This window comes from Taurulus bubalis (genome assembly GCF_910589615.1).
Source record: "Taurulus bubalis genome assembly, chromosome: 7".
NCBI lineage: Eukaryota > Metazoa > Chordata > Actinopteri > Perciformes > Cottidae > Taurulus > Taurulus bubalis.
The window spans coordinates 25,688,451-25,832,629 of NC_136595.1; positions in this window are offsets into that span (position 1 = coordinate 25,688,451).

Here is a 144,179-nt window from a genome sequence, read left to right on the forward strand (position 1 = left end):
GGGCCGTTCTGCATTGCAGCCTAATGCAGAGACGTACTCATGTACTGTATCGGTCGTCCTCTCTGTGTGTGTGTGTGTGTGTGTGTGTGTGTGTGTGTGTGTGTGTGTGTGTGTGTGTGTGTGTGTGTGTGTTCATCTCAGATTCAGACAATGAGAGAAAGTCAGGGAGGCGTGACGAGAGCTCAAGTTGCAGGGGGAATATCTATGTGATTGTGTCTGTTCGTACATCTTGACACACGCACACACCCACACCCACACACACACACACACACACACACACACACACACAAGGTTGCACCAATTATACCAACCGCACGAACACATTCTTCTTTAGGTTAGAGGACAATTTGTTCAGCATCTGTGAAATTAGACATGGGTTTACAATGTAGCCTTTTCAATACTGATCACTGTCATACACGTGTGTGTGTGTGTGTGTGTGTGTGTGTGTGTGTGTGTGTGTGTGTGTGTGCATGTATTTGTGAGTAAAGTTCTTTTGTGAGCAGTCCTGGTTATACTTAAATCAGCGTTTGCACACGAGGAGACCATCTTCATGTTCTGTATATTTATGAACCCATAACATGGATTTGTTTTTCAGTTTTTTATTTTTTTTGCTTCATGCATTTTGCCAAAAAGCTTCTTGATGCAGGACGGCCTCAGGCGTACACGGGGCGGTTAGCCATGACCGAATTGCTTTCCAAAACTCTTTTTTCTGGTATTGAGCCCAACGATAAACCACATTTACTATTCCACTTCACCATAAAATGCATTTCAAAATACGGCCCGCATGGTGTAATATGTGCTGCTTTGTGTATTTAGGGGGGAAAAGCTATGCTTCACAGTTTTATCTGCAGATGCAAATTCACCATAAAACAGAGTGAATTAAATATACGACACTGTGTAGGAAATAAAAAGGAAAAAGGATGGTTAAAAACAGAGAGTTGAACAATTGAATTTAAAAGAAATTGGGAAAAATCGTTGAAGAAAAGTCTGTTTTGATTGAGCTCAATGCAGCAGCTTCATGTGCTGTGACGGAGTTTAGTTTTAGTCTGAGGGTTTATAAAGTTATTTTACTTTGAGTTGTATGAGGTAAGGTTTGTTTTCTCGTCTTAATTCATCCTCCAGCGGAGCAGAACGTATCGGAGGAGTCTGGTCTTTCTTTTTACTATTATTATGACACTTTATATATTTGGACTATATATACATACATATAGTCCAAAGATATAAAGTGTCAATCTTTTATAGTTTCCTAGTTAGTGTCTTTGTCCAGCAGTCAAATTTACGGTAAATTATGACAATATTCATGTAATTTCGAGCCAAACCAGAGTTTCTCGTACCTAAAGAAGCTCCTTCTCTCTTTTGCTCGTGGTTTAGCTACAAAAAGTAAATCACGGACCAGAAAAAACAACATCTTCTGCAAAGTGTTACCACACGCTGGTCCCCAAGAGCGAGTCACTGACAGACTGGGCTGGACTACTGGGATGCCAGATGGCCAGTACACCACTGGAAACCAGCAGCTTTCTCCGGCGCCTGCAGGAAATACAATGCAAGTGAACCCTGTGTCCGGTTATTACGTCTGTGGTACCGTCTCTGTAATGTACACTTTAATATTTAATATCACCAAATGATTCTGCTGGATCTCCGCTCACCTGGTTGTTATTTGTTATTTGTTTGCGTGTCTTCATTATTGTGTCGGCTGTGACTGAACTGCAAATTCCTAATTTATTTACACTCAAAACTAAAAATCAGAAGAAAAAGTCACTCGCCTCTTCTAAAAATCAGTCTTGATTATTTTCACACAACATTTTGATAACTAAGCCCATTATGTTGCTCTCCAATCAATGTCTGCTCTAAGGTCTCTCTCTCTCTCTCTCTTTCTCTGCAGAAAGTACAGTTGGGAATTTTTACTTTAATAATAACTTTTATATAGCGCCTTTTATAAACAACGAAAAACAACCAGAGTTTACAAAGTGCTTTGACAGCCGGAGCAAAAAGAAAGGCAATAAAACAGAAATATTGAGGCCCAACAAAAGTAAAAGTTTAAACCCCGATAAAACGGTGGAATTGATGAGACAACGAAACCAATCCAAGAGCAAACTAAGAAATATAACAAAGCAACATAATACAAATAAAATACAGCAGTATAACCGCTAACTTTACCAGACAGTTATTACATTGTAATTCATTAAAGTTGCCTTGCATGGTGCGTTCAAGCTCTACTCTGTAAAAACAAGTGTGGGGTGAAGGTACATTATAACTCCATCATGGGTTCAAATGTAATCCTTTAAAACATATTTTTGGGAGATAAACAGCTGTTTGATTTTACAGCAAATATTGAATAGACGTTAGAGAGGGAATTAGGACCTCTTCAACTTCCTAGGAGTTTTTATTTTTTATTATTAAACCAAGTAGTGAAATAAAAATCCAATCTTTCATTTCCTATTCATTTGAATTGTACGTATTCTGCAAATAGCCACTATAGAATAACAAAGTGACTTTGGGATGGTGGAAATTATGCAGTTAGTTGCCTTTCCAGTGCTGGACAAATACATATATATATATATATATATATATATATATATATATATATATATATATATATATATATATATATATATATAATATATATAGCAATTATATTGACATTTTAGTTACCGTCTGTGCACCAAAACTACACCCTGATATCTGGCTGTTTACTTCACTGGAGCTACAGAGGCTACTGCTGCAGGAAGTATGTGTGGCAGCATATCAGAGGACTGTAACACAGCCTTCTCATTTACGTGTGTGTGTGTGTGTGTGTGTGTGTGTGTGTGAGAGAGGGAGAGACTGGACTCCAGTTAAATCAAAGCTGCCTCTGTGCTTGCTCCCTGAATCCCCTGTTGGTGAAAACTCAGTTTGTCTGGGAGCTAAAAGAGACCGGTGAATTATTAAAGCTTGCTGAAGCTTCACTCACAGAGAACCAGCAGACCACTGAGACACACACACACACACACACACACACACACACACGCACACAGAAAGGCCGGTCCAGTGTGATACCCACAGGGTGCCAGACTCTCCATCGCTACACATGGAGCCTGTTGGCTGCTCATGCTGAGCAAAGCTTCTGGATTTCACTGCTTGCAGCTGCAGATATTTTTCTGTAGCCGTAACAAACCTGCAGCTATCGGCTATGCAGTTACCACAAATATCCCCCACCTATAGTTCAACGTTTGAACTCGGGATTCATGAAGATCCGCTGTCGCCCTTTCATGCTCTAACCTTGTTTTAAAGATTCATTCTGATGGCATTTGTGTTTCATAATTTAAAAAAACAGCGGCGTTGTTAATTTAAATGTGAAAGAAACGCAGTGCGTTGGGGATCATTGGAAGGTAACTCCTCGGAGATTTAACGCACATAAACTATGTGCACTTTTTCAATTACGCTGCAAAGCCAGAGGAAATGGAATCTCCGGCTTCCTGAAAGTGAAACCCGGCAGTTAAATCCTCTTCGTCCCGCTGATCTTTCAATCCTGGTCGGCTCGCTCGTCGTCGCTGTGTGGATTCTGTGATTGATGTCATCGTGGGGACCTCTGACTGCACGAGGTGTTTCTATTCATCTTTGAGACCAGGCTTTAGCTTCACGAGCTAGCATCAATGCTCTCTCTAACTAACAGAAGGTCAAAGTATGTTTTATGGGAACGCAACGGATCATAACACACGGTCCGGATCATGTCGAGGATTTGAGTCAATCAACCAGGAAAGAAAGAAGGGAGCAAACAGACCTTTTTTTCTGCCAATAGTTGGTGATCCACATTGGCAGATAGACGGGTGGTTTTTGTGGATTATTTTTAGCGGCTGGTCTACGAGGCTCCAGACTATTTTATTTCCCCACTGTCCCAAAAATCAGTGGAAAGCATCAAAAAGTGTAAATGTTATTCTTTTACTTTGTTATAGTCATCTATACAAACGATTCAAATTAGTAGGAAATAAAATATTGTATTTTTATTGATTATAAAAACTGTCATTATTAGTTTTATTAACGTATAATAAGCTACTTGGAGCTATTGGACGTTAAACAGCTCCTAATTCATACGACACACATTTCACCAGATCACATGCGAACACATCACCAATGCTCGTATTCACTGAACGGCGCCTGAAGGCATCATAATGTCGCTGAACTGAACCTCCACAAGTCAAGCTCAACCCTGATTGGTTGTTCACAATGTGACGTCATCAGGGATCGGCGAATGGAAAGCGAGAATGCCGAGAATTAATCCGCGGTTCATAAAGTTACCGTTACACCACGAATATTTCATGACATAATTTGGAGTTCAAGCAATAACACTGTTTTAGCACATTTTTCTAGTAAATGAGCGCAGAGAGAACACCGGCGGTTTGATCACGCTGCTTAAAAGGAGCCGGTCTCCAGCGCTGACATGAAGCCGTTTGTGCCGCCCAGATGAGCTGACGATCACGCGGTCCCTCTAAGTGCCGTCCGCACGCCATAAAACGGTGGGTTTGAACGCCCGGCTCCACTCGCCTGCTCTGAGCTCGTCGCGTCGGCCGCTGCTGCATTGCAGGTCGCCGGAGCCCAGCCTTCACCCGGCATTTATTTCATTTAAACTCCCCTCATTAATCCCGTAGACGTGTGAGACACCTGTATTTGACCCTTCCTTTGCTGTCATTTTATGGATTCAGTAGCGCTGAGCAACGGCCTGATGCCGAGACTCCATTTTCTTCTGCTCTGGCCTCGACACCAGAGTGGAAACCAATGAAGCGCAGCGTCAGTGACACCACAGATGGTATCGGTCTCAATGCGTTGTATTGGTGTAAACGATGAGCGGCGCGCTCCATAGTGGGATAAGTTGATCACTGAGATGTTTACCAAATTACCTCTAAAATAGCTTAAACCTCCAGGCACTCATTGTATTGACCCGCGTGACAAATGCGCCAATCTGCCACTCCGGGAAGAGGAAAACAAACGCGTTCAATTACCTGCTAATCCCATTTGATCAAGGTCTAGTGTGTAATAGTAGTCAAAGTCCTCCCAGCCGCCAGGTCCGCCACACTTTCTCTCTGCATTTCCTACTTGGTGTCATTTTCTAGTCTTGGGAGATTGCAGCTAATCTATTCTTGCAAGCCAGTGGCAAGTGATCTGCTCTGTGTGTGTGTGTGTGTGTGTGTGTGTGTGTGTGTGTGTGTGTGGCAGCCTGCATTGACTGCTGCTAGTCAAGCCGGCTTTCATTATCAAGCAGGTAATAACACAGAGCACTGGGTCTAACTCAACCGGCAGTGGACTCATTAATATAAACAGGACCCTAAACCCAAACTCAATTTACTTGAAAGCCTCTTTGGAGACGGGGGTTCAGTGAAGAGTCTTCGCCTGAGAGTGTGTGTGTGTGTGTGTGTGTGTGTGTGTGTGTGTGTGTCCAAGAAAGGTATTAATCATTGCTCTCCCACAGCCTCCCGCACCAATACACAAAGCCCTCTGAGTGAGCGTGCATGTGCATTACAAAGCTCCAATTAGATGGCTGATCAGTGGTGTATATTTAAGTATTCACTCATCTCTTCACACACACACACACACACACACACACCCCACACACACATATCTCTTCCATTAATGAGTCCAATTAGTACATGCAAATATTTACTTTTAACGAGCATTTGTGATTTATCACACTGTTCACTCTTTTAAAACAAACAGTCTGAGTCATTTTTGTGTATGTGCACGCGCACACACACACATACATACACACACACACACACACACACACACACTCCCCTCTTTATAAATGAAGGCCGTCAGCTCATTAAGCCCTCCTGTAGAGTAAGATCATCAGCAATGTGGGGAGAGGAATCAGAAGAGGAGAGGGCACATCCCAATATTCTTCACTGCTATATGCAGACAGACACACACACACACACACACACACACACACACACACACACACACACACACACACACACACACACACACACACACACACCCGTGTATCAGGCATTGATTTAGGGTGTGCGACTGTAATGGGTACCACTCCACCACCATCAGATTAATGACACCCAGACAAGGCAGAAGTCACTGGGAGGAGGTGGAGTGGGGGAGTGGGGGAGATTAAATAGAGGGAAACAGAGAGATGCTCTTTTAGGGCGTTATTGCTGAGAGGCACTTAAATGTGCTGCACATAGCAGTTTTAGAATATCAATACATCATTGGCAAACGTGTTATGATACCTTCGTACAATCGACGTGAATAAACGGCGGCTATTACAAACGCTTGTGTGTTTTTTCTTCTTCTTCAAAATAAGACTAAATGTTCCTCAGATCTTTGCTTCCTTCTGTGCCGACTCGTTTGTGCTGCACAGCTGTCCACGTCCTGCAAAATCTGACTCAATGCCATGTCATATAAAATGCAGCGTCGAGGCCATTAGAGGCTGCGGGTCGCCTTGGTGAAGCAAGTCTTTTTATTTATTTAATTTTATCACACACATTCTGTTTCAGGATTAATGCGCCGATGATTTATTCATCATAATATGCTGCACGTCGTTGACTTCAGTACAACGTGTACTATGTATGTACATAGTATACTACGTGTACCGTAAAAGTCGGGTTACAAGCCGCTCCTACCTCCGGTCAGTGTCCCGCTGTAGCAAGCTAGGATCAGCGCTAGCTAACGCTGATCCTAGTTGCTGCTAGCGCCCCGCTCCTGCTGCTAGCTCCCCGCTGCTGCTACTACCTCCCCGCTCCTGCTACTAGCTCCCCGCTCCTGCTACTAGCTCCCCGCTCCTGCTGCTAGCTCCCCGCTGCTGCTACTAGCTCCCCGCTCCTGCTACTAGCTCCCCGCTCCTGCTACTAGCTCCCCGCTGCTGCTACTAGCTCTCCGCTCCTGCTGCTAGCTCCCCGCTCCTGCTGCTAGCTCCCCGCTGCTGCTACTAGCTCTCCGCTCCTGCTGCTAGCTCCCCGCTCCTGCTGCTAGCTCCCCGCTGCTGCTACTAGCTCTCCGCTCCTGCTGCTACTGCCTGCGTCCCCTATGCCCAAGTCAGGTCTAGAGCCGGGGCTGGTCCCGCTACCTTCGGTGATTGTCGGGGAGCTAGCGGAAGTTAGCGGAGAGCTAGCGGAAGTTAGTGCGGAACTAGCATGAGCGCCAGCTGGCTACAGCGGGGAGCAAACGGGGACACTGACCGAAGGTAGTAGCGGCGTATAACCCGACTTTTACGGCATATATCGAAACTATAATGTGAATGTAAACCACGTGATATGCGTAGACAAGCGGCTACAATGTGAATGCCGTATTTGTTGTTGTTGTTGTTTGGCCGACCTAAAAATCACTCCCCGTTCTCTGATGTAAAATGACTGTTCTTGTCAAAGGAGTCAGGTGGCTTTGAAGAGAGGTTATGGACGACGGTTTCAGTTTGACTTCCTGTAGAAGGCTCGCTGCTCGAGTGAAGCTTCTGGTATCGGATTAAACCAGAAAAAAAAAAATCTGAAATCCTTGACCACCAACCACTTCGTTCTTGTCGGGACGGTTAATAACAATTTAGAAGTCGGGCCACATTGTAGCGATTCAAACTACGTGAATGAAAATTGGTTTAATGGATTGCCACGAGTCTCCCTTTTACAAAAATGCTCTCAAATCTGCCTTCTGGGGCCGTTAACTGTCTTGACTTTGCATGACTGGAAAGCTGAGACTCCTGGATCCAATAAGTCCGGTTGCACTCATGTGTGGTGATGTTTGTCCGCCATAGCAGCCTTTTCATCGTAGTGAGGCGGCTGTGGCTCAGTCGTCCTTCAATCAGAAGATTGGCGGTTCGAACTCCATGTCCATGAGTCCTTGTGCAAGACTCTTAACCCTAAATTGCTATAAATGGGTGTGAATGGTTGGTTAGAGTCCTGATGGGCAGGTGGCACCACCAATGGATGAATGGATGGATTAATGAATGAAACATGACGTCACTATAAAATGACGTCTTGTGACCTCCAGGAGAATCACAGCCTCGTGAAACTTAACAACCGCAGCCAGTAGACCGCGGCCATTCAGACGCTGTTGGGCTTTCCTGTGGACGCTGACAATAAGGGGGTTTCCGATTATGCTTCTCCAATTGGCGAAAGAGGCAAATCTTGCAGAAATCTACATACATTTTAGATACCAAGTCACCGAATGTGTTAGATTCCCTGTCCGCTCCCCTGTTTTTCCCCCTCCTGTCAGTTGTGTTGTTAAGGGCCATGTGCTGATGTTTTCTTTTTGTCAGTCTACAGTTTCCGTCCACTGCAAACACAAGGTCACGTCTTTCAAAATAAAAGCACAGGAGTTGTTGAGCGATGTCTGAGGAATACTGTTCTTTAAATACACACAAAAAAAATGAAGAAAGTGTAGAGCAGGGGTGTCAAACCCCGAGCCACATCATCATCATGGTCGCCGTAGTGTACATGTGTACATGCATTGTAGTGTACATGCATTGGGTGTGACAACCCAATCATGAAAGGCATAACATTAGTCAAGCTTATTAATCAAGAATAAAACATGTATAACTGTTGGAACAATGCTTTATAAATGATTAATTCAGTGTTTCCTAGTGCTAAATAGTGTGTAGTTATTATCAAGTGCTACCAGAACATGTGTGACAGATGTGGTCTAAACTTCCAACTTTTGTATCGGCTCCTAAACAACGTTTATTACATCTTTATGACTATAAACATTGAGCTGCATCTCTCCCCCCCCCTACTAAAAAGGACCACAATGGGCCTTGGGTGAAGAGGGGTGGAGCAGAGGAGGTTAAGGAGCTTACTGTGTTGTTAAAGGGAAGATAACGACAGAATAAGTGGCGGCTTTCAGTCATTGTTGCTTACCTTCACATCCTGATAAACCTCCACCTCCACCGCTTAAGGACTTACTCGCTGAAGCTCGCTGCATCGTTCATTTGTGAGGACACGTGCAGTTTAAATTGCACCCCCTATGGGGAGGAGCGCTCATTTATGAGGTCAATCCCAGACCTATTGTTTTATTATCTATATTTAACCAGCAAATCCTTGGCTTACAAGAGTATATATGTACATTTTTGTCCATGGTTTAAACATAATTCGGCCAAAAGTATGAACAAGTTCGAGAAGGACTACGAAAGAGCTCCCCACGTTATGGAAAATATTCATTTTTGTAGCGTTAGCTTGATGCTACACGCGATTAGCGCACCTTTCTATAAAGCTTACGACCTACAGAATCCGCCAAAACCACCAAATCGCCTGTCAAGCAAAGAAAACAACAAAACAATTTTTTCCCGCAAAAAAAAATGAAATATTACTTTGGGATTAAACGATATCCCACACATTTTGTTTGGTATCAAAATGAGCGCCTGATCCGCTTCCACCTGCTGACGTGTTTTGGGAGGCGTTCGAGGTTCAGCAAAAAAGTGCGGGCCTTTCTAGTCGCAGAGGATCTGATGCTACGGGTCAAACTGTGACTACGGGTCACTTTACTCATTTTGAGTGGCTAAAAGGGCCGCCAGGTTTGCATGATTAAAAGGAGGGTTTTAGACTGAAATCTGACTTTGTACGGGGAGATTTGATGCATTTTGTGTAAAGTTATGATCCACAGGGAAAGTTATGATCCATAAGGAACTATTGTATGTTCATTTGTACACATATACAAGTAATCTCACAAGGGTTTTTGTATGACATCACTTTGCATTATTAAAATAGCCCTTGTGGTTGAGGAGATAGCCCAGTTCTAGTATGGTAGGATGGGCAAAACATTGCTAGGTTTTAAAACGTCACGTTTTATCCGCGTCAAACCTTTTATTATCCGACTAATCGGAGCGGCGATGCAGTTTAATCACGGCGCAATCAAAGACAAATATTTTTTCGAAATTAGCTGTAAAAGATTGTGAATTAAAAAGAAGACACTATTCATATAGGATTTGCTTGAAGGGGTTTCGCCACAGGGAAATCATGTGGAAAAGTCTTGATTAACACACTGTGCCGTGTTTCCAGTGGGCCGGCCACCAGAGAGCCGCCGTGTGTGTGTGTGTGTGTGTGTGTGTGTGTGTGTGTGTGTGTGTGTGTGTGTGTGTGTGAGATTCAGCCCAAATCAAACACTAATATATTCAGCAGTGTGTACCAATTACTTTTTATGATTATCTCTGACCTGTAGGTGTGTGTGACAGACGGGGGTTGGGCTCTCATGTCTTGCCATAACCGTGATTGTACAGTATATGGTGTGTGTGTGTGTGTGTGTGTGTGTGTGTGTGTGTGTGTGTGTGTGTGTGTGTGTGTGTGTGTGTGTGTGTGTTCTAATCTGATTGCTGCAGCATGATCATCTGCTATGTTTTATTCATCTGGGAGTCACCTGCTAATGGAAAAAGGAGGTGCTTGAGTCCACATGCAGATATGTTGGCCTGTGTGTGTGTGTGTGTGTGTGTGTGTGTGTGTGTGTGTGTTCTAGTTCTCTGACCCTGTTGCTCTGATTAGCCGTGTAGACGGCTGCTCTGTACGTCAGTGAAGATCGGTAGGGGGAGGTAGAAGCTGAGCCGTCGTTTATTCTGTTGATTATTTCCTCGATCAATTTATTGGTTGTTTAATCTATATAATGTCAAAAAAAATTATATATATTTTTTCCTGCAGGCCAAGATGACGTCATTAATAATATCTGGTTTTGTCCGCAACTGAAAAAGAAGAAACCAGAAAATACTCACATTTAAAAAGCTGAATACATTTGGACTTTTTACTTCTTTTTTTTTTCGTAAATAATCAATTAAACCGATTCATCGACTATCAAAACAGGAGGCGTTGTGTTTTTCGGGTAGTCGGGTTCTCAAACATCCACTTGAAGGATAAACTGACTAGAATCTGGTGGTCAATGGTCACTGTGACCTCACGAAACAGGTTTCTGGCCATAACTCTAGAGTTCATATTATAATTATGACAATTTAACACACTTACGTTACACACATGTTCCGGCCTGCCTCGGGGTACACAGGCCTAACACACATGTAAAGGGAAAATAGCCTGGAACAAGGAAGGGAAACAACAAGGCGGGTGAGATTTGTAGGCGGCAATAAATGTAATTTATTGCCAGCTTCATCAGGTAACAAAAAGGTAAATCAACTAAAATGGAAGCAAAAGGTCTCAGGGTCTCAAAGACCAAAGTATTTATTGCCTGTTGTAGCAAAAAGGAAACAGGATGAAATGATAAAGTGACATTTAGGACGGACGTGGAAGTGAACTGTAACTTGACAGTTCTAGTTTATAAACTGTTTTGCAGAGAGGGAGCGAGGGGAAAGCTGCAGTCCTGTTTCAAACAGGTAAAAGTCTAATGAACTCCCCGGTCCTCTGGTATTGATGCTCCGTTTCATTCTGTGAGATTTACTCTTTCAAAAACAAAGTTGCATCAAAACATCACGATTCATGCGTGCAACTCCACTCAAATTACACTCATTCCAAGGCTCTCTCTCCCCCCACATGTGTGTCTCCCTCTGAATAATGCTTCACCAAACAGCTTCTTCAAATCTTTGAGTGAACGCTGCGTCAGCGGAGACGGGCGCCAACGTTTAGCCTTTGATCTCCGGAGCTCTGCTTGCCGAGTGCTTGCCTCCTCAAACAGCAACCAGAGGGAGATTTCTTCTTTTATGAATCATCTTTCAGCTTCAGCATTCCTTCCTCACCCATCAGTCCCTCCTCACCTCACCTCTCCCCCCCACCCCTCCTCCCTTTCCTCTGTCGCTCAGCAACCATCCGTAATTAATGAGCTTTTACAGTTCGATCTGATCTGCCGCAGGATTGGACACGTCTGATAAGCCGAATGGAATATACACACAAGCCGGCCCTCTCTGCTGCATGGAAATATAATTACTGGAGGCACACACACACACACACATGCACACACGCACACACACACACACACACACTCTCAGTAAGCCTAGGTTAATAGCAATCTTTTTCCTCTTTTCTGCACTAATTAGAAATGTACTGACGGGAGTCATTTGTTTGGAAGTTGAATGCACTTGTTGTCGTTTTTAGAGACTCAGAAAGTTTGATAATTAAATCTATTCAATGATACGCTTTAGCGAGCGTATGTGTGTGTGTGTGTGTTAATGACATGCTCTGATGCTCTTAATGAGCATGTGACTGCGGCGTTCCACGGCGTCATTACTTCCACGTAATCTTTCCTCCTCCTCTTCCTCCTCCTCTTCCTCCTCCATGACAGCGGCTCCCTTCATCAGTCGGCCCTCACGGCCACACACTCGACGTCTTCATCGCGTCCACGACGCACAACCCTGATGTGTGTAGATCTGTGGGACGCCACGCTACAGCTGGGAAGATTGATGCAGGTGTGTGTGTGTGTGTGTGTGTGTGTGTGTGTGTGTGGTATCCCCCCATAGGTTTGACACAGTGAGCATGTAAGGGCATAAGCACATCCCATGCAGACACACGTTCAGTGTGGAGTCAAGCAGCACCGTCAGGTTTATTGCTGTGGCCATAGCAACAGCCATGAGTGGAGATGGAGATGACTTTCCTTTTTTTTCTGGTGATGCACCGAATGTCCTTGTTCAGAGAGAGAGAGAGATGGAGAGAGAGAGAGAGAGAGGAGGGCGGGTGGAAGACATGTTCTAGACAGAGCGGAGGCTTTCTCTTCATCTCCTTTGAGCTGTTTGTTCTACGGACTCTTTATGAGTTTGTCACGTCCCTCCTCCCTCCCATGAACCGCAGCTTTATCCACCGCTGGTGAAGAACGCAACTACAGGGGAGGAGTCCTGATGTTTTTACTATTAAACAACAATCTCAGACTGTATGTTAAAATATCGGCTTTGCCAGAGTTTTACAGAGGCGGTACCTGATAATGATGTCATCAACATAATGTTTAGAATCTGCTCGCAGGTGTTTGTCTTTCATTTTTTAAGCTTTTTATTGGGGTTTTTGAATGAAGCTCTGAGATTTTATTTCAGAGAAAATATGATTTAGTGTTATTTGGGTCATATAAATGTCATTTACGCTGCTGTTAGATTGCTGCTAGACCGCCTCGTTTATTGTGATGTTAAAGAACATTGCCTAATGCTAGGAGACATCGCTATGCAATAGATCCACAAAAAATAGATATTAAAGATGAAATGTTCTCTAGAGAGAGAAAGACTTTCAAATATCTTAACTTTTGCTCCGTATACAATGTGGTAAGTATAGTTTAATAAATAAATCATGCTAATAGACCCCGTCATCAGTCTGAGCCGATATGCTTCCAGCGATCGGTACCAAAGGACCCTTCCTCATTTCCTTGGTTGCTCCACTTGACTTCCTCTCCCACTGTTTGTGTGTCTGTGTGCGTCGTCTCTGAGGCTAATCGTTGTGTTAGGGAGGGCTGAGCGAGCCCGCCTTTGTCAGAGCATTCGGTTTGGAGAGGATGAATACATTAAACCATAAATGGCGGCGTGTGGATTTGCACTCGTCTGAATGCCGACGCCCCTTTTTCCATTTCCGTGTCCCCTGCTGTCATACGTGTGCATGCGTGTGGTCCGTGGGCCACTTTGTGCTTTTAAAGGGTCAGTTCACCCAAATGGCTAAAGCGCTTGAAAGCATGTGTTGTGTTGAGGTATGTAGTCATGCACACAGCTTCCTGTTTGATGCCCTTTCCGGAGCATTCATCCTAAATAGTGGAGGCAGAGATGAATACCCAAAGACGTCCTGCAGGGCTCGACACCATGAGCACAGCGGGGCTCACACACACACACACACACACACACACACACACACACACACACACACACACACACACACACACACACACACACACACACACACACACACACACACTCATGAGCCATAGACACACAACTAGGACCGTCATCCATAGAAAGTACTCTGTCGACACTCGTAGGATTTTGTCAACTAATTGATTATTTGATTAGATTTTTTGGAACAGAAATAACACAAAAAATACCACCTTAAATCTCGTGTTTACCAGAGATGTGTTCATAAGTTCATTCAGCATGAAAAAGCGTAAAAAGAGGGGAAGAAAGTTAGTTTTAAATAGTAAGGTTATTTACTTTATATAAATAGTTTTAAATAGTAAAGTTATCTACTTTATATAAATAGTTTTAAATAGAAAAGTTATTTATTGATATAAATAGTTTTAAATATTAAAGTTTTATTTATATAAATAGTTTAAAATAGTACATTTATTGACTTTATATAAATAGTTTTAAATAGTAAAGTTATTTGCTTTATATAAATAGTTTTAAATAGTACATTTATTGACTTTATATAAATAGTTTTAAATAGTAAAGTTATTTATTTATATAAACAGTTATAAATAGTACATTTATTGACTTTATATAAATAGTTTTAAATAGTAAAGTTATTTATTTATATAAACAGTTATAAATAGTACATTTATTGACTTTATATAAATAGTTTTAAATAGTAAAGTTATTTATTTATATAAATAGTTTTAAATAGTACATTTATTGACTTTATATAAATAGTTTTAAATAGTAAAGTTATTTACTTTATATAAACAGTTTTAAATAGTAAAGTTATTTACTTTATATGAATAGTATTAAATAGTACATTTATTTACTTTATATAAATAGTTTAAATAGTATTAAAGAGTAAAGTTATTTACTTTATATGAATAGTTTTAAATAGTAAAGTTAAAAAAAAAAAACTTTAATTATTGTCACCTATAAGGGACGTTTGTCTTCCAGCCGAGTGAAACGTGGAAAACATACAGAATTGAACATCAGGCGGTCGGTTTGGTCATGTGTTGATATTTTGGAAGCAACTCTGTAAAACCTGATGAGTAAAGTCAACTCAAATAGTTTAAGGAAACCGATTGCCTTGAACCATTTAAGTTAAATAACTCAAATCCTTTTAGTGGAACAAAATGCTTAAATGGAGAACTCCTAACTCAAGTATCTATTGTTAGGTATACTTAAGTGAATACATGACTAGTACTAACTCCATTCTCCATTCAATCACCGAGCTGAAGAGATGTAGACTTTAGTTGAGGGATGGAGGAGGAGAGGATTGTGCTATTAGGTGGAATGTGGTAACTAAGAGAGGAGGGGAGGGGGGAGAGGCAGAGCGACGGCAGGAGAGAGGGGAGGGGAGGGGAGGGGAGGGGAGGTGAGGGGAGGCTGGGTTGCTGACTCGGAGCTTTGCCGCGGTGAGCTTTGAGCTAGCGACTCTCTGAGCTCTCCGAGTGTCTGCAGGCTGCTGGTGCAGACCGTAGCATCGCCACGCTAGCCTCCCTCCTCCACCTCCACGGGCTCAGTCAGCCGGCACCTCCGCTGTGCCTCAGCTGCTGCTAGGGCTGCACAGACCCCGAGCGTCTCCGGCTGTAGCTGAGGATTTCCTGCAGGGATTCTCTCTCTCTCTCTCTTTCTCGCATCCTCCTCCTGGCCAAAGCGGAGAGAGGAAAAAGAGGGACGAAGAGGAAGAGGAAGACGGCAAAGGGGACCAAGCGACAGCTGGGCCGGCGGTGACCTTCGTGGGGTTTTGGTGGCAAAGCGCAGGAGGAGCCGGCAAAACGGGGGACGGGATCCATCAGGTGTGTGTACCAGCATCTTCAGGGTACCAGCGAGGGAGTCGGTGTTCAAGATGCCGAGCACGGCTCAGCGGGGAGGGATGCGTTCAGGGAGACGTCGTCACACTTTAATGTCATCTCGGACGGCAAAGGCGGCGTTCAAGTTGAGAGAAGTAGTGCAGAGAGTTGCAGAGAGAAGAAGATCAGAGAGATGTTCTCTTCTTGACACGTTGTAGATGGATGCATCCTCACAGACGCCAGATGTAGAGATGCTGATATGAAGAGAGGGAGAGGGGATATAAACGGAGGATACCAGAGATGGATGGATGGAGCAGGAGAGAGAGAGGGAGGGAGAGATGGATGTTTTGCCAGCTCGAGCTCAGTGAGGATGACAGGCGTGTCTGTGTGTGTGTGTGTGCCTGTTTGTGTGTGTGTGTGTGTGTTTTCTTACCGGCTTGGACTTGGGCTGCGGAGGGAAAACGCCTGTATCGGAGTATCAATCACCGGGCGCTGCCTCGAGGCTGCAGCCTGGAGAAGTGTTCACTCCCAGCTATCTATGTGGAGCATCTGTGTCTTTTTTTAAATATGTAATCTCTCCTTCTTTGAAGATCTTATCATATTTTGTATTTTGTATTTGCACCCAAGTGACCAAAGACACCGTTTCCGAGGGAGCTGGCCCTCCAGGTTGCATGAGGTGTGACGTGCTGTACATCCACACCTGTGTGTGTTTCACAGCCTCCAACACCTGAAGCCCTGCTTGACTTGAAAAGACATTTTTTTTTTCTATTTTGTTGTCAATTTCCTCGGAGGTTGAATGAAATCAGCGGGTGGATGTCGGCGGTTTGGGTCACGGCCTCTCAGCCAGAAGGCCTTGGGTTCTGTCCCACATGACGGATGTCATTTGTCCCGCTGTGGCCTGGAGGTGGCGCCGCTCGGAGCTACACCTTCCTGCTTTCCCTTTTTTTTTACATCGTCTTTACACCAATAGAATAAACACTGTCCTGCAGATGCTGAGGGGAAATCTCATCTCAAGGCCATTTAGCGTTTTTGAGTCCTTTGAGTCCTTTTTCTATTTTCTATCACTGATTAGCCTGTTATGCTAAACGCTGGAACGTGGATGTAGCGTTGACAGCTATAGGTAGAGAGGACGGGGATGCGGGAGGATGATTGTACGAGGGGAACGGGAAAAGCAATTAAAATGTCTGCGACGTAAACCTGCAAGTCATTACGTCGGCTTCCAGCCAGCCGAGGGGTTGATGCACATTTATATGTACGGCAGAGCTGGAGAGAGAGAGAGAGAGAGTGTGTGTGTGTGTAATCAGGGTTTGATCTGCATGCTTTGAGGATTTTCTGTCTTCCTTTATCTCCCTGTCTGTCTTTTGTGGTCCCTCACCACCCCATGACATCACATCACGTCTTTTATGAGGTAACAACTAGACATTGACCCACTGAGAATTAAGCTTGACTCAGGCTAATCCAGTCTGGACCCTGGGTGACTCAGCAGCAGACACACACACACAGTCACACACACACACTTGCTGGCGATCGGTAGCGAGGTTGTTTAAATTCCGGTCTTGCCTCTGTATTGCCACAGCGCAGAACATTTGGCGCTGATATAGAGTGGATACGAGCGGTAATATTACTCTGCTTGAAAATAACTTAAAGCTCCTGCATCACGCTGGCAGCAGTAATATCGCACTGTGTTTGTGTGTGTCTGAGTGTGTATGAAGGTGCGACGCCGCGCTCATAACTTTCGGCCCCTCCAGAACATAATCTATTAAACCAAGAGGAGGAGAAGAAGAAGAAAAAACAATCCAATTACATTCCCCTTACACACTGTCTGGCCCGAAAATGAGACAGGCTTTTTATATCTTTTGATTTTTACAAATCTCTTTCAATCATCAAATGGGCCGAATGTACCTAAAACGGTGGGCCTCCATTGTATCCATTTGGCATGTGGCACGTTTGTGTGTTTGGGAAAATTATGCGTGCATAAATGTGTGTGTGTGTGTGTGTGTGTGTGTTATCCATGTGGAGGTTCAAGCTTGATGGATCCTGACAGAGAATTCCATTATAGGGTTTCTCTATATAGTCTCTGTGGATGGAGTTTGGTTTGAAGCACTGTATAGGTGTGTGAGAATGAGCAATATAAATGCACATATTTCTTTGACGTGTGTGTGTGTGTGTGTGTGTATAAGTGAAAGCTATATAAATGCACATATTTATTGTTCTTCCTCAGTGTATGGACCTTGTCCTTTTGTGTCCTTTATGCATTAAGAACCCTTGGACATGCTAAATGAGGGACGAAGGGAAGGAAAGGCGGAGCGTCTTTCTCTCTCTGCTGCTCTCGATGCCATCATGGCCGTAATGAAGGCTCATTTATCTCCATCTCGGCACGAGCTCATCCTTCACAACGGGACTGCGGTAGCTCGCGGGATGAGGAGGAGTTTGTGTGCATGGTTTCGGGGGACGCTCGTGCGCGAAAGAAGCGGACGTGCGTAAAAAAAAGTAAACGCCGGTTGCGGGAACGGACCTGTGGATGTTCACCTGTTGAGGAGGAGGAGGAGGAGTCAAAACGGGGCCGCGCCTTTTAATAATACAAAAAACGGGGGCCATGTTTTGGTCAGCATGGTGAGGCGGCAAAAAAATAAAACGCCGGGGCAACGGAATTGGATCAGTGAGCATGGATTACATCCAGAGGTCAGGTTAAGTGAGCATCCACTTGAGCTGAGAGGGAACGAGGGGAAGAGGAGGAGGAGGAAGAGGAGGAGGAGGAGGAGGAGGAGGGCCGGTCGGCAGACAGACGCACACAGAGAAACAGAGGAACGTGTGCGGAGAGATAAAGGCTGAGTAATGTCATCATAGCGTATCCCCCCCCCCCCCCATGTCCTCCAGGTCTGATTAAGAGCCTCTCTGAGCACTCCAGACGCCGCGCTGTGATAGGCCAAGGTCACGGCGAACCACGGCGCAGCGCCGCAGATTGATGCTTAACTCCGGCAGGAAACGCCGGCATCTAATTTGGCCAATGGGCTTCCTCTCCACTTCAGATGAAGAGGGCGATTCCCCTCGCCTCGGGGCCCTCTGAGGAAGTGTGCGTGTATATATGTGTGTGTGTGTGTGTGTGTGTGTGTGTAAATGTCTGCTGGCTTTACGCCTAGTGAGACCAGTGTGTGTGGATTCGTTCTGCATGTGTTCTCACCGCGTGTTCCTATCCCGTCTGTCCGTGTCTGCACGGCTCTCTCCCTCTCATATCCAGTTTGTCGGCTCGCGGTTAAGGAATGCGTCGTAAGTGATTGGCAGGCCGTGATATTAGTTTGGGAATAATAAGAGTGTAATAACTCGGTGGCGTTTGCTTCCAGAGTGACTCTCAGGTAATCGCATTTACTCAACACAATCACTGTCTCGCTGCCCGGGACGGGGGCCACGCTCTTTTTCATTTCCTCTTATGAATGTCACAAGCTCTTCTGTGTGTGTGTGTGTGTGTGTGTGTGTGTGTGTGTGTGAGATGCCGTCTCGTGGCTTGGTTATGAGTGGAACTGCTTGTGTTTGTATGTTGTGGTCTCTGTAGATGTCTGTGGGTAGCGGAGGGTTTGTAGATTGCCAGTGATGTGCTAGGAAGAGGCTGAAGATACTGTTCTTTACATTGTCAGCGTCCATATTTGGACTTAGTGCTGCTACTCGTACCCTAAATAGTCCAAATAAGCTTGTGCATTCCATCATGTATTGCATGTATTGTATTGAGTATGTGAATGTAAGTTTGAAAGCTTTGAACTTCAGACTTTAGTGCCAATATTCACTTTTACGAAATGACTGTGGAACTGTGAAAGCTGAAAAAACTTTTTTGTTGGTTAAAAAAAATCAAATGCTCCAAATCAAATGCTCTGACAAAACCAAAGAATAACATTGGGATCGTGATAAGCCTGTCCAGTCATTCTGCTCGGCCAAATGGAAATGAAGATATTTAAATGATTTATAGAACAAAGAAAAACATTTTAGAAGGTGGAAACCAGTCATTTCTTTGGCGGTTTTGACTAAATAAACAATCTCAACAAATAATGAAATAACCAATATTGCCACTTGCAAGCTTACTTCTCGGTGTGGGCGACGTTTAACCGTACGGCGGGTCGGTCCGGACGCAGGAGGATGAGGGATTAATGCAGCGAGCGAGAGGAGCTTCGAATGTGAAGCGTGTTCCATCAGGAGGTTTCGAATGGGCGAGTCTTCAGTGGTGCAGCGGTGGAGCGAGAGAGCAGAGAAGGGAGCGGGCGAGGGAGGAACGATGAGGCCGAGCTGGAGGATCGATAATATGCTCTCTGATCCATAACACATTAATAGGAGGGAATGCATTATTACTGTTAAGAGATGTCAGGTGGACAGGGCAGAGACGTGCACACACACCTCTGAGTGCTCTGGGAATTTTCAGCTGAGCGAAGGTGAGGGACACAACACTGCATCTGGGCACAGAGCCAAAGAATAGCCCTCAATCCTCATCCTCATCCTCAACCTTGGGACGCTCCGTATAGGCTCCATCCCCCCCAACACATGTACCCCCCCCGCCCCCTCCGTCCATTTCATTTCCTGTCTTTAATACCCTGATTGAAGTGGTCACCTTTCGCTGTCGTGGTTAATGAGCAGCAGGTGTCTGAGTGCGGCTCGCTCGGCCATGCCTGGGAACCGGGGACCAGCTCACGGTGGAGCAGCTTTCTTTTTTATCAGCCTGGTAAAGAGGAAGAGCCTGCGGCTCACCCAGCTAAAGCATTTTAATGGCTTTCATGAAGTGGAAATAAAAGTGAGAGGGGCGATTTTAGATGTTGCATTAGAAAAGTGTGACGCTGCGGTGGTCGCTGGCACAATGTCAGTGCATTGTCTTTGCTGTGTTTTCAGAGGCTGACCTCAGAAAGACCACAGAAGAAGAATCACATCACAAGAACATTACGGTATAAATTCTTGACAGTAGAGAAATGTACTGAATACAAAAAAGTGTACTCAAGAGTTTAGTTCTCCTCCAGGTGTGTCTGCAACGACTACTACTTGAAACAATACAAATAGACTGCAAGAGTATCAGACGCACTCATTGCATGTATCGTGCAATATACCGTAAAAGTCGGGTTACAAGCCGCTACTACCTTCGGTCAGTGTCCTCGTTAGCTTCCCGCTATAGCCAGCTAGCACTCCTGCTAGCGCTCTGCTAGCGCTCTGACAACCACCAAAGGTAGCGGGACCAGCCCCGGCTCGACACCCGACTCGTTCAGAGGGGACGCGGGCAGTAGCAGCAGCAGCGGGAAGCTAGCTTGCGCTGCTGCTAGCTTGCTACAGCGGGGACCACCGGAGGCGGCTTGTGACCCGACTTTTGCGCTATACGCTCTTGTTTTAATTAATGCAGCCGTCTCTGCAGCTGAACTGCAGTTGTCGGCTCTGTTAGCCCCGTTGGCTTCTAGAATCGTTTGCGAAATGCTAAATACTGTCCTCCGACTGCTAACGGCTGACTAGCGCTCCTCCTTCCAACATGATGTGTCGGTGCTCGGTTCAGTTGCATACAATTTTCTTCCCATAAAGCGCTGCACACACGCACACACACACACACACACACACACACACACACACACACACACACACACACACACACACACACACACACACACACACACACACACGTCCGAGCTAGTGAAAAAGAGTGAACTGAACGCACCTCGGGTTTTTTCCGGCGCTTGGTTCCCGGAGACAGTAAAAATGAGGGAAAGTATATATTTTAAGACAAGATGACAGTTGCATAAACTGCATTATGCGATATTAGTCACAGACAAAAAGACAGATGTGCACACTTTTACTCTCGCACACACAAAAATGCAGAGTTTCAGCAAGTTGAAATCCACACGATAAGAAGTCTGCACATCGACAGTGTATATGTGTTTGTACAGTCTTGACAGCACCCTCCCGGCTGTGTGAGTTGTCCATTGCAATGTAACACAGCCCAGCAGTTTATGTGCTTTGAATACACAACTGCACCCACCAGATATGAAGACAGGGGAGGGAAAGCAAAACTAGTATGTCGTGAACATAATGGTGTGTCTCCTTCACTCACACAGTCAGCCTCTCTGCTTTAAAGCTGAAACACTAGGGACATGTCAAACCATCGTTCTCTTATGCTATTGCTATCTAGCCCCGATTTGATGAGCATACATTTTAATATATAAACAAAATAATGTGACTGTTCACATTCTTCCCCCAGCAATGCAGCTTAAGAGTTTTGAATTAGCAGCACTCGACTCACTGCACACACACTCGCTAATCTGGGTGTTGTTGCGCCAATGATTCATATATTTGGTGTTTCCAAATACGTTGACACATAAACTGCATTGCCAGCATGATAAATGGAGCTCATAGTTTAATTGTCCTGATGCTACGCTCATAATCACAGTCATTGTTCTGACAATCACGTTATTCATCCTTTTGAACCGATCAACATGCGTGAACACACAGAAAATGTCTGGTCCAAAACAAATAGCTCCTCTCAAATATGTGTCGTCTTCTTAACCCTCACATGTTCCATACCCTTCATTGTCTTTTTCCCCTGAACTTCCGTAGCAGCAACTCGCTGCTCGTGTTTCTTTGCTGCTCATTGAGTCAAATTTAACAACATAAATGCTTCATCCACACCTGCTTCAGAACATCCCTATCGCCGAATAAGTGACAATTTTGTTGGGATCAATTTTCTGTAACCAGTGTTGCATGAAAGCATTGGCGGAGCCGGCATGCTAGCCACGTAGCATTTTGTCCGCTAGCTTGCCTGCTGATTACGAATTATGTTAATTCTACACTATTTATAAGTCCAACAGCTGGTCCGTCTCTTCACCTTTCTAATTGTGTCCGAAATGCTTCGCTGATATTGAAGAGATTCTGTCACCCAACAACACAGCAAGATTACCTTTTTGCCTCCATTATTTCCTTTGTTTTGCCCCCAGATAACACTCAGATGTCGCCACAGCAAAAGCTGCCAAGTTTATTTTCAAACCCTCTGCATCAAATTGTTTGGTTTCTCTCGCTAATAGATTTAGTTTCCATATCTGTACATTTCTGCACACCATTGATTTATTGATTTGGGTTTAGTTCTACTTCGTGGTGCCGTGAAACGAGGCACATTTTTAGAATGAGCTATTTTGTGTGAAGGGTAAAGACGCCGGCAAACTAATCATCGGTGGTTCTTCACCCTCAAAACCCAATGATGTACCCTTGAGAAAGTCATTGAACCTCCGCCACGGTCCAGTGAACAGCAGAGGACCGACTGTACATACAGAACATTAGACAGCTCTTACAGGACATAATGAAGCCGGACATTACGGAAAGGTAGGAAGGTATAGGTAGTGTAGGTCAGTAGGGGACGAATGGTGAAGGCAAAATAAAAGTCTCTGCCAGGATCTCACACCTCCGATTTGATTGGTTGGCTGGTGCAATGCTACTTCTGCTGTCGAGAGAAAACTGGGTAGGTGCTAATGGACGGTGGCCATTTCTGAGACGCAGAATAAAAGTAACACATACGGAGTGGGTCAGCGAAGCCTTCCAGCCTGCAATCTCAACGGTCCCGACGGAATTCAGGAGCCTGGACGCTTCCGTCTTTATGCTCGCAGCTAAAAATAGCCCCGGTTTATCACCATCACGCGGTCCCCCAGGTGTTTGTTTGTGGAAAGGGAGCACGGTTTTTTAGAGGAATTGTCCGGCTCCAACTTCAGGCGTCCGACTCTCTGAGCTTCAACTGGGACGAGGTCAAAATGAAGAGAAAGGTGGCCGGTCGGGCCGAGAGGTGAGGAGCATCGCTGGCAGGGGATGGAGGCCAAGAGCCCGGCTCAGGTGTGTGTGTGTGTGTGTGTGTGTGTGTGTGTGTGTGTGTGTGTGGAAAGCACTAATTCATCTACAGACATATTTTCACTGCTAATGTGAGAAATGCGGTTTTCCTCTTCTTTTTCTTTCTTTAGTCCCCCTCTCTCTCTCTCTCCCTCCACCTCCCCTCTCTCTCTCTCTCTGCGGTGCGAGTGTGAGGCGAGTCCAGACGAGTCGCTATGTCAGAGGGAATGCAGCAGTGAGGGAGGCGAAGCTTTATTTCTCAGTGAAAGGTGTATTTTTCTCTTGTCAACAGGCATGGCTGCACAGCCTCTCCCTCTCCCAATCTCCATCTTCTTCCATAGATTTCTGCTCTTTTCTCCCCCCCCCCCCCCCAGACCCTCTTTCCCTACTATCTGGAGCTGTGCAGAGGACAGATTGAGGGTATTACTTTTCTCTTCCACTGTGTTTTTTGGCCATGCGGTGATACTGAAGGTCCCATTCTGCTCCTGTGTCCAAGATAAATCAAAAACATTTTTCTTCAGCTGCAATCAATGCCCGAGCCCTTTTTCAACAGCTCTGCCTTTCTCCTCTCTCTTACTCATAGGCACACACACACACACACACACACACACACACACACACACACACACACACACACACACACACACACACACACACACACACACACACACACACACACACACACACACTTCTCTTTTTCCACCTGAAGCAATGGTTCTCTCTTGAACGCTGACATCAGATAGCCTCCCTCCAGCAGTCCACTCCTCTGGGAGGGATTTGCATCTCATTTGCATCTCATTACAGATTTAATAGCGCAAACTGTGCTCCATCCTGAGTGAAAATGACGAGGGGAGGGGGGGGAGGTGAAGAGTGAAGATAGCTGGAGAGTCGGTCTACCGGTGACTGTGTGTGTGCCTCCGAGCAGCTGCTACTCGATACCCCCCGGTCTGGCACACAGCGACGTCCCTCTGCAATTACACATATTCTTGAAAAACGATAATGACGGTAATGTTAACGTTGAATGCAAAACCGGAACAGGGCTCTGTTCCAGAAGCAGGAATCACATTGACATTTGTAAGACCTGCAACAGTGCCTCTAAAAAAAATACAAAAAAATACCAACCCAAAAAGGTAATGTCGTTATTTAAACCAAACTTTATCTGATTCCACAAGCCCAAGTTGGGTTACAACAGTGGTTCTCAAACTGTGGGGCGCGACGCTCTAGTGGGGCGTGGAGGTATTACAGGTGGGGCGCGGGGTGAGAAGCAGATTCTTAAAAAAAATATTTAAAAAAAATATTTTTTTATTTTATAATCCTTTATTAATCCCATAGTGTTGCAATTATTCTCTGCATTCTACCCATCCCTAGTAATTAGTAATTATTTTGCCAAATATTAGTTATTTTTTCTACAGATAGAACTTTATTTGCAACGTTATTAGTTTTTGTCTGATGGAGCAATCTGGTTTACTTGAACGGGATTTCAATTTTCTTTATTCTATTATTTGAAAAAGCATGGATGGATGAGTCTCAAAAAGTTGGACCATTTTGGTGCAATTCTTTTGGGGCGGTGGGGCGCGAACATTTTTCTTCCTCCAAAGTGGGGCGTGACAGAAAAAGTTTGAGAACCACTGGGTTACAAGCGGGTTTACGCTGGTTAGGACTGATCCCAGGACAGATCTGTGAACGACTGTGTGGTCTTGGTCATAATTTAATCACACACTCATATGGTAATGACACGGCAAAAAGAAAGTAACACCCACAAAGCATCGTTAACAAGACGGGGTCCTCGTTTCCAGACCGGTCGAGTTGCTCTCCTGGGACCTTTTTATGAAAGAAAGGAATAAAGGAATAAAGAGTCGAGTCTTCATGTTGAACAGCCGAATCCGATTGGAATCCCAAAAAATCAGACTTGGGTCGACTCCTAATGCTCGTGACAGTCTGTGAGAAGCCGGCTGGTGGGCGCCATGAAGGTAGAACATGCTACACTGCTGCACAGGAGAGACTTAACTGAGAGCTTATTCAAAATATATAAAGTTTTTGAGTTCATTCAAATTACAAAGGGTTTAAATTTCCAATACGAAGTGTTGTTTTGGTTCTCATTGATGTCAGAATCCCAGTGAAAGGAACCTTAAGGAGAGGTTCATGTTGAGTCTTTTGAGTTCTGCTTAGCTTTTTGTTTTATTCTTTCTTTTAGGGCTAACTAATTAATAGATTAGATGTTGGAAACGCACTTAATCGGCAACTTTTTAATATCGATTTAAGACATTTAGTAAGAAAAAAAGTCAAAAGTCTCAGATTTTTTTGGGCTTCTTTGCTCCTTATCTTTGAGGGGAAACACTGACATTATATTGACCAAGCAACTAATTGACTTCCTGAGACAATAATAGATTAGATTATAATAGAACCCATTAATTGATTAATCGTTGGTTGCAGCCATAATTCCTTTTAACCGTTCTACCGATCAGTCAAAATTCACTCGATTGGCGCTTAAACGGTTAATTATTTACATCCCCAAACAAAAGACAAATGCAAGATGAGGTCCATCGATCTCTGGAGAGAAATCCTTTGCGCTTTGCTCAAAGGCATCTCAGCTGTTTGCTGACGCAGCAAATCAGAAGACGTGTTTTTCACACTACTTGTTGTTTTTATTTTGTTTAAAGCAGTAGATGTTGTACATTTAGTTCCTCTCTCCTCATTTTTGCACGAGCACCTAAACGACTGCACTTTCATGCAGTTAATAGGGCAGAAAATATGATTTGTTTATGTAAATTCCTATCAGTCAGTGTGTGACAATGCTGAGATAAACTCAGCCCTTTTTTTAATTAAACCTTATTGTGCCGTCTCTCCTCAGCAGAAAACTCCTGGAAGGAAGAAGCGTTTTTCAATTAGGACTTCTACCCCAAACCCCCCATCCGAGCGCCACTCTCTGCCGCACGCTTTGTCATTGTGTGTGTGTGTGTGTGTGTGTGAGAGTGTGTGTGGGGGAATTATTTGGTAACCTTTCTAATTTCACACTTGTTAAGTTTCCGTGTAAAAGGCAGCATTTTAGAGAGAAGCCCTCAGGATGGGTGAATGTCATTAGTGTGTGTGTGTGTGTGTGTGTGTGTGTGTGTGTGTGTGTGTGTGTGTCAGGGGGTTGATAGTACACAGATTAGTAATGTGAAATCAGGGGCAGGTTGGAGTCTCTCAAGGGCCTTTTTCTCCACAAACCTGGACACACACACACACACACACACACACACACACATACACACACACACACACACACACACACACGTCACCGTTGCTTACAGACTGCGACCAAATGAGGTGATCAGCCATTTTGCTGCCGTTCCTGAGAACGCAGGCCTCCCCTGGTGGGTTCTGTGGTGACGGTTCTTTGTGTTTGTTTCTCTCTCTCTCTCTATCTCTCTCTCTCTCTCTCTCTCTCTCTTTCTCTCTCTCTTTCTCTCTCTCCGTCTCTAATTTATGTGTTGTTGGCGGAGCTGGTGCTGATGGGGCCCAGAGATGGCATTTAGCTAAAGAGCAGAGAGGCTGTTAGCTTCTCCGTTCATCTAATCAATCTCACTAATGAAACCAGTGTCCTCTCCACAGCCTCCTCTCTCCTCTCCTCCTCTCCTCCTCTCCTCCTCTCCTCCTGCCCTCTACCCTCTCATCATTTGCTCTCCTACTGTTCTCGTGGCACACTTTTACCTGTACTCCTCTCCTCTCTCCTCCTTCCTTCTCCCCTTCCATCCTCCCTTCCTCCGTGCCGCTGTCCTAGATTCGTTCCCAGTGAAGATGCTTTTTTCTGGTGTTTGCTTCCTCCATTTCAGCAAAAAGCTGTGTCTTCTCCCCTCCCCCAGTAGAATAGATGGTGGATTGACCCACTTAGGGTGAGAATGGGTATTGTACTGCGGGTGCAAATGTGCCAAGGTGTGTACATCTGTGTGTGTGTGTGTGTGTGTGTGTGTGTGTGCGCTACATATACATGCAATGTGAAGCTTTAGGTGTTGATTCTGGTGCTTTAAAAGACTAATCTGGTTTAATGGTTAATATGTATTTAATTGCACATGGAGGCAGTGTTGTAGACACAATGTCAATTTCAGACACATTAGTTTCCACTTTGTAAAGATGCGTGCAATTTAATAGAGACTGGGGGTTTGTTGTATTTGAATATAATGAGGTAAAAACACCCAGAGGTCATGTGGTTAAAGAGGGGTCACTGTACCTGTGCTGAAACAAATAGTGCAATCGTTGGTTAATCAACACACAATTAATGGCACTCATTTTGACAATGGATTAGATGTTCGAATCATTTTTTTAGGCCATATATTTGCTGGTATTTCCTGCTTTTCATGATGATATAAACCAAAATGCATCTGGCTATAGAATTTTGGCAAAAAAAAAGACATTTGGAAGATGTCGCCTGAGGCTCTTTTCATCATATGTGTATGTTGGGGAATGATTAATGTATTCATAGAAGGCAGATTACTTATTAATGAAATGCATTGTTGATGGCGGACCTCCAGTCGGCACATTATCTGACTCGGAGCTCTGACTCGGAGCTCTGACAGACGGGACTCTGAGACACAATCTGGAAATAATAGTTTCCACAAATACCGGGAGAGATTAAAAGAATAAAATGGACAAAAAAACCTGTTACAACGCTAATTGAAGTGACTTTTCCTTCTGCTCACCCATTGTTTTCTATATCAGGAGTGCATGTGACTTCCACCAAATCGCCTCGGTTAAAGATAAAAGAAGAGAAACCCGGTCGAACTCATCATCCATTTTTAAAAGTTCGTCCCATTTCAACTGGTATTGTGTCGCCATGCAGAAGTAGTGCTGCTCTTGTAGTATAATGTTGCCCAATGATTCAGCATCGGGGTTAAAGTGAAACTATGTTTGCGGTCGACCAGTAATGGCTGCTTTCCTTAGCCACGGAGTAATGGAGCAATAATACTCCTTGATGGTATCTGGTTACATCTTCTCCTGCTCGTTTCCCTTAATGGCCACTTTTATTAAATCTAAAAATTTATCCAAAACACGTCCAGGAGATGTGAAGTAAAATAGAGCTTTTAATAGTTTGTTTATTGGATTTTTTTTTTTAATGATTCCCTTTTGTCCTTTGCACCACCAGGACACGACTTCACCATAAACTCATGTTTACAATGTTTACTGAGGGAATAAATCCACGGAGAAGTAGAGTCATTTTTCTTATGTGCTTCTATACAACCGGAGGAGTCGCCCCCTGGTGGTCAGTAGAGAGAATTCAGCTTTAACACATGAAGCATTTACTTCTATACAACCAGAGGAGTCGCCCTCTGGTGGTCAGTAGAGAGAATGCAGCTTTAACACATGAAGCATATACTTCTATACAACCAGAGGAGTCACCCCTGGTGGTCAGGAGAGAGAATGCAGCTTTAACACATGAAGCATATACTTCTATACAACCAGAGGAGTCACCCCTGGTGGTCAGGAGAGGTTGCAGGTTTATGACGCTCAGCATTGGCTTCACTTTTCGGAACCGGAGGTTTGTTGCATGAAGATAATGTCAACACTGTAACTTCTTCACATTCTTTTAATAATTTGAGTTCATCTTTTGAACGATTTAAACAAAAACTCCGGCCAGATCTTACACATTTGATTTTTTTTGACCGTGACTCTTTCTTGACAGAGACCGAGAAAAAGAAAGGGAGAGAGAGAAAGAGAGAGAGAGATATTGCCCTCGGGGCCCCTCTATTTCTCTCTCTGCACCACTTCATTCTGAAATCTGTATTTGTGTGTGTGTGTGTGTGTGTGTGTGTGTATTTGTGTCTGTGTGTGTGTGTGTGTGTGTGTGTGTGTGTATATATTACCATGTGTAGCCTTGGGGTGTTGACGTGTGCAGGACAGAGACCCTACAGAGAATCTTTTGTGGAGAAGTCTCCCTGCAGCAAGGTCGCTCCTCTCCTCCCTCCATCGGTACATCTCTGTCCATATCTGTGTAACACAGTTCTCACGTCTCTCTCTCTCTCTCTCTCTCTCTCTCCCTCTCTCTCTCTCCCTCTCTCTCTCTCTCTCACAGACAAAAAGCACATACATGAATTATTATTTTTTTCGCCGGCAGGTCTCTGGTGAAGCCAATGGCTATAACTTCAGAATATAAAGTGGACTGTACATCTGCCATGGTGTATGTGTGTGTGTGTGTGTGTGTGTGTGTGTGTGTGTGTGTATGACTTTGAGTGTGTCTGCTGAGTGACAGAAGCTGATTATAATATAAAGATACGCTGACTTTTGTCAGAGGACAAAACTTGTCCCTTTTATTGTGCATCGCGTACACACACACACACACACACACACACACACACACACACACACACACACACACACACACACACACACACACACACACACACACACACACACACACACACACACAATTCCCCTCATTGTATACGTTGTCCCTGTGTCACACACTGTATAGAGGAGCACATGAGCACACAGAGCATCATTCATTTTCACTACCACATGCACTGAGGGACATTTTGTCCTTGTGATACTTTGATGTACACCCGAGCGCGGCACTTTTAGTTGTGTGTGTGTGTGTGTGTGTGTGTGTATATGTGTGTGTGTGTGTGTGTGTGAACTGCAGGACAGCGATATCGTAATTCCCCACTGCTCTCCCACTGTGAACAGAGGAGCCGCATTGCCACAATTTTACAATTTTTGAGTCTTTAATACACACACACACACACACACACACACGCACACACACACGCACACACACTCTCTCTCTCCTCAGTTGGATGCACATCAATCATCGCTCCAGCCTGACCTGTCATTGTCCTTTGTTGTCGCTGATACAAACATCCTTCTCCCCGGTCCACCAGGTAAGGACCCCAATCAGGATTTACATTCACCGCGCCGCTCGGCTCCCCCTGGGGGGAGGGGGAATAACACGACGGCACAGTTTCAGAAAAGAAGCGTAGAGGACACGAGACCTGCCCCCCCCCCCCCCCCCCCCCCCCCCCCCAAAAAATGGAGACATAGATATATGGGTTCTTTTGTGGAGGAGTTAAGTTGATTTGTGAATGTGATGCAAGATGAAAAGAATAGACGGTGAAGACGTAGACGGCATGAATGTGAAATTGGGACAATCAAGTCGGAAGTAGGGACAGGTTAGGTGTGTGTGTGTGTGTGTGTGTGTGTGTGTGTGTGTGTGTGTGTGATATGAGCCTGCATAAACATGCACAGTTCTGCATGCTGATCAGGGACAATAAAACCTCCATTAAAGATTTATTCTGGAGAGACAGGATAAGGGAGGGCCCGATTATAAAGAGAGGAAGACAGGAGGTGGAGGGAGGTAGAAAGGTAATGGGGGGGGAGGGGGGGAGAGAGAGAGAGCACTCAGGTTTGTGTCAGAGAGTGGATTAAAGCCAAAGACGCCTCTCTCCACCCATCGCTGAGACACACACACACACACACACACACACACACTCGCGCACTTGAGTGCTTCAGACTGTGCATTTTAATAGCGCTGTCACCTGCAGCTATAATGCCAGACAATGGCTCTTTGAGCAGACACTCGTCTTCAGAAGTGTCTCTCGTGCTTCCTGACAGGTGCGAGCGCGAGCTAACTGGCTAGCTCGCCACAATTATAGATCCCATCTGTGTAGTCAAAGAGCGACGGCGAGCCTTAGCACAACAAGCCTCCAGGCCTACTCTGTCAAAATGTCACCTGGACCCGGCTGTGCTCCGGACGAGACACCCATGGGGAAAATGTAATCTAATCCCCCCACGCACCCCTCCTCCAATGAAGTGTGCTGTCAGCTTTATCTCAGAGCTCTAACCTCCTCTTCCTCCTCCTCCTCCTCCTCCTCTACAAACCCTGCGTTTTCATCCTGTCTGAGATGATTGAGATTCCGAGTTGATGCTGATGACATTTGAGCAGGTACTTTACGGTTCTCCTCACTAGTGACTGGCTTACAGACGGGGTGAAATGTTAAATGTATAGAGAGAGAGAGAGAGAGAGAGAGAGAGAGGGGGAGTAGTTGATGAGAATAAGTTGGAGGCAGGAATTTAAAAATTGATAGAGAGGAGGGGGAAAAAGGAGACAAAGAAGAATGTTGGGGGAGGTTGGAGAGCTGGGGGGAAATTGCAATCAATGGAGGAGATATGGGAGGAAGGGGGAGTCAAGAATGGATAAAGATGGAAAGTGATGAGGGGACAAAAAGCATTAGAGACGGGGGGAGGAGGAGGAAATGGGAGATATGAGAAGGGGCAAAAACATGCTTCCCAAAGGGCAGCAGGGCCAGAAGAGGGCGAGGGTCTCAGGAGGCGGACATTTACTCTAAAAGCAACAGAATCAATAGAGAGATCCCCGTGTAGTCACCAGGATTATTGAGCCCCTATATGTGTGTGTGGGAATGTGATTATCTGTGTGTTTAAGAACGCTGTGACAAGGATAATTATGTTTGATTACTAAAGACCCCAGTGAGGGTTTTGCATTATCGCTCCTCTCGCTGCGTTTCCTAAATCCTCGTGTGTGTGTTTCCTTCTTCGTCTTATTCTGGTTCTATTAGGAGGGAAGTTCTGCAATCGTAAATAGAAAGTTAGAAGAGTGTGTGCCTGTGATTAACGGCAAAGCCTCCCCCACTCTGTAAGAGTGGAACCCCGTCAAGACTAGTTCAGTCAATAATTAATAATAATTAACTTAATTTACAGTGCTGCTTTTCTCCGTGTTTACAGATTGCTTTGTCAAATGCGGTGGAAGCAAACTACTCGGCTAATGTAGAGCTTTAAAACAGAAAACCGGCCAAATTAAATATATATATATATATACCGTAAAAGTCGGGTTACACGGCGCTACTACCTTCAGTCAGTGTCCCCTTTTGCTCCCCGCTGTAGCCAGCTGGAGCTCATGCTAGTTCCGCGCTAACTTCCACTAGCTCTCCGCTAACTTCCGCTAGCTCCCCGACAACCACCGAAGGTAGCGGGACCAGCCCCGGCTTGACACCCGACTGGCAGGGGTGGCAAGGGGACGCGGGCAGTAGCAGCAGGAGCGGGGAGCTAGCAGCAGCACTAGCTAGCAGCAGCGCTAGCTAGCAGCAGCACTAGCTAGCAGCAGCGCTAGCTAGCAGCAGCACTACAGCGGGACACTGACAGGAGGTAGGAGCGGCTTGTAACCCGACTTTTACAGTATATATGTATATATAGTATATCTTTATTTAAAAGGGACCATGTACAGTTAAAACATAAATGCACTGATGCACTGTACCAGATTTTAGCTCCAGCTACACACATTACAGGATAAAAGACACAACACAACATTATATGTGGGGAGAAGGGCACACAATACAAAGCTACAGTACAGCACATTAAAAATAAGTAATAAAAAACGTTAAAAGTAAATAATACAAACCATTAAAAATAAGTAATATAAACCATTAAAAGTAAGTTAAAAAAAACATTAAAAGTAAGTGATACAAACCATGAAATGAATGAATATAAATTAAACTAGCTAGCAATAAGATGAGCAATTAAAGGACAACAACGCATTACTGCTGGGTTTATGACTACAATGTTTGAGGTGATTTAGAAGACCGGTCGGGTTAACCGAGTTTCCAAATCCGCCGCTGACCTTTAAGGCAGAAGTTCTCCAACAATCGTAAAATCAAATCTGAATTTATCGTGGAGCAAGTGGAGGCGCTGAGGTGTGTGAGGAGGTGTGTGAGGAGGTGTGTGGTCCGAGGAGCAGCAGCTGCAGGCTGGACCCTTCAGAGGGGAGATGAGGCCTTTGCCAGTCAGGCAAATTATTTCTGCCGGCTGCAGATTTGGGGTTTTTAGTCCTGAGTTGTAGGAAACCACTTTTTCTTTTTTCAGTCGCATAAAACTAGCGAATTGATGTAAACAAGTATAATAAATAGTAGTACTTAGTTGTGTAAAGGGAATAATTACACTGTTTAACCATCAGTGTGAACTCTTTTAAGACTGGCCTAAAACTTTTTTTATTAGGGGTTGCTTTAACCATGTTTTAACTGTTTTTTATTTTGTTCTACTATGTATTGGCTCTGTGGCACTCTGAGTTTTTTCTGAAAGAAAAGTGCGTTTAAAAATGAAATTTATTATTATTATTAGTGTGAAATAAAGTTGTACTGACGATCGTTATCGGCCGATATTCAGTAAAAATAACTGAACTTGACAGGAAGAGAGCTAGCTAACGTTAGCAGCATCGCTAACGGCTAGCGCACGGGGGTTCCATTGAGTTGCATCATGATGCGTTCAGGCTCTGTTCAGTGAAAACTACTCAGTATTAATATCTGCCAACACGGATCATCAATGATAAACAATTGGCTTTGACAGCGGAAAAAAAACGTGATGGAGGTGATTCTTGATCTGCGACTCAAATCCGTCATACGATCCAAACCGTGAGTTTAATGAACCTTTTTAGTGTCGTGGTTCTGCTTCTATTGATTTACTTCCTGATCTCCCTCTTCCCGTCTTTGTTTGGGTTCCCCCATTTCTCCTTGAGCATTTGGGTCCTCGTTTGAAAGGAGGTTTTATCAACGGTTTGATCTCCCTCTACTGTGTGATTAAATCTAAAGTGGAGCCGAGGCCTGTAGTCCAGCTCTGTCAGCTAGTTGCTCACCTTTTTGCTCCTCCCTTTGCCGGCTGCTTCTGTCGTATCCACTTCCTGTGTCTTCCTTTCCCCTCGGCCCCCCGCCGTACCTCCACCTGTACCCTGCAGTTGAGCATTGTGTGCGTTTCTGGTCCTTTCCGTGTACTTGAGCACATGTTCCCATGAGCTTATATGACTCAATCGTACTTTTGGGTGAATGAGCACACAGCCCCCTGCAGTGTGATTCCTATTCTTTCATCTTTTTTTAAGCACGTTAGTTTCTTTACACACACCTGTTCCCCCAAAGCACCGTACTGTACACTCTTAACTGTTGTCCCGTGTCCGGTTGGATGAGTATTGCTCAACCAGCCACTAAGCATAAACTTTGGTGACTTTGGGGAGAGAGCTGCACGGAGCTGTCCGTGGTGCTGAACCTCACCGGCTGCTCCTACCGAGCACAGTGCAGGTTACACGGCTGGTGATGAATAAATATCCACAGATGTCCCGATGCAGCGTGCAGCCTGTTTTATGTGTCGTCACTTCTTTTTTTTTTTTACCCCCCTCTCACAGCTCTTCTGTTGCGCAACTTCGCAAAGTGACTTTGAACCGCCTCCCGCCGGCGGACCCCGGGTCACGCCTGCTGTTCGGTCCAGCATGGAGACGGCTTTAGCTTTTAACGCTCGACGTCATCGCTAAGCACACCTCGCAGTGTCCTTTTGCCTCACGCACTCTGAATAACCCGCCACCTCTTCTCCACCTCCTTGGGGGCCTTTTAACGTGTCAGTTAAAGCGATTGGCAATAATGAAATCTCTTGCTACAGAGGCCTAATGAAAAGATGAGGACACATACTGCCCCCTCTCTCCTCCCCGTCTGCGCGTTGATGAACACGATGCCCCGGCTGCAGCTGTCTGCTTATTGCATGCGTCTTATCTTAGTTATTAGTTTATCTGCATGACTATCTGGGTTTCATTGCCCTGCTGCCTCTGTCTCTCGATCACCCCTCCACATATTAATCTATCCGCTCCCTGTTCACCCGCTCTATCTGAATGAAGCTCCCGGATAGTCTAAAGGCCAGAGATAAGGCCCGACATGCTCTCGTCTCCCTTTGCACTAATTGAATTGACATAAATTATTCTGCATCAATATCAACCCCTTGTGACATTTGGTATACGATCCTTTTTCTGTGTTTTTTTTTAACCCCAATACCATGTAGCCGCAGGCTCTGTAGGCAAATACTACTGCTTAGTGCGCCATGATTGACAGTGAGAATAATTTGAGAGTGTGTGAGTGTGTGTGTGTGTGTGGAAGAGACACACACTGGGTGCTGTTATAGTGGCTCAGCCCTCCCGAGCAGTGAAATCGGCTTATTTCCAACAGCCTCTAAAAACACCTCAGAGGTGCGTTAGTGAAAGAGCAGAAAAGGGAGGATGAACACTCCTCTAATCCTAATTTGCGTCTGCCGCCGCCGTCTCTCTCTCTCTTCTGCATCTCACTTCCTCTCCCCGAGTTCGGTCAAATTCACACCAGCAAAACACATTCACACACACATTTTTAATTTTTCTTTCCATGCGAGCCGGGGTCCCCGGCGGTTTGGACATATTAATGGTTTATTCTTCACACATCTTTTCGTGTTAAATGAGTAATGTAAGCTGTGATTCCAGTATCAAACAAGCATTCGGTGACATTATAGACTCTGGCATTTCTGGACGGCCCGAGGGCACATTGGGATTGATTTCTGCCCAACGCCATGTTCTAAAAGCCGATACCATCTCTGCCCTCGTCCGCTGACCATACGCTAGCATTATTTTTACTCTTTTATAAATAAAAGCACAGAAAAAAAGGCATGTGCTGTCAATACGTTTGAATAAATAGTGAATCTGTGAGGCAGAGAGAGAGAGGAAGCATGAAGACAAAGATGTGGGGGTTGAGCCGTGTTGCTTCTTGAGCTTTGGGGCAGGCTTATGTTTAATGGCTGGACTGGGGCTAAACGAGCTGAATTAATGGGGTCTGCTCCGAACACTTACATGCCTGCTAAACATACATTTGGGTGGGCGTGTGCTCGCGCCTCGTTATTAATTGGGTCATCTTTCAACCGTTTCATGCCCTCTCAACCTAGACATGTGCGCGTGCCAGGCGATGCTTTTGAATGTCAATGACAATATTTTTGGAGGAATATGCCTTTTTTTTATAAATCACTCGGATGTGTATTGTTGGATGTGTGATTGTTTTCACAGCTTCAAAGGTCACCGTTTCATTTTTATTTGAGACGTTTAGTATTTTTTCCTCCCTCCCTCCCTCTCTCTCCCTCTCTGCAGTGTTTACTTATCAGAATTTCTGCAGACACATGCAGGATATCAGCCATGCCTCTCACACGCGTGTCCCTCGGTGATGCAGTGCGTGCACCAGGCTAAATGTTGGCTTAGAATTAAAGGGGTTTCTCCCCAGCGTGCTCGTGGAATCAGTCTGGTGCAGGATCACTACAAGGAGGATCGGGTCCACATCCCCCACATCTCCAGCCTTCCCTTCGCCTCCTTCCTCTGCTCCAGCTTATTAACCCTCGGTTTGTTTTTCCATCTGGCGAGTCTTCACTATGTATCTCTCATCTGTCATTAACGATTCCTCTTCCCTCCCCCTGCTCTGGCCTGGATTGGTTCAGTCCAAGTCGGGGGGAGGGGGGGGACTGACCCCCCACAAATAAGGCCAACCATTCTGACATGAAAGGGTACAGCCTCAGAAGTACACAGTGTGTGTGTGTGTGTGTGTGTGTGTGTGTGTGTGTGTGTGTGTGTGTGTGTGTGTGTGTGTGTGTGTGTGTGAATACAATATGTGCTTCTGCACATGTGTTATGTCTGCTTGCTCGCGTCTCGGCGGGCTTGTTTCAGAGGAAGGCGGGTGGCGTGTTAACGTGCAGACATTTGTGAGGACTTTCTGCAGTGAATGCTCATCTTCTGGAATGTTATGCGTGTGTGTGTGTGTGTGTGTGTGTGTGTGTGTGAGACCAGAGGTTGCGTTAACCGTTGACGGAATCTTTTCTTTAACAATCACCAAAAAACAATGTGAAGGCCGTCCGTCATTTTTGACAGACCGGAGACGTTGGAGAGCGTCTGTGCGTGCGGGTTACCGAGCGGCGCCAGAGCAGAAGGAGCCATGATGCATTCTGGGAGTCTGGAGAGTCCAGTCTCAAGGCTGGCAGCAGCGTTCAGGCAACATGGAAATGGCCGTGAGAGATCGTCTGTCCGATGTGTCTTTTCATACTTTCCCCTCAAATATAGTCTTCTTCAGTATATTAACACGTCCAAAGTGTATTGGATTCGAATCACAGACCTGCACCTTTTTAAATACGCCTTGAGCGTCTTATTATAACTAAACGGCGAGGTAATAATGCATCACGACCGCCTTTTTGCAGCACTGTCCGTCAACATGACGAGACGGGAAGATGGAACCGGGTATTGGCAGAGAAGGAGGATCAGAGCGAGTTAGACTCGCGTCAGGAACTCCGCCGCTTTTGTCTCCGTCTCCATCTGTCTCCCACCATTTGGGCCTCCGTCCATCTCCTCCTCCTCCTCCTCCTACTCGGAGACGACGTTACCTCGAAGGGGCCAGGATGTTTCCAGTCAGATTATCTCCACGTTGAGAGGACCGTGTTCAAACTAGAGGGTCATCCAGACCGACAGGCCAAAACCGTGACTCCCTTTGGTCTCTCGCCTCCGTCTTGCATCCGAATGCACAGGAAACTGCAAAAAAGACACCACTCAGGAGCTCATGGGAAGTTCATACACACACACACACACACACACACACACACACACACACACACACACACACACACACCACTTGTTGTGCAGGATATTGTACAAGTGTTTCCTCAGCAATATATTATCTGATTAGGCTGAATTAATGAGACCCGGTGGAATGGTGGTGCATCCTTCTCTCTAGTTATCTCAGCAGCCTCTTCTTCTCTTCACACTCCGGCTTCAACCGGCACAGCCGGGTTTTATTAGATTCCTAATGCGCTCCTCCCTCTCCTCACCAATCATTACCCCTCGTGCTCCCGTTTCTTTGAGCTCCTGTCGGCTAAAAAAAAAGGTTTTATTGTGGATATCTGGCATCTCCTCTCCTCTCACCTTCTTAATACTTTAACTAGACGAGTGTGCTTCACACAATCTGCAACAAAAGACGGCAAAATCAATGGCCACACACACAAATATGCATATAGACAACATATATATCGTACGCACAAACACACAACTCTACACACACGCCCTCCAGCGCTTCCCGCCTCACGGTTCACACAGAGCAGCATCTTTGATTTTGCCAGTAAATTGTGTTTTAATCTGTGCACACGCAGTGCAATGTGTGATTACATCCTGCCGTACGTGTGTGTGTGTGTGTGTGTGTGTGTGTGTGTGTGGAGACGCTGGTAGCTTCAACCAGCTGCCTGTCTGCATATGTGAGCGGCATGAGCGGAGGAGGCGGGAGATTCCCTCATCCCCCTGTCTGCCTTTTCTTATTAAACACACACGCTGCTCATAGGACTCTCCTGTGTGTGTGTGTGTGTGTGTGTGTGTGTGTGTGTGTGTGTGTGTGTGTGTGTGTGTGTGTGTAGACTTTGTAAATTCACAAGTCTCCTGTGATATAAGAGGTTGTTTATTTCCAAATATGCCAAATATACTTCATTATGAATGACACCATGAACATGAGGACAGAGAGAATTTGAATGTGCTGGTGAGTTTGAGAGAGTGTGTGTGTGTGTGTGTGTGTGTGTGTGTGTGTGTGTGTGTGTGTGTGTGTGTGTGTGTGTGTGTGTGTGTGTAGCCTTGAGGCTGCTTCTTGTGATGTTTAAGCAGAGTTTCATGTCTCTCCTCATTAAATCAAACGGAACAGATCTTTTTGAAGAATTGCTGGTGTGAGCATGTGCATATATATATATATATATATATATATATATATATATATATATATATATATATATATATATATATATTATATGTGTTCTCTCCCCTCCTGCTCGTGGAGGTGGAGGGCTGTCATTGGCTCACTTGTAACGATGCAATCTACACACATTACAGGGCAAAGCACTTTGTCGTGCTCACACAGTGACAATGAAGAGGAATGAGAGCAGTCTCACTCCTGTGGGACAGTCTGCCGGTCACTAGAGGGCCGGATGGAGTAAATTGTCCGGTATGGTGATCACATGGCTCTGCTCAGACCTCTTAAAAAACACATGTGCCAGTTTCTGAGAGGAGAAAGGTCCAAGGTCCAGAGCGGCAACGTGTGAACCTGTAGGATTCTCTGGAGCTGTGGAGTTTAACATGTGTGAGACAGCTGAATTTATGTGAAGGATTTTCAAACGCCAGCAACACAACTAATGTTGCTTCATCTGTCTGATCACATGTTTATATGCAAGTATGAGATTAGTCTGGATATGAGAAGTAGACGTAGTCACAGTGATGTCATCCATTGGTTTGGGGACTGACGTTTAGAAGTCGGTATATATATATATATATATATATATATATATATATATATATATATATATATATATATATGTATATATTTAAGCAGAAGTGACACGAGAGGGTGGAGCTAACTACAACCGACTACTGTATACTAACTTCACTTTAACTTTCATGAGCTGAAATCAAACCGTTCGAAGACAAAAACACGGACAACTCTAGAGACCTGTCAATCACCTTGTAGCCCCGCCCCTAAACCGTCCCCTGCTTTATGGTCTGTTTGACTCTCAATGACCATAATGTACAAAATGAACATCATGCTGTATTGAAGAAGACTTGAAACTAGAGATTGAGACATAAACTCATGTTTACAATGTTTACTGAGGGAATAAATCATTTATATAGACTTCTATACAACCAGAGGAGTTGCCCCCTGGTTGTCAGAAGAGAGAATGCAGCTTTATCACATGAAGCATATACTTCTATACAACCAGAGGAGTCACCCCCTGGTGGTCAGGAGAGAGAATGCAGCTTCAACACATGAAGCATATTCTATACAACCAGAGGAGTCGCCCCCTAGTGGTCAGTAGAGAGAATGCAGCTTTAACACTTGAAGCATAGACTTCTATACAACCAGAGGAGTCTACTGTGACCGTGCCCTTCCCTAAAGGGTTTAAAATAATAAATTATAGATGACGAAAAGATGATTCAGCATAGAGTATCACACTGGCTTTGTGTGTGTGTGTAGGTGTGTGTGTGTGTGTGTGTGTGTGTGTGTGTGTGTGTGTGTGTGTGTGTGTGTGTGAATTATGGATTTGCTGATACACACAAAGTTTAGATATCACCGTTGAAATATTAAAATTGTCCTCATAGTGGCACCGTAGCAAAAAGCAATTTGTGCCTAACTTATGAGACATTTTATTATATGTCTGCTCCACTTCCCACAGCTCTGTGTGCGCTGACGGCTCTTTAATGATATGCACTTCATTGGAGGAACTGCTAATGTTTTGGAGCAGAGTTGAGAACCTTTGCTTTTGAATTCATCACATCTTGTAAGACTCACTGCATGACGATAAACAGCAACACATCAAAGCGCTCTTTCTTTTGGACCAAAGCTGCAGCTAGCAGCACTTTTGTAAAAACATTTTTCTTTGTGCTCGCTGCCTTTCATTTATTTGTATTTTTGTCAAAGCGTTGGACAGACTCTGATTCCTGTTTTTATTCATTCATAGCTTTACATACAATTTGGGAGTAAGAGAAAAGGAGGCAGATAAAAGGACGAAGGGCAAAGGATAGACGGAGGTGAAGAGAGAGACGGTGGGATGGAAAGAGACTCCATCTCTGTGAGTCTCGCTGTCGGTTGTTTCTGAGGACGATAAACTGATGTTGACACGACTTTCACTTCAGAGCCGCTCAGCTGGAATTACTTTAGTGGATTTCAATGTAGTTTACAGCGTAATTGCGATAAAGCACAGGGGGAAAGGAAGATCATTGGAATTAAAACACGTATAGCACCTTTTATTTAATGCATCTACACTGCATCTCGTTCTCCTCGAAATAAACTCCGGTATGATGAAACTTTACAGCTGAACTTCGGGCTTTTCTTCAACGCTCACTGGCAAAATGTGTATTTAATAAAAAAATTCTAAGCAGTGCCCATTCAGTTATTTATTGATCCGAGATGTTGTTGAAGAGGAAGGACCTCCTCGGGCAGACATTGTTTTGTTTTGCTGGTGAAGCGAGAACCATCGGCACACAGCTGCTTTGCGCTCGTCACCAAATGAACACGCGTGTGTGTGTGGACACGTGTCCTGAAACGGTGTGTACCGACAGCAGGACACATCTGGAGGGAGGGAGAGAGAGAGAGAGAGAGAGAGCATATTGAGGTGAGAGAATTTGAACACCAGCCAACAAACATTTAATTCTCTCTGTTGCTCCACCTTCACAGTCTCTCCGTGAAAGCAGCAAACTCCGTATCATTAGCAGGATGCATTAGTCTCCTCTTGACGGCTCGCCAGCTAAAACGACGATTAATATTCACACGCCGGCCTTAATGGAATCAGAGCCGCCAGAGACGGCAGTACTTTTTAGGAATAAAATGGACTGCTGGTCGGATACTACGGGGCACATAAAACACAGATACGGTCACACACACACACACACACACACACACACACACACACACACACACACACACACACACACACACACACACACACACACAAATATACCTGTGTTTGTGTTTAGATGATTAAAGGTGTGTGGGTGGGAAATCCAAATTGAAAATATGCTTAAGTGCGGGGAAATTGAATTTTAATCAATCCGATTTCTGCTCTGATTTTACTTGTGTACATTTTTTTTGGGTGGAGATGCAATATAACTTAATAAAGGTTTTTTTTTCCCGTGAAAGATAGCAACACGTGTCATTTTTCCCCCGCGTGTATACGGTCTTTTCAAAAATAAACTGCCATGGAAACTACTTGGTCAGGTTGAGGAAAGCGTTGTCGTTTGGGTTGAAATGAACAATCTAATCAACGTTGAACCGACTGGAAGGATTGATGTTGTTGTTGTTTTTCGTAGGTTTAACTATGAATGCGTTGAGACGAGTCGTGTATTTTAAAAAAGTGGCACCGAGGTGGTTTCCTCTTTCTAAAATGGAGTGAGTCTGCAGGGTGCTAGTCTAGTCTGCAGGGCGCTAGTCTAGTCTGCAGGGCGCTAGTCTAGTCTGCAGGGCGCTAGTCTAGTCTGCAGGGCGCTAGTCTAGTCTGCAGGGTGCTAATCTAGTCTGCAGGGCACTAGTCTAGTCTGCAGGGCGCTAGTCTAGTCTGCAGGGCGCTAGTCTGCAGGGCGCTAGTCTAGTCTGCAGGGCGCTAGTCTAGTCTACAGGGCGCCTGTCTGCAGGGCGCTAGTCTAGTCTGCAGGGTGCTAGTCTAGTCTGCAGGGCGCTAGTCTAGTCTGCAGGGCGCTAGTCTAGTCTGCAGGGCGCTAGTCTGCAGGGCGCTAGTCTAGTCTGCAGGGCACTAGTCTAGTCTGCAGGGCGCTAGTCTAGTCTGCAGGGCGCTAGTCTAGTCTGCAGGGCGCTAGTCTGCAGGGCGCTAGTCTAGTCTGCAGGGCGCTAGTCTAGTCTACAGGGCGCCTGTCTGCAGGGCGCTAGTCTAGTCTGCAGGGCGCTAGTCTAGTCTACAGGGCGCCTGTCTGCAGGGCGCTAGTCTAGTCTGCAGGGCACTAGTCTAGTCTGCAGGGCGCTAGTCTAGTCTGCAGGGCACTAGTCTAGTCTGCAGGGCGCTAGTTTAGTCTGCAGGGCACTAGTCTAGTCTGCAGGGCGCTAGTCTGCAGGGTGCTAGTCTGCAGGACGCTAGTCTAGTCTGCAGGGCACTAGTCTAGTCTGCAGGGCGCTAGTCTGCAGGGCGCTAGTCTGCAGGGCACTAGTCTGCAGGGCGCTAGTCTGCAGGGCACTAGTCTAGTCTGCAGGGCGCTAGTCTGCAGGGCACTAGTCTAGTCTGCAGGGCGCTAGTCTGCAGGGCACTAGTCTAGTCTGCAGGGTGCTAGTCTGCAGGGCACTAGTCTAGTCTGCAGGGCGCTAGTCTGCAGGGCGCTAGTCTGCAGGGCACTAGTCTGCAGGGCGCTAGTCTGCAGGGCGCTAGTCTAGTCTGCAGGGCGCTAGACTGCAGGACGCTAGTCTAGTCTGCAGGGCACTAGTCTAGTCTGCAGGGCGCTAGTCTAGTCTGCAGGGCACTAGTCTAGTCTGCAGGGCGCTAGTTTAGTCTGCAGGGCGCTAGTCTAGTCTGCAGGGCGCTAGACTGCAGGACGCTAGTCTAGTCTGCAGGGCACTAGTCTAGTCTGCAGGGCGCTAGTCTAGTCTGCAGGGCACTAGTTTAGTCTGCAGAGCACTAGTCTAGTCTGCAGGGCACTAGTCTAGTCTGCAGGGCGCTAGTTTAGTCTGCAGGGCGCTAGTCTGCAGGGCGCTAGTCTAGTCTGCAGGGCGCTAGTTTAGTCTGCAGGGCGCTAGTCTAGTCTGCAGGGCGCTAGTCTGCAGGGCGCTAGTCTGCAGGGCGCTAGTCTAGTCTACAGGGCGCTAGTCTAGTCTGCAGGGCGCTAGTCTAGTCTGCAGGGCGCTAGTCTAGTCTACAGGGCGCTAGTCTAGTCTGCAGGGCGCTAGTCTGCAGGGCGCTAGTCTGCAGGACGCTAGTCTAGTCTGCAGGGCGCTAGTCTGCAGGGCGCTAGTCTAGTCTACAGGGCGCTAGTCTAGTCTGCAGGGCGTTAGTCTGCAGGACGCTAGTCTAGTCTGCAGGACGCTAGTCTAGTCTGCAGGGCGCTAGTCTGCAGGGCACTAGTCTAGTCTGCAGGGCGCTAGTCTGCAGGGCGCTAGTCTGCAGGGTGCTAGTCTAGTCTACAGGGCACTAGTCTAGTCTGCAGGGCGCTAGTCTGCAGGACGCTAGTCTAGTCTGCAGGGCGTTAGTCTGCAGGGCGCTAGTCTGCAGGGCACTAGTCTAGTCTGCAGGGCGCTAGTCTGCAGGGCGCTAGTCTGCAGGGCACTAGTCTAGTCTGCAGGGCGCTAGTCTGCAGGGTGCTAGTCTAGTCTACAGGGCACTAGTCTAGTCTGCAGGGCGCTAGTCTGCAGGACGCTAGTCTAGTCTGCAGGGCGCTAGTCTGCAGGGCGCTAGTCTAGTCTGCAGGGCGCTAGTCTGCAGGGCGCTAGTCTAGTCTGCGGGGCGCTAGTCTGCAGGGCGCTAGTCTAGTCTGCAGGGCGCTAGTCTAGTCTGCAGGGCGCTAGTCTGCAGGGCGCTAGTCTAGTCTGCAGGGTGCTAGTCGCCATTCGCTCGGTCCTGATGTGTTTTCCTGGTCGCCGTGTAAATGGTTCAGGCTTTACTCGCCTCCCACTCAGCAGATCTCGTGAGAATACACCTCTGCTGGGCCTCCACCACTATGTGTGTGTGTGTGTGTGCGTGTGTGCGTGTGTGTGTGTGTGTGTGTGTGTGTGTGTGTGTGTGTGTGTTTGCAGCATGTGTCTATGTGCTGTCTTGCACGATTGGCTCACATTTATATCCTGATTGCCTGTGATTTTTTGAGCCCTCAGCCAGGGTGTGCACGTGTGTGTTCACATGTGTGTGTGTGTGTGTGTGTGTGTGTGTGAGAGATTACTCACGTGTCCATGCATGTGGTGTGTTGATCATTCAATGTGACCACAGACTCGCCAACCTGTCCATGTATGTGCACCTCTGCAGGCCCTTATACTCAACATGCGTGTGTGTGTGCGTGTGTGTGTGTGTGTGTGTGTGTGTGTGTGTGTGTGTGTGTGTGTGTGTGTGTGTGTGTGTGTGTGTGTGCGTGTGTGTGAGAGAATGTGAGTCTTTACTGTATGTAGTAATTTGTTGGGTGGATTTGAATACAAATGTGTGTTCATTAATGATGTTTACTGGAACACTGTTGCACCAGAAGTATCGACCTGAACCAGACTCTCACCGTGTGTGTGTGTGTGTGTGCGTGTGTGTGTGGCAGTGAGACTATTGATCTCTCCCACTCCCAATAGTGTTTATTCCTACAGCAAGTCTGTCAAAAGCCAAGTGTAAGTAATCCCTCTTCTCCATTTCTCTACCTTTTCTTGTCTTTTCTGCGTCTCTCGTGTATCCGTCTCACTCAGTCACATCCAAACATTCTTTTTAATGATTGTATTCATGTTTTCTGTCAACATTGTTTTGTCTTTTATTTTGTTCATTTGTTTTCTTACATATGTTTTTGTATGTATAATAGTGTACAAACACGGAGCTACCCAACCATATATACTGTATATATATATGTGTGTATATATACACACACTACCGTCCAAAAGTTTGCGGTCACCCAGACAATTATTCAGTTTCTTTGCAATTTCCTGCATGGAATAGCCTTCATTTCTAAGAACAAGAATAGACTGGCGAATTTCACATGAAAGTTCTCTTTTTCTGGCCATTTTGAGAGTATAATGGAACCCACACATGTGATGCTCCAGATACTCAACTAGCTCAAAGGAAGGCCAGTTTCATAGCTTCTCTCACCAGCGTCACTGTGTTCAGCTCTGCTAACATAATTGCACAAGGGTTTTCTAAACATCCGTTAGTCTTAGCGATTAGCTTAGTGTCCACATAGAATAGTCATTTATCACATTAACAATGTATAGCGTATTTCTGATTAATGTAATGTTATCTTCATTGAAAAAAACAGTGCTTTTCTTTGAAAAATAAGGACATTTCTAAGTGACCCCAAACTTTTGAACGGTAGTGTACACACACACACACACACACACACACACACACAACTCCTTCAGTGCACGACACACATGCACGCACACACACACACACACACACACACACACACACACACACCCTTCTGCAGAACATGAACAAGCTGCAGCATCAAATTCTGCTTTCTGCACTGAGACTAAATTACAACATTTAAATGTTCTATCATTGAGTGGAGTCCTATTTGCTGTGTGTAGTGGTTTTATTCTCTCTCTCTCTCTCTCTCGCTCTCTCTCTCTCTCTCTCTCTCTAATTGCTTTTGACTTCCAGCTTTTCAAACACATTACCATGACAAGGCACACTCTGAATCCTCACTGTATTACATTAATTGTTTGTCAGAGCCGCTGTGTGACAGATGAAAGCACAAAGACGAACACGCACGTGCACACACTCCTTAATGCCGCATAGCAGCCGCCCACATCCCAGCCAGGGCTTTGACGACGACGGCGACGCTTTTATTTGTTTTTTAATGTTTAATGGTTTGCATCTTGCTTCCATGACGCTGAAGATGACACTGCTGTGTTTAAACCAATAAAAAAGACAACAAACAGAAAAAAAAACACTTAATGTTGATTTGTGTTTTGCTTTCGGAGGCTTTAAGATGAGGCTTAGAGCTACGTGACGATGTCACATGACGATGTCACATGACGGTGACGTAACGACACGTCGGTTTAATGATCGTAAACAAAACATCAACACATGCATGTCCTCATCTTTACATCGTGTGTATTTAACACTTGTAGAAATGCAAAGTGAGACGTTTTGGTTTTATCCACTTTCAAACAGCACTTGTTACTGCTCAACACCAAATGATTTATACCGGGGAAGAAAAGCCTTTATGACATCATCAGATTGTTTGATAAACCAAAGACTGTTTGGTAGAAAGCACTGACAGTTTCGTTGTCATGAACCGATGAATAGAACCACCCTAAATGTGTCATGTATCCATCTTTTTGGTGCAATGTTCACAAACCATAAGAATTAAACGAGTCTATCGGTCCCGTGCGGCTCAGGAGGAGAATGAACCCGAACCTGCCGGGCTGGAGGGGTCTTCATTTCCCGCTGGCCGGCCGTAGTGAAATATATGCACTGGTGATGAATGGTGGGACAGTCGAATGGATTCCACAGGCTCGGGGGTGGAAAAAAAGGGGACGACGGCTGAGAAGAGAGGTGAGATAGTAATAATAAGATTGGAAAAAGGAAAAGGGAGGGGAGCGATGGAGGGCAGCATGGGTGTTATACGGGAGGAAAGAGGCTGTTCAGGGTTGAGCAGTGAAGCAGAGAAGCTGTTGTGGCTGAAGTGTGTGTGTGTGTGTGTGTGTGAGAGAGTAAGCGTCTGTGTGAGATGATGAGTTTCCAACCCCTAGAACTCAAGGAGCCAAGCGTCCTCTCGCTGCCTCACAAAGTCACTTTTCCTCATCAGCCCAAAGTCGCTCCCTCCCCCTTTGAGGGGGAGGGGGGGGGGGGGGGCATTAAGATTCACACCACAACTCCCAGCAGTGCCGTGTGTTGGCCAGAGGAAGGAGTGTGTTGTGTTGGCCTTTTTGTTTTTCCTCGCCGGACGTCCCTCCTCGGATCACGGTGAAAACATGCTGAAATCCGCCCGTTAACACTCTCTGTGCAGCGCTTCCATGTGCCAGCAGTACGCTGCTTGGCGTGTGCATGTGATCTGACACACATGTGTCTACTTTTCCTCTTTTTTTCTCCCTGTGCCGGCCTTGGGATTGCACCTCGTTTCTAAATTTATCCTCAAAGTGTGCCACCTCTCCTGTGAGCGGCTGCTGGGATTCTGTAGTGGGGGAGAGGGGGGGATAATCTGGGAGGAGGGAGGAGGGAGGAGGAAGGAGAGAGGAGGGAGGAGGGGTTGTGCTGTATGTATGTGGGACACATCAGCTCACATCCTTTTCTATGTGTCTTTCTTCTTCTTTTTTCTTATCTCTTCTGCCATCAGCCCATCTCTGTCCCCAGGCTGCTGGGTTTATTTGGGGGGGATTAGCATTGTGAATGTGTGTGTGTGTGTGTGTGTGTGTGTGTGTGTGTGTGTAGCATTTGCACTTGAGTAGCTGCTTTTTACATGGCTGTAATTTGCATATTTGCATGGGAACATACATGGACATGAGTGTTTTTCTGCTGTTTTACTGCATAGTTGAATATAGACTGGACGTTGGAGACCAGCTGAACTATTGTACATAGTACATACTATTGTATATAGGATTAAACCTGGTCAGATGTGTGTGTGTGTGTGTGTTTATGTGGCTGATAAAGATACAGCTCCATGTATCCACTTGTGGATAACCATGAATAGAAAATCAATATCCTCAGCAGGATTAATTACTGGGCACATAGCATGTGCAAGCTTCTGGTGTGTGCATACCGCTGGTGTGCACACACACATGACATTTGCTCACTTTGTAGGATATTAGTGGGAGAATCTGCTAATGTTACAGTCTGCCTGCTGCCATTTCACGTCTTCATTGATGTTTAACAATAGCTGTTATGTTGAGGGAATAAGTGGTTCTCTCCAAGTGTCGAGATATGCGTGTGTGTGTGTTTGCATGTGTGTTTGTCTTGCACAATAGCTGCTTCGTATGGTTAATCTCTCCCCGACAATAGCCTCCCTGAGCTGCCAGCTCTCGGGCCCACAGGCCTGGACCGAAGCCTGGGGAGCGGGGTTGGAAGTCACCCAGCCGGGGCTCAAGGGATTGGGCTTGGACCGCCTCCAGCTCTCCCTGTGTGGGGATGATTGAGGGGGATGTAAGGACACTGCTGCTCTGCTAGGAGGAGAGGAGAGGAGAGGAGGGACGATGAAAGGAGAACAGATGGAAATGGGATCTGGATAGGTAAGGCCAGAAATCGTCAGAAATCTCTGCTCCGTTGCACCAAAAGGTCCGTGAAGCGTCTGCTAGCTGTCGTCTGTGCTGCTGGTGAACCTTCGCCCCGCAGACCAGCGCCGCACGTTTCCTCATGAGGCCTCGGCGACGGTTCCTTTTTTAAAGGTAATCGATCTCACGTTGGGAGCATTTTAATTGCCTCTCAATGGTTCTCAACATGTCGCCGGCTCATAGTCCACAGCGCTAACAGCGCTAACAGTGTAAGCTAAGGCGAAAGTGTCGACCTGAGGGGGAACTGGAGCGTTCTCGGCTGTAACCGCTGCATGAGAGCGGTGCAGAGCAGAGCGGCGGGCGCAAGCTAACGCTCACGTGCGCGAGCTGACGCTCACGTGCGCTAAAAGCACATGCGGCCGGTCACCAAAGCAAGCGGACGCTCTGATACAACACACACGGAGGGAGAGTGACTTCAATCTGTGCTCAGGTAGACGCTACACCACTACATCTCTACATTTGCTGCTATTTTAATGCTCTGAATGTTAAATACAGCTCTAATGAAACATCTGAAGGAGACATTTAGAGATTCCCTGTGCAGAGAAGGCTGTGGGTGTCTGCTGCTCAGCGGGAAAAAAGCTTCAGAACACAACAGCTTGAATCTGGAATTCACTCAAATGAGGAGAGGACGTTCTTTGACGCTGGATCTGGATGCATCGTCACACATTTGGACCTGTAGTTGGGTTCAGGTTCACGTGGACATCTGCTAGATGACGGGACATGGACTATTGGTCATGGTGATTTACTGCGAGGTGCACCGTAAACGGCAGAGCAAAGGTGGGTAATTTAAATGGGAACAAAACCTAATTTCTAAATGTATTCGTCCCGTTTCATACGGGCTTAATTGCCTCAATTAAATAACCCCCTCGACGCCGAGCGTAAAGATACAGATGGTGCAGTTTCAGTGAGTTTCTTTGCTCTAATTTCCCCACTGACGCAGCAGTCTGAGAAAGAAAGAACGCACTCAGAGTTCACCATCTGTATCTCGGTGCACGGCGGTGAGAGGGTGATGATTTCTATTTTCTTTGAGCCCTCAGAGGCTGCACTAAACACCATCTGAAATGAATCACTCCAGTCTACTTCAGTCACCGCCGAGTCCACAGTGCCTCTGAAATTATGATAGACATTAATTAGAAAAAGACCTCTTATCTTTCCAGAGACGGCTTTAGAACTTTTTCTTAATGGGAATAGTGTCGTTGCCGTTGTCGTCGTCGTCTAACGGGACTTGGCAATGTGATGTCATGTGCCTCGTGGTTTGGTTGCTAGAGCCGGTTCTGTGACTCCAGCGTCTGTCTACCTGCAGGATTGACGTTTTAAAAAATCTGTATTCACAGATTTAATTATAACGCAACATTTGTTCACGAAAACATTTCATCACCACAACACAAAGTGGTCATAATGGAAGTAAAACAACGTCACTGTTACTGCGAGGAACTTTTAACTGGTTATGAAACAGTCTCAGTTTAACCCTTTAAAAACAGGGTGGGAAAATCCCCCTGCTCCTAATATCAGACAAAAAAACAACAACATATTATCTCCGGAACCATATTGTTGTTTACCTTCATTTAAATTGCTACAACACTGCAACCCTTGTGAGAAGATACATCTGGTGTGAAACATCATTAAAGTAACCGTTAAGTTTAAGTACTTATGTAAACTCCATTTTTGAATCGAACGACACAAAATGAACACCCAAATGCTGTGTTCTATTATGATTTATGATTCTTTAGGTCCTACTCTTTCCAAAAAGCTGTCTTATTAGTATGTGGGCTGTTGTTAGGGCACCATGATACAGTTTGATAATGCATTTTTGGGAAATCTTGCTCATATCGTGCTGGATGTTCATAGTTATGATCAAAATATCTTTTAAAAGTGTTTTTTTTGCAGATATACATTTTTTTTCCCAAGATTTTGCTGAAAAAATATATACAATAAACACAAGAATTGGAATTAATTTGGGGTTCCTACGACGACTCAAACACAGGGAAAAAGAAAAGAAGGTCTAGAGACAAAATTGGTGCTTAACGGATGCCTCTTTATGGCCTTAATAAGTAAACGAGACCATCAGAGAGAAGATGGGCTGTTTCTATGGAGTTTTTCTTCACGGAAGAGCCGATGACATCACACCGACACCAGGAGGGCGACGGGAGAAGCACAACCCGGACGGAGAGGGCAGCCTGTCACATGAGAGGTTTTCTAAAAGCCCCTTTCATCCACAGGGACCGACAAAATCCACACAAAATGAAAGTTCCTTGTAGTAACTTTAAGTAAAAAAGAATAATAAAACATTCATGCGAATCATAAGTCCAGGCTTGATGGAGCTTGTTCAGCCCAACGGGGGACCATCTAAATCTAGACCCTTGTGCTCTGGGAGGGAGCACAGTTTGAGTCTGTCCATAAATTATAGAACCTGCCAGTTGAGCCTCTAAGAGTTTACTTTATTTTTTTCCAAGTGGAGAAACTGTATAAGATATGCGATGGAGGTGATACTCACTTCCACTTCAACAGAATAGGCGTGGAAAGCTGCTGAGTGGACAAGTTGTTCCTCTGAGACAGCCGTGTCCATTCGGTGACCATTAGGATCTAAATAAGGATCAAACTTGCAAAGTTTTCACCCCAAAAAAGTGAAGGTGACATCCAGCAATGGGCAATAATGCAATATGATAACTTACCGTATTCCAGTGGAAGAGAGAGAATGGAGAGATTTTGTAATATTGATAATAACAAGCACACACTAACTCAGATTCCTATTTTTTGTGTGATTATTTTGCACATTATGTCTTTAATTAAATGAGAAAATAATATTAAACTCTGCAGATCAGTTTAATTGTTCGTACGATATTTGTGTATAAGTTCATCGAGGCTGACCATCATGCCGAACAATTATTATTGTTATTATTATTATTATTAGTACATATACAGGGAGAAAGTCACGACTCTTCCTCAGCAGTTATTCTTCATCAAACCTTCTTACTTCTTGGTGGTTGTTAGTTTCGTGTTGCTCTTTGTTGTTGTTCAAGCCTCTGCACACAAATGAAGCTCCGCCCCCGCAGGTGTTTTCTCCCCTCGGAACTCTGGGTAAACGCAAACTGGTTGACATCTCCGTCGTTTCGTTCTTTTACACTATTATATCTTCTCTTTTTTAAATAAAGTTGCAGACGGACCGGGTTTCTGCAGCAACACTTCCGACCCCATCTGTCCCTTTCACTTCTCTACACTTCCGTGGCTCCACACTTCCACACTTGAATTATTACCTCCGACTGTGTTCTTGTAAAATGTTCCATCTGTAGCATCTGCTCCATAAACAAACACCAGCGTTCACAGGTATACGCCGCTGAAAGAACCATCATTCATATTAACTTGATGTCAATTGATGAGTTAACACATGCTCTGAATACCGAGGAAAGGGGGACTACTTCCCAAATGAATATTGCCAAATATTCCCAAATTGGAAATGGATTCATCAGCTGTGTTTACTCTGCCAAACAGCTCGCAGTGCTTTGTGGGTCACGGACGAAGCTCCCCAAACGGAGGCATGGAAAGAACAAAACATCCAACAGCGGGGGAATCGAGTCCTTGTGTGTTTTCTATGAGCCTCGTGGATGATTTTGAATTTCCGCTGCTGCAAAAGACACGACGTTGGTTAAATATGATCAAGTCTCCCTTCGACTCAGACTGATGAAGCGGCAGAGTTTCTGGGTCGCCGCGGTCCTGTTTTGACAACGGCGACCAAACGGCATGAGCCAAGCTCATCTGAGGACCTTAATTATGCTGAGTGAGAGCAGACCTCACCAGCAGGGAGAGTGTGTGTGTGTGTGTGTGTGCATGTGTGTGTGTGTGTATCTTGCAGTTGATTATTTTTAAGCCTCGATATTATGTCTGAGTTTTTTTGTGCTCATACACACACATATATATATTTTCACACACATTGCAGAGCGAGGATCCACGTGAGAAATGTGTTTCCAATAAGGCCGGGGGCTTAGTGTATTCTGCGTTAAGAGGAGAGCAAAATGAGCAGTTTTTCCTCCAAGGAAATATCTAGAAAGAGATTGGACAGCTACAGCGGTATCACAGAGAGAACATGGTAAATGAGCTTAGACCGGGAGAGTCAACAGGGAGATAACGATCTCTCGCTCGCTCGCTTTCCTCGTCTCTCTCTTGCTTCCATGCTTTTTTTTCTTCTTCACATTTTGTTCTCGGCTCTCGTTTATTCCATCTTCCAATATGCGTTTTTATTTTTCTACCGTTGCTGTCTCCCTGGTGCTCACTGCCGCTACAACATATCCATCTTGTCATTTTTTTTTTTAGATACAGCATCCCTGTGTATTTAGCTGTGAGTGCATGTGTGAGTGGATCTGTGTGTGTTTGTGACTGCTGCAGTTATGCATGCCTGCCCTCACGCCGGGCATAAATCATCATTAGAGATGGCAGGTGTGTGTGCCGGCGTGTGTGTGTGTGTGTGTGTGTGTGCGCTAAGACGGACCGACTGCAGCAACCGAGCTGTCCGTGCTCAACAGGCTGCCTCATTGTTCCAGCTCCGACGCTCTGTTCCCCTCCGTTTCCAAGGTTTCCGAGACGGCTGTAAAACACACACACACAGAGACACACACACACAAACACACACACACACCTGGGCCGTCTCTGAGAGCGGGTGACCTTGCACAGTGATGAGTGACCGCTTGATAAACTCTGCTGAGAGAGACAGACGGGCAGAGAGAGCGTTTACTCCGCCGCCATAAAACGGCTCGCGCAAAGCTAGCGGGCAAGTAGCCACGCGGCGCGGTACACACACACACACACACACACACACACAAATGTGGCCTCTGCCGGGCGGCCATTTTACCATTTAGCGGCGTCAATTCGCGTCGACTCTGTGCCTTCCGGCCTGCATTGAGAAACAGCTGTGAAGCTTCATCGGGTTGAAATATATTAAAAACAAGTTTTTAAAAGAGTATTGATAAATAAATCTATTCATGACTTTTGACAGGCCACCAAATTAAACTAATTATTACCTCGATGTTTTTCTCCGTCTGAAAATTGTTGGAAACATTTTGAGTAAACAACTTAACAAAATACTGAACATACTTCTTTTGAGGAGTTTTGAAGCAGAGAAGTTACATAATTATACCTTTTTACGTATAAACAAGACGTGCTGTTCTCACTTTGTGGTCTTCATATCTAGTATAAGTTTGCTTTTTCTGTATTTTCTTTTCTCAATGGAAAGATCACAGTTCAAAGAATACACACAAGTTATTTTACAGGAGCACAAGTTCAGACACTTTGTTGTTTAAGGATCAAATCCAGATTATTTGGAATTATTAACGATGATTTCCTGCTGCCCTCGTTACTGCAATCAGCTGCAGAGAGCGAGAGAGAGAGCGAGAGAGAGGGAGAGAGAGAGAGTTCATCTCATGCTGGATCTCTCTCTCTCTCTCTCTCTCTCTCTTGTGTCAGTCAGTGTGAGGCGCTTCCTGCTCGGTATTAATACGGGTTTTGTTATCTGTGTGGATATTTCACAGCATTCAAAACACTTTGACAATCCCTCTGCTTCTGGCTTCATCCACCTGGCAGGCCTCCAATACGTGTGTGTGTGTGTGTGTGTGTGTGTGTGTGTGTGTGTGTGTGTGTGTTAAAGGAGGCGGTAAACTACTCCTCCAGCAGTTTGATCCACTATCCTATGCCTACCTTCTGACCAGCTGGGAGGGGGGGTATATGTGTGTGTGTGTGTGTGTGTGTGTGTGTGTGTGTGTGTGTGTGTGTGTGTACGTGTGTGTGTGTTGGACGCCAAGCAAAGGAAAATCAATGGTATTAATTTGCGGAGGCAGTGGTGTGAGCTGAGGCAATCTGCTGCACACTGGGAGCCACGCTTTGCTGTGATTTACCACACACACACACACACACACACACACACATACACACACACACACACACACACACACACACACACACACACACACACACACACACACGCATACCTCCTTTCCAATTCCACCACCTCAAATCGCACCTTCCCTCCTCTCTTCTCCTGTTTAGTTTGCATTCAGAGACAATATCAGTTTACAGTTTATGAGGCACACTGGAATGTCACGCTTCACTCGCTCCCGTCTCTCCCTCTCTCTCTCTCTCTCTCTCTCTCTCTCTCTCTCTCTGTCTCTCCCTCACCCTCACTAGCTCGCTCGCTCTCGTGGTCCAGGTAATTAAAAGGCAGGCTGCTCCATGGTGGCAGGAGGGAGGAGAGGACTGCAGGGGAGAGACACGACCACACACTGGCCATGCGCTACCTCTGCCAACACACACACACACACACACACACACACACACACACACACACACACACACACACACACACACACACACACAAAACAGACACACACACACACACACAAGATTATTTCATAAGCATGCACGATTTTAATAACATTACATGTATTATTGTAAACCCTATAGAGAAGGGCACAGTCACAGGAGACTCCTCTGGTTGTATAGAAGTCTATATAAATGACTCTACTTCTCTTGATGTATTCCCTCAGTAAACATTGTAAACATGAGTTTATGTCTCAATCTCTAGTTTCAAGTCTTCTTCAATACAGCATGATGTTCATTTAGTAAATTATGGTCATTTAGAGTCAAACAGACCATAAAAAAGCCGACCAGAATCCAAGATGGCGACGGCCAAAAGGCCAAACTCAAGGCCACAAAGTGACTTATATACATCTATGAATCTAACATGGAACATACATTCTTTGATTGATGCACTTTGATGGTTTGTTTTAAGTTTGATGAAGTCTGTTATTTGTGTTCTTATGTACTTTTTATGGAAGCTGCCATTTGGTCATGACCTTCTTACTAAAGAGATTTAAAATCTCAAAGGGACTATCCTGGATAAAGGTTCAATAAAAATACAAAAATAAACGTTTCATGTTTCAATAGAGGTGTTAGATCCCGGCTAAAAGAGAACCACCATTGTTCCCTGTAGACACACCTGGGTTTTATACCTTGTATGAATGTTTTGTGGATATATTCTAAATCAATAAAACATTAAACACAGTTCATCGAATCAAATGCTACTATGAAGACCGCATCACTTAAACTAAAACAACACACCATGGCCCACATGGCCACAGATGAAGAAAGAAGTGCAGCTGCAGCGGTGATGGAGCAGTCTGCACTAACTGGTCTGCAATTACCAAAACCCTCATTTTTCTTTCAAAATTACAGTTAATAAATCCTGGCTCATAACGGTTTTATTTCAGGGCTTTTTATGTCACAATTAATGCACTTGAGTAGATGCACCACACGCCATGCTTAACGAGGGAATGACTCAAACTCGACTCAAAGCACAAGTCACGCTCTTCACACGCTCCTCTTGAGTGCATCTCATTTCTGACCACTTCAAAATGTCTGCATTAAATTCAGCTTCTTTTCTCGTGTTTAAAGTTAAACCAGTTGTTGTTTGTTATGACGTTTGAATCAATTGACACTGAACCTTGCAGCTGCAACAGATATCAAATGCCTCAGTTCCACTGCAAGATTTGGTTCGACTCGATTCACTCGTGCTAGCGGGTTCTTTTCTCTTAATTCGTGGATAGGCGGGATTCTTAGCTGCCATTTGTTTGGTGGCTATCAATGTTAGCTTGTGTCGCTCGCGCTAGTGTCAGTTCTCTCTGACCAATCAATGGTGGTACAAGTCCACCTTCTAGTATCGGCTCAGCTGGAAACTTGACGGAGGTGATACCAGAAAAAAGCAACGTGAGCAGAGCCCTGCCTCTCCATGCAGTGGCAACAGAGATACCAGTGAACTTGCACGATTCTTGATACCCAATGTGATACTATACGATGAATTTTAGCACACAGGAAATACATTTATTTTATATTGGTGTGAAAACATTGCCTTCAAACAACTGTGTTTATTCAGGTTTCTCGCCAATCAAGAACATCCTGATGCCGTTGTAATTTATCTTCGTCCAACACAAGAATTTTAATGCATCGTAATGTAGTCTCGGTGAACGTTAGCCGCTAGCGCTACAGGACGGTGCTGCCCCCTGACCGCTAACGTTCGATGAGCTCTCCATTCTGTCGGGTTTTAGACACCGTTTGTCTCGAGCGTTTCAGAACTGGAAAAAAAAAGAGAACCGTCATGTTTTCAGAATTTTGTCATCTAACTTTGCAGTGGCATAGGTGGCCAACGCCAAAGAAAGGATGCGGTTACCTGAACCCAACCTGGGTGGTGGAGTGAAGGGCCCGGTGTCCTGCGGTGCGCTAACTCCCAGCTCGTTTCAGTAAAGACCAACTCCCTTTGTCCTGCGTCTTCTCTCGGCCTCCGACAGGCGCATGCTACACACCGCTTGTCTCCAGCCACCTCAATAACAACCATGTGACTTGTGACAAAGTCTCGATGTGGTCTAAAGCTTGCCATTAAAATGTACTTTGGCGACAGGAAATGGTGAGGTTGATGGGAGCGAACGCCGCTAACGTCTTTCTACAGAAGTTGTAAATTATGCAGCGTCTTCTCGCACATTACTGTCTACAGTACGAGTGAGGAGACATTACAGTCTCTCTCTATCTCTGAGCTACAATAGACGGCCACCTGCCATGAACTCCAAACTGAGTCAATTATCATGTTTTATGAGATATTAAAACCAACATTGTACACATATCTTTTCGCGATGACAACTAAACCTGCATTTGATGAACTCGGAGGGACATTTCTCACAGTTTTAATGATGTTTGACGATCGTCAGTGATGCTTTCCGATAAATATGCCCATCATTTGATGTACAAGTACACATTAGGACAGCGCTGTGCTTACATTACTCACGGCTATTTATTATGGCAGTTAGGAGGCATTTTCAGCGGCGGATGTTCGGTGCATTTACAAACCAAAATGAGCTGCCAATCTCCGTTATAGCATCAGTGTTTGTTCTGGTATTTCATTCACGTATACACCCGCTGTGATAAAAAAAGCTTTTGTCACAGTCATGAGATTAAACTTGCACACATGCAGGGCGTACAGTTATGAGATTAAAATACACACACAACACGGGCACAGTGCTGCCTCTCTGTCCAGCATAACGCCAGACATGACTAATCCACTGAAGAGTGTCTTAATCCAATCAGACCTGTTGTCTGCTGAACCGAGACGCAGAGGGCCAGCGCTCTGATATTGTTAAACATGAGCGCATGGCACACCCACACACCTCCCCTCAAAAACACAGCATTGTATTGGTATCTGCCAGCTGGAAAAAACACTAAAGTATGTAAAAAGCTGTTTTATTGTTTTGTAATTTGTCCGTTGCTTTTATCCGTTATGTTTACATTGGCTCACAAAGTTTAGTTACTGGCGACATTGCTATTAAATAAATAAATAGTTAAATCCATTAGCCAGATTTTATTTTGACGTATGAATTTAAAGTAAGTACACCTGAAATTGTGTTGCCTGAACCCAACTGTTGGTGGTTTTGTTGCCTGAACCCAACTGTTGGTGGTTTTGTTGCCTGAACCCAACTGTTGGTGGTTTTGTTGCCTGAACCCAACTGTTGGTGGTTTTGTTGCCTTAACCCAACTGTTGGTGTTTTTGTTGCCTTAACCCAACTGTTGGTGGTTTTGTTGCCTGAACCCAACTGTTGGTGGTTTTGTTGTCTGAATCGAACTGTTGGTGGTTGTATTGCCTAAACCCAACTGTTGGTGGTTTTGTTGCCTGAACCTAACTGTTGGTGGTTGTGTTGCCTGAACCCAACTGTTGGTGGTTGTGTTGCCTGAACCTAACTGTTGGTGGTTTTGTTGCCTGAACCCAACTGTTGGTGGTTTTGTTGCCTGAACCCAACTGTTGGTGGTTTTGTTGCCTGAACCCAACTGTTGGTGGTTTTATTGCCTGAACCCAACTGTTGGTGGTTTTATTGCCTGAACCCAACTGTTGGTGGTTTTGTTGCCTGAACCCAACTGTTGGTGGTTTTATTGCCTGAACCCAACTGTTGGTGGTTTTGTTGCCTGAACCCAACTGTTGGTGGTTTTATTGCCTGAACCCAACTGTTGGTGGTTTTATTGCCTGAACCCAACTGTTGGTGGTTTTGTTGCCTGAACCCAACTGTTGGTGGTTTTATTGCCTGAACCCAACTGTTGGTGGTTTTGTTGCCTGAACCCAACTGTTGGTGGTTTTATTGCCTGAACCCAACTGTTGGTGGTTTTCTTGCCTGAACCCAACTGTTGGTGGTTCTGTTGCCTGAACCCAACTGTTGTTGTTTTTTTTGCCTGAACCCAACTGTTGGTGGTTCTGTTGCCTGAACCCAACTGTTGGTGGTGTTGTTGCCTGAACCCAACTGTTGGTGGTGTTGTTGCCTGAACCCAACTGTTGGTGGTTGTGTTGCCTGAACCCAACTGTTGGTGGTTGTGTTGCCTGAACCCAACTGTTGGTGGTTTTGTTGCCTGAACCTAACTGTTGGTGGTTCTGTTGCCTGAACCCAACTGTTGGTGGTTTTATTGCCTGAACCCAACTGTTGGTGGTTCTGTTGCCTGAACCCAACTGTTGGTGGTTTTATTGCCTGAAACCAACTGTTGGTGGTTTTGTTGCCTGAACCTAACAAAGTGATTTTGTTGCTTAAACAAACCTTTTGTTATTTACGTAATGTCGTCCCAATAAAAAGACAATTTCATGATCGTCCGTGAGCCTGTGTTGGAGGATTGGATCAGTATTGGTGTTGATACTGACTTTATTAAGTGGATCGGGTATCAATCAGAGAGCATTAGTAACACAAACAAAACAAAGATGGAGTTTATAACGGCAACCTTCTCGTTTAACTTTGATCTTTTGTACTTCCTGTAGTTTCTGCATGAGGAATTGTTATGTGTGTTCTCAGTTCTGCCTCTAAATAAAGTGCTTCAGATAATCTGTCCAAATTGTTGGCTTGTTGACAGACCGGTCTGGTATCTGACTGCTCATTTCTCAGCTAAAGTGGAGTAAAGTGACGATGACACTGCGTTCCAGAATCTCAGCAATTACTCTGGTGAATACATCACGTTGTTGCCTGTCAAACTCCTCTTTCTTCCCTCATTTCCTCTTTGAATCTCCACTATCATTTGCCAAACAAAGGAATTTGTAAAAATCAATATGCCATATTTTCTATTGCATGAGTTCAGGATTTAGGTCGTCACCTCGTGGGTGTTAATATCTATTGTTGAACCTTGAGACTGAGACAATACATATGAATATCTGGAAATAACTCTTTTGAACGTTGCTATGAATTTCCTCCTCATCAGCGCGTCAACCCTCCTGCGCGCTCTCCGGTCTCCTGCTGCTCATCGTGACTGACTCGCATGGCTGCTCGCGCTGTTTTAATTGACTTTGGCTTCTGTTTTGGAATAACATAAACAATGAAAAAGCTGCCAGGTGGTGGTTGTGGGGCTCCGAGTTATTACTCCCACACACTTTTTTATCTCTTGAGTCCCTTTTGTATTTATTTATCGTAATTCATAACTCAACACCCAGTCTCTGCCTTCCCCTCTCACTTCTGTCGGTCTCTGTCACGAGGCCAGTCCTGGTCACACACACACACACACACACACACACACACACACACACACCCTGCTGCTTCGTGGAGATGCACTGAGATGGTGTTAGTTGTGTTGACTCCTCATCGACTATTTGCTGTGGATTGCTGATGACTGATGTTGTGTTATAGCTTTTCTCTCTCTGTCATCTCAGCCGAGGAGAGAGAGAGGGAAGAAAAAATAATAATATTCCCCCAGTCTGCTTTCATCTCGGAGACCTCAGACTCTTGCCTGTTATTGAATAGCTGAGGAGTCATTTTCTAGTTGTGTCGGCGAAGAAGAAACTCACAAGACAAATGGTCCAATTCTACTTTAACGGGCCCATTCATATTGTAATAGAGGGCTGGAACAAAGAAAGGAGAGAGCCGGGGACATTAGGAACGGCAAAGTCAGCCTTAGTCACTGTGTTTGACTCTGCGTGAATGTGTGTGTGTGTGTGTGTTAGAGAGAGAGAGAGAGAAAGGCAGAGAGAGGTTTTTTCTCTTTAATTCTCTCTGTTGGAGATGTACTACCTCAGGGATATTCTGCCATCTGATCCATTTTAGTCGTGTGGCAAACAGCCAGGGCATCTTTTCAATTACAGAGAAATGGATAGTGTGTGTGTGTGTGTGTGTGTGTGTCAGAGAGAGAGTACAGAGAGATAGACAAAGACACGGCAAGGCCAAGAGAGAGAGGAAGAGCAGGGGGAAAAAAAGAGATATTGAGAGGAAGCAAAGTGTGAAACAGCAAAGGTGCAACAAAAAACAGGAGGGCTGTGTTCCTCCAGCGCTGGCGTAGGACTCACCAAGAGACCAGGAGCCATGGGAGTGGGATTGGAGAGAGAGAAACAGAAAGAGAGAGAGAGAGAGAGATATGAAATAAGACGGCTTTGCCATGCAGGGAGAAAATACTGCTCCCCCTCTGTCTTTAAGCCGAGCAATAATTTAAAGCCTCGGCCCGCTGAAGCCTTGGATCCACATTGACTGGTCATCTTAAATCAAATCAGGGCACTGGGCTGGCCGCTCTGTGTGTGTGTGTGTGTGTGTGTGTGTGTGTGTTGTTGGTCCATACACACATGCAGTGGGAGCCCCTGGTCTACTCTGAATTATTGACGGTGGAGAATAATTGATTGGTTCACCTTCAGGCCTATCAGCCTCTTGTCTGAGTGCAGCGTCTCACATCAGCAGGCCTCCTCCCTCACACTCTCGCTTTTATTATCCTCCTACTTCTTAGTTTTGTTTTCTTGTACCATCAAAACAAAACAAAAGCCCATTTTTGCACACACAGCGGTCGAGGCATTGAGATCGCTGCCTTTTGAATCTCTACGCCGTCGCAGGTTGGTTGTTTTTATTTTGAGACGCGTTGAAAAACTTAAATTTGCAAAAACCCTCAGACTGTGGCTCAGTGGTGAGCAAGGTCGTCCTTCAATCAGAGGATCGGCGGTTTGACCCCCGGCTCCGTTAGCCCATGTCGATGTGTCCTTGAGCAAGACACTTAACCCCAAATTGCTCCCGTAGCTGCGCCTCCGGTGTATGAATGTTAGATAGTCCTGATGTGGCACCTTGCATGGCAGCTCCTCTCATCAGTGGGTGAATGGGTGAATGATGTCATGTAGTGTTAAAGTGCTTTGAGTGGTCGGAAGACTAGAGTACGGGGTCCATTCACATGCAGTTCAGGTTAATTGGAGGCTCTAAATACACCCGTGGGTGTGGGTGTGAGGGTGAATGGGTGTCCGTCTCTATTCGGGTCCTTCTTTCTTTTCCCCTTCACTTCTTATCGCTTCGTCTGTCTGTCTCCCCCTCCCCCCCCACCACAACATCTCCCCCCGTCCCGCCCCCCGTCCCACCCCCCGTCCCATCCCCCGCATACGTGCTGTGACGGCCTCTGACCATGACAGGCTGTGCCGTATGTGATCAGTCATGGCCAGCTGTAATACCGGCACATGCATCCAATCAATAACGTGATTCTGCAGGCAGGAGATGGCCCTGACATACATGCACTCATGTACACAAACACACACACACACACACCATGCTGGGTTGACACACCGCCCTGTTGCTCTGACAGGCTGGAGATGAGGTGAGGATGGATGGATAGATGAATGGATGGATAGAGGTGGACGTAATGGAGAGAGGTAAACGGTGCAGATGCTGCTGCTGGATAACCGCCGGCTGGGACGGTCCTGTTTTAGGCCTCGCGGAGAGCCAGGTATGGATTTTTATATACATTTTTGTTTTACATCCTCCATAACTCCAGAGGCTATCGGAATCGGGTCTCAAGGTTCATAAAAAACAAAAAACAAACAAAATATAGAGCTCAATTACCAGCCCACAGTGCAAATGTCCTCTGCGTCTCTCGGGGTTGTTGGGGTCCTTCTTTCAAAAGCCGCCATGAACCAATTCCTTTCCCTCCTCTGCGGCATAAGCGACAGTAAAAGCCTCTGTTGACATCAGAGCGCGGCCCGGACGCCGTGTAACCACGCGCCGCCTCGCCTGCTCTCTTATTACTGAAAATGAAATCTCATTGTCGCCATGCATTTCAAATGATGCGTATGCTTATTACGTCGCCTCTGAGGTCGTTTAGTTCGCTTTGAATCCGTCGGAAAACTCAAAGCGGAGGCACAAGACGGCACGTGCCGATTCAGCATTATTTCCCTCACGCAGGCAATCCTCCGGGTCGTGTATACGTTGGATACGTAAACACTCGGCGGCATATCAGTGTTGTGCTGCGGGGACGCCGGGCGCGTGATGCAAATGTGTGAACCTGGATTAGACCAATGGGAGGGTTAGGATCGTGTAATCCTCTCTCCTGTACACTTGATTATCACACACACACCGCGTCCCGTCTAATAAACCCCTCTGACTCAACCCGTCTCCGGGAGAGAGACGGTCAGATGGAGAGAGAGAGAGCATCTTCTTTCTCCTCTGAATGTGCTGACTCCATCAGAATACCTCACAGCGGAAAAGAGAAGTCAATTAACCTGCACGCGTCTGTAGTCGCTCCCCTGTGTGTCGGCACGCTGTGTGTCTGTGGCGGCTGCGTTTGAATGACAGGCAGCGGCGCGCTAATCCCGCCGCCTTAGCTTGTCAGCTCACACAAACAGGGTGGTGGACACACACACACACACACACACACACACACAGATAGTGACAAACACACAAAAGTAAGTCCAATCCGTCTCATCCAGCCGGGATAATTAATCATCAGAACGTGTCTGCACACAGCGTTTTGTTTCATGAGCTCCGGCGTCACACTGCAGAGTCTTTTGCTTTGACTGTCTCACACTGGCAGAGGAGCACGACTTCTCTGTGGGGGGGAATTATTAGACGGTCCTCCCCGTCTTAACTGTGACGGTATGCAGAGCGGGGGAGGAGAGAGGGATAATGGGTAATAGAGAGAGAGAGACCAGAGGTAATTAGCAGAGCAGCTGTTTGAGAAGGGGGGGAAGCTATAGCCGTGACACTGCAGGAAGGAGCTGGGGGAATAATTAGCGGACAACACCCGTCAAGCCTTCACTAAGAGGAGACGTGTTATTCCACTTGTGCTCTCCGCTGAGGAACGCCGGACCGCCACGCTCGGCCCAACACCCACCGACTAGCAGCCTGCACATCCTTCTAGTTAGCGGGAATAGCTGTCACATGTGGATGTGTGTGTGTGTGTGTGTGTGTGTGTGTGTGTGTGTGTGTGTGTGTGTGTGTCATGAATCTGCTCAACGGGCATGTTAATTGGGTATTGATTGTGGTGCACTCAGTGATGATGTATTACAATTTCAGGTGAGTCTGTCAGTCTGTGGAGTGGAGTGCATGTTATATATGCATACGTGTGTGTGTGTGTGTGTGTGTGTGTGTGTGTGTGTGTGTGTGTGTGTGTGTGTGCGTTTTCCTCTTATCAATAACCGTGCACCATTTTTTCTGCAACAAAAACCCGAGTTTTGGACAAATGACACGTGTTCCTGGTCGGTGCCGGAATAGATCTGAAGCAGCGGCGTAGTCTTTGATCCATCCCTTTATTTGGTCATGTCTAGATTTAAAGGGGGTTTTGAAACATCTGTATTTTTAGCTCGTGGCTGTGGACCAGCAGCACAAACGGATGTGGGAGTCCTTACAGGAAAATGTATAAATTAGATAGTTACAATACACTGATGTAATTAATTAGACCCACTTTATAGACATTGAGGAATTCATAAATATATTCAGAGATAATCGTGCTTTAGTATCCAGTGATTATAAAAGTCCTTACATTTAAGTCAAAAAATGTATTCTGTCAATTTAGCCTCAGTCCTTTTTGTCCTTTTCATCAGAGTATTTCAGCATGATTTATTTTTGATTAACAAGGATTTTGTCATTTTAGTCAAACTTGTTTACGTCAGATTGTTGTTGAAGTTTTAGGGATGGGCGTTCCAATCCCAAAGAATACAGTCTGATCATCCTTCCAAGATCTATTTTGCACGTCGTTGGCGAACATTTATGTTCAGTTTTAGAACATTTTTGGTCAGTTTTCACTAAAAACACCCTCATTAGTATTAAATATATTGTTTTATCAGTATTTTATATTGATATACATTGTACAGTGCAGAGACACACTGAGCTGCTCGGACTACATTCTCTTCCGTCTGGGGAATCGTATTGTTTTAAATTGAATCCAAACATGTATATTTAACACATGTCTTGACATCCTGACAGTGTAATACCCGCTTGGTGTGCATCTGGATGGATGTTCCTCTACAGCCTCTCTGCAGTGCAGCGAGTCGTCCACGAAACACCCAAACGTACAGCAGCAAACGCAGTTACAGAAGCCATCGTCATCCGTCTCCATATACCCGGCGCTCGAGCGCTAACCGGGTTAAGGCGAACCCGGCCGCGGCCTCGGCGAATCCCCGGTGTCGCATCGCCTGCCTCGGAGACGCCTCTTCAAAATACAACACTTTCATTCTCTCTTTTTCCCGGAGCTGCTGCAGTTATCAGGTTAAAGGAATACTTCTTCCACAAAATGGCCATTTGTACGTCAATTGCTCGCCCTGTGGAAGCTTCCCGAGGGAAAACTTCTTTTTTTTCTCGGATGCCTCCACGTTGAACGGAGAATCCCACCAAAAAAGTATGTAGAAGAAGAATGTGAATTCTTGAATTGAAATTGGGACCGTGTTTTATAAACAACAACACTACTTTGTTCATAAAGGCTTCCCTTGAAGAATGAACGAGAGACACATGGCGAGGAAATGTTACACGGACTGTCCCTTTAACACCTTCAGAACTACTGATTTTTAATTTGGAAAGAATTAAAAAATAAGAAAACTGAAAATGACTTACAAATAACTTTTAAGTTCATAACGGAAATTGTGTCTCAAAAGAGCTTTGCTTTCAAAATAGATGACCCATATTTTTTGTTGAAAGTCATTTGTATTTTTGAGGTAGATGCATTGCCTATTGGAAGGCTGCTTTCATTCCCGTCGACTCACATTTGGTCGTGTCGTCACATTTTGACGGTGTATCGTTTTCATACATTGTATCGTTTTCATACATTGTATCGTTTGCATTTTGTTGTATCGTTTGCATACATTGTATCGTTTGCATACATTGTATCATTTTCATACATTGTATCGTTTTCATACATTGTATCATTTCCCGTTGGGGTAAACCAGTCTAGCGCGAACAGTAGACTCGGGTCACTTCCTTCTTGTGCGCGCCGAACAGCATCCCGTCATGCGCGTATTTATGTATACGATATCAGACCGCAGGCCTAGGTAGAAAATACACGGTCAGCCACTGCATTAATGTACACACAGGAAACCTGTTCAGGTAACTTGTTAACCGTTAGCTAGCCGGGTGAAATATAGAGTTTTTCTTCCATAGACTCACATTTTGCAGCCAGTCTCCACCTAATTGGCACACGGAGCTTCGAACAGGAAGCGATCATCAGAGGATTTGGAGTGAGGTGGAATACACGCCCCGTACTGTATTCCCATCCCGCTGTGTGTTTATTTTCCGTTCGCGGAGGCTTTATGCTCGGCTCGCATTTCTAAATCGGCACTTTTTAGCAGTTAACTTAAGTTCTTATGAAAAAAGAAAACTCACATCACCAACCGCACGACCCCGTCGACCGATCGCAGGTGTGTTTAAAACGTTTCCCCAAAACTCCGGCTTCCGTCGATTGAAGTCGCTCGCTTCCTTTTGTACGCCACTGGACCGTTTTTTCTTTGGAGTGTACTCTCACTTCCTCCTCCTCCTCCTCCTCCTCCTCCTCCTCCTCCTCCTCCTCCTCCTCCTCCTCATTCACGCACCCGTATTGTGGATAAGTGCCTCTCCATTTCGCCATCCGGTGAAGTCATGAATGGACTCCATGGAGTGTTGCTCTGCAGGAAAACCTGTCAAGTGTATGTCCACTGTGAGCCCCCCCTCACCTTCTTCTTCTTTCTTTCTGTGCTGAAGCATTCAGCAGTTGCTCTCTTTCTCCCTAGGTGTGTGTGTGTGTGTGTGTGTGTGTGTGTGTGTGTGTGTGTGTGTGTATTTCCGCGCCCTAAGCACACTCTCCACCTGGAGATTACCCTTATTTTTGCTGTGAGCCGCTAGAGCTGCTGACACAGCTACTTCCTGCAGAGGAACTTTGCATATGTATTGACTCTGTATTGTGTGTGTGTGTGTGTGTGTGTGTGTGTGTGTGTGTGTGTGTCCCCTTGTGTCTCTCTCCCATTCCCTCACATGCATTATACGCCACTGTATATTGTGGAGGAGCTCCACTTTGATACTGTCGCACCTCTTCATTTCAGTCATTACTCTCCACATTCACACGAGAGATTTGTATTTACTCTGCATCTTACTTTATATATATATATATATATATATATATATATATATATATATATATATATATATATATATATATATCTGGTAAGGTTGTTCACAAGTCCTTCAAACTGTGTGTGTGTGTGTGTGTGTGTGTGTGTGTGTGTGTGTGTGTGTGTGTGTGTGTGAATGGTTTTATTCCCTGTGACAGCAGTCAAACGGGTCATAAATATACAGGAGCATCTGTTTGAGGTTCACACACACACACACACACACACACACACACACACACAAACAAATGCACTGCCCCGGCCACCGGAAGGGCGTTGGCTTTTTTTCCTTCTTCCTCTCCTGACACCGCTGACACCTCCCAGTAGGGGCTCGCATCGTTATGGCAACTGGGACAGTTGGATTTGCATATTCATGAATACTAATGAATGTGCCGGAATGGAATTTGAATGTTAAAACCCTTTTCTTTTCTTTTTTCTCGGGCCATATGGCGGACAGTGCTCCGGGAGGGAGTCAAGTTCACTTTGAATTTGTTTCAGCGTGGAGTGTTTGAGTTCGCGTCGGCCGATGATGGAGACAGAAACTTGGGGTTGTTCAGAAACAACAGAACAAGAGTTGAGAAAAGTTGAGTTTTAGCACCAATACTGGGACCCTGGACCTCTAAATTCCCTGAGGGGCCGCGTTCTTGGTCTCTTTTACGGATGATTGGGTCTCAACTTCAACGTCATATTGTAATTTCTGATATTTTTGTCCTTTAAAAATTGCTGAGGCAGCAGCTTTTGAATTATGAAAGCAAACGGCAGGATGAGTCGCACCCGAGGAGATGCTGCTTGTGCCGCCTGGCACGTCTCTGTGGTTTGCCCTCAGGAAAACACAGAGGAGGTCAGAGGTCAAGCATTTTAATGAGGAGCAAAATCCCTAACACACCAGGCGACAACCTCCAGTTCTGAAAGGTGAAGTCAATGCAGAAGTGTCTTAGACCTGCATTCTCTCTCCTGGCCACCAGGAGGCGACTCCTCTGGTTGTATAGAAGTCAATGCGTCAATGCTTCATGTGTTAAAGCTGCATTCTCTCTACTGACTCCTCTGGTTGTATAGAAGAAGTCTATGCTTCATGTGTTAAAGCTGCATTCTCTCTACTGACCACCAGGAGGCGACTCCTCTGGTTGTATAGAAGTCAATGCGTCAATGCTTCATGTGTTAAGGGGGTGACTCCTCTGGTTGTATAGAAGTATATAGAAAATGACTCTACTAATGACTAGTTTCAAGTCTTCTTCAATACAGCATGATGTTCATTGAGTAAAACAGACCATAAAGCAGGGGCGGGGCTACAAGGTGATTGACGGGTCGCTATACAGCATCGCTACGTCACTTCTCCGCCGTCCAAATATGGTCGCTTCCATTTACTGGTTGCAAAATTCCAAGATGGCGACGGACGAAAACGTCAGTCTGCAAACCAAAAGCTGAATCCACTCCTTATAAACAGCCTGTGATCTGGGTTTGTGTCCAGCACTTTGAAATGATGAAACACGCTATTCAAATACAGCTTATTATAATCATTATTACACAGTGAGAGAGATCCAGTGGTAGAAATAGGAAAGCAATGTTTTGCTCTAACCTGTGAGGAGCCTCTTCACTTGATCCCCTCTCCTCACACTGTAACCCCTCCTCCACCCGGCAAGACGAGCTCATCAGTGGCCTGAAGCCGACTGCTGCTTTTAAAAATGCCATTTACTTCAGATCACACACACACACACACACACACACACACACACACACACACACACACACACACACACACACACACATGCGCACGCACACTCTGAATAATTGCAAAATGTTGTCACCTCCACTAAAATTATAATTGCCACCTTTCCAAACTTAACAGGAGAGATGAAAGTACTCCCGCAAGCTTTCCACACATACACACACACACACACACACACACACACACACACACACACACAGTAAAAAAGAGAGGAGTCCCTAGAGACGGCTGCTCCTCCAGCAGGAGACGCGTACAAGTGTTCCAGCTCATCACCCGCCTCACCATCACAGAGGGAGGAATACAGGTTAAGTTGTGTGAAATCACCGTGACAGCGCATGGAAATTCACCACAGCCCGCCCACAACGGCGCCTGTCAATCTGACACGTCTGCATGGTGGTTCTCTCGGTGCCATCGGGACATTAAAGCGGCTGTGTGTGTGTGTGTGTGTGTGTGTGTGTGTGTGTGTGTGTGTGTGTGTGTCTCATCCAGCCAATCTCGGCACTTTCTGCTCTTCCTGTATTGTTAGTGGTGCACCTCCATGCGTATGCATGAGCTGTAATCTGCATGTTTATGCAAACTCTCTTGTCGGAGCAACATACACATTCCCCAAGAGGATTTTTACTCAACTGCGTTCAGCAATTATACCGTTCTTCCTCTTGTAGTTGGTGTGTGTGTGTGTGTGTGTGTGTGTGTGTGCGCGTGTACATCCTCATGCTCATACTTGCAGCATGTGCAGGATTACTTCATTTCTGGCGGAGCATACACGCGTCGTCCTCTCTTAACTGCTTACGTTCTACCTCCCCGAGTTCTAATCTCCACTTGTCTAATCAGATGTATTTTCCAGATGCATGCTGGGCTTTCTGCCTCCATATGCAGTAATCTCCTTATGTTCCAGCGTGTCTCCTATTTATTGACTAGATCTCCTTGTGGATTTACGCACTTGCAGGGCTCTACACTAACTTAACAAAAAAAGGAAAAAGCCTGGCGATGAGGCGGCAGCTTCTGGGTGCCAGCACTGAACATATGTTTGCACATTTATGGTCGACACTCTGCAGTTATAACAATGTAAACTGTGGCATGTATGCATGTCACGTGTATGTTGCTTTGCAGTACAATTTTACATCCAAGCTCCAAGATCTTGCCTCCCTAACAAGTCTTCACCAGCTTCCTTGTTGTCTTTGGTTCCAGCTTCATCGGGTCCATGACTGAATATCCATCTTCGTTACGTTAGTTTAGGGAAAGTTTAGCCTCAAGTTACGTCACGTGTTTTCTCATTGAATCATCACTAATACGAGAAATATCTAAAAAGTGGTTATCGTGGGGAGCAAGTTTTTCTGGTTGCCGCCCCGTTGTTGGCAACCGAAGGCCAAGACATGGTTGTCAAGATATAGACCCGCCCTGTCGAGTCCTGGTTGGTCAATTTTGCCTCACATGTATTTTCATTTAACTCAATGGGTCTGTGAGTAATACAAAATCCATCTCGCTTTCTTTCTTTCTTTCTTTTATTCATATTTCCCCTCCAACACATTCTGCCCTGCTCGCCTCTCCTGAAAAGAGGTCAGTCAGAGTTCCTCGATGTAGCAGCCAGACGGAAAGAAGCCGGATAAAGAAAGGAAAGAAGAGCCGAGCGCCGCTGCTGTCGAACAGGAGCCTTCAGGATTAACGCGGCCTCCCCGCGGACGGAGGAAGCTCGGACTGCAGCCGAGTGCAATGTTACACCTATTATCACACGCTGTCCCACAGTGCAGCTGTTTACACACACACACACACACACACACACATATATGCACGAGCGCACACTTGCTCGCATAGACACGCATCCGGGAACAAAGTGCAGAAGAAGAGACGAGCGGCCCGTTCTTGTGCATCTTCTCGCAGTTCTTTTGAAGAATACAGAGTGTCATATTGAATATTAGATCCTATATCACATCAAGGCCAGACTCTCGTATCTCTCTCTGTGTGTGTGTGTGTGTGTGTGTGTGTGTGTGTGTGTGTGTGTGTGTGTGTGTGTGTGTGTGTGTTACGTGTCCCCAGCCTCCTCTATTCGCCTGTTTTGCTGTTTGTTGTCACAAGCTCAATTTGCATGTTGCTACCAACTCATTATGATCCTTAACTGAGTTGATGAATGCAGATTATGCGCCTGGACCCTCGGCTGCTTGCCGCAGTGGGCGCACATGTGCGTACACATGCAGATGTGGGCACACGCATGCACACAAACACGTGCGCCCGGCGTCTCAAAAATGAATATGTATGTCCTGCAGTATAGGGACGCAGAAGAAAGACGACTAGCGGCGTTGTTTTAGAGTGAAGTAGCACAGCGGAGCGAGAGAGGGAGGGGTCACGTGTTCTGGGAAGCGTCGTTCACCATTGTTCGTCTCTCTTTCCTGCTTTGTCTTCGCTTCCTCACCTGCTCCCAGTGGGACGCGCCAGCTTCCTTTCCTTCCATTTCTTTCCTCTCATGTGTCTCCACAGGGGTGATAATGAAGCCGTCGTGATGAAACCGACCGGCAGCGGAGGGAAAGACGTCAGGGGGTTTCTCCAAAAGCGAGATGACCAAGAAATATTAAAACGCTAAAGGGATCCCGCCAATTACGACACAACTTGTTGCAGTGCGACTCCCTCTGTGACGGCTCACAGCGAGTGGAGTAGCTCCCACTCTTCTTCAACTTCTCCCTCCACCTCTTGCTCTCCTCGCCCAGCACTTCTTTCTCTGTGTAGATGAAGCGAATAAAAAGCCCAGAGCAGACGGGGAGCGAGGAGCGAGCGACGGACGTCTGGATTTAGATGCTGTTTTTTATTTTTTTTTAGGCCGCTGCTGCCCTGTTACCAAGCAACAAGCGGAAAAGTCCTCAGTCACTGTTTTCTTTATTTTTTTCCCAGTGCTAAAAGCGACTGATCTCGGCGAGGTGGAGGTGAAAGGTCACCGCGGCCCTCCTTCCAAGAAAATATTAACTGAAAGCAAACAAAAGCAGCTGCAGAAGACGGGAAACACTGAACATGTTGGAGTTGAATGCCATTTGTGAGGAGACGGTGTGTGTGTGTGTGTGTGTGTGTGTGCTAGCATGTTTTTCTACATGTGTACAGTATGTGCCGGATGCTTGTGCGGGTCCTCGGTGGCCATGTTGTTGTTGTGCATGGGTGCTCAACATGCATGTGCGGGTTTTTTGTGTGCCGCATGTAGTTGAAGTGTGAGAATCTGAATTATTCATAGCGCTGAAGCGCATGAGACCCCTCCCCCCCCCTCACGGACGTCACGCTTCGGTGTCTGCATGGCGACGGTCGTAGGTTTATGTTTATTTGATGAGTGCAAAGTTCCATTTATTATGAAGTGGGAAGCAATTTATAGTGCCACTGTTGGATGGATAACTCCTCCGACACAAGAGAAAGACAAAAACGTTGTTGGATCAAGCATATTTGGGGATGGAAGTCCTGCAGAAGGGGACCGGAGCAGAACAAGCCTACACTCAACATGCTAACTTACACTTCCTGGAGTCCCCTCGGAAATCATTCCCCCACTCCGCTATCTTCCAAATCCTTAAAATGCACCTCGAGGGGACAAGGAGAGAGGAAGCGTCTGCAGGAGCCGAGAGCGAGGAAACACCCGTGACAAACCAAAGGGACGTGACACACACACTGGAATGATCTCAAACCCCGGCAGCACTGCTCAAGTTGTAGTTATTTATGTGTCCTTCATGTTTGCCTAGCGCCATGCTAGCTTGATGTTACTTCTTTTTCACGTCGTGGATAGATATAGTTTAGACTAGACTGTGTGATCCACATACAGTTCAGTTCATCAGATGTTCTCACACACATAGACTTGAGTCTATTTTTATGAACTCATTGTTCCGTAAGTCTATTTTTTTTATCTTTTGAATTGTTAGACGTCTGCTCGCGTGGCTCTGATTTGCGCGTCACACACACACACACAAAAAAAAAAAGAAGTCGACTGTGTCGTCTGAACTAACCGGAGAGTTGTCAACGTTATCGGAACTATTAATCAGTGGGAGAAAGAAAAGAAAAGAAAAAGCAGACAGACGGTGGGCGTGCGGTGACTCAGCTCCTTCCTCCCTGTGCCTCATTGTGTGTGTGTGTGTGTGTGTGTGTGTGTGTGTGTGTGTGTGTGTGTGCGTGGGTTGGCCGGCAGTTCCCTGCGGCTCCAAACATTGACGGGGAAAACCTTTCAGTGAGTCTTGACGATGATGATGATGATGATGATGATGATGATGATGATGCCTCCCGTCGTGAATGCGCTGCAGCTCGGGTTCACACGCTGACTCTGATCACCGGCTGACTGGCAGCTGCTCGCTCCTGAGGCTCCTGACGTGGGTTTGTGGCCCCTGGGGGCCGGTTCTGATGGTTGTGTGAAGTGCTCACTAATGGCTGCACACGTTGCACTCCAACATGCCACGTACAGGCACATGTTTTAACACAAGTGTGCACGCCTCTAACCATATCCCATAATATTAACAGCAACAGCGACGGCTGTCGCTCTGCTGTCAGAGTGGTGGGAGAGAAGAGATGGGATCGGTAGCTTGATGCTAGTGAAAAATACAATTAAGTAACAAAATGATCCACATATATTCAGTCTTTCTTGAGCAGCAATACAATAAGTGACATCATAGCCTGTTTCCTCCCTCACCTGGTTCCTCCCTCACCTGTTGTTCCCTCCCTCACCTGTTTCCCCCTCACCTGTTGTTTCCTCTCTCACCTGGTTCCTCCCTCACCTGTTTCCTCTCTCACCTGGTTCCTCCCTCACCTGTTTCCTCTCTCACCTGGTTCCTCCCTCACCTGTTTCCTCCCTCACCTGTTGGTTCCAGTCTCACCTGTTGTTTCCTCCCTCACCTGGTTCCTCTCTCACCTGTTGTTTCCTCCCTCACCTGGTTCCTCTCTCACCTGTTGTTTCCTCCCTCACCTGGTTCCTCTCTCACCTGTTCCCTCCCTCACCTGTTCCCTCCCTCACCTGGTTCCTCCCTCACCTGTTCCCTCCCTCACCTGGTTCCTCCCTCACCTGTTCCCTCCCTCACCTGTTTCCTCTCTCACCTGTTGTTTCCTCCATCACCTGTTCCCTCCCTCACCTGTTTCCTCCCTCACCTGTTCCCTCCCTCACCTGGTTCCTCTCTCACCTGTTGTTTCCTCCCTCACCTGTTCCCTCCCTCACCTGTTTCCTCCCTCACCTGTTCCCTCCCTCACCTGCTGGTTCCTCTCTCACCTGTTGTTTCCTCTCTCACCTGTTGTTTCCTCTCTCACCTGTTGTTTCCTCCCTCACTTGTTTCCTCCCTCACCTGGTTCCTCTCTCACCTGTTGTTTCCTCCCTCACCTGTTCCCTCCCTCACCTGGTTCCTCTCTCACCTGTTGTTTCCTCTCTCACCTGTTGTTTCCTCCCTCACCTGTTTCCTCTCTCACCTGGTTCCTCCCTCACCTGGTTCCTCCCTCACCTGGTTCCTCTCTCACCTGGTTCCTCCCTCACCTGGTTCCTCTCTCACCTGGTTCCTCTCTCACCAGTTTCCTCCCTCACCTGGTTCCTCTCTCACCTGTTGTTTCCTCCCTCACCTGGTTCCTCTCTCACCTGTTCCCTCCCTCACCTGGTTCCTCCCTCACCTGTTCCCTCCCTCACCTGTTCCCTCCCTCACCTGTTTCCTCTCTCACCTGTTGTTTCCTCCCTTACCTGTTGTTTCCTCCCTCACCTGTTCCCTCCCTCACCTGTTTCCTCCCTCACCTGCTGGTTCCTCTCTCACCTGGCTCCTCTCTCACCTGTTTCCTCTCTCACCTGTTGTTTCCTCTCTCACCTGTTGTTTCCTCCCTCACCTGTTTCCTCCCTCACCTGGTTCCTCTCTCACCTGTTGTTTCCTCCCTCACCTGTTCCCTCCCTCACCTGGTTCCTCTCTCACCTGTTGTTTCCTCTCTCACCTGGTTCCTCCCTCACCTGTTGTTTCCTCTCTCACCTGTTGTTTCCTCCCTCACCTGGTTCCTCTCTCACCTGTTGTTTCCTCTCTCACCTGGTTCCTCTCTCACCTGGTTCCTCTCTCACTTGGTTCCTCTCTCACCTGTTGTTTCCTCTATCACCTGGTCTATGTCTAAATATATTTCTTCTCTCTGCCATGATGTGATTATCACGCTGTACTGCGCCGGAGTCAGTGTGTGTGTGTGTGTGTGTGTGTGTGTGTGTGTGTGTGTGTGTGTGTGTAGTAGAGAGAGAGAGAAAGAGAGAGAGAGAGAGAGAGAGAGATGTTTACTGTCCGTCTCCAAAAAGCAATCGTGTCCTTTCTCCCCCTGGCATGTGTCTCGCGTCTCCTCCCAACATGCTCGGCCTGTGTGTGTGTGTGTGTGTGTGTGTGTGTGTGTGTGTGTGTGTGTGTGTGTGTGTGTGTGTGTGTCAGACGGACGTTGAACAGAGACGACGGGTCAGAGACCGGTCGCTTGTTTACACATCGCTGCCTCTCATCATCACGTCACGGGTGAGATAATGATTGCAGAGGCAGAGAGAGCTTTTCTGACCTCCGGCTCCCGTCTTTTAGCTCTCAAAAGTCTGCAGCAATTTCAGTCTTCTTATTTTTCTTCTTCTTTTCTTTTTTGTTATGCTGTCAGTTTATATAATGGAGTAAATGGGTGATAATTGTACCATCACATATATATATATAAAGCCGGAGCGTGGCGAGACGCTCGTACAGCAGCACTTCCTTCCCCCGATGACGTTGCATCCCCGAGACCTCGCACACGCTTCTTCTGAGCGCTTCCGCCAAAATGAGGCATTTGGCGTGTCGTTTCCCACACGCGTGTTTCCCGGGACGAGGTCAATGTTCAGAGCGTGAGCGCGAGGGAGGATTATTCAGGCGGAGCTGGAATCTTCATCTAATGAACACAGCGGCTTGTAATCAAATCCACATCAAGGCTGCCTCCGTGTGTGTGTGTGTGTGTGTGTGTGTGTGTGTGTGTGTGTGTGTTAATTCCAGCAAGAGGAAGGTTTTCATTTTAGCACACGTATAGATTTTCGTATATAAAGTTTGAAGTAATTCACCAAACTAGGTCGACGTTCCGTTGAAAGCGATTTCTAAAAAGTCGAACACCAGTTAAGACACAAGTCTAAGTCCATCTACATGTGCATTCATTATGTGTGTGTGTGTGTGTGTGTGTGTGTGTGTGTGCACGGCCAATGAATGGACATGTGTCTCGTAGCTCGAACATGGATTTCAGCCTTGTAATCCAATCACAGGCCCGGTAAATCAATTACGGGGAGCAGCTAAGAGATGGGTGTGTCCGGACGCTGCCAGGCGCAGAGATGGAGCTGCTGGGCTCGCTGCCCGGAGACGCTGTTCCTGGGAGATGTCGGGCGGCCATGTTGGGTAAAGTGGTGTGGAAGATTAACACTGAGCATTAAGGCTCGCCTTGCAGTTTTGGGACGAGACCGTATGAGAAGAAGTGGATGCAGGTCATCGTGAGGTCGCCCGTTGGCTCGCGGACTGTTCTTACGGAGCCGCCATCTTGGATCACGGCCGTCGCCATCTTGTTTTTTTGAAACCCATGAACGGAAGTGACCGTTTGGAGCATGCAGGCGGCTGTGGAGAAGTTGTGTTGACTGTGATTTATAGTGTGATTCAAAGCAATTAGTGACTATAAATAAATGGAGAAACACCCGTCAGGTTTGTTGTTTGGGGAGAAATGAAGGATAGAAGTGGAAACACAACTTGTCAGAGGAGAACAATGCTCAAATGAAATTGTCCTCGTATTATTCAGAGGAAAAAACTCTTTCGACCGTTTGATTCATCTTATTTACGCAGACAAATGTACGGTGTCACATGCAGGTTTTTGTGTGGGCTTGTTTGTTACTATTTCACAGCCTGTTCTACTGTGACAACGGGCCAACTGTGTGTGTGTGTGTGTGTGTGTGTGTGTGAAGAATGATGAGATGGGGAATATGAGAGTAAGTGTGTGTGTGTATGTGAGAGAAGCTGCTCGAGTTCAATTGGAAAAGCAAATCCTTTTGGTCGGATGCCAAATCATCATGAATGTAAAATTTGTCAAGTTAAGTGTGAGGAAAAGAATGGAGAGATAAGGGATGTGAAAAAAAGAAAAAGAAGGGAGGCAAAACGAAATGTAAATGCCACTTGAACGTAATTGTGTGTTCACTCCGTCTCAGTATTTTCCCGCTAGCTTCTCTCTCTCTTCTCCGCCTCAGCTGCAGATGCAGGAAGCAGATTTTAAAAAGCCACCTTTCCACAAAGTTCTTATCTAAGAAATAAAAAGCCTGAAAGGCTCGTACGAGACGCGTGTTTCCCTCTGAATGAGTTAGCGCTGCCCTCGCACGTCTGAATGCGGGTTAGCGATCGCGGCGTCGCTTTGGCAATCATGACGTTTGTTCTCCGCTGAATGCTAACGTCGATGCTAACCCGGCGCATCAATGCTGCTAACGCTGAACTCCAAAGTGAATTAATTCGCAGGAGGATGTCAACAATAACCCGCAGAGCACGAACGAGAGGGAACAGCTGAACCCTCAGTGCCTCTTTTTATTATTTATTTTTATTTTTTGTGACACGCGTCTTTATAATCTTCTCCCTTTTTACTCACAATCAGACGCACATTCACTCTGCATGCTGCAAAGTTTAAAAAAAAAAAAGTATTTAAAGTTTTATCTGTCACATGCATCAAAAATAATGCTTGGGAGAAAGCACACACATGTATGTGAGTTTGTGTGTGTGTGTGTGTGTGTGTGTGTTTCTATAAAGTAAAGTTAATGTTATGCATTAGCTATAAATGTATTTCATCACAAGAGACTGGGTTGTATAATCCAACCCTGTTTGAAGTTTTAGCGTGTGTGTGTGTGTGTGTGTGTGTGTGTGTGTGTGTGTGTGTGTGTGTGTGTGTGTGTGTGTGTGTGTGTGTGTGTGTGTCTGTCTGTCTGCACAGTGCACACACATGGACATGCGTGCCCGGATGGATTATTCCGCCGTGCGCATGAGATCCAGCGGCCCCAGCCAATTCTAATGAACCAATTACAGTAAAGTCTTTTCCTCCTCTTCTCTTCCATTTGATAGTGAGAGTCGTGCTGTGGACTAAGCTGCTTTACTTTATTGCATCTCATTAATTTAACCCAAAAATAATGTTTGAAGTCCAAATCAGCTGGCTCTTTTTTTTGTGTTTTTTTGTCTGTGTTTTTCTTTTTTTTCTTTTTAAGAACAAGCCATGGAAATGAGACCCGAACCCAAAAGTTATGGGACTAGAAAGTAGACGTAATGGTTAAATCAGCGTGACCGGACCCGAGGCTCAAGGAGGAGCTGGGGTCCAACATATCCGACAAAAAACAGCTCTTTGATTTCATTTGTATTGGAAGCGCTACATTGTTGCTGTTGTAATTTCTGAAAGGTAACTTTTTCTAACCTGGGATTCACGCTCGAAAAAAGATGTTGAAGCTGTTTAAACAAACTTACTATCAGAACTAAAGTATTTATAAAAAAAAACATCTCTAGAATCTGCACCAGCCGTGCATTTAGAGACGTTTCTGCTGAGCCTTGTTACTGGAACACAATCCTGTATAAATATAAATATATATTCTCCATGTACCTCCTCCCCAAAATGCTCTGAGCTGCATAAGACAAGTTAGCATGATGGATCGGGCCGTGTCCAATGGGTTTTCTTACTTTTTTTCTACGTTTGAAACGTATAGAAGCCCATTGCTGCAGTAAAATAAAAAAAAGAGATAAAAGTCATAATTATGAGATAGAAAGTGTGCATTCGCTTCAGAGGAAAGAAAACATCTCATCAGAAGATGGGCTTCCAAAGTTCTATTTAGGTTTTGGAGTAAAACTTTGAATCTCTGAAATCATATTTTATGACGTCATCACCCCAAAAAAGGTGGCAGCAACTTTTTTAATATTTTTTTTTTATAGGCTAAATGCCAACAAATAATGATTGAAGAATAATAGTATGTAAGATAAACACATGTTGTGTATTTTAGAAATGATTACATCTCTCTTGATGATGATTAGATGATTTAGGGTTTCAGTGGTGAACATTTAACTCGTAAACTGGCAACTTGTGAAAGAATCCAGTCGTACGAGTCGTCTCTCAACTCCAGCTTCAGCCTTTTCAAATGAGCAGATATCATCATCAAGCTGTGTGTGTTTTAGAGAGAGAGACAGGAAGAGTCTCTCTACGCTGCAAAAATTGTAATAATAATAAAAATGGCAATGGTATTGAAAGAAGCTTCAAACTTTTCGATTCAGCCCTCGTTATTGTCGGATATGTTTTATCGGATATATATTTGAAGAACTGTTTATTCACGTTAGTTTCACTGCGTTGCAAAAAAACAAACAAACGTAAAATGCTTTAATTACTGCAGCAGCTGTTTAGCTTTCTGTCTTTTGTTTGTGCGCATTTGTTTAGGAAAAGCCTTTTTTTTGTGCGTTTCATATTTCAGGTTGGCCCTGTGCTCTGTGTTGCTATAGTAACCACAAAGGTCAATAGACTGTCTTGAGTGGGAATGTGAAGGCTGCGGAGGAGACGAATTTACCTGTCTGAGCATCACACACACACACACAGACACAGACACACACACACACACACACACACACACACACACACACACACACACACACACACACACACCCCTCTCCTCACCCGTTCATAGACAGATCTCATCTCCTCTCTGGCGCCACACATTGTGCTCCTGGAGAGGCTTCCTCATCGACACTGACAGATATCTAATTGCCCTTGCATCCTTATGAGGAGCTGTGGAGCGTGAACACACACACACACACACACACACACACACACACACACACACACACACACACACACACACACACACACACACACACACACACACACAACCCCCCCAAAGCTATTACCAGAGCTGCTTCTCCGCATCATTGTGTGGCATTTTTAAAGTGTGTCTTTCATTGTGAGACTGCAGCCGGTGGAGCCTCATCAACCTGCAGCTCCACTGAGTTCACTTCAGAACGGAGGACTTCCGTCAACGAGAGGAGGAGGAGGAGGAGGAGGAGGAGGAGGAGGAGGAGGAGGAGGAGAAGCAGGAGGAGAAGCAGGAGGAGGAAGAGGAGGAGGAGGAAGAGGAGGAGGAGGAAGAGGAGGAAGAGAAGGAGGAAGAGGAGGAAGAGGAGGAGGAAGGAGGAGGAACATGAGGGAGGAGGAGGAAAACGAGTGAGGAAAACAAGAAGGGAAGAGGAGGAGGAGGAGGAGGAGAAGGAAGAGGAGGAAGAGAAGGAGGAGGAAGAGGAGGAAGAGAAGGAGGAGGAAGAGGAGGAAGCAAAGGAGGAAGAGGAGGAAGAGGAGGAGGAGGAGAAAGAAGAGGGAGGAGGAGGAAAACGAGTGAGAAAAACAAGAAGGGAAGAGGAGGAGGAGGAGGAGAAGGAAGAGGGAGGAGGAAGAGGAAAACAAGGGAGGAAAACAAGAAGGGAAGAGGAGGAGGAAAATGAGGGAGGAGGAAGAGGAAAACTAGGGAGGAGGAAGAGGAAAACAAGAAGGGAGGAGGAAGACGATAATGAGGGAGGAGGAAGAGGAAAACAAGAAGGGAGGAGGAAGAGGGAAACGAGGGAGGAAGAGGAAGAGGGAAACGAGGGAGGAAGAGGAAGAGGGAAACGAGGGAGGAAGAGGAAGAGGGAAACGAGGGAGGAAGAGAGCAACCTTTCCCTGTGGAGTGTTTGTGTCAAAGAGAATGTCGTGACGTGTTGATGCACAGATGGCTTCACGAATAACAGCATGATAAAATGTTGTCGCTTGGTTTTATGGATTTCTCCACACACACACACACAAACACACACACACACACACACACACACACACACACACACACACACACACACACACACACACACACACATATGTATATACAATATTTTGTCCAGTTTTGAAAAAGGGCATCTGATTAGTATGAGCAATACATATTAAAACTAAATTAAATAAAAAAAATCAAACATCCTCAACACATGTAACCCCCCCCCCCCCCCCCCGCACACACACACACACCCGCACACACACACACACACACACACACACACACACACACACACACACACACACACACACACACAGACACACATCTAGAGTCTGACGGCGAGACAGATGGCGAGCGGCTGGTGGACGAACCAAACTGTCCGTGTTATCTTTTGGCGTAATGGTGCGGTTAATGCTTCCGCCTTGCTTGGATGCTATAGAATATTACATAAATTACAATGTATGCGTTATTAGTTAGCGGCAGAGACGGAGGGATTCATCTCAGTTTGAGGAAGCTGCTCGGTCGCCGCTCCGCCGGACAAAGAATCAAAGTCTTGTGCCCTGAAGCGTCGGCCATGTTTTAACCCGACCGGATTAGCTGGTTATTAGCAATGCGGCGCGGAGCTTCAAGGCTACAGCGTGTTTCATAACGGTGGGTGATTCAGCCACATGTCCTTGGAGGGAGACAGCGAGAGAGGCAGACAGACAGTGTGTGTGTGTGTGTGTGTGTGTGTGTGTGTGTGTGTGTGTGTGTGTGTGTTGTGTTGTATTTAGTGTCTGTTTGAGGAGGACAGGACGGACAAACCTCCTCTGAGTTTATTGATTCTGTACTACAATCCTCCCCTCGGGACAATGCCACACCACAATCACTTCCTTCTGCACCTGTGTGTGAGTTTTTTGTGTGTGTGTGCGGTTGTGTGTCTGTGTGTGCGATTGTAATAACCCCACATGAGCCCTATCTGGAGCTGTGTTATGTTGTTTGTTGCTACCTCTGTGTGATTCCCCTGAGAATACACGAGGCTCTGGGATTATCCCGGCCAGTCTCACATCACCTGAACCAAGTCATCAATCACTTCTATGTGTCTGTGGAAGTGTGTGTGTGTAGGGGGGTTAATGCATGCACATATATCTCATAGCTTCCCTCTGTTGTGTGACAACATGATGGTGTGAACATGTAAAAAACAACACCTCATAGTGTGTGTGAAATGTGTTTCCTTTTTCTGTTCCCTCTCCACATGGGAACATGTTTTTGTCGTACATGCAGTATAGAGAATAGCAAAAAGACTGACAATAATAGTTTTCATTATAGTCTTTTACACTTCTTTCACTGTGAATACTTGACAGGAAATGACACGCAAAGTTTTTTTTTTACAAATGTAAATGAAGTGCAAACCTGTTACCAACGCTCTGATGTCAAAGTTACAGTTATGAAATGTGCTAAATGAGTTTCACAACATTGAAGACGGCTCCCAGCGAGCCGGCTGCACGACAACGCCACTGACGGCCAACTCAATTCAGCTGCCACTCATTTTATTTCTGACACCCGTTTGTCCGACGGTGACGTGTGAAAATCTACCGGGAAAAAAAAGATACGAGACAAAGCGACTACAGTATATTTGACAGACTGTATTTGAATGCGTGGTTGTAAATACGATAAACACAGTGGATGTAGATGGCTCTTTGTAACCGTGTTTTAAAAAGGTGCAATAAAAGGTTATTCATCTTTACAACAAAATATGGTTGTAAATCTCTCAATATGAGTAGAATATGCGAAGAATAAGACCTCGGAACATTTGCAGATGACTGTGCGCTTTTGGTTTGAAGTCCCTGCAGTCTGTGAAGGAAAAAACGATGAAAACATCTTTCTTAATCTTTAGTTTGAATGCTCCATGTTTTGATGTGTTGCTCTCTGTGTGTGGGTTCACTTGTGACTTAGAAGTGAGACAAAAACAAGAAATCCTCACGCTCGTATTAGTTGATTTAATCCAACGATCTGTAAAACTGAGTAACCGCACAAAGAATCACATAAAAAAGAAGTAGATCAGCATGAAAAACAACAAATGAAGTAAAGAAATCAAGCGATGAGTCGACTGATCGCCTGGGGGCCGCCCTTCAGCAAAAGTTGGCTTCTCAATGGCAACATCTCACTTTGTCAGACTGCATATAGAGACACACACACACACACACACACACACACACACACACACACACACACACACACACACGGTGTCACAGACTCCACCGGACGTTTTACAAGAAGAGATTTTCGGCCCGTTTTTGGACACCTCACTCTTGTGGTGCACGTGTGTGTGTGTGTGTGTGTGTGTGTGTGTGTGTGTGTGTGTGTGTGTGTGTGTGTGTGTGTGTGTGTGTGAGGTGTCGCCTCCAGATGCTGCCACCTTCAGCAGCCAAAGTTTACAGATTGCCTCATTAATGTTATCAGATTCCCTCTTAGCACCGGGTTTACATCCGAAATAAATTCCAGCTCGCCGTTTTTTGCTTTTCTCTTTGACGCCAAATCGTCTTCACCATCGTCTTCGTCGCGTGAGAAGTGACATCCGACCCTTCACAACATATGTCCTCTATTTCCAATACTGACGCACATCTGGAATAGCGTGGGTGTGAGAGAGAGAGAGCATGCACTCTACCTTTAAGGTGCTCGTCTCCTCTAATGGACGTTTTTTCTGCCAATCGGATCCAGGATCAGACGGCAGGGGTCGGAGGTCACGGCCGCGGCGACAGCAAACCTCCGGCCAGGTCTGCTCTAAAGCGCTGCACCGGGGTCAGATTTGTGATTGCGGCGCTGGGTTTTGGGGGGAGAGCTGATTTGTGATCAGTCATTCTTTATGGAGGTCGGCGGGGCAAAAGGTGAGGTAATGGGTTGTAAGCTGGAGATTTGAGGTTATAGGAGCAATGAATTGTGGTCTCAATTGTGTCCCATGTATTGATGCGGCGTTTCAACCTCATGAAGGATGAATTATTGTTTCATTGAAGGACACTCCAACCTCTAAACATGTTTTAATATGCTTGCATACTAACAGAGCTTACTAAATGTATTAGGCTCTCAATTGTGTTGCCAAAATAACTTCAAGTCCAATTTGTTTCAGACCGTTGCACTAAATTGAAGGGATTGAAATAGAAGTCCAAGCCGTGGCAAATTTATTATAGACTTTGGATCACAGCTTCATTATACATCTCATTTTCTTTCTGGAATATTGCGCGCGCGTGTAATTTCCCCGCAAATAGCCCCCCAAAAAAAGGATATATTAGTGTTTCCAGGCTCTGGGCTCTGATCTGCGCCGATACATTTGAAGGTCAGTCCTCATAGAGCGGGACTGGGAAATAAAGAGTGTAATTTAATCTCGAGTGTATTGTAATAAAACGAGACGCACAAAATGGACCGCGGGGACAAACCTACGGTCCATTGTTTAATAAAAAAATAAAAAAGCTGATGGAGTAATTGTTTTGCAACGAGGAATAAGAGAACACTTCCAGAGAAGCGTAATGAAATACCAGCTGAATGGATGAGTTAGGGGTGTGTGTGTGTGTGTGTGCGTGTGTGTGTGTGTGTGTGTGTGTGTGTGTGGGTGCAAACTCCCATCCATGACAGTGCATTTAGTTTTATGGAGCCATGTCTGTTCTCTGTCTCTCTGTTTTTTTGCACATATTAAACGTGAACAATCATCTTTTTCTTTTTTTCTTTCTGTTTATTCGCAGCCAGCCTGAGAGGAGTGTGTTTTGTCTCCCACACACAGGCTGATCATCGCTAATGTGTTGGCTTTTTTCACAGAAAGTGCCAGTCTTTCAGAGAAAAAAAAAAAAAAAGCCCCGCCACTTCAATTTGCACCTTGTCTTTAAGCAACGTGTGAACAACAGAGAGAGCGTTAACCGAACCCTCGGGGAACGGTCTTTAAAAAAAAAAAAAAAAAGAAATTGTATGAGAAACTGTGAGAAAAAGGGAGCGATGAGAGCATCATTAAGAGAGAATGTGGAGGATTTTTAGAGGAGCCTGAACCCAAATGTGTTGATGTAGAAATTCTGCTCTTACTTGATGCATTTTCACCCCCAAAAGATGAAGCGCAGATTAAAAAATGACTCATGGGAGCGTCATAGATGGATGTATGAATCCAATAGCTGGCAATGGAAAATGAAATGTTGTTCCTGATGTTGGGGATCGGGCCTTCGTGACAGTGTCTGTGAAGAGACTTAACGTGACTCGCTGCCACCTCTTCATACATATACATCGCTGCTAAAGAGACGGTTCATGAATACTATCAAGGACCCGGTCTAAAGTCTCATCATAAATGCTATTACTGGTTGTTTGTATTCATCTCTTTTGCATGATCATCTCTCCACTCCTGAAATGTCTGCAGTTCTAGGCTTTGTTTTCATCTGGAGACGCTCAGATATCACGTTTCTCCTTTCTCGATACCTGAACTAGTGCGTTAAAACAATTAAAGTTGTTACATTTAACAGCTGCCTTTATATGGATGCGATGTGTTTGGTATCATTGGGCGGTTCTCCCTGAAATAAACTGGAGAACTACACGCCTCATCAAGGGCTGTTCCTTCTGTTTACATTCACAGTGGCAATGGGAAAGCTGAAGTGACGTAACTCACTCACTCACTACAGGCCTTTTTAAAAATAACATAAGAATAAATAAACAACTCTGTTCCATCATATAAACATAAACAAAATAGCCATCACAAGAAACCAACGATTGCAATTTTTGTTTTTACTGCACATCGTTCTTCAGCTCAGAGCTTTTGTGCTACTGGGTTAGCTTTTGGCTGCTAGGTTAGCTCTTGGCTGCTACTAGGTTAGCTTTTCTGCTACTGGGTTACTTGTGCTACTGGGTTCACTTTGCGCTATTGGGTTAACCTGTGTGCTACTAGATTTCATTTTGTGCTACTAGGTTAACCTTTGTGCTACTAGGTCAACCTTTATGCTACTAGATTAACCTTTGTGCTATTGGGTTAACCTTTGTGCTACTATGTTAACCTTTGTGCTACTAGGTTAACCGTTATGCTACTAGATTAACCTTTGTGCTATTGGGTTTACCTTTGTGCTAATAGGTCAACCGTTATGCTACTAGGTTAACCGTTGTGCTACTAGGTTAATCTTTGTGCTACTAGGTTTACCTTTATGCTACTAGATTAACCTTTATGCTACTAGATTAACCTTTGTGCTACTCAGTCAACCTTTGTGCTACTAGATTAACCTTTATGCTACTAGATTAACCTTTATGCTACGAGATTAACCTTTGTGCTATTAGGTTTACCTTTATGCTACTAGGTTAATTTCTGCGCTACTAGATTAACCTTTATGCTACTAGTTTGATATGTGTGCTACTAGGTCAAACTTTGTGCTACTAGATTAACCTTTATGCTACTAGGTTAATATTTGTGCTACTAGGTTAACCTTTGTGCTACTAGGTTAACCTTTGTGCTACTAGGTGAACCTTTGTGTTACTAGGTTAACATTTATGCTACTAGCTAAACCTTTGTGCTACTAGCTTAACCTTTGTGCTACTTGGTTAACCTTTGTGCTACTAGCTTAACCTTTGTGTTACTAGTTTAACCTCTGTGCTACTAGCTTAACCTTTGTGCTACTAGCTTAACCTTTGTGCTACTGGGTTAACCTTTGTGCTACTAGCTTAACCTTTGTGCTACTAGCTTAACCTTTGTGTTACTAGCTTAACCTTTGTGCTACTGGGTAGCAGGCTGAGCAGCAACTCTCACTAGTTCTTTGGTCGTTGTGTGCTCATGATTGAAAGAAGCAAGACGGCTCATTCGTAAGCTACTTCCATTATGGATTTTAGCAATAATTTCCCCCCCGGAGGTTATGATAAGTGAGGCACATGCACAGGACACAGGATGTACGGATCCTGTACACCAACTGACATGTGTTTTGTGTCTGTGTAGTCTACATTAGCTGATAAATGGTATGATAATGGGTATCGTAGCAACTCTATTTTATTATTATTATTTATGTCTTTTTCTAACAATCCCTGCCCTACAGGTACCTTCACATCAACCTTTGCTGGTAATAGTTTTCACTCTAGTAGGAATGTGAGTTTAATAAAAGGCTATAGTACGGGTTAACCCTCACTATTGTGTGTGTGTGTGTGTGTGTGTGTGTGTGTGTGTGTGTGTGTGTGTGTGTGTGTGTACATCTGTGCCTGCAGGTTCTTTTAAAATCTTTGTGTGTGTTCATGTGGGTGAAATCTTTTAATGCAACTGTTTATCAGAGGAAAAGCCTGAGGGCAAAAATCTCTTTCTCTCTCACTCACAGTCTAACTCTCTCACACACACACACACACACACACACACACACACACACACACACACACACACACACACACACACGGCCTTTAATGAAATGTTAGCTGCTATGGAGTTTTGTAGCAGGCCTGTGTGCCTCGGTTGTGAGTCTTTATCAGTAGTGACTTGATGTTATGGATGTTCAGGAGCAGTTGGCTGTGTAAGACTGCAGCTGCCAGACATTTCTTTATTATGCTGCACTGTAACTGAGCTGGAACACCAGTCCCAAGCCTACTCTCTCTCTGTGTGTGTGTGTGTGTGTGTGTGTGTGTGTGTGTGTGTGTGTGTGTGTGTGTGTGTGTGTGTGTGTGTGTGTGTGTGTGTGTGTGCACGTACCTGTGGCAGCTGTCATGAGCATGCTGTCTAATCATCCAATGTGTCACTCTTCAGTGTGGAACAGATTCCTCACTGTGGTCGCTGTCACTACCAGGGAGTCGTCTCCTCGCTCTCTGTGAGTCACTCACGTGTGTTTTAATTGCACAGCAGTGCAGATACCTTGACATGCACACTTATAATGTTTTACCTTTAACAAATGACAACAAAACGATGGAAGAAGTGTGTTTGTAACAGGATTACATTTAGAAAACGTGTATTTTTACTGCAGCAGTCTTGACGGTTTTCTGCGCTCAGTCCTGGTTCTGGTTCTCCCTTCCCTCCATTGACCCCAGCAATACGTTCTGGGTCTCGTCTTCCAGAGCTTCTGACTGCAGGTCGCAGAGTCTGAGCTGAAGGAGTGTCTGGTGGACCTGCATGACTCGCAAAATACCCGACCCGGTGGCTCCGATCAGGAGCACTGAGAGTAATTATATAGAATTAGAGAGATTCTTCTGGCAGATTGTCTGGTTTACTTATGTTTTAAAATGTGACTGTTTCATAACCAGCTAAAAGGTCCTCACAGTAACGTTAGCATTTGCACTGAAAGTAAGCTTCGGGTCATTTGAGCACTGCAGCAAGATCTGCAGTCCCCGATATGTGTGGGAATCAGCTGGATGAGGCCAAGGGACGTCAAAACGACGACAAAGAGACACAAAAAAAGAGTCTGAGTGTCTTAAAAGAGGGTGTGGGGCCTTTTGCACGTCTGTGCCCAGCGGCCCGATGTCCCATAATCCGCCCATGCACTTCAGGATCGATGCGTCACCTGGTCGGCCTTCATATCATAGAGAAAATAATCTGATCCACGAGCGATCGGGGCACCCGTGACCCGCTCAAAATGCGGCAGTAAAACGTCGACAAAGCCACCGTGAAATGAACTGAAAGTCATTTGCGGCGCAAAAACATTAAAATATTTGATGGATTCAACGCTTCAAAATGCGGCACAGAGTCAATGGAGCGCCGGACTAAAAGGGAAAGCGACAAATTAATTGTGACCGATTGATGGGCGGCGGTCGGGCTTTCAAAAATGGAGGAACATTAGCTGACAGAGTCTGAATCTAAAACACGACCGGTGAAACATCGACTGCTGCTGCTGAGGTCTGCCATCAGGTGTCCAGCAGGAGAGACGTCAAAAATGAAAACTGTTCGTGACGGGACAAGTTTACAGGACTTTGATTAATTGGACCTCCGCCGGTGAAAGGCTCTGATCGTAACAGCCACTGGGAGGTTGGCAGCGTGTGACCGGAGAGGCCGAGCTCTCCGACAGACGTTGCTTTAACGCCGTCTCAAATATAAGACCCCATGTGACACCCGGTGCTAATTAAAATTGATCACATAGCCCTGCTGGTTTTTTTTGCACCCTTCACTTTCCCTCCTCCTCGTCTCTCGGCGTCTCTTGTTCGCTCATTCTCTCCAGTTGTATTATTCTCTTTCCTCCCTGTACGCCTCTCTTTTAGAATTTTGGCTAGATTGTTGTCATTTGTTACCGCTGTGCGGCGCGCACGCACGCCCTCGCACAATCGCGGGCGCGAGGATTTCCCAGCATGACCTTATTAAAAGAAGTCATCGTCGTCGTCGGGAAGAGCTAAGTACTCGTGGAGAAAATGACCCCACTGCCAATGAGGACGCTGCAAAGACTTCTGCAAAGAGCGCTATAGCCGAGACGGAGAAGTGAGGAATGGGTTAGCGTAGCACATAGCCTGACTCACCGGATGGAGACTGTGGGGTTAAGTCTGCCATCGGCCGCCGATTTCACCTGGTGTGCTCGTCCCCTTCCTCTAACCCTAAGTGCAACCGGATCTTATAGCAGAATGAGGACGTCCTCAACGTGGGACAGATCTTTTTGGAGTTACTGCACAAAGAATCGCACAAAAGCACCACTTTACATCTGCAACAAAAAAAACTACATTTCTCAAACGAGGCTCTGTGAGCGGAGAAACTCCCACAGCCTCGGGTCAGTGACAGACTTCTGGTGTTTAAAGGGGCTTTCCTCTGCTTTTGCAGAAGACAACCAAGGCAAAAGGTTGCGGGATTAATTCTGTCACATCGTCGACGGTTAGAGGGCCGCAGAGCCACCGCGGTGCCCGGTGCAATGAGAGATCAGCTGGCTGAGGAGTCCCGTGAAACCTCCACATACATCAGCTCTCGTTCTCCTTGACCACCTGTATCTCCGAGCCGCTCCGTCAACGTCTCCGCCGATAGATTGATGCGGGAAACATTTCCCCCTCCCAGGCTTTACCTCTCTGTCTTCTTTCATCGCTTCATTTTTTCACTTTCCCGGCCTGTCTCCCTCTGGTAGTTCAATTCACATCCTCCCACATCGCTCTGCAAGATCCGCAGCTTTGTGCTCCGAGGGGGTTTGATTTGTGTTGCTGTGTGCGTATGCAAGCTGCTGGAAGTGTGTTTGTTTTGCGTGTGTGTGTGTGTGTGTGTGTGTGTGTGTGCTTCCCTACCTGCCCAGCCTTGGGATTAAACGTCAGTCTCGCAGATTGACGCTCTCTCTGATAGAACGGCACAGCGGGAGTGAATCCATCGCGGGCCCACAGACGGGAATAGAGAGGCACTTCAAAGGGGAGATATCGAATATCGAGTTCAGAGCCAACAGACTCCGATGCAACTAGGACTTTTCTTTTGTGCATTTTCCTCGCGAGCTCAAGTGGCGCGCCGGCCCGCCGGTGGTCCGTATTCAACACGGGATGAGCGTCTGTGACGGAGCATCGGCAGCAGAAAAGGGGGCGGGAGGTTAAATGCTTCCACGTTTTTTTTTTTTTTTTGCAGCACGTGCAGGGGTCACGCTCCGGTCATGTGCTGTGAGCGGCTGGCAGCGCGCCAAGCGGAAAGGGCACGCTTCTACTAGTGGAAGAGCCCGATTCTGAGTATGTGTAAGATGTATGAGTGTGTGTAAGATGTATGAGTGTGTGTAAGATATATGAGTGTGTGCACGTGAGTGTGTGAAGAGCGAGTGAATCACGGCGGAGGGCCGGGGAACGACGCTCCTCTGCAGCAGTTCTGGCATTCACCCAGAATGTTTTTTATCAGACTCTCCTCTGTGGTCGACCCTCTCTAATGTCTGTGTGTGTGTGTGTGTGCTGAGACAATTTGGGAATTGTGTGGTCTGTCATGTAAAAGGAGCAGTTTAAAGCACAGGGGGAATAGTGGTTGGCTTTACTTTTACATTTTTGTGACAATTTCGAGACAAAACAACAGGTTGATCAAAGTTGTTAACGTGTCACACTGGCTGGCTCTCGGCCGTCAGTTCTGTTGTTAGCCGCTGTTAGCCGCTTTAGCCTCTGTTAGCCGCTTTAGCCTCTGTTAGCCGCTTTAGCCTCTGTTAGTCGCTGTTAGACACTGTTAGGCGCTTTAGCCTCTGTTATTCACTTTAGCCTCTGTTAGCCGCTGTTAGCCGCTGTTAACCGCTTTAGCCTTTGTTAGCCGCTGTTAGCCACTTTAGCCTCTGTTAGTCGCTGTTAGCCGCTGTTAGCCGCTGTTAACCACTTTAGTCTTTGTTAGCCGCTGTTAGCCGCTTTAGCCTCTGTTAGTCGCTGTTAGCCGCTGTTAGCCGCTGTTAGCCGCTGTTAGCCGCTTTAGCCTCTGTTAGTCTCTGTTAACCGCTTTAGCCTCTGTTAGCCGCTGTTAGACGCTTTAGGCTCTGTTAGCCGCTGCTAGCCGCTTTAGCCTCTGTTAGTTGCTGTTAGACGCTGTTAGCTGCTTTTGCCTCTGTTAGCCGCTTTAGCCTCTGTTATTCACTTTAGCCTCTGTTAGTCTCTGAAAGACGCTGTTAGGCGCTTTAGCCTCTGTTATTCACTTTAGCCTCTGTTAGACACTGTTAGCCGCTGTTAACCGCTTTAGCCTTTGTTAGCCGCTGTTAGCCGCTTTAGCCTCTGTTAGTCGCTGTTAGCCGCTGTTAGCCGCTGTTAACCGCTTTAGTCTTTGTTAGCCGCTGTTAGCCGCTGTTAGCCGCTTTAGGCTCTGTTAGCCGCTGTTAGCCGCTTTAGCCTCTGTTAGTTGCTGTTAGACGCTGTTAGCCGCTTTAGCCTCTGTTAGCCGCTTTAGGCTCTGTTAGCCGCTGTTAGCAGCTTTAGGCTCTGTTAGCCGCTGTTAGCCGCTTTAGCCTCTGTTAGTTGCTGTTAGACGCTGTTAGCCGCTTTAGCCTCTGTTAGCGCAGTTAGCCGCTGTTAGCCGTTGGCCGCCGACTCAGCTATCTCCATGTTGAGAAACAATAGAAATGCTCCCAATGTCATATCCAGCTCCTTGACTTGACACGAGATGTAACTCCACGGTTAAAGATTTGAATGCCTGAACGTCTGTTTTTCTTTCTCTTCCCTGCTTCCCCCTGGAACAGCTGTGAGGTCAGTACCTTATCCTTCTTTCTATCACTGCATTTCTTCTGCAGTTTGCAATGCAAAGCAAAAGATTCTTGGAGTTTTGCCAAAAGCCGATCTCCGTGAGGTCGGCTTTTCTAGAACACAGATCTGAGCTCAACGTTGACTTGAGAGCGTCCGTATCAAGCCTGCAACCCCGTTCTGAAGATGCTTGTAGAGGAAAGCTGCTCACTGCAGCCACTAGTACTGATACAACTTGATGGCTCACACATATCTACACTCATGTTGTTTTTTCTCCAGGTTGAACGTTATTGTTATTATCTCTAAAAAAGATATTCAGTGCAAAAAGCTTAATTAATAAGCTATGTTTTGTGTGCCAAATATCAGTTCTTTTTTGCACAGATAGGACTTTATTTGCATTGTTCTGACAAAGTGATCGCACTTGTTATTAGTTTTGGTCTGATGGAACTATCATGGTTTACTTGAAAGTGATTCCAATTATTTTAATTATATTATTTGAAAAAGCACAGATGGAGGAGTCACAAAAAGTTGTTGTTTCAATAGAAATTCAGCACGGACCATTTCGTTTCAATTTTGTTGGCAAAGTGGGAAGTGACAAAAACAGTTTGAGAGCCATTGATTTAATAACTAAATATTTTGCACACAAATCAAGTCATCTACAGGATATTCAACTTTTTGTTTCTTCATAGCAACTTCAACACTTGACTTGTTAAAGTAATAAAGTAGTCGAGGTTACGCTCGTCGTCTTTTTGCATGTGAATCTGCTGGCTGCCATGCACAGATTTTAATATCTAAATATCTCTCTCTGGAACAGCTGTGAGCGGTTAGTCCCTTATCGTCACCTCTATACTGTCGTAAGCTGTGACGGATTCTCAACACGCTCTCTTTATGTGAGCAGTACGGGAATGACAGAACCGAGTCTGGAGAGCTCTTACAAGGCACCCCTCCCCCCCTCCTTCCCCCCCTCCCTCCCTCCCCCCATACATTACTGTTTAACATCCAGAATGGCTCTAAATCCTTCTTGTGTGATGTTATGGTTCCGGACAACAGTAGCAGTGTGTTGTTAGCGCGCCGCGCAAGAGTCCTGCAGTCATCCTAGGTTTCTCATTTCCCGGACTGAAAAAGACTTGCATGCTACATTTACAGGCGTTAAGTCAGAACTAGTCATGCTGGGAAATGTAATTCATTTCACAAAGTCCCACATTGTCCGGACTCTCAAGTTTATACATGAGCCTATCTGGCCTCTACAAATCCCCCCTGCACCCAAACCCCCAAAAGAGAAAGTGGAAACGTTCTTAGCGAGCAGCAGCAGAGGAGCTGTCCTTGGTGCTGAACTCACAGGAGATTTGAGAGCTGGAATTTACTGCCTGCGCTCGAGTTTTCTGCTGCAACACCGGGTAATAAATGCGCTGTGTGGGACGCATGATGGTATCTCAGCCTTATGGGAAGTCGGTCCAGCTTTTATCTGGAGGAGACAGTTTGGGGCAGAACTCAGGAGCTGAGAATGTGTTGCTTCACACTGAATGTTTGTTTGTTTTGGTCTGACTGTTTGTCTACGTTTTATTTTCGTTCTCACTCGTCCCACTTTTCTCCCTCCCCTCGTTCTGCGGGAATTAGTTTTCCTCCCAGATCCAAATATTCGTGATTTCAACCTTTTTGATGATTGCCCCCACGCCTTCACTCTTGGGGAATGCCCATCAAGCGCACTATAGAGCGCGTTAAATAAATATTAGCGCGCGTTTGTTCATGTGCCTTTATGAATACTTGAAGGCAGCGCTGTGAGGGGTGAAGCATTAGTTGATCCCACGCCGGCTGTGGGCGTGAGGAGTCTCATTGATTTGGCTCCGGCTGCAGGACAACATGGAGCAGCGTTGCATCACTGCGCTGTCAGACAGAGCAAAAACTCATACCTCCAGTGTTGATGTTTTATTGTTTCTGACTGGAATTGAATTGCGCTTCTCTGAGCTGTTGTTTTTTTCTGTTGTTTTTTTTTTACGACCGAAGGGCCCGCAGGGACCCATTACAAACCGCATTGTGTAGTTTCAAAACACCCCGGCATCAATTGGAATATCTGACTGGATGTTACTCGGTTCCTCACAAAAACACACATTTCGGCAGCACAAGTCTCGAATCTGACAGCAGCAGTAGGTTACCAGTATCCAGTGTGCGTGTGTGCATGTGTGTGTGTGTGTGTGTGTGTGTGTGTGTGTGTGTGAGCAGATGGTGGAGAGCAGAGATGGCAGGAGGCTCAGAACTGTCTCCACTTCCAGCTCGTCTCTCTCCGTGTACGGGAACGCTAGCTCACATCCCACTGAGAGGGACCTCGAGCAACATCGTTCCTACTGGTCTGCATTCAACGAGCACACACACACACACACACACGCACACACACACACACAACCATCTCATACACACACTCTGCTCTCGAAAGAAAAGAGATGTCTGCCACATGTATATGATGTCCACATAGTGAAGGCTGTTGTCCATCTGCCCTTTTTTTCTTGTTTGTATACTTATGCAAATTTGTGTGTGTGTGTGTGTGTGTGTGTGTGTGTGTGTGTGTTGTTTGTCTGCTGTAAAAGACACACTTGTTAGATGTACAATCTGTACACTAATTAACAGCCTCGTTAACACTCAATCAGCTCTCCTGCTGAGGCTGAGGAACAGTCAAGACACACACACACACACACACACACACACACACACACACACACACACACACACACACACACACTCAAGACAAACAATAACAACCTACTTTACGGCAACAGCGTGATTGGGCCATTACAGGTACGCAACAAAAGGGGAATATTTTGAGAAAAGTTCTGACATCAAAGTTTCTGAGGATAAATCGACACATTTACTGGAACACATTTTGACAGAAGGAACCCTGACAAACATTACTGATGAAAAAAAGTGGGTTATTTTTTTTTCCTATCTCGGCCAGGAGCGCCACGCTGTCGCTGCTATTGTCGCGCTTGTGTGCGCGCTGGATGACCTCTCGTGGTGACTCACACTTTCTCTAAACACCTTCTTTTTTCCCCATTGACCGCCTGCTGACTCCTCACACTCGAGCCTTTAGTGCTCGCTATGATGAAAGAAACGCCTTTGTGTAGCTAAAGATACAAAGAGTTGTTTCTCTCTACTATTTTAGGAGCAACTACATTCACACAGTGGCTGCTGTTACCACAGGGTTGCACTCCACTGTTGTGTAGTTTATAATCCCACATATTTGTAATTTCTTTTCTCTTCAGACACTGAGGTCATTTTCAGTTGATTTTCTCGATTTTACATAATTTCTTAAAATTACCTTTTAAGGCACTTGCATATAAGATACATACCCATGTTTTACATCATAAATTGCAGAAAAATCTCAGCTATCTATATAATGAGGCACCATTTTCATAAGGCAAACGTGTAAAGAGAAAATATGACACTAAAGCTGAAAAATGGAATCTCGACTTTTGGAAGTTCTTCATATCTCTTGTGAAAACATAACTTTACTCAGGCGGTAGAACGGTTGTTGAAATTGGTTTACCAAAGGTCTTAGGTTCACAAAAGCATTGAAATATATTAATACAATGGTAGATACATGTAAATAAATGTCTAAACACTTAAATAATAGGATATTCCAAGTTTTTTCTCTGAATATTACCCCGCTGTCCCTCAGCTCCGTGATTATAATTGTTTTCCTAATACGGCGTCGTATTGTGCACACAAGAGGCACAGCTACACACAATGATGCACACAAGGCCCAAACAAACACACAACCATCTTAACACACACTCGCAAACAAGCTTTTTTTTTCATATCAAAACACCATCCATCATGACGGAAAAGCTGCTGATTTCACACGAGCGTTGATTGAGGTCGTGCTTTCGCGTCTGACGAGTTCTGCCGTGAGACGGCAGCGACAGTCGACATGTGACCGCCGCCGCCCCGACACACGCGTGTTCCAGAAGGTCTGCTCTCCCACCGAACATTCACACGGGAACCACGGCAGCCTCTCACCCCCCTCCCCCTCCCTCCACCCATTCTGTCACTCCCTCATCCCTCTGTCATTGAGCTAAACCTCAGTGATATGCTAATTCTGAGCTAAATTACTAATCATAGATTATTGCATCAACAGCACTGCAATTAGGAGAGGCAGAGGACACACTGAGGTCAACACAACATTTAGACACCACCAGAAATTGCTAATTAAAGCAACAGCTTTTTTTGCAGGATCTCCATAAAACTCCCTAAATTAAAATCGTTGGCGGTATTTGTAATAAACGTGTCTCGTGTTTCTGGAAACAGGTGTGACGTCGCAGTGGTTTTGTGTGACAGCGCTGCGTCTGTGTGTGCAATGCTAATGCGATGATGAATGACGTGTGCAGGTAAACGGGTGTGAACGCGTGAAGACTGTCGGGCGCGTTTGTTTTATGCGTCTCCCATTACGTCTAAACGCGTGTCTGCCCTGCGATAGTAACGGCTGTGGCAGAATAATGAATTTTAACGGCCTGACAGGGAGGTAAAACTACAGCGTCTTGTTCTGGTTATGCATGAATTACCATTTAAACACACACACACACACACACGGTATAGTACAACACACGTCAGGAAACAGTAGAAAGGCCATTTGCTACTTGCTGTATTCCGTCTTCATGACATTGCTCTCACCAGGCGACTCACAGATCCCATAATTTAGCCCTTATCTGGCTGGCGGAGGTTGTTTTGTAGGGGAATGTGCGTGTGTGTGTGTGTGTGTGTGTGTGTGTGTGTGTGTGTGTAGGTGTAAATGGGAATGCTTTCAAGCAGACATTATAGTGCCTGTGGACCCGGCACCACTGTGTTCCAGCACCTTGATTCGCTCCATTGTTTGAGTCTTTAAAAACCTGAGTTGGCATTTGCAATCACTCTGCACTACTTTGGCTAATTACTGCATTTCATTGAGTAGGTGGTGCAGTGAAAAGGGGAATCGCAGGCAGCCCATTATAAAATAGAAGAGAAAAAAGTAAGAAAAAAGTAGGATGCTAAGTCAATCATCCGAGTTCGCTCGGCTCAGATGTGAGAGTTTAACTTCGGTAATTGTCGATGCGAAGAAAGCCGCGTGCTGGAGGGTGAGAGGAGGTGTAGGTCTAGAGGAGGTGGAGGTGTAGGTCTAGAGGAGGTGGAGGGTGAGAGGAGGTGTAGGTCTAGAGGAGGTGGAGGGTGAGAGGAGGTGGAGGTCTAGAGGAGGTGGAGGTCTAGAGGAGGTGGAGGGTGAGAGGAGGTGGAGGTCTAGAGGAGGTGGAGGGTGAGAGGAGGTGGAGGTCTAGAGGAGGTGGAGGATCTAGAGGAGGTGTAGGTCTAGAGGAGGTGGAGGTCTAGAGGAGGTGTAGATCTAGAGGAGATGGAGGGTCTAGAGGAGGTGGAGGTCTAGAGGAGGTGGAGGTCTAGAGGAGGTGTAGATCTAGAGGAGATGGAGGGTCTAGAGGAGGTGGAGGTCTAGAGAAGATGGAGGGTCTAGAGGAGGTGTAGGTCTAGAGGAGGTTTAGATCTAGAGGAGGTGGAGGTCTAGAGGAGGTGGAGGGTCTAGAGGAGGTTTAGATCTAGAGGAGGTGGAGGTTTAGAGGAGGTGGAGGTCTAGAGGAGGTGTAGATCTAGAGGAGATGGAGGGTCTAGAGGAGGTGTAGATCTAGAGGAGATGGAGGGTCTAGAGGAGGTGTAGGTCTAGAGGAGGTGGAGGTCTAGAGGAGGTGGAGGTCTAGAGGAGATGGAGGGTCTAGAGGAGGTGGAGGTCTAGAGGAGGTGTAGGTCTAGAGGAGGTGGAGGTCTAGAGGAGGTGGAGGTCTAGAGGAGGTGTAGGTCTAGAGGAGATGGAGGGTCTAGAGGAGGTGGAGGTCTAGAGGAGGTTGAGGTCTAGAGGAGGTGGAGGTCTAGAGGGGGTGGAGGTCTAGAGGAGGTGTAGGTCTAGAGGAGGTGGAGGTCTAGAGGAGGTGGAGGTCTAGAGGAGGTGGAGGTCTAGAGGAGGTGTAGGTGTAGAGGAGGTGGAGGTCTAGAGGAGGTGGAGGTCTAGAGGAGGTGGGCTGGCTGGCCTTCAGCAGACGCTTCACCCCGGGATGGGATCGATGCTGCGGTCTTATTTAGATTCCAATTGCAGCCATTTCTGATCAATTGGCTCTTCTCAAACCAGGGCTCTGCCTTTGATCAATGGCCACACACACACACACACACACACACACACACACACACACACACACACACACACACACACACACACACACGATCAGATGCAAAAATACATCCCCATGTGATCAATGTCCACTCGGCCTGTGAGCAGGATCTGCATTATTTCACGCTCTGTAGTTAATTGATCGCAGGATAAAATGATTAGTGAAGGAATCTTTCATGTTGCATTCCTCCTTCCCTCAACGCCGAGCCTCCTGGAAGTCACTGGCAAGGAGAAGCCTTCGTCCTTGAAACACGTCGACGTGTTCCTGCAGATTCGCATGTCCACTCGCAGGACAGCTTGTATGTATCGATCAGGACATTGATTCTGAAACGGTGATCTTGAGAGATTAATCTGACTATATAACGTGCAACAGGTCTGACTTGAGGATAAAGTACGTTTTAGCAGCATCTAGTGGTGAAGCTGCAGATTGCAACCAACTGAAACTTCTCCCGCGTGCTGAGTGTGGCGACACATAGGCGATGATAAGATAAAGAAAACAGACTGTGTGTGTGTGTGTGTGTGTGTGTTTGTGAGTGTTTGTGTGTGTGTGTGTGTGTGTGTGTGTGTGTGTGTGTGTGTGCACAGTACTGCACTCAGCGTGATTGTATGAAACTTCAGCAGCAGCTCTCATAATTCATTTGAGGAAACACAGATTCTCTGCTGTATTTCACCAAAAGAAAATGCTCTAATCTGACTGACAGTATACGTACAACATGTTACATTCATTAGTAGTCCGTTGAAAGAAGAAGAAGAAGAAGAAGAAGAAGAAGGAGAAGAAGAAGAAGAAGAAGAAGAAAGAGGAGAAGAAGAAGAAGAAAGAGGAGGAGGAGGAGGAAGAAGAAACATATTTCCGAGCATATTTATTTGTGATTACCGAGAGGAAACCCTCTGTTGTGTTGAACAAGCTGCAGATGACCTCGAATGATTGCAGATGGCTCCACACACACACACACACCTACACACAGACACACACACACGGACACACACACGCTCAACCCACGCAGTGTCGGCCCGACTCTCCTCCAGCGTGTGTGTCAATATGTTTGCTTTGTTCGATGCCTTGTTGACTTATTTTCTGCATCAGAAACAATCGCTGCGGCAATTGGGAGAGAGGGGATTAATTTTATGCAAATGTATGCAAATAACTGTGACACAGAACTCCATCCGCATCGGTTCTATGCAAATGATGTTTGCTAAACAGGCGTGTTGGAAGGCCCCGCATTTCCCACCCTCCCCCGCGATCCAATCCCCTCCCCCTGCCCCCGACAGCATTGCCCCCTCCTCTGCTTTCTCTTTCCTTACTGCCCCCCTTTGGTCTCCTTTAATCCCCTCTCCACTCTTTCCCTCACTTGGCCAGCTCTCCCGGGTCTTACCCAATACACCCCCGCCACCACCTCTCTCTCTCCTCATCCTTCTGTGTGCTGTATGGCTGTTAGTGGTGTGAGGAGGCACTAATGGGGCTTGAGGAAAACATTGTCATAGTGCCTGGAAAGCGCAGAGCCGGGAGCCATGCATGCAGCAGGGATCCGGGAAGGCCCGACGTTAGACTCGCTAACGGGGGAAGGTTAGGAGAACGCAGGGAAGACGGGAGGAAGAGGAGGAAACACAAGGACGGGAGGAGATGAAGATGGACGGGAGGGGGGGGGGGAGAGACAGGCGAACGGTCGCGTCCTCCGACAGGCCCGTCCTGCCAGCGCCTGGGAGGGAGGGAGGGAGGAAGAGAGAAGAGAGGAGGGAGGGAAGGAAGGAGGGTGGGTGGGTGTCTCTTTCCTCCCGCCGTGCTCCCAATCCTCTTTTCTGGTTTCTCCGTTTCATGAGGAGATTGTAGCGTCACGCGTGCGACGCTTCCCTTCAAAGGCGAAGGAAAGTGTGTGTTGGGATGTAAGGGAATTTATAACAACCCCCCTCACACACACACACACACACACACACACACACATACCAGGTTCCCCAGACAGCCCCCACTGCTGTCACAGCAGGAGACAAATTCTCATAAAACCTCCCCATCCATGGATTTTCAGGCACCAAGGAAAGAACCATTGCTCCGAAATAGAGGCTTATCAGAATTAAACCTTTTTTTAAAAATGAATTTGTCTCTGTGTGACCGAAGTGCCAAAGCAGCACTGTGGCGACTTTGTGCGTCGGTCACACGACAGACCCCCTCCCCCCCCCCTCCACACAGGTCTCACCGCCTTTTAAAAATGGCACTTGTGAGTAATATGCTTCCCTCCGCCGCAAGTGCAAGCAGTGCAATACGAGCTAAGTAATATCTCTCCGCAGAGCAATACTGTCCGTCAGCATTACCTGGATGAGTTGATGTCTGTGACGCGTGCGCCTGTCAGATCCATTTAGGTTGCAGGTGTAGCCGGGAGAATGAACTGTTCGGAGCGACGAGGGACGGAGAGGATGAGGATGAGGATGAGGAGGAGGAAGAGGAGGAGGAGGAGGAGGAGGGGGCGCGTTAGCCGAGCGCCATTAGCATTCGTGGCCAGCCGCGCGGTTCACAGTGTCTCGGTCGTTAGGGGGGAAGTGAGGAATGAGAGAGGGAGGAAGTCAAAGACAGAATCGGCGACTGCAATGAACGCACAGGGATTTGTCTCCGTGGCATTTCAACATATTACCCTCCGTGTTGGAGAGGGAAACTCCACTTCATTTGCAGCTTTGGGTCTCGGTTTTTGAATTTCTGCCAGTTCTGAATGATGCCATTGTGTTAAGTTATGGCTCTGGGGACATTTCAACAGGCGTTTATGAATTTAATCAGATAATCAAAGCCGTCTCATTTGGGGGTGAAACTGGAAGAGAGCGCATCGGAACCGTTCGTTTGATATCTCACAGAAAGTTATTGCTAATTTTGCTAATTGCTAAGTTTTCCCAGCAACACAATAAACGTCTGCCTTCACAGGAAACTCTGTAAGGTTTAGGAATAGATCGTCGTTAACTAACTAGATGAAATACTTCCTTGTCTACGTGGATAACATCCAAAAGTTATTTCACGTCGCATTATTCTTCATAGGCTACGAATGCTGGATGACACCAGACTGATCTGAATTATAGGTAATGATCTGGAGAGCTGCGTGCGTGCTTCAAAGTCTGGGATGTCAAAGTCAAACAAAGTGGGATTGAACCTTTCTGTCCGGCGTTTTTTTTTTTTTTTTCGACATCCCTGTGTTTCAGCGTTGCCAGTTGAACAATGATTACCGTTATTTAGTTTAATAAAGAATGTGCAATACCATGTTTTCACGAGTTTCCAATCATCTGAAACTAAGAATTGTTGTGTTTTTGTTAGCTTACAACGAGCCCTTCATGTCAACTTATATCCTCTTTCATGTTGCACCGCCGTGTTTCTACGGTAGCCCAGAACGGACAAACCAAACACTGGCTCTAGAGAGAGACTCACACTTTCTTACGCCACCTAAAGATGCGTTTGAAAAACCACAACACTAGAATGTCCCAAAATCCGGCTCACTGCTCCTTTAAGTACCGTAAAAGCCGGGTTACAAGCCGCTACTACCTTCGGTGGTTGCCCCCGCTGTAGCAAGCTAGCGCTGCTGCTAGCTTCCCGCTGCTGCTACTGCTAGCTCCCTGCTGCTGCTGCTACTCCCCATGTCCTCTCTGCCTGATTCGGGCGTCGAGCCGGGGCTGGTTGTCGGGGAATCAGCGAGAGCTAGCGGGGAGCTAGTGGAGAGCTAGCTGAAGTTAGCGGAGAGCTAGCAGGGAACTAGCAGCAGCACTAGCTGGCTACAGCGGGGAACTAGCGGGGACACCCACCAAACGTAGTAGTGGCTTGTAACCCGACTTTTACGTACACGCTTTGTAAGATTACACATTTACTCCTATTTGTACTATATGTACTCCTATTTGTTCGCTATTTCGTAGTACATTTGTCCATATTTTCCCTCTTAGCCGTAGTGCTATTTATCAATCTAGATTGTTGGAGATGTCTTCCTTCTTTCCAGTAGAATGGTCCTAGATGGCACTGGGCTGTTGGTGCTCAGAACACCAAAATAATACACTTTATTTTCTAGAAACCCTGATCCGGTTACTGAAGAAGCGAACAGGCCTTGTTGTAAAGAGTTTTCTGAACTATCGTTCCTCCCTGAAACTGACAGATTTCCCATCTGGCATTGCTGCCATGTCTAATCATTCAGTTCGCCCGCTATCAGCCAACGATGGCCACAACTGCAAAAATACAATAAAAACAATGTTATCCTTTAACTCTCCACTGACAAAACATAAATAAAAAGGCAGTGCAAAGGGCCAGAGAAAGTGTTTTGTGAAACTCGGCAGAGAAAAAGCGAGAGACGGACGAGGAGGGACGCAGCAGATACATATTTATGTGGCGATACGGCGGCGTGGCAGGCGGTGACAGCCTTCGAGCCGACATCCAAACTCAGCGGGCCTAGGGCTCTGTGTTCTGTGTGTGTGTGTGTGTGTGTGTGTGTGTGTGTGTGTGCGTGTGTGTGTGTACTGTATACATTCACACTCCAGTGTCTCCGGCTGCTCTCATCTGTCACGGCATACAGACGGCTGCTGCTGCGCCGCCACGAGACGCTGCTCTTTGGTCACGACAAACGCTCCTCCGTCTGTGTGTGTGTGTGTGTGTGTGTGTGTGTGTGTGTGTGTGTGTGACAAGCTAGCTAAACGACGCCTGCAGCGAACAGCCGATACGAATAGAAGACACACACACGCACAGACAGCCGTGACACTAGTATTCATATCAGCTGCTTTTAGAAGTGTCTTGATCCCATAAGGCCGGGTGTGTTACTCTGTCACTACCGACGCTTTCCAGAAAAAGTTGTGTGAACAACGGCGGCTGCGCTGCTTCCCGCCGCCATGCTCCCTAACTGGCGCTCTGTCTTCGTGCTCCAGCAGAAGGAAGAGGGTAACGAAGTGAGGAGAGATGGATGGGATGGGATGAAAGAGGGAGAGAGAGAGAGACAGAAGGATGGTGGTGTGAGACGGTGTGCAGGAGTTTGATTCCTCCGGTTGTCAGAGGCGCTGCATTATTGATGCGCCGAGGATCCCGCGCGCCGCTGAGAGATTCTCAGTCTGTCACGTCACGTCCTGTGCGAGCGCGCCGAGCTAGTTTGTTGCGGTCGCACTCGAGTCCCGCAGGAGAGCTACCTGTCAACGCCTCCACATCACAGGGAGCGCAGTCGGTGACAATGCTGTCTCTGTTGCCCTGACCACATGGGAAGGGCGCGCACACACACACAAACACACACACACACACACACACACACACACTTCCATACCGATTTGTGGGAGGAGGCGACGGGTTTCGTATTGATTCTCCTGGGTTTCTACTCGCTGCACGACTGTTATTTGGCTTTGTCAGTTCGCATTATGAAGTCAGAAATACGCCGAAGTAGCTCACCGCGTGTTTGTGTGTGTGTGTGTGTGTGTGTGTGTGTGTGTGTGTGTGTGTTTGTGTTTTGGGATGATGGATCTCTGACATTGAGGGATTGGCCCTTCTGCTCTGAGCTTTGTCTCATGAATTCTTCAGGCCGGCTCCTCAGCAGACGGAATATACATCACCACAGCAGTCGCATGATCAATATATTCATGACACACTGTGTACGTCCACGGGACTCGCAGCTCACACTGTTTCCCCCATTTAAGTAGTTAATTGGTTAAGTCTAAAAAAAAAAGGGCATTATTCGAAGGAAAAAAATGAAGAAAGATTAAATTAGCAAATGTTTGGCAACTTTGGGTGAACTTGAACATTTATCAAAAGTGTGACTTCATTTTATTTTAGTTAACTAATTAATTAATAAGTATTCCTCCTTATTTATGAGCACATTTGAACCAGGAGGCAACCTTCAATTCTGCTAAGTGAAGCCGCTGCGGAAGTGTCTAAAACCTGCATTCTCTCTCCTGACCACCAGGGGGTGACTCCTCTGGTTGTATAGAAGGCTATGCTTTATATGTTAAAGCTGCATTCTCTCTCCTGACCACCAGGGGGTGACTCCTCTGGTTGTATAGAAGTATGTGCTTCATGTGTTAAAGCTGAATTCTCTCTCCTGACCACCAGGGGGCGACTCCTCTGGTTGTATAGAAGTCTATGCTTCATGTGTTGAAGCTGCATTCTCTCTCCTGACCACCAGGGGGCCACTCCTCTGGTTGTATAGAAGTATATTCTGCACGTATTAAAGCTGAATTATCTCTACTGACCACCAGGGGGCCACTCCTCTGGTTGTATAGAAGTATACATAAATGTTTCTACTTCTCTTGATGTATTCCCTCAGTAAACATTGTAAACATGAGTTTATGTCTCAATCTCTAGTTTCAAGTCTTCTTCACTACAGCGGTCTCTGGTTGGAAGATGCAGTTAAACATCGGTTAAAGTGTTAACTGTTAATCCTTTTTAAGCCTTAATAAGTGAACACCAGCCTTTTGTCAGCTGTTAATGAATGTATATATTTACTCTATGAAACACTTTAATGAAGATGCAGCATGAAAAGGAAGCACAAAAGCTTCTTAGTAGAAACTTGCTGCTCCACAAATGCCTTGTGACGTGTAATGTCTCATTATGGGCCCGGCGGTGCAGCCTTTTAATTTATCCGTGAGAGCTGATGGCTTGTGTGTGTGTTTTTTTTCTTCTTCTTCTCCTCCTTTTCCTCACTCTGTTTCCCGTGCAGACGCACAATAAACACAGGTGGCGAGCTCCCCGACGCTCACAGTAGTAAATCCAGTTAAATGCCAGCGATCCCAGTAAGTTACAGCAAGTGGAGTAATAAATGTGTTTGACTCAAATCATATTTCATCAGCGCATTCTTTGGCTATTTTATTGCCGTGACCTTAAACAGGGTGTGTGGAGGCGGTCGCTGCCTTCGGGGGTTTTTTTGGCGAGCGCCGCCTATCAGGCCGACGCCCACCCTGACCCCCGTCTACTTGCAAAAACTCCCACTCGTATTTCGCTTTTATCACACGCCGTGAACTGAGCGGCCATTTTTTTTTTTACGACGATTTGGTTGGGATTTCGCTGCGAGAACGATCCGCAGTGAAAAGCAATTATCTGAGAAAACATAATAGAAACCAAATGACAGACGGATAAAAAAAAAAAAAAAAGAGAGAGGGAGGGAGGAAATGGAGAGAAAGGAATAGATGAATGGAGAGCGCATTGTGCTGGCCGTCTTCCCAGCAGAGGGATCGATCAGCAGAACGAGAGAGAGCTTCACTATTTCCTCTGTCACTGGAACGAGCCCGGCTAATAATGGAGAGCAGTCATCATCTCCCACTTGTTCCCCCCCCTCTCTCCCTCCCTTCTTTCTTTGCCGTCATTCCATCTCTTCTGCCGGAAAAACAATCATAGCCTCATCGGAGGGCCGCCGCGCACTCCCACCGCGATCTGACATTTGAAAAACAAACCCGTTTAGTGGGAGAAGTGGGCGTCAGACGGCAATGAGCCTTCTGAAACACTGACTCACGACATCCGGGGGGAGCCAACGCACTCACACACACACACACACACACACACACACTTTCCCTTAGTGCGTCCACATCAGAAACAATAGAGGAATCAAGAAGGCCGGAACTCAATGGTCCAATCACGCGGCTCCGCCTCCCCGCCGCTGTACCTGCTCGCCGTAACGACCTTTTCCTCGGCACTCGGTTCTGCCACTCAAAGGCCCGTCCGTCACTCGGCTCCAAAACACAATTACTGTCTTTCAGGAAGCCGAGAGGCCAAATGTTTGCTACTTGTCATCTATGCAAGTGTTTTCTTTAGAGTGTGTGTGTGTGTGTGTGTGGGTGTGTGTGTGTGTGTGTGTGTGTGTGTGTGTGTGTGTGTGTGTGTGTGTGTGTTTGTGTCTTTCCTTTCAGGGCTGGTGTTGAAGATGAGCCTTTATGTTTATTCCTTTCCTTTCCTTTTTTATTTTATTTTTTTAAAGAGAGGCTCAGATAATTGTCTTATTCTAAACCGTGTAGCTCTGGCCGTTTCATCATGATCATACATGTGATATGATAATATATGTTATATCCTTTATTTAAAGCTGCGGTTAGTTTGTTTCATTTTTTTCATGCATCGACTTTTTAAAAGTCTGACCTTCCGATTCTGATTTCCTTTCTTTCTAAGAACCATAAATGACAGAAAACACCACTTTTTTTTTTCTTTTCTGGCTGCTGTGAGTCTGAAAAAACGACCAAAGATTTGTAGAAACAAGAAAAAATAACCGGTTTCCAATCAGTCGTGAGACATATTTCCACATTTAGCTATATTCAGTGTCACATATAGTGTCTACGATGAAAAATGTTGACTCTTCAGCCGCTAATTGCTCCACTGTGTTCTCCAGATAGCAGCGATCATCACAGCTTTCAGCCCTCGTGTGTGTTCTTCATCTTCGGCAGCAGCTGTCGTGGGATCCATCCCCCCGTTGTGACGCTCGTACACAGCGCGGCTTGCAGTGACGGTGAAACGTTACCTTCAGGTTCCTCGTGGAATTCAACGTGGGAAGAAAACACACATTTTGAGTGTTATCAGCCGATTGAACTTAAAGCTGTGAACTGAAGCAAAAAGACGATGAGTTTAGGCAACAAGGTTCAAGAAAAGATTGTGTTTCGGTTCAAGTACGTACAAGTAATACGTTTATAAGTGACGTACGCATCTTATGGAGCACAAGTACAATCAAATAAGTCTTCAGTGACTTTTTGTTTCACACAGGACACAAACAGCAGTCTCCCAGGTGAAAGTCCTGTGTTTGTTAGCTATCGGGAAATTAAGCTATGCTGCATGTCTTCGGACTGTGGAAGGAAGCCGGAGAACACTCACGCTGACATGGCGGGAGAACATGTAGAACTCTACAGAGAAGGGGCGTCCAGCCTGGGAATTGAACCCCGGTCCTACTGGCTGTGAGGCGACAGTGCTAGGAGTGTGTGTTATACATTATTTTGTTGTTGGGGGGGGTTGTCTGTCACCGTTGTATCGAATTTGGTCTCAAGAATCGTGGAATTTCTCTGGTTATGATCATTATTATCAAATACTAATTTATCTCGTGACATCGCTACTTTATTCTACGTCTCCTGTCGGCACGACTCCCGCCACTCGATGTCGGCGTCTTCAAACACGTTGTTAGATCATTCTGAAGCTGCTCACGGTCGCATCCTTCCCCCTCTAGCCTGTCTCTCTCATAACGTCCATTGAATCGTCTCAACACTGCAGCGTGAACACCTCTGCAAGCGTGTGCATGTGTGCGTGTGTGTGTACATGAGTGTGTGTGTGTGTGTGTGTTGATGTCCCGCCGACCTGTCGGAGTGACCCAGCTGTCATTCAGACGATGAGATCACAAGGAGAAAGTGGCACCAGCGTGTGACACGTCGTGTCAGCTGACGGCTTACAGGCCGGCTGCCAGATGGAGGGCGAGCGCTACACAGCAGACGGGAGGAAGACGACGGCCCTTTTAACCCACCACCCTCTTCCTCACCCTCTTCCATCTGAAGGATCCCAATCTAACGCTCCTCCTCCTCCTCCTCTTGTCGTCTCCTCAGATCTTTACAGCTATATGTCATCACTCCTCTTCTTAATCTCATCACCCCGCCATTAAAAGACTAATTTGGATCAACTTTTTTTTTTTTCTTCATCCGACTTTTTTTCTGACTCCATTGATCTCCTCTTACTCTCGATTCCCTTCTCACTTCCTCCTCTCCTCCTGCATGTGTATGCACACAACCAGATTGCTATCTGGAGCACAGCGAGGGGTCGTTAAAATTCAACAACCTTGCACAATAACTTTAAAGGGCTGCTTTTTAATAAAACACTAATGAGGAGCGTTTTCACATCCGCTGCCTGTTTCTCTTTCCTTTCCAAATGAACAATTGGGAAATGTGGTACATCTCCGTCGTTCCAAGCATTTCTCTTTTTGCATTTAAATGAAATCATTTTGACTTCTTAGACAACAGTACATTTAGTGAAGCAACCAAATTAAATGATCGGCTCCGTCATTTTATGTCACATATTGACTCTTTCGGGCTGTAGAAATGTCGAAGCAACGGTTAAAAGAAATACCGTTTTATCCCACCGTTATGGCTTATCGTTCTGTCGTACTTGTCGCACTGCTTTTCAGACCATGTTCTACTACGTACCAAATGCAAATGTCTCACTGCAGATACCACTTTTATATCAATGAAAGAGCGGCTTACATACAGCCGTCACTGCTCCTCTGGACCTGCAGCGGCCTGGGGACGTCTTTTCATTTCTTTGCTAGTAGCGGCGCTAGTAGCGGCGCTAGTAGCAGTGCTAGTAGCAGCGCTAGCAGCAAAGCTAGCAGCAAAGCTAGCAGCGGCACTAGCAGCGGGCACTAGCAGCGGGCGCTAGCAGCGGGCGTTAGCAGCGGGCACTAGCAGCGGACACTAGCAGCGGGCACTAGCAGCGGGCACTAGCAGCGGACACTAGCAGCGGACACTAGCAGCGGGCACTAGCAGCGGGCACTAGCAGCGGGCGTTAGCAGCGGGCACTAGCAGCGGGCGTTAGCAGCGGGCACTAGCAGCGGGCACTAGCAGCGGGCGTTAGCAGCGGGCACTAGCAGCGGACACTAACAGCGGGCGTTAGCAGCGGGCACTAGCAGCGGGCACTAGCAGCGGGCGTTAGCAGCGGGCACTAGCAGCGGACACTAGCAGCGGGCGTTAGCAGCGGGCACTAGCAGCGGGCACTAGCAGCGGACACTAGCAGCGGGCGTTAGCAGCGACAGTAATCCTACTTTGGTTTTAAGTTAAGGACAGTTGTAGTGCACTTGTTATGTCTTTCATTGCAATCGGTTTGGAATCATCGCGCGTGTGTATGTGTGTGTATGTGTGTGTCTTCCTGTGTGTTCGTGCTTAATGTGTGACTTTGTGGACATTTATTATACTAAGTGTTATAATCAAGAAGGCTCTTGCCGGTGCTACAGCCCTCAGCTCCACCACACACTCTTTATCTATTACGCAAATAACCTTTTTAATGCTCGGACCGGCCTCGTAAACGTCTGATTAATGGTTTCAAATACTGCTGCTTGTGTATTAATTAGGATGTGAAGCGGAGTGAACGGACGAAGACGAAGAGCTCACAGTCCACGGGACCTTTGTCGTCAGCGTTCTGTTTTATACTCATCTATAACATATTATAATCTATAACGTGCATTTATGGGCTCCTTTCTTTGATGTAAGGCACGAGTGAATTGTTCTGCTTTGTTAATTTCACTCCTTACGTTGTGAGTTCCATTGACGGATAATCTTCAACTGTGATGACACGTTTTGATCATGGCAGCATTTGGAGCTGCTCAGTCGACACAAAATCGGTATCTTTCAAGGTAAAATGTGGCCATTTATAGGACTTTTTATCACCTCCTGCCAGAGTGTGTGTGTGTGTGTGTGTGTGTGTGTGCAATGTGTTGAATTGTGGTACGACATCTGCTGCTGACAAAGTGGTTCTAACTTGTTGATGGACTCTCGCTGGCCGGTCTGGACGTTTTCGAGCCAGACTTTGATGTTTGCATCTTCATTGAAACAGACAGGTGGAGAGCGAGAAGAGGAGGGAGACGGATACGCCCGCATAAGATGCATGACATTTTAAAATGCATTGTTGCACACGGGGGAAGAGATGTATCGAATCAGGTTTCCGCTACGAGCTAATTCCATCTGCAGAGCTGCACACTCATTTTTCTAAGTGGCGTTCCCGGAAGCCATCGCGAACTACAATGGATGGATATCCAAACAATACAAACATATGCATACAGGCAGGCGCACAGCGAGCATGGGCGGACTGAACAGTACAAACTGTCTAGCTAATCTGATGTGTGTGTGTGTGTGTGTGTGTGTGTGTGTGTGGAGGCATGTATGAGTATCCATGTGCAAGACAGTCTCTTGCTGCTGGGCTTCTGTGCGAGCGGCGAGTTTGGGAATCACTTAACTTCTGTCACTAGCTGTTATGTCTCTCCCAGCCAGAGGGAGGGAGGAGGAGGAGGAGGAGGAGTAGGAGGAGGAGGAGGAGGAGGAGGAGGAGGAGGAGACGCCGGGTGAAGGAAAGGAAAGGAGAGAGGCAACCAGGGAGCTGAGAGGAAGGCTTCATAAAATCTTCCTTATCTCACTGAATTAGATCTCTTTTTCTCTCTCTCTCTTTGTCTCTTTTGTACACGTGCGAACGCACTTTGACTTTTATTCATCCGTGCCTCCATCTGCATCGATTACCGTCCCGAAAGTCCAGGGGTGCAAGGTCCTGCTTTTTGTTTTGTTCAGCCCAATACAGGACCCCCGGGCAGGGTCCCGCTTTGCCTCCTATCACACCGGATCCGTCTCATGTTTTGATGGAACTGTGGCTTTTTTGGCAAACATTGCACATGCTGTACCTCAACACGTGGGTATGCGTGTCCTACACACACACACACACACACACACACACACACACACACCATCACATATAAGGGCAGCCGTCATTCCCCTGCGTCTGTGTCACTCATTCACCCCCGCAGCCGTGTGCACGAGTCCCGTCTCTGCGTCCCCGTCTTCCTCTCACCCTGAAAAGGTCAGGGCTCCTCGCCTCGTCAGATGGCGTTTACTCAGCGCCGCTCTCCCGCTCAACGTCATTCTCGCCTTGTCACAGCGGCTGAACGTCGAGAGATCACGTCCTCAGGATTCCTCCCTCCTGAACGCTTGTGACTCCCTCGTGTGTCTCCCCCCTCCGGATGCGTCTCCTCTTTTCATGTTTCCTTCGTGTACACGTTTACGCATAAATACATGTGAGCAGGCGCTGGTTTTTTCTTCTTCTTTTCTTCCTGCTGTTCATCTGTCTGTTTTTGTTTCTGATTTGCTTGCAGCAGGTGAGAAGAAGAAAAGCATGTGATGAGATTTCGCTTTTCAAATCCAGCCATTATCTTGACTCTGAGCTCAGCCTCTGCCGCGTGCTATCTGATTGCACACAGACATTCCTTGATGCCGCCTCTGCAAATTGGTTTGCCAGACGCCGAGCACATGAAGAAGAAAGAGAGAGAGAGAGGAAATGGTATCGGTGGCAATTAACATCACCTCTTTACACAAGCTACTTAAAATCCTTTCACAAAAAAAGCTGCTCTTTCCTCTCGTGGGGTCTCCCACGAGGGTTGCCGCTCGCTGGAGAACGGCTGGTGTCGAGACGCATTAAAAAGGTCGGGCGGCGTGGGCTAATTTAAGGCGTTAAACCAAACAAACGTAAATGTTGTTTTTTTTGCCAAATAGCCCAAAGCTACAGTCAAGAAGGATTAGGATGTAAAAAATGTCAGATGTGTTACACGCGAAAAGCAGAAAGATCACGCGGCGGGGAGAGGCAGCTCGGCGCGCGTGGCCCTTTAATTACCCGTCTTGTAAAAACCTGGTTTGAAATTAACGGTTTGTGGTTGCTGGCAGCCGTAATGGCCGTCATTAATTCTTGTCTGCTTTGCCGTCGTGGTCCTTCGGCTCCTGTTGTCCTTAAAGCGGAGGCCAATGTGTGTGTGTGTGTGTGTGTGTAGCGCATTTGGGCTTTTCAGTCCTGCTGTCCAGCCAATTAGAGCGGCAGCGGCTCGTGTTTGGGGCCCGGTGGAGCGTGTCTCTGGTTCTGGTCCTGACCCCCCTGCACCCCACCGCCCCACCGCCCCGCCCCCCGCCCACGCTGCTGCTGCCGCTCCCTCGCCTTGCACTGGCAAATGAGGATCCGTTGCGACCGCCCGGCCCCGCACAGGTTCATGTGTCAAGTGTGAGGGGCCTCGGGGCCTCGCTGACCTACCATGCAGAAGATTTGTTCTAAGCTTCCAGAGTGAGCTACATGGAACGGCACTGTGTGTGTGTGTGTGTGTGTGTGTGTGTGTGTGAGCCAGACAAAGTGTGCTGATCACCCAAAGTCAACAGGAACTAATACTGCAGGGGAGGGATATAAAAGCCAGAGAACGGCGGGTGTGTGTATGAAATGTTCCGGGTCCTCGCCACCCTCTGTCAATAAAATAAAACATGGCGAGAGGAGCGGTGGGAAAGCGAGAGAGACGGCTGTAAAGAGTTTTCTGAAATGCCAGCGCCAAGTGAGCAAACGGTAAACTGAAATACATTTAAGTCTGGTTTATCGACGCAGCGGATTCGAGGCAAAGAGTTCCCTTTCAACCCGCAGCACCGCCGGATCACAGGCCCAGACTCCCCGGGGAGCCACACTTTATCAAACCACCTCGGCTATGGATCGAAATAGAAAATGAAGGATTTTTTTATTTATTTATCGTGACAAAGCGGCTTTTGGGAAATAAATGTCTTCTCTCTCTTTCTTGTGGGAGTCGTGCGGGTCAGCCACTTGAGAGAAAGTAGTCCCCTCTTACCGTCAAATTCACCTGCCACCAAACAGCCGCCTGAGCTTTAGATCCTGAATTATACACGAAACAAAATGTACACCGGTCTGAGATCTGAATTACATATGAGTCTGCGCCACGTGAACCGGCTGACGGAGAGAACGTAGGGGGGGTCGGCCTGTGGGAGCAGATCTGTGTGAACAGCCTGCGCCGTGCTGCGGCTGTCAAGAATATAGGGAACCCATGGGGGGGGCTCACACCCTCAATTACAGACTCGCACTGACAGCCAACCCACCCATCATCAGCCGAGCCGACTCTCCCGCTCCAGACATCCCTACGCCTGCAGCGCCGGCTAACCGCTGCTATCTTCAGGCTGAAGCGGCGCTGCAGCTGGAACCGCTTTACCGCGGCGTCGGAAACTAAGTCTGACATGTCACGTGGAGCTGAAACAGAAAACATGAAATGCTTTGACGCTATTGAAAAGAACAGACGTGGTTTGACTTCTGAATATGTATCGTGCACATATAGACATTTTATGTAGACTCTAACATATTAAAGCTGAGGATAGTGTGTTTTAAATGGAACGTTTTAAAGGCAACTACTTTTCAGGGTTAGGGTTATTAATTGCAATACTTGTGTTTATTGTATGTATTTGTTCAGCAAAGTTTTGGGGGAAAAATGTATATCTGCAAAAAAAATCACTTTTAAAAGATGTTTTGATCATAACTATGAACATGCAGCACGATGTTAGCAAGATCAAACTGTATCATGGTGCCCTAACAACAGCCCACATACTAATAAGACAGCTTTTTGGAAAGAGTAGGACCTAAAGAATCAGAATCTGCAACGAAAATCATAATAGAACACAATAAATCATAGTAGAACACAATAAATCATAATAGAACACAGCATTTGAGTGTTCAAAGGAGTTACAGTCAAAACACTGTGTCGTTCGGTTCAAAAATGGAGTTTACGTAAATACTTAAACTTAACGGTTACTTGAATTATGTTTCACAGCAGATGTTTCTTCTCACAAGGGTTGCGGTATTGTATCAATTTAAATGAAGTTAAACAACGATGTGGTTCCGGAGATAATATGTTTTTTGTCTGATAATGGGCGCAGGGGGATTTTCGCACCCTGTTTTTAAAGGGTTTTAACCTGGCAGCCAGTATTTCTTATTGCTAATGTGAAAATAAAGTCACACACAGAACCAACCAACAATTTACAGAATGCACCGACCACGTCGTTCGTATTCTTCACTTTCTTTGACTTCCTTTCGTCAGATTCAGCAAACGCTCCTGACTTCAGCTGACTGAGTAAATGACCAGCGTCCTGCACCAGATCTCCTATATTAACGTCCTGCTTTTGGGGATCCATATGGGAAAGCCTATTTTAAGCATCATTTTTAACGGCGTCGGCAGCAGAGTTAAAAGACCTGCTAAAGTCAAGGAATGGGGGAAAATAACGAGTGCTGTTAATGACGTGTCGCCTCGGGGGTCGGAGAAGAAATGGTTCCGTGTGAAAAACGTCTCGCCGCATCGGCGTGATCGCTAAAGGAAGGGGCTCGGATAATTTATATTGCTTGGCAGTTTGAGACGTTAATATTGACATTGTAGTTTCATCCAATCACGTTAATAGGCAATTTAAATGAATGGTGATATTGTGAGGCCGTATAGAATGTTTGCAGCCTATAGTTTGGATTGCAGAGTCAAACAGTCAACTAGTTAACTAGTTTACTAAATGAACATCATGCTGTATTAAAGAAGACTTGAAACTAGAGATTGAGACATAAACTCATGTTTACAATGTCATTTATATAGACTTCTATACAACCAGTCAGGAGAGAGAATGCAGCTTCAACACATGACGCATATACTTCTATACAACCAGAGAAGTCACCCTTGGTGGACAGGAGAGAGAATGCAGCTTTAACACATGAAGCATAGACTTCTATACAACCAAAGGAGTCACCCCCTGGTGGACAGGAGAGAGAATGCAGCTTTACCACATGAAGCATAGACTTCTATACAACCAAAGGAGTCACCCCCTGGTGGTCAGGAGAGAGAATGCAGCTTTAACACATGAAGCATAGACTTCTATACAACCAGAGGAGTCACCCCCTGCTGGTCAGTAGAGAGAATGCAGTTTTAACACATGAAGCATAGACTTCTATACAATCAGAGGAGTTGCCAACTGGTGGTCAGTAGAGAGAATGCAGTTTTAACACATGAAGCATAGACTTCTATACAACCAGAGGAGTTGCCAACTGGTGGTTTAGGAGAGAGAATGCAGCTTCAACACATAACGCACATACTTCTATACAACCAGAGAAGTTACCCTCGGTGGTCAGTAGAGAGAATGCAGCTTTAACACATGAAGCATATGCTTCTATACAACCAGAGAAGTTGCCCCTTGGTGGTCAGGAGAGAGAATGCAGCTTTAACACATGAAGCATATACTTCTATACAACCAGAGGAGTTGCCCCTTTGTGGTCAGTCACATGCAGGGCTTGTGCACATGTTTTTTTCGCCTGGTGTGATTTCTTCCTCGTGAACCTGCAAGATGTCGCGTGTCACCAACACCCCCCCCCCCCCCCCCCCCCCCCCCCCAAACACCAGCCTCGGCCCCCTGACCCTTCCTCCAAGATCCATAGATTACGTTGTGTGTGCTGAGCCCATGGGGGCACCAGTGGGCGACAGCAGGGGGGGGTTGGTACACAACATCAATAACACACGGGTTAATACAGCCTTCGCTCTCGCCACATGCCCCTCGTGTACTCGCTCACCTCCACCACGCTTGACCTTCTGTCACTCCGTCTTTGATGCTTTCCTCATGTCTCTGTTGCGGTAATCTTAACCACATAATACATATACAAATAAGGAAAGCATGTATAGACACTCGTATCTATTCATATGCAGTTTTTTTTTCATATACATGTCGCTTCTCTCATACTCTGGTATCTGCTTTCCCATTCTCTCTTTGTCTTTTTATCTTGTCTCTCTCCCTGTCTGTCGGTGACCACGCTCTCCGTCTCCCGGTTCCCTGAAGCCCTAATCAAGGCTCTCAGATGAGAGAGAAGGGAGCGCCGAGGCTCCCAGTATGTCCACTAATAGGGCAAAAGGTTAGAGTCTGTCAGCCGTGGCCGGAAGAAGACTTTTGGCGCAGAGGCTCTGACGAGCTCGATGCTTCTTCTGAGCAACCGGGAGACACCGAAGTGCTAACGCAGACGGGCTAACTGCTCGCCGCAAACGCCGTTTGGACGCGTTCGGGGCCCCTGGGATGGATAGATCCGGAACAACATGTTTCATATTTTGAATGGAAATCGCATAAACAGGATTCTTCTTTAGTATTTGTTCGCTCTCTCTTCGTTCCTGCGTCTCCTCCCCCGCGTTGCCGTGACTTATTAAGCTCAGGTGATTTGAATATGTAGATGTGGAGGCATGAATGATTAATTGGGGCGATGCATGGGGGGGATTCGGAGCGCTATACAGCTCCTCTACGCGGGTATCGAATGACTGCAGCTGATTTGCATAGATCTTAACCCTCAACCTCCAGGTGTCAACTGAACCGCAGAGTCCACTTTGAATAAATGCCCCCGCCGGAAAGAAAATAAAAGTAACGAAAGAGACTTAACTGTCAATAAAAAGCTCATTTGTCACGACAACAATGTCCCAAATGTTCCCGCCACTTTGAGATTGTTTGGGTGTGTCGGGGGTGGGGGTCAACAAATGTGCGAGCTGATGTATTGGTCCGGCTTACAGGCTGACACGTTACATGTGTGTTACGCACACGCCGGGTCAGAGTGATCGATCATTTGCCGAGAACCGGCCGGTTGGATTTCCTCTCCTCGCTAATTGGACACGGGGGACATGGGAAGGGAGACGGCCGGAGACACGACCACGCTGCCCTTTTGGCGTGGCAGGAAACGGATCATCCAGTTGAACCCCACACATATCACTAATTACAGGAATGTAAGAATGCACACGTGTGTTTTTTTTAAGATATATATGTATCAGTGGGGGGCGAAACAAAGCAAAATTTGTGATTGGAACAACTGTTGTGAAAAATACATTTATCTCTGTAATAATTTTCCCATTAGCGCTTTCATCAAGCTCCATGAGAGGTTATTTAATCATAAATAACAATGTTGATGTTCAATCTCGTGCCGCTGGAGCCGGAACAATTGTCACCGCCGTCAAAGAGGAACCTTTTGTTAGAAGTCTAATTTCAGACCACTGGAAGACCCTCCGCCCCCCAACCCCCCACTGCGCATCCCCACAAACAGAGAGCAGCTGTAATTGAAATGTAGTCAATGTTAAGTTGAATTTGATAGCCTCCAAACTGTGAGTGCATTTGCATATTTTAAATTAAATGTCTGGCTGTGTTTTTTTTACCCGCAGATCATGCAAACCAACTCTTCACCTCCTATATTGTGGCGTTAACTAATTAATGTTTGGCCCGACTTGTCAGTATATGTTTGTCTGTTTATTCCTTTTTTTAAAAGATGTCTGCGATGTTTCCCCTCAGAAAACTTGGAGCGCTGCTGGACCGTGTGTGTGTGCGTGTGTGTGTGTGTGTGTGAACCGCATGTTCCTGTTATGTGTAGTACATTTACATACTGTACCTCCTCTCAGCAAACATTTCTCTGCATGTGTGCGTCGTTCCCCTTGACCAATCACACCTTTGCAGAACGGTTGCCATGACAGCCTTATAGCCTCCGCCTCTGCAGGGCTGCCGGAAGAGCGTGTGTTGTATATATATATATATGTGTACGTGTGTGTGTGTGTGTGTGTACATTCTTCATTGCCGGAGAAAGGAAGTAAGTGGTGAAACGGGTTCCTGTGACACGGCCGAGCTGGAGAGGGAAACATTCTGTGGAGAACCCCGCTGGTCTGATTTCTGATTGACAGCTCTGTTGGTGGCGAAGAGCCGCCACTTCAGATTAGTTTCCAATCATTCTCAATCAATCAATACTCGGCTTCAATAGCTGGCTGTTTAGAGGACATGTTGCACTCCCATTCAAACCAACGTGGGGGAGCCATCTTTTTTTTACGTGCGCCACTGCAACCGTTGTAGTGGGAGAACTTCTGCATGAACTAAACTCACTTACTTAAAGTGGCCCAAATTTAACAACTCTCGTTAGAGTGACAGCACCGGGTGCAAAATAGTGAGCCGAACAGCCGCCTCGTGGGTCCTTTTCGCCGAGCTGTTCTACCGAGCTAACTCGTGGACGGCTGGTTAGTTAGCTAGCTTGCTTTTACTACGCTGGTTACAGCCAAAATGAGCCAAACGGCAGCAGCGCTGGGTCCAAGGGTCTTATTCCCAGTCGCTAACGCTAGCTAACTAGCGGAGAGCAGGATAGTAAGCTAGCTGCATCCGCTGTCCTTCCAACTCATGTGCTTTTCACCCTAACAACTAACAACAATCACCACTTTCTTTTGATGAGTCAAACAACCATAAAATACAGTTAAGTGTGTCCTTTACTGTTTTATGTATATGGTCTCAGCCCTTTGCTGCTCCATGTCTTCAGAAGGTGAACTATCGTTGTCCGCATGTGTGCGTGAACATGTGTGTGTATTCTGTGTGCAAGCATTATGTAGGTTTTTGTCTCATTTTGAACCATTTCCTCCTAAAACAATGTATTTTTTATACAATTAAACTATATTCTCAACTATGTTTCAATCCGAATATATTTTATATATATATACATATTATATATATATATATATATATATATATATATATATATATATATATATATATATATATATATATATATATATATATATATTCTTCTTTTTTGGAGGGGGGGATCATGTTTTAGCTTAAAATAAGTTGCATGTAACTGTAGAATTAGTCTCCATCCACCACGACCTCCTTCGACTGGTGCAGACTTTGTCAGAAAGTTATTGAGTTATTATTCTCATATGTCATATTATTGTGAAATATATATTTTACCGTCGCAGGAACGGACCTGGTAGTAAACGTGTTCGGTTCTGCTCTTTTCCGCTCTACAAACGGGACAGAAACACATTCAAACCGGAACAGGCTTCAAAACCATTTGCTCTTATTAATAAACCTTGATATCCAGGAGAAAATCTATTCCCTCGAAAAAGTAATTGTGGATTCAGTTTCATCGGATGGGAACGTCATTCTGCGGAGACCGAGATGTTTTTTCTGTGCACACATTTGTGCTTGTGGTATTTATCTGTATCTGTGTGTGTGTTTGTGTGTGTGTGAGTGATTGTATATATGCATGCATGCGAGTGCCAGAGGCTCGGTATGGGGTGCAGAGGAGGAGAAACATTTTCCTTCATTCTATTTTTTATTTTTTTGCCAGGCCTCATAAATGTCAGACATGGGTTGAGGAAGTGATGCTCGTTTCGATTATTTAGATTCATCCCACATTCATTCCCAAAGACCCGCGTCCCCCCCTCACCCCCCACACACCCCGTCCCCAATTTGCTTCCCAAATGGACAAACTGGTGTACATACACTGGTGTAGAACACACACAGACACACACACATAATGGATGTCAAAAAGAATTGTTTGGTTTTCTCCCCAAGGCGGGGGGGGGGGGGGGAGAGGAAGCTGAGAGACGAATACTTAATCACACAAGCGGAGGAAAAAAAACACACTAGCAAAACGAGCCCCACACACACACACACACACACACACACACACACACACACACACATATATATATATACAGAGGAGTGAGGGTATAGGGAAGAATGTACAATTACTTGCATGTCCGGTTAGTGTTGCAAAAGAAGAGCACCAGAGCTGTGTGTGTGTGTGTGTGTATGTGTGTGTGTGTGTGTGTGTGTGTGTGTGGGCGGGGGTGGGGGGGGGGGGCACAGAGGGCAGCGTGGGGTCAATTAGTATTCATAAAAGACAAATGAATTCATAGCTGCGGCCTAATACCAATTACTTTTGATCACCTAATCAATTAGAGTTGGTTAGGGCTACTGTAGCTAAATAGAAAATTAAGTGCGACATTCACCATCGGCGTCGAGATGACTTTCCATCAGCGACCACATCGGACAAGTTAATTTCCTCATCAAGGTGGAGAATGGAAGGATATTCCCCCGCCTGGGCGGAAATGACACACACACACACACACACACACACATATGCAGCCACACACAGGCCCTTTATTAAATATCCCCGTCGTCCCTTAATAGACAAATAGCATCTGATTCTATCAAGCAGAGTATAGAGAAGGAGGTAGAGAGCAAAGGGGGGGAGAAAATTAATGGAGTCCTCGGTGGCGGAGAGAATATGCAGCACTGAGAGACGGAGTAAACGAGTAATTCAGAACTGATTGATTGTATAAGAGAGTAGTGGAGAACGAGTGAGAGTGCAAAAGAGGGGGAGATATAGAGAGAGAGAAAAAGGAGCATAGATTGCAAGAGAGGTGGTGCGATTGTAAGTGAGGGGAAGAAACTGGAAGGTATGATGTGATAGATGGAGAGCGAGAGAGAGAGAGAGAGAGGTGAAGTGGCAGTCGCTCCTCTAAACCTTTGCTGGATGGTTATTAAGCCAACACTCCTCTCCGCGCTGTCGGCCTGCTGTTACGGCACCTTTTTCCCATTCCCTAACCTAGTTTAAGTTCAGCCATCGCCTCGGGGCTTGTGGGAAAAGGAGTGGCAGCAATATCGGGTCGAGCCCGGGGAGGGGGAAGAGCGCAGTGGTTAGTATTCACGGGGCGTCGGAGGCGGAGAGACGGGAGGGAGATGTCTGGAGAGGGGGGGAGACGATGTCTCGAGGTCTTTAACTTAAACCAAACGCTCGTGGTCTTCTGCTTGTGCTGCATGTGGCTTTTAACAATATGTTCTCCAAAATGATTTTATATACTACACTACTACTCTGCTTCTGCCAAATAAGTTTTACAGTGCAGCATCCTCTTATGGCACAGAAGGAGGGAGGTCAGGGGTCGGTTAAGTCACCAAAACACTTTGTTAAGTTTAGGGGCAATTTTGTCAGCGGTGCCATCCAAGTGGTAAACTCTGAAAAGTAAAGCCATTGCTGAAGTGCCTTAAAGCTGCATTCTCTCTCCTGACCACCAGGGGGCGACTCCTCTGGTTGTATAGAAGTATATGCTTTATGTGTCAAAGCTGCATTCTCTCTCCTGACCACCAGGGGGCGACTCCTCTGGTTGTATAGAAGTCTATGCTTCATGTGTCAAAGCTGCATTCTCTCTCCTGACCACCAGGGGGTGACTCCTCTGGTTGTATAGAAGTATATGCTTCATGTGTCAAAGCTGCATTCTCTCTCCTGACCACCAGTGGGCGACTCCTCTGGTTGTATAGAAGTATATGCTTCATGTGTCAAAGCTGCATTCTCTCTCCTGACCACCAGGGGGCGACTCCTCTGGTTGTATAGAAGTATATGCTACATGTGTTAAAGCTACATTCTCTCTCCTGACCACCAGGGGGCGACTCCTCTGGTTGTATAGAAGCATATGCTTCATGTGTCAAAGCTGCATTCTCTCTCCTGACCACCAGGGGGCGACTCCTCTGGTTGTATAGAAGTATATGCTACATGTGTTAACACTGCATTCTCTCTCCTGACCACTCGTTTACAACTCAGCCTCTGGTTGTATAGAAGACAACATTTGGGGCATTTACGAATCGTAATCACTTTGGCGATAACCTGACTTTTCGTCTTGCGTCATCTACTTTCAGTGTGTCCAATACTTTAGTTTGAAATCAAACACCTGCAAAACTATTCATCCTCAGCTCTTTAGCAAATGTTAGCATGCAGAACTATGAAGGTAAACATGGAAAACATAATACCACTTAATGCTTAGATGCTTAACATCAGTTTATGTTATCATTTAGCCCAAAGCACGACTGTGCTTAAAGGGGCAGTTCGACCCGAAATAATAAAAATACACATTTTTTCCTCTTCCCTGTCATGTTGTTTATCAATCTAGATTGTTTTTGATCTGAGTTACCGAGTGGCGGAGATATCGGCTGAAGAGGTGTCTGTCTTCTCTCCAATATGATGAAACCGGGCACTCAGCTTGTTGTGCTCAAAGAGGCAACAAAACACATTTGAAACAGCAATGTCTCTTTCCAGAAATTATGACTTCTCGAGGTAATCCACGGGCCTTGTTGTGAGTGTTGTGTGTCTCATGCAGGAACTATTTTCTTTCTATCGAGCTACAGCCGTCTGCGAGCTAACGTTACAAGCAAACGTTACAACTCCACCAAGGAGGCCGCCATTAATATTTACATCTGGTGCTGTCACATGCACAAGCCTCTCGTCGAGCCTAGTTCCATTATATTATTATATTGGAAAAAGGCAGATATCTCCACAGCAAAACAATCTAGATGGATTAATAGCACTACAAGTAAGAGGAAAAGTGTGCGATCCATCCATTACCGCTTCACAGAGCTGGCATGGCCGCAGACTCTGGTTCAATGTTTAACCAAGACGGCTACCTCTTTGCATGCATGCATGCATTTATCTGATCCAATGAAGCCGTGTGTGCGAGCGCAGCTGGTTGATGTATGGCGGCGCTCCGTTCCATCACTTCCTGCATGTGGATTGAATCTCGACACTCGCACTACGCGTGTCGAGCGTGCGGATCACATCTACCGGACGGGAGGGAACGTGTTCATTCATCTTCATTCCTGCACATTTCGTTTTCTCTCTCTCGCTCTCTGCCCTCCACGTCTTGGCCTCTCTCTCTCTAATTTGTCTCACTCCTCCTTCCCCTCCCTCCACGTCTTTGAGGCCAATGGCCTTGCACGCCGCAGTATTGATGTGGACGGTTAGTTAGCTCTTCCTCCACATATAGTCCTTCCTGTCTAATTAGTGTCGAAAGAGAAGCGCCTGCCACAGTGTGTGTGTGTGCATATGTGTGTGTGTGCATGTGTGTCCTGGCCTCTGCTCTCCTATCTCACAGCTCTCATTAACCAGGCTTTTGTTTTCCTTAGCTTCATTAGCATTCCCACGACGGCGGCTGTTACCTCAGCGCGAGGCTAAATGCTAGGCTAAACGCTCGCCTTGAGGAGCCGGTCTGCCCCGTTTCATTACCATCGGCCTGTTTACACTGTCCAAGTGTTGATAAGTGCAGTGACACAGCTTTCCCCTAATAGCTCTCTGGCAGCGGGTCGTCACATCGAGTGTTTGCTCTCGCCACCCCGTCTTGAAACAACGAAGAGACGAATCGTCTTCACTGCAGAATATGTTAGTCCGGCCTCCACCTTTTGGGTGAATCCACTTGTCTGGACTCCTGGCTACTCTATTAACATGGAGGCAGCGTCTGCACGGACACGTTCTCCTCCAGGACAGAACTGTAATATCACTCCCTGGCTGGAATGCAGAGAGGCAGCCGGGGAATGGGAACAAGCAGGAAAAGCACCAGGAGGGTTGATGATCCGGGGGCAGAAATGGGGGAGGGGGTGTGGGGGGGGGGGGGGGGGGGGGGGGGGTGTGGGGGAGGTGGAGGCACTAGAAGAAGGGATGGGGGAGGTGGAGGCACTAGAAGAAAGGATGGGGGAGGTGGAGGCACTAGAAGAAGGGATGGGGGAGGTGGAGGCACTAGAAGAAGGAATGTGGGAGGTGGAGGTAGTAGAAAAAGGGATGGGGGAGGTGGAGGCACTAGAAGAAGGGATGTGGAGGTGGAGGCACTATGAGAAGGGATGTGGAGGTGGAGGCACTATAACAAGGGATGGGGGAGGTGGAGGTAGTAGAAGAAGTGATGTGGAGGTGGAGGCACTATAAGAAGGGATGGGGGAGGTGGAGGCACTACAAGAAAGGATGGGGGAGGTGGAGGCACTAGAAGAAGGGATGGGGGAGGTGGAGGCACTAGAAGAAGGAATGTGGTAGGTGGAGGTAGTAGAAAAAGGGATGGGGGAGGTGGAGGCACTAGAAGAAGGGATGGGGGAGGTGGAGGCACTAGAAGAAGGAATGTGGGAGGTGGAGGTAGTAGAAAAAGGGATGGGGGAGGTGGAGGCACTAGAAGAAGGGATGGGGGAGGTGGAGGCACTAGAAGAAGGAATGTGGGAGGTGGAGGTAGTAGAAAAAGGGATGGGGGAGGTGGAGGCACTAGAAGAAGGGATGTGGAGGTGGAGGCACTATAAGAAGGGATGGGGGAGGTGGAGGCACTAGAAGAAGGGATAGTGGAGGTGAAGGTAGTAGAAGAAGTGATGTGGAGGTGGAGGCACTATAAGAAGGGATGGGGGAGGTGGAGGCACTAGAAGAAGGGATGTGGAGGTGGAGGTGGAAGCGCTAGAAGAAGGGAGGTGGAGGCACTAGAAGAAGGGATGTTGGAGGTGGAGGCACTAGAAGAAGGGATGTTGGAGGTGGAGGCACTAGAAGAAGGGATGGTGGAGGTGGAGGTGCAGGCACTAGAAGAAGGGATGGTGGGGGCACTAGAAGAAGGGATGGTGGAGGTGGAGGCACTAGAAGAAGGGATGTTGGAGGTGGAGGCACTAGAAGAAGGGATGGGGAGGTGAAGGTAGTAGAAGAAGGGATGGGGGAGGTGGAGGTAGTAGAAAAAGGGATGGGGGAGGTGGAGGCACTAGAAGAAGGGATGGGGGAGGTGGAGGCACTAGAAGAAGGGATGGGGAGGTTGAGGCACTAGAAGAAGGGATGGGGAGGTGGAGGCACTAGAAGTAGGGATGTGGAGGTGGAGGCACTAGAAGAAGGGATGGGGGAGGTGGAGGTAGTAGAAAAAGGGATGGGGAGGTGGAGGCACTAGAAGAAGGGATGGGGAGGTGGATGCACTAGAAGTAGGGATGTGGAGGTGGAGGCACTAGAAGAAGGGATGTGGAGGTGGAGGTAGTAGAAAATGGGATGGGGGAGGTGGAGGCACTAGAAGAAGGGATGGGGAGGTGGAGGCACTAGAAGAAGGGATGTGGAGGTGGAGGTAGTAGAAAAAGGGATGGGGAGGTGGAGGCACTAGAAGAAGGGATGGGGAGGTGGAGGCACTAGAAGAAGGGATGTGGAGGTGGAGGTAGTATAAAATGGGATGGGGGAGGTGGAGGCACTAGAAGAAGGGATGGGGAGGTGGAGGCACTAGAAGTAGGGATGTGGAGGCACTAAAAGAAGGGATGGAGGAGGCACTAGAAGAAGGGATGGTGGAGGCACTAGAAGAAGGGATGTGTGGAGGCACTAGAAGAAGGGATGTGTGGAGGTGGAGGTAGTAGAAAAAGGGATGGGGGAGGTGGAGGCACTAGAAGAAGGGATGGGGAGGTGGAGGCACTAGAAGTAGGGATGTGGAGGCACTAGAAGAAGGGATGGAGGAGGCACTAGAAGAAGGGATGGTGGAGGCACTAGAAGAAGGGATGGGGGAGGTGGAAGCACTAGCAGAAGGGATGGAGGAGGTGGAGATCCACAGCATTTAACCCACAAAACCAGCTTGAAAAAAGAAGAAACGATTGGCAGATGATTGGCAGATGATTGGCCAGACTGCGTTTTTGAGGGGGCGGGACTTAGCCAAGGGTCAGGGGGCTTCGGAAGCAGGAGCTCAATGTGATGTCTGCCGCGATGAACGTGTGAGTTCCTCAGAATCGAAGAGCGAAAGCTTCTTCAGACTCACCGCTGTCTGCCGGCGTTAATAAAAACATATCGGGGAGGAATCTGCTGTCGAAGGAAGCGATTCCTCAGCGATTCCTCAGCAGACTCAATCGTTCATGATGTAACGCGGCCGCCAGACGTGTACTTTGAGTTCCCATCTCTCCGTCTGCTCCGTCAGAGGAATATTACTCAGGGATTTGAAGTGCGGCGAGACAGACGTGAGTAATTATGAAGAAAGCCATCAAAAAATATATATATCTTCGATCCATCCATCCAGCCTCGTCCTCCTCTCTCCTCTCTCTTCATCACTCTTTCCTCCCCTCGCTGTAAACCGCCCACTAACCCGTCCGTCAGCCGCCCGCTGCTTACACACCCTTGCAGGAGATAAAGTGGTCATTATTCACAGCTTTGGCCGCGGTGTGTGTGTGTGCTCACGTGCGCTCAGACACGCAATTAGCATCAAGATTAGCATAACTATTTTACATGCTAACCCCCCATCTGGGGACCCCTACGGTCAGACCTGACAGCGCTCAGTGAAGGGATACATATGCATTTCTATCAACCACTCCTTCTCCTCCTGAGGTGGAAATATGAGTATGAAGAAACGGGATTTCAGCCATATTCAGTCTCATATTTCAGTCTTTTTTGCTGGGCAGACGGTAGTTTTACATCAGAAAGACATAAAGAAATAATACATAATAAACTAAATCAGCAACCACCTTGAAAACATTTGAACTATAACTTTAATAAAGACGTGCTGATGCTAATAACAACGGGCGTTCCATTACGATGCTTTCAAGCTCCACTCAGTAAAAAACACTATCGGGGTGAAGGTAAATTATGACGCTATCGGGATTTGTTCCAATGTAATATTTGTAAAATGTAGTTTTTTGGGCATAAACTTGAATGAATACAATTTTGTTTAAGGAGATGTTTTCACAGCGATATTAAATATATGTTAGAGAGTTAATCCCATGGATTTAGTTTTAATGAAAGCAAATATCTATATAAAAAAATGTATTATTTCCTGATAACATTTTGACAGTTTGGAGTTATTTTTTTCGGATGTTGGTGAAAAAGTGGGGCCTCGCTGTCAATTTTAGTTTTGGAAAAGAAAATCAGCAAAAATCAGCAGCTCAGACTATAAAAAAGAAGAAATGAAAAGAATCAAAATTTGACAAGAAAATTGCAATCTCTAAGAAATACATCTATTTCCCTCTTTGCTTCTTCTCTTGTCTCAGCTCCCCCTCCTCCCTCTCAGCCTCATGTCATGTTTATCTCTGTATCAGTTTGCCCTTTTTGTCCACGATACGTCCCCAAGGATCTCGCTGATGGACTCACACACACACACACACACACACACACACACACACACACACACGGAGCACAACGTGGCAATAGACCAACGTTATTTCAACAACACGGCCAGTGACCCATCTAAAGAGGGTTCCCTACTGTGACTGTACACACAACCTTAATAATTCACACACACACACACACACACACACACACACACACACACACACACACGCACACACACACACACACAAAGAAGAGGTGTAAATAATTTACAGAGAGAGATGTCTGGCCCCTAGAATGCATAAATACGTTTCTGACCGCGTAAACGTTGATCAGCTGTAAATGTTGCAGATCGGAGCTGCAGTTGAACTATAGAAGTGTGAGAACACGTATTTGTATTAGACACCATTATTTATTATTTGTTATGCTCCTATAGGCCAAACACTTCGTCCTCCGCTTGTTAACACATTTATTCTAACTAACTGTTTTGAATTGAGCCGATTCTGATGTGATTGCTTTGGGGAATATGAAACTATCTATGGATTTAATGAATAAATCAAATGGGGAGTGGAAGAAAGCATCAGCAGGCAAGATGAGTGTGCCTTTCTATTATTATTATTACTCATGTATTTATATTTAAACAACACCACAACAAAGACAATAACATGAGATTAGACTTTATGCATAAAACTAAAGAAGGGATTTGGGGAATATTGATCAAGTCTCGTGTTGATTGTTCAATGATAAACAGAAGTGTTGACAATGAATGTTGTTGTTTTTTCCTGGTTTTAAAGGCTGCATCACAGTAAAATGAACTTGTTTTCTTTGGGAGGTTTCAATTTTCCACAACATACAAAACTCATTCCCGTTGTAGGCTTTTGTGATGTGTTTAGAAAAGTATATTGTGTTTTTTGGCTTTTTCCGAATATCCGTTTTATAAAATATCGATAACTCAAATTTTCCACAAATGTCCTTCTTGGGCTTCAGGATAAACTGATCAGAATGTGTTGGTCAAAGGTCACCGTGACCTCACAAAACACTTGTTTTGGCCATGAATCAAGAATCCTCACGTCTAACACTCTCTCTCACAGCCAGCAGACACCAGTTGCAGTTCCGCTGAGGACATATTAGAAAAGTTTGACTTTCGGCCAGTAAAATGACACCAAACACGCCAAAGGTAACGCTACCTGATCACATGACCACATTGTAGCCAAAGCTACCTGATCACATGACCACATTGTAGCCAAAGCTACCTGATCACATGACCACATTGTAGCCAAAGCTACCTGATCACATGACCACATTGTAGCCAAAGCTACCTGATCACATGACCACATTGTAGCCAAAGCCACCTGATCACATGACCACATTGTAGCCAAAGCTACCTGATCACATGACCACATTGCAGCCAAAGCTACCTGATCACATGACCACATTGTAGCCAAAGCTACCTGATCACATGACCACATTGTAGCCAAAGCTACCTGATCACATGACCACATTGCAGCCAAAGCTACCTGATCAAATGACCACATTGTAGCCAAAGCCACCTGATCACATGACCACATTGTAGCCAAAGCTACCTGATCACATGACCACATTGTAGCGACTGCTCTACAAATCAAATGTTCAAACCAGTGAAGCGAATCAAACAAACATAATTCCGCTAACAGCGTTCCTGAAACGTCTTAATTAAAAACAAATACCTCTCCGAGGCTCCTTAACTTGGTATCACTATATTGATTCTCTTCATACGTCAAGTTTAATTAGATTGTATATTTCCCAAATTAAATCTTAATTTCAATGTACGACAACACACACGGGAGACATTGTTGCGCGCACACACACACACACACACACACACACACACACACACACACACACACACACACACACAACACACAACAGTTTACAACAGTGTGAATGTACCTGCAGGGTTTCCTGGTGCTGCAACAGGTCTGAGAGAGAAGGAAGGAAGGAATGAAGGAAGGAAGGAAGGAAGGTTCACTAATGGACAATAATAACCATGCAACTTCCCCCAGTTGATTGTGTAGTTCAGGTTTATGTGAAATGTTGTGTTGGAAGCTCTGCAGGTGAGCCGTTACCTGATGATTTAAAATGTTTGCCTTTGCTTCATGTTTCCTGAACGTTTGATGAAGCCAAGTACAAAGTTTCATGTTGTCAAAGGTTTCTACAGAGGAAATGTTGAATATCTCTTTGTATCGCAGACATAAAAACAAAATATTGCAAAATAAAATGCAGTATAAATGAGGCTCTGAGTGAACGAACCCCTCTGCGGAAACCTGCAGAATATATTTATGAATGAAAGAGTAACATTTGGTGGATGCAGGAGCCGCTGAAGTGGAGATTTCTGGCTCAGAGTCTGAGAAAAAACTAATTTACAGAAAATGACCTTTAAAAAAACGGCGTGTAAAATGACTTCAGGTGACTAGGGTACAAAAATGAACGACTGCATACCACCATGATACTTCCCCAGTTGATGACTTACATAAAGACGATTATATGTCTCTACTACGAGTTTTTTTAAATGTTATGTTTAAACATGCAAATGAGGCATTTTCTAATGGTAACGCTTGGTGAGTTTAGGAGAAATCTACGACCCAAATAGACAAAAGTAGTAAAATAACACTTAAATGTGTATTTTTGATGTTTTCTTTCCACTAGTCTGAAAGAGGATTTGTTATAGAAGCAAAATAGCTCCCAAAAAAGTTGACAAATTTGCAAGTTTTGCAAGCACTTTCTTTATCGTTTAATATCCTAAATGAATACGCTCTACTGTTATGTTGTATATATTGAGTATTTTGCATTCCTGATATGTTTTGTGTCTTTTTTTGTGTCTTCTATGTAAGTTGCTGCTACTGTGACAAACTAATTTCCCCTTGGGGATAAATAAAGTAACATAAAAGTCGGGTTACAAGCCGCTACTACCTTCGGTCAATGTCCCCGTTAGCTCCCCACTGTAGCCAGCTAGCGCTCCTGCTAGCTCTCCGCTAGCTCCCCGACAACCATCGAAGGTAGCGGGACCAGCCCCGGCTCGACACCCGACTCGGGCAGAGGGGACGCGGGCAGTAGCAGCAACAGCGGGGAGCTAGCAGCAAGCTAGCTAGCACTGCTGCTAGCTTGCTACAGCGGCGACACTGGCCGGAGGTAGGAGCGGCTTGTAACCCGACTTTTACGGTACACATCTATCTATCTGGCCACAAGCCCTGGTGCTGCCGAGCCAGCACACAGGTGGTACCCTCCATTACGGTTGTTTATGTGAAGCGCTGTAGTACAGATCAGTGTCTGGGAGGGAAAAGGAAGAAGCAAGTGAACCTGGATGCTGGATCCAGAGCGGCACTCTGAAGATCCCTCTCAGATTATGTGGGATAAAGTGAGAGAATGGCTGAAGCATATCCAGCTAAAGCGCGCTCTCTTTCACAGCCCCTAAACCCATTACCCCGCCATTCATCTCTCAATTGAACTGTGCCGCCGCCGCCGCTGCGGCTCCGCCCAGCCCCCGATGCTTTTTAAGACTTGTTTGATGGAATCAGACGCATCTGGGAAGATTCAATTAAAAAACGCCGCTGCCGCCTTTTTCCCCCCGTAACTATACTTCTCGATCGCTTTGCACGTCTCCTGCCAGTGTTTTAAAGTGATTACGCACAATTATTTCAATTAGATGTCAGGAAGTATAGCGCCATCATCATCATCAGACGGTAATCAGGTTGCGGCGGAGCGGCGGAGGAGCGGTGGGAGACGGAGAGCGACAGCTCCTCTCGTTCTCTTTCATTAAAGATGGAGGGGAACATCGCAGAGCGTTTTTTACGCTTCTTCTTTTTTTTTATGTCCCTTCTATTTTTCACAGTGTGACATACTTTTGGAAAGGCACAAAAAGACACTTTAGTGTGTGTGTGTGTTTGTGTGCGTGTGTGTGTGTGTGTGTGTGTGTGTGTCGTCCCCCCCGCAAGCCGTTTCTCATCTCTGCTAATGAATGAAATCCATTTCTGGATCTCTTTCTGAGAGACGGGTGCATGTTGAGGGATTGAGAGCGACACAAAGAGGAGAGCCGGCCTCCTGTGGTGTCCTGGGCCGAGTCACATAGAGAGAGAGAGAGAGAGAGAGAGAGAGAGAGAGCCTTCTGGTATACGTTACATGATGATAATACCTCAATGAAGTCCTGTTGTTTCACTCAGGATTTCAAGTGTAATTCACTTTTTTTTTTGTTCATCTATTTCCTCTTTTGTCTATTGTTCTTCCCTGAGTTCCTTTATGTTTTATGCAATTGTTCTCTCTGTTTATCCGCGTGGCACAAAGGAACGTACTGTTCATTATTTGAGGATAAATGGATCTTAAAGTTACCGTGAGGAACTTTAACTGGTCTTTAATTTAATCCTGATCCCATTTGGGACCTCCATCAGTAACCAGACCACCAGAGAGAAGATGGTCTGGTTCTAGAGGGTCGGGTTCTGGGGAAACCAGATGACATCATGCGGGTTCACCAGAACCTCCTTCAGCTCAGACCAGGACTGAGTCAGACCGTGCTGCAGATAAATGAGAGCTTTTCTAAAGAGACACTACCACTTTAGTCCACAGGGGCCGCCAAAATCAACCTAAAATGAATGTTTCACGAAGTAAGTTTAACGTAAAAACTTTTGAATGAATACAGACATGTAACATCGAGGGGGAAAAGACTCGCTTCCCGTCTCGTGCCGATCAGCAGACGGTCACGAGGGTCTCGCTGGTGGCGGAGGTCCCGGTCCTTGAGGGTCAGAGTTTGCTCTGGAAGCTCCGGTGGGGCCCTGAAGGCTACGATGGAGCTGCTGGAGCTCTGTGCTGCGATCACACCGGCTTAGCAAAGGGGGGGAGACACACGCAGCATAGTGAGCAGCCCACTGCAGCTACAGGACACACACACACACCGAACACACACACGCGTGACACACAGCTCCAGCCCTCTGCAGCACACGCCGGCTGCTGATGGCCGAGGCCTGCATGTCTCACGGCGGCATCAGTATGCTGCGAGCACGGCCCTGTGTCTACAGCCCTCCCTCGCTTCATCCACCTCTCCTTTATAGCCTCCTCTCCCTCCTCCATCACTCTCTCCCGGCTCACTTGGCTCTGCCTCTCCCTCTATTCTCAGGCTCTCCCTTCTTTCTTTTCTTTCACGTGTAAAACAGAATAAAATGTGTATTCATCTCTTTCCTATTTCCAGCCTCCTCAGCTCATGTTTGAACAGTGTGCGTTCTCCTCGACTCCCACATGTTCCACTTCACCTCTCGCCGGTCTCCCTCCGCCTCACACCGCCTCTTTTGCGTCACCGCTGGCCGTGATTTCAGGTTTTTCTGGGTCCCCGAGTGGAGGGAACAGCATGCTAAGCTAATTATAGCATTAGGATCTGATGTTGTTTCTTCTTCCTCCTCTTCTCTCTGTTGTTTTGTAACCACGGGGACGGGCTCATTAATCGCCCCGCTGATGACTGTCATCATCCACACCCCTCTATGTCCGACTCAGAGGGGTGGAGTGTGTGTGTGTGTGTGTGTGTGTGTGTCTCAGCGGGTGTCTGATGGGAGGGTGCTCAAGTGTGGAGGACTCATCATGGGTTATTAGGAGCATACAGGGGGGCCATCAAGCGTGAGAGATGGAGAGATGAAAAGAGAGAGAGAGATGGTCCTACAGTGTGGTTTTGAAGGAGACTCATTGAGTTCAATCTCCTCAATATTTCTATTTTTTTTTTGCATTTTAGGAAATCTTTTGTTACTACGTATTCTATCTTTTACCTAATAAAGTTGCAACTTTGTTCAAAATAGAAACAGCAGAGGACGAGATATCCTGACTTCCTGTCCGTGTGGGTCAAGCTCTTAACATGCACGGTCCTACACTTCCCACAATGCAACTCTGTAGCATCTTTTACCAGATCCTCCTATGCATTTTGTAGCCTCCTCGCCCCAAGGTGAGATAATCTTACGACTCGGTCTCTAAACGCTTCGCTCCACTAGAAACTGAAAATAATCTGCCTGCTTCTGTCGCTAAAATAATAATAATTATAGATTTATAATACTAGCAGGATGCTACGGACCCAGAGCAGTGTCTGGCAGTCTGGCAGCTGCTTTAGGGGCGGGGCTACAAGGTGATTGACAGGTCGACACCAGAGCCGAAGACGGCGTCTCCGCGTCGCTCCTCCTCAGTCCTATTATGGTCACTTCCTGTTCACTGGTTGCACAAAAGCCAAGATGGCGACGGCCAAATCGCTTCAAAGCGGCGGTCCACAAACCAGCGGTTGACGTCCACTTCTCTTGTACAGTCTAATCTCCTTGTACACACACACACACATTGTAACCGGCTCGTCAGACTCCTCCCATGATGGATACGTTGACTGCGATGACATCACACAATGGTGGAAGGCTCCCTTTGAAACAAATGTACTCACCGCCATAGAAACGTTTGTGGGATGAATGAGTAACATATCGTGTGGCAGTGGCAGGTGTCAAACGGGCCGATCATTATACACACACACACACACACACACACACACCTACACACACACACACGTAGTACATACATACATACAGTACACACACTGGTCTGTTCATTTCCTGCAGAGCATCCTCACAGCACATGAAGGCAGATAAGGAGAAAGGATAAGAATCTAGACAGCCTTGTACACCATGATTTATTCATTTCATATTCTCCTTGCCTGTAATGAACGTGCAGTTAATATTTCATATTCTTTTTCTGTATTTTTTCCCCCACATGATTGCAACATGATTACGAGAGGAGGGCACATGGTGGGTGAGTGTGTTTGGGAGGTGAGACAGAGAGAGAGAGAGAGAGAGAGAGAGCGGGTGAAATCACACGTTTTGTAAATTGCATTGTTAATACTGTTTGTGCTTACCAGTAATGCTAATGTGACGCTCAACTAATTTAAATTGAAAACAAAATAGACAATTAAAGAGGGAGAAGACGAGATGAGTGGAGACGAGGAGAGAGAGAGACGCAGCATCACCTCCACGTCTCAGAGAGGATGCTGACACCGTTGAGCACGACAATAAACACACAATGCACCTCCAGCTTTATTTCCATGGAAGGAGAAATCTTCTCTACAAAACACAACAATGAGGAACTACACAGTGTTTGCAGTATTTTATACTCTCCCCTCTGGAAACGTGGAGGAAACGCATATGTTTCTTTACGGGCCGAGAGAGAGAGAGAGGAGATACATGAGACTCAGATTGCATATCACATGATTACACAACCCTTGAAATGCTATTAATGTTCATAATTGGAGGCTTTAATAAGCCAGCTGTGAGACTCTGGATAAGCTTCCTGCATACTTTTCACACAAATATGCAATTTTTGTTATTGCTGAGAAATAAGCAGAACACGTTGCATTCTGAGAGGGTTAAGTTGCGTTCAGGAGCGTATTAATAATGTAATTTAATAACGCCGTTAACGCCGCTCCGAGTCACGTCTCGTAGCGTGGCTTTCTTTTCAAGGTTTAAGGTTTTTATGATTCAACTCTGGCTCGGAGCAACGGTTGCAAATGTGAGTTGGATGAAGATGAAGATGATGATGATGATGAACGAGGAATGGGAGCCCAAAACACCGGCTAAATGCTTGCTAACGGTACATTTTTTTCTTCCACTTTGAATCTCATTGTTATAAGTCTGAAAGGAGCTGAATGAAGGAAACTTGATTGTTTGATGACATGTTTAACTTTCACCGGGAAGTGCTTTACGTCTGCAGCTGTGTTTACAGTATTCTGTGATTAGATGAATGTTACAGAGAACTTCATACTCTGTCTCTGTCAGTCAGACCAGCGAGACCTTTACCAGCAATGTCCTGGAAACGTCCCGTAACTGATCTTGGAAAGCTTCCCCTGGTCACGTTTATTTCTGTACAAATGCACCTGAACGTCTCTGGATTTACATCGAGAAAGTCGAGCCGCTTCGGTCCATCCAACTTTCTTTTTGGGGAGAATAGTTTTGGAATTTTCCTTTAAAATCAATACAAGTAAGAAAAGAAAAAAAACAGCCACAACGTCCTGCCACCTGACGGCGAACAGAGAGGCATGTTGTTGCAGTCGTAGGCTGATGGAGAAGTTAATTAGAGGCCAGATCAGTCATCTCCACCTCCTGACCCACATCCTCCCTTCCTCCCCTCCTCCCATCCTCCCATCCTCCCATCCTCCCATCCTCCCCCTTATCTGTCACTCACAGTCTCTGCTAATGAGCTGATTCTGAGCCATACATTATGCCCGCCGCTGTACCTTTTTCCAGAATCAGAGGGCGGCCGTTCGTTCCCGCCATGTTTCCAATTAGATCCCTCCCCCTTCCCTCCTCCTCCTCCATTCATCCGTCCGTCATTTCTCTCTCTTCTTCTTCTCTCTCTCCTCTGGTTTCTCGTGTTGGAAGCAGGTTGTAAAACAGGCCGTCGCATCCAAATGGAGACGAGCGCCGCAGTCGTCGTTTTTTTTTTTTTTTGTGGTCACATTAGCCTCTTCAGTGTGTGTGTGTGTGTGTGTGTGTGTGTGTGTGTGTGTGTTTTGAGGCTTGAGTGTGACATTAGCCTCACAGTCGCAGGTAATGATCTCATCTCCCCGCTGGTGACTAGAGGCACACAAAGAGAGTTACACACACACACACACACACACACACACACACACACACACACACACACACACTGGGAGAGGGGAAGATGGGGAGCAGAGATTGGTATTGTAATGGTACTCTAATGGGTTACCTGACAAGTGCTTTTCCTTAATGATCCCCCCCCCCCCCCCCTCCCTGTTCCTCTCCTACAGGTGCACCTTCCGTCTTTGAGGAGCCGTGATATGGACACCAGGTGTGGCGACGTCCAGGTACGTGTTCAGCTCTGTAGCGCCTTCACACGTCGTGAAGTATGTTGTGTTGGTGCGGTGTGCAAACAATCCCACAGTGCAAGAGAAAGAAAAAGGTGGGCTGTATAGTGATGCGAGTGATTTTGGACGCAGCTTATTGGAATAGAAACGCACGGCAGTCACCTGAACGCATCACATTGATCGCTCACAAACCGGAGAGGATGCTCGGTGAAACATTGCCCAAACACACAAACAACAAGCAACGGGTGCTGAGGCAACGAGAGGCGAGAGCAGCTCGCTCTGAACCGAGTTGTTGAGAACAAATCAACCGGCAAAAAAAAACAAAACAGCAGCATGAAGGTGAGGTTTGCTTTTAAGAGAAATCAATTCTGCCCAGAGAAATGAAACCATATCTAAAATGTTGTTGGTGTCAAAAAGCTGCAGCTGCATCTGTTCAATTTGACAAACCGAGCCTTCATTCAACATGTGTTTAGCTTTGAATTCTGCAGCCCATCCACCTGCTTTTCTTTATTTATGTTCTTATATTTCATTTTCTTTCCGCCCCACAGACGCCCCACAGACACACTATGATGCTCTTTTATTCCTGGCTTTCTATTTGTCTATTTATACCCTCTGAGATGAGCAATGAGCCCCAGGCAGCCCTCACTCACACACACACACACACACACTGACACAGAAACACACTCTCTCGCTCAGACACGCACACACTGGGAGTTTGAGGTGGAGGTGAGCGGGTTCCTTCCACAGCGTGTCTGACCGTATGAACTCATGTGATGCATTAGCGGCGTTGTGGAACCTCACGAAGCAAACGGAGTTCCCGCTGTGTCTTTTCAGGGAAAATCCTTCACAAAAATTTTAAAAAAAAACAGCATCTGTCGTTCCTGGGATTTTGCTCATTCTGGGTTTGTAAATATGTAAAATGTGATGAACAAGAGAGCCGAGAATGTTTATGACTGTGACAGTGTTATAGCCCCTAAAACTCAGACATGAGTCAGCATTTTAACACTTCTGGTTCCCCGTCTGGAAGTCGATGGGTTTGTTTAAAGAGTTTTTGTTTAGATGCCTCACATAAAGTCTGTGGTAAACACAAGCTGCAGAGACGTAGAACATGTTGCTGAATACCCCTCCATGTGTAGTCAGAAAAAGACTTCGCTAACAAGTGGCTAAACGTAGACCGTGGTCGTGGTCGTGGTGATGTCACCCGTTGCTTTTGGGAGCGCCGTTTGGAAGCCTCGAGTTCAACGATTCCGCCGTCGCCATCTTGGATTACGGCCGTCGCCATGTTGTTGATTTTTGCAACCAATAATTGGAAGTGACCATATCTGGAATGCAGAGGAGTGACGTAGAGACCTGTCAATCACCTTGTAGCCCCGCCCTAAAGACATAAACTCATGTTTGGGTTCAAATAACCCCGGAAGTAAGTTACGTGGCAATGTGTTCTTATGTCATCCACGTATTCTTGAACGAGCAGCGATCTCCTGGAGGAAGATGGCCGTTTGTTGGCTCCATCCAGATCCCCTCCCGCCCGCCTGATGTGCTATTTAAATGACTTCATGCGTCCACGTTCAAGAATACGTGGATAACGTAAGAAAGAATTATTATTTGTAGGTATTGCGACAAACGCGAGATGAGACCGACCTCTGTGGTCGCCGTTATCAAAGTAATGGAGTTGAGTGTTTTTTGTAATGTGAAAGCTTAATTTGAAACGTAAACGAGAGAGAGAGAGAGAGAGAGAGAGAGAGAGAGAGAGAGAGAGAGAGACGGTCAATACAAATAACTGCGTCGCAGTGGATTATACAACTTTGATTAACTCCAGCAATAAAAAAGAAAACAATTAGCGGTGAGTCATTTATCGCGACCACGACTAGAAGAGGTGAGTTCATCACGCAGAAACACGTCCACCTGCAGCAGGTATCCAGGAGCTCAGCCGTGAAACTGAACCAGTTAAAAATGAATGAAGACAACATCCATGAGAATCAGAGCGCCCTGCATTATTTACAATATTGAGAAAACACTGAAACTGTGTCAGCCCGACTTGAACCACCTCCTCTGCACACACACACACACACACACACACACACACACACACACACACACACACACACACACACACACGCACATACAGTGCTAGGCAACGCAACACACACTTTCCCTTCCGTCTGTTTGAGTGATCCATAGAGTTTACCTGAGGTTGAGCGGGTCAGTATCACAGCGCTTCAGTCCAGCGGAGCAGAGGGTTCTGCAGTCCGCAGTAGAGCCTCTATTTTTATACGCTTCCCTCCAAAAGATAAGTGTGAATGTGTCGCTCTCTCTTTCATACAAAGCTTTTGTAGCGTGTTGATGTGGGAAGAAATTACCGTAAAAGTCGGGTTACAAGCCGCTACTACATTTGGCGGGCTAACTGCCGCTAGCTCTCTGCTAGCTCTCTGCTAGCTCTCCGCTAGCTCTCCACTAGTTCCCCGACAACCACCGAAAGTAGCGGGACCAGACCCGGCTCGACTCCCGACTCGGGCATAGGGGACGCGGGCAGTAGCAGCAGCAGCGCTAGCAGCAGCAGCGCTAGCAGCAGCAGCGCTAGCAGCAGCACTAGCAGCAGCAGCAGCGCTAGCAGCAGCAGCGCTAGCAGCAGCAGCGCTAGCAGCAGCAGCGCTAGCTTGCTACAGCGGGGACACCCACCGAAGGTAGTAGCGACTTGTAGCCCGGCTTTTACGGTATGTGGAAGGAATGACTGCATTGTCAATCACATTTTGCCCGAATTACGTTGTTTTTTTTTTACATATGAAAAATTCAGTTTCTATTAATAGTCGGTGGACGACCTGCGTGAATCCAAAAGTAAACGTTTCATTTTAATTAACTACCGTACCTTAAAATAATGTAAATAAATATAATATGAATAACATGGTTATTGTAAAACAACCCATGATGTGTGACATAACAAGTTGGGTCTTTGTTGTGCGTCAGTTTACAACGTTAACCTTGTGTTTTACAACTGAAAAGAGAAAAAGGTTTCCATGGGAAACGGGTGGTCGCGTGTGGTGTTGTGTAAAGACAGTTCATGTCTGTGGTTATCATCCATGAAATGATCAGGAAGCAGTGGAAGAACACATGTAGCATTCTTGTAGTCCTGTTGCACTCCAGCTCTCTCTCAGTCCACTCTCATGGCCCACGATGTGTCATGTGACGTGTCATGTGACGTGTCATGTGACGTGTCATGTGACGTGTCATGTGACGTGTCATGTGACGTGTCATGTGACATGGTATCCAACGTGTTGTCAGTGTTTATCTTCTTCAGAAGTTCTCAAGACGCTACAGAACGATTCGTCAACCCTTCTAGACTTTAGAAGTTTAGAGACGAGCCTCCAAGCAGCTACAGCTCACATGTTAACCGAATTTCCAGAAGAATTTCAAAAGAAAATGCAGATTCATCTTTTTTGTCGCTACTGTCATGTGACCGGTAGGAGTTTGAGGACACTGAGCTAAACGTCTGTTTGTTCTAATTCTCCAGTACAGCATGGAGAAAAGGGAGCATATGTAGTTTAAAGAGCTGAAGTCACATCTCTAACTGTGAGGAAACGTTTTTCCTTTTGTCCTGTATTCCCTTGAGGAAGGTTACAGCCTCCTCCTCGTCGGTCCACTTAGATCAGATGTTTGGCCTGAGGGACCGACAAATATAATTTAACATTTAATTTGAATCATTTAATGTAATGTATGCGTCTTCTTTTGTAACGTTAAATGTTTAAACTCTTAAAGTTCATTGTTCAATCAAGCTGCAGATTATTCCCCATCACTGCTGCACTAGTACATATTAATATGTACTATGCACATAAAACATCAAAAGACAACATAAAAACACATTATAATATATATATATATATATATATATATATATATATATATATATATATATATATATATACATGTATAATAATATATAATTTGTATATATATATATATATATATATATATATATATATATATATATATATATATATATATATATATACAAATTAGTGCCCGTCAAATGATAACTCCTCCCCTTTCTGCAGGAAGGACAGCTGATATTATTTACACTATCCAGCTGATATTATTTTCATTATACTAATGCAATATAACTTTTTACTACTACTACGCTCAATATCATGCTCAGTTTTACTTTTCTATTTTAGTTTCTATAAGGCACTTTCTTTAAACAATCATCTAAACTACACCGTCTATCACAGCCAGAGCCGATGAAAACTGTCAAAATCGTCTCATTTGTTTCTTCTCGATGGTCCTTGAACACATCATGAAGCTTCTGTCAGATAAAGCAACCGAAACTGAGCTTAAAAAAGTGATATTTAGTTGATAATTGTCTCATTTAAAATCTTGCTCCGAATAAAACTTTAACTTTAACCAGATCCTGTAAAAAACAATAAATTCTTGTGTACAAAAGTGTATAAAGCTGAATATATAAAGCACGTGAAGCCTCCATGTTTCTTTTTCTACAACATTGGCAACACTTGTGGACACATAAAAAACAACATGTTGGATATATATATATATATTCCATTGTTTGGCAATTTTTCCATTTGAGGTGCTGGATTTATTATTATTATTATTATATTGCAGTGAAAACCAAGCCCACAGAGAGAGAAATGTGAAAAGAAAAAACAAACTTCTTGGAGTTGAGAGGATTAAATGCAATTTAACAGCCAAGAGAATGAGACAGGTGTAGAAGACAAGAAGTTCCTGTGCAGCGTAAGAAATGATTTAATAAGAAAAGTCTTCAGCCGGCGTGTTCTTACTGATCACCATCAAACCAGCTGAGCTCTCCAGGAAGACGTCCCGGTGCAGCCGTCAGCCGCCAGAGCTCCATGAGCTCAGACTGGCAGCGGGGCACCGAGCGAGGCTCACACGGAGGTGGGATGAGCACCAGCCTTTACCCCCCTCCTCCTTGTCCCCCTGTCTGGCAAACGCTGTTAATGAAATATGATGAAATATGATGGATCCTCCCCGAGGCAAAAGCCCTCAAAGGTAGACGTCCTGATGAAAGCCTAAACATGTATGACACTTTCAACCGAGTACATCTTTATATCAGAACCCCCTGCTGGTTAACACACACACACACACACACACACACACACACACACACACACACACACACACACACACACACCAAATACCCACAAGTCAACCTGTCACCTAGATTTAAGTCGTCTCCCTCTCTGTCTCTCTTTTGGCTATATTTACATATGAGAGTGTACAATAAGAGCGGCCTGTCACGTTGTCACAACTCCTCCTCCTCCTTCTGTGTATTTTCAATATATTTATATATATATATATATATATATATATATATATATATATTTATACCTCATTTCCACTTGTACTCTCTTCACATGTCAGGCACCAGATATCCTGATACATCAACGTTATTGAAGAGCGGCTTTAATAGCTACGGTTATGCTGGTGGCTAGGATACAGTATGTCGTCTACGGGGATGAGGCTGGGACACACACACACACACACACACACACACACACACACACACACACACAGCCTGGTGTTTGTCGAGCTAAACAGGCAGTATGGGAGATTGTATGTGAGACAGGTCAAAGCTAATCTCATTCCGGTCTCGACGCGTCCAACAACATTCACCTCCAGACGTATCGACGCCTCTTTAGAGGAGACGCTGTCATTTTCACATTTGATTACCGACGATGTTTTTTCATGTAGTGTCGGGGGGAGGTGAGCTCTGGTCGACGTATCCTCACACAACGAGATATCTTTAGTTTTCCTACAAAAGTCTTTTCAAAATAAACTCCCCTCTTCGAAGGAAGCAACTTAGTTCGATTTAGGCGACAAAAGTACTCAGGTTCAGGAAAAGATGGCGGTTTGGGTTGCGTGACACGTAAACGTTGACTTCTCGTCCCACGCGGGGCGCAAGCGGCGGATGATTACGTGAATTACACACACAATAAATGGTGTGATATACATGAGAACAGTTATAGTCAAAGATTTAAACACGCCAACGTCATGTCTTCGTCAGATTACGATGATGAAGATGTCTGCGCGCAGCTAGCAGCTACTAGCATGCGCACTTTTAAGGCTTTTCGTTTTCATCCAGTCGATGGCAAATACAGAATCTATTCATTCCATCATAACACATTAAACAGAGGAAAATAAAATACATTTTATTCATCACGTTGTTTATTGTTTCCGCCTCAACACAATGAGCTCTGAAGTTAAAGCAAAGATCTGCTTCACCTTGAACCTGAATGTGACGGCGCACCATAATGTCCCATTATGTATGCAGAGCATGTTGTGGGATTGAACATATTTAATGCTGCTGGATTTACATATTTAACACAAGTGGAAAACATATGGGCCAAATAAACAGATTAATTCATCTTTACTGTGATGTGGCGCCCCCATCCCCCACTTTCAGTGTTCATACCAACGCCTCTTCTTATTGTTTGTTCAGACTTTAGTCGCTGCACCTTCATGAATACTTCACTCACAAAGCAACCGCTTGTGTATCAAACACTTAACGTGTCACCTTGAATTCTTAAAGAAAACTTCAGAAATTCAGAAAAGTATCAAAACTTTGATCAGAACTTCTGTTTTTATGAAGTCATGCCGTCCAATCCGAGCCTCATTCACCCAGTCATTCCATAACTAATTCACCAACACGAACCACTGTTATAGTAATCGTCTATGTTTTTAGCTAAGATGCATTTGTTTAAATATATATATTCAGAGTTTTGCGTTTACTTCAATCCATCAAGACTTTTCTCTGCTTTTTGATGATTCGTTCTCGTGAGAAAAAGCAGAATTCAAGGTAACGCTTGGTGAGTAATTGATATACAAATAGTAACTTTGTGGGTGAAGTATTCCTTAAAAAGTGTGAACTATGACCACGTGCTCCAGATTGTCCTCCATGTTGAACCCCAGTTTGAGTTGCACTGCGTTCACACCAAAAGGGTGGCACATTTCGGCCATTTTCGCTGCGGAAAGGGGGCGTGGCTTATCTCCATGGCTTTACTTCGTGAAAATTCACTTTTTTGCATTGAATTTACATGTAATCTACTTGAATATTTCGCAACTCAGCATCAGACATGAACATGCTTCCATAATCTTCGCCATAAATCTGATGCATGTGCAGTTTGATTGGTCACCAGCTGAAGGCTTTAATCCGGCTCGCTGTCGGTCCGATGAGGAACCACGACGCCACCACACTGTAACCACGACGCCGGGGCCGAGCGGTGCTCCGGCAATTAGAGAGCCGCCTTTGTTGCCTTTAACGAGTTTGACCCGTTTTGCTGATAATGCGCATACATTTCCATTATTTCTCCCCTTTTCTCTGTTTGGCCTCTCGTCTCCCCGTCCATCCCTTCCCTCTACATAATCCTGTGAAACAGTGTTTAGTGTGAACAGTCAGAGAGAGCTGGACCGGATATCACCTCCATCTGGACATTCCCATGGATCACCACTCGACGGTCTGACTGGAGGAAGAAAAGAAAAAAGAAGGGATGTGCGATTTGCATCCGGTCAGGTGTGTTTCTACGTGACTTAGAGGAGACAGAAAGCATCCTGGAGTTATCTGTTCAGCCAAGCTGAGACAGACAGACAGAGACTGTGAGAGAGGAGGAAGAGGAGGAGGAGGAGGAGGAAGGTGAGTATCGGCAGATACTGAGGGAGGGAGATATGAAAAAAAGGGCAGAGATACTAAAGTGTGGGAGGGAGATAGACAGGAGGGCTCTGCACCGATGGAGAAGGTAAACTACAGCTATACTTAGATAGGAAAACAGAGCCGGGAAGGAGAAGAGGAGGTGGAGGAGAGAGAAAGAGAGGAGGGAAGCTTCTGGAGAAACGCCAGGTTGATGAGACGGAGAAATTAGGATTTAAATAAGGTTTCAGGAATAGATTTACATAGAAGAAGGTATGGAAACGCCAAGCCTAAATATCCCTGCCAGCATTCTCCATTCTGTTTTATTCTAACGAGTCAATCTAACAGACGTGTGTGTGCACGTCTCAGGTTTAACATCATTTGATGAACAGGGGGTTTTACAAAGTGATGTCCCAGAATTGTGTGTTTTAATGTATTTAACTGGCCAATGCAGCGGGTTGCATGACTTCAAATGTATTTAAATTAAAAAAAACCCGACCACACAATCCCCTACGCATCGCAAGACGGAGGAAAAAGAAAATAACAACAACAACAGCGGGAAAAAGAAGAAGTTGGACCCAGTGTGTTGCTCTGTGCTACAGGTTTGAGTAAAGAGACGACGAGCAACTTTCGGTTTGCGTTGGTTTTGGCGGCCCCTGTGGGCAAAAGCGGTACTTATTTTACGCGCACCAGACTCCCTTTAGAAAAGCTCTCATTTTACTGGAGCAGGTGTCTGCTGTGCTCAGTCCTGCAATCCGACCCGGTGAAACCAATGACAAGCAGTAAGAAGAACTACTACTTATGTCCAGTTTACTCCGTAACTTAGACCTTTACGTCCAGTCTACTGCTGAACTTAAACCCCGCTTCACAAAGACAGGATGTTGGAAATAGAAGCAGGGTTTTCAGAGCTTTTTTGGCGATCTCAGGATATTCTGCAGAGTTGAAACAGACTTTTAAGTTTTGTTTTTGGGGTAACGTATCACGTGACCTCTTGACATGTGTTAAGAGGCACAGGCATGTTTTTCAAAATAAAACATCTTCTTGATTTTTTCCATTCCATTTTTCTGTGTGGTCGCTATAGAGGACCAGGACCACTGAGTCTGTTTCATAACCAGTTGGAAGTTCCTCACATTAACTTTAACTCACTTAAAGTCAGAATAAGGCTTTTGTATGTTTGTTTTGTTGCCGTTCAATAAACCTTGGCTTGTAGCACTTGTGATGGCAGTAAATAAACAGCGTGTAACTCGACTCTCCTGCTTCCTGAACACATCACCGTCGTGTCTCGCTGCCCAAGGTGAAGACTTAAGGAAGAACGGAGGAAAGGCATGAAACGGCAAAATGTTATGGTTCAGTGAGGTCAGCGTCTTATATCAAAGTTTTCTTTTGTCAGTCTTCAAATAAATAAAAGAAATAATTCCAGTAAGGAAGTCGTATTTTCTGTCTTTCGGGCAATTTATTTTCAAAACCTTGCTTCTTACAGTAAGCGTGCGCCCACTCTCAAAGTAAGTGGGGAGTTTGCCAAGTCCATGACACACACACACACACACACAGCTTCGTGACCTAAATTTGGCTGGTTCACCGATCAATAGTCTGCTGAATGACTGGGTGAAGGCTGCAGCGTGGTCTCTGCTTGCGTGCGTTCATGACTCATGTGTGTGTAGAAAGAGGAGCGAGTGTGTGTGTGATGACTGAACTTCAGACAGTTCAGTCATCCTTTAACAACCTCAACAACTCCACGCGTTCTCACTCCCGTCTACGTCAACGGCAGACGCTCCGTCAGTGGCGCTACGCCTCAAACCGCGGCGCTCCAGGTGCTCTGCTAGCATGCGTAGGGACTTCAATGTGAACGTCAGTGTTCACAGGAAGTTAGGTTGAGACAGCAAAGACACTTAGTTCATATTTATATTTTATTCAGATGATGTAAACTCATCTGAATAATGACTTGAGTGCCCAAGAACTTATGTGACTAGCGCCTTGACTCGCAAGTGCTTCACGGCTCAGGTGACTAGTGAGTA